Below are 112,046 nucleotides of genomic sequence, written 5' to 3' on the forward strand. Positions count from 1 at the left end.
TAAATATTTGCGGCAAATTTTGTCGCCATAGACAGCTTAGCGTCCATCTTTATTGATAAATGGAGCGCCCTTTACGATAGTTGTTAATGCCGCGGAGAAATCGTTAGGCATTTTGGCCTGTGTTCAAGGCGTTCTTTCTGTTTTATTTTTTATATTGAAGATTGTGCATTTGTTGAATAGCGCCGTCTACGTCAGGTATGAGATCGAGTGTATAAATACACTCTTCCAAAATAATTATGATTCCGACCTGGCGCTGTTTAACTTCAATCTCTTTCACCTAAATTAGCGATGAATGCTAGCATTATAAAATATATATTATTAACGTCTGACGAAAAGAATAACCAACCGATCAGCTTTTAGGAAATTGGCAAAGCCGATCTCCTAATATAAATATAAAAGTTAGGTCCTACCTTAATTCTTGCTCGCCAGAAGATAGAATGGGATCCAGCCGCTCAGAATCTCAGATAAATTGCACAAATCCGTGAATAGAAATATATACACTTCACAATTTCAAATAGAGTAGATAAAGGGACAGATGTCACAAAATGTCTCGCGAAGTAATGAGCTCATTAAATATGCAGAGAATATAGACTTCGAATGAGTGGAAGTGACGGTAAGGAATAAGATTGGAAAATGCAGAGAAATAATTAAGTATAAGTTGATCCTCCACAAGATTTGATTCAATCCTCACTAGCAGCTGGATGAGATGGTCAGCATGAGTGGACAGGACGAAGGCAGAGAGTAGAGTGATGATGTGGTAGAGAAAACAAGTTGTTTTTACCAACATCAGAAAAGATGAGACAAAGAAATAAGCGCCAAAAAGGGAGGCAAAACAAAGTTGAAAAGAACAAAGAAGAGAGAAGCAGACTGTGAGAAAAGCAAACATGCAAGCATCTTGTAGTGATGTTGTATACCTGCAAGTTCATTGCAATAAACAAGGAACAATGAAAGGATGTTTGCTCCAAGTCTAGGAACAAAAGAAAGGTTGTTTCTCAATATAAGAATGTGTTTGCCAATTAAGTAGATTTGGGCAAGAAATTAGTTGCCTTGTTCTGTGAATGTACAGTATTGTATAGTACATACACATGGCGTGAACAAGTGAGAATATATGAAATTGGAAATAAAAGAAAGAATTTATATACATATACAGAATGTTGAAATATAAATGAAAATATATACAAGGAAAGAATATATAGATGTAGATATAGATATAGTCAAGTCACTACAGTAGCTCCCCCCTAGATTTGTACCGAATAGAAATGTAGTAACAAATCGACAAGGGAAAGTAAAAGGGAACTTGGCTATATAAAACAAGAAAATAAAAGGAGTGGAAACATCAGTGAATTTTGAGAAATGTTTCAACCGTCTCCGAAAAATTGAACGTACTTGGCAGGAAACCTGACATGGCGACCAGAACGGGTCTTACGAATTTCGGGAGGCATATGCTTGTCATCAGGATCCCCTGCCAAGTCCGTGGAGTTGGATTGTTGATGAACTTGGTCAGGTGGATCTTGATGATGAAATGGAGTGGTAGCCTCCTGCTCGATGAAAGCCGGTTTCAGTCTGTCGACACTGACATTCTCATGTTTACCATTATAATCTATGGTAAAATACTTGTCAGTGCGACGGATGACTCGGAAGGGTCCTCTGTATGGAGGCTGCAGTGGCTTTTTAACAGCATCATCTCTTAGAAAGATGTGAGATGAAGAATGCAGTTCAGGATGTACCTGCGTTCGAGTTTGCTGTTTTCTAGTAGGAGTGGGATGTAATTCCCGCATCATTCTCTTTAGTCTGTGGGCATAGTTAGATGGGTCATCGGCAGAATCAATTTGTGAAGGAGCTACACATTGTGCAGGTAGAGTGACTGTAGTCCCAAATACTAGTTCTGCTGCAGAGCATCCAATGTCCGCCTTGATTGCTGTGCGTATACCCAGCAAGACTAAAGGGAGTGACTCAGTCCAACGGACCTTGTTATGAGCCTTGAGAGAAGCTTTAAGTTGGCGGTGAAAACGCTCCACTAAACCATTTGCGGCAGGATGGTATGCTGTTGTGCGGATGCGTTTAGTGCCGAGGAGGTTGGTGAGTGCAAGGAAAAGTGCTGACTCAAATTGCCTACCTCTGTCAGTTGTGAGAGTAGTAGGTGCACCAAACACTGCTACCCATCTGGCCACAAATGCTCGTGCTACCGTCTCCGCAGTGATGTCGGGGATAGGGATAGCTTCTGGCCATCTGGTGTAGCGATCAACACAAGTAAGAAGGTAATTGTTACCCTCTGATGAAGGAAGCGGGCCTACAAGATCAATGTGCACATGAGAGAAGCGTGCATCAGGTGAAGTGAAAGTACCAAGTGGTGCTTTGGTGTGCCGATGTACTTTACACTTTTGACACTCGAGGCATGTTTTGGCCCATTTTCTGACATCAGCGTTGATGCTAGGCCAAACAAAGCGCTCTGTAATGAGCTTTTGAGTAGCTCTGATTCCTGGATGAGAAAGTCCATGAAGGGAATCAAAAATAGCTCTTCTATGTTTGACTGGTACCAAAGGCCTGGCAGTACCAGTTGATATATCGCACAGAATGGTAGTGGTAGAACCTGGGAGAGCAATTGACTTGAGTTGAAGTGAGGAGTCTTTCACCTCAGTTTCATCTTCCTGATCTTTTGCGATGGCCGCAAAGTCTATGATTGAGGAAGAATCAACTCTGTCAATATACAGACGAGAGAGGGCGTCTGCTGCTGTGTTCTCCTTACCTGAAATGTGTTGTATATCAGAAGTGAACTGAGAAATGAAATCGAGTTGTCGGATTTCACGTGGCGAATGCCTATCCGGTTTCGATTTGAGTGCATGGGTAAGAGGTTTGTGGTCAGTGTAGATAGTAAATGACCTACCTTCAAGAAGATGGCGAAAGTGCTTGATACCAAGATGTGCTGCAAGCAACTCCCTACCGAATGTGCTGTATTTGGTTTCAGCTGGTTGTAACCTCTTAGAGAAGAAAGCCAGAGGTTGCCAAACTCCATCTACTCGTTGTTGGATAGCTCCCCCAACTCCTACGTCAGAAGCGTCGACTAGTAGGCACAAGGGAACATCAGTGCGAGGGTGCACAAGAACAGTAGAGTTAGCCAATTGATCTTTAGCATGATTGAAAGCAAGAAGCTCTTTCTCTCCAAGATCAATTGGCATGTTCTTTTTTGTTCTGTTTTTCAACAGATCAGTCAGTGGTTGCAGCACCTCTGCACAACGAGGAATGAATCGCCTGTAGAAGTTTATCAATCCCAGGAATTCTCGAAGTTTGGTGAGTGACGTAGGTGCGGGAAAATCACAGATGATTTTCACTTTGTCGCTAAGAGGGCGGATTCCGGTGTTGTCCACCATATGTCCGAGAAAAGATAGCGATGAAGCACCAAACTGACATTTCGAGGGATTGACGATGATGCCATACTCCTGCAGGCGATCGAAAAGCTGACGGAGATGTGTCACATGTTCATCCTTAGAGGAACTGGCTACCAGTATATCATCCAGATAAACATAGACAAATGGGAGGCCGCGAATGACGGTGTCCATCAATCGCTGGAATGTTTGCGCTGCATTCCTAAGGCCGAATGGCATTCGAACAAATTCGAATAAGCCGAATGGAGTGGTCACGGCAGTCTTGTGAATGTCGCTAGGCTCGACTGGGATCTGATGATATGCCCTAACGAGATCAATTTTCGAAAAAAATGTCTTACCTGCAAGAGTTGAAGAGAAATCTTGCAAGTGTGGGATAGGGTATCGATCCGGGACCGTGCGAGCGTTAAGTAAGCGATAATCACCACAAGGCCGCCAGTCCCCTGGCGTTTTCTTGGGAACCATGTGCAATGGACTTGACCAGTTGCTCTCAGATTGTCGGATAATGCCAAGTTCAAGCATGTGCTCGAACTCTGCCTGGGCAATTCTCTGACGATCTGGGGCAAGTCGACGAGGGCGCGCTGCCGCGGGCGGGCCTCGAGTTGGGATGTGATGCGTGGTATTATGTTTCACTTCTGAGTGCTTGTAAACCGGTCGTGTGATATCCGGATATTGACGGAGAATAGAGTGAAACCGCTCCGATGAGTCATGTTGAACATACATCGGGCTAATAGTACCAGTATATGATCCACACCCCTGGACTGTAAGAGTGGTTGTGGTGTCTATCAATCGGCGGTGTTTGATATCCACCAACAGTCCGAACTGGTCAAGAAAATCGGCACCCAAAATCGGCGTGGGTATATCTGTCACAACAAATATCCAGCGGAAAACACGCCGTAAACCGAGATTAATTGTGAAAGACTTTTGTCCGAAAGTCTTGATTGGCGATCGATTTACAGCTTGTAGTTGGATATTTGTTGCGTCAACCCTAGCCGGTTTCCGCAATTTGGAATGAGGGAAAATACTCACCTCAGCACCTGTGTCGACGAGAAAGCGTGTACCAGTGTACTTGTCGTTGACAAAGAAAAGGCGACTGGGTTGGGTGCTGCCAAGGGGGTTAGTCGCCGCTATTCCTTGGCGGGGTCGTTTCCCTGGGCCAGTCTTGCTGAGAAAGAGCAAGGACTAATGCACTTTTGAGCACTGCTCCCATAATTCCAGTGATACCAGCACTGGGCACCTGCATGCTGTTCACTGCGATGCGGGCTGCGCGAAACTGATTGTGGGCGCTTAATCGAGTCTTTCGACTTGCGCTGTCGACTGCGACCTCTCTCGCGGTTATCCAGCATGGAGCAGGTTAATGCTCGAACTTGCATTGTGAGCTGGTCCACCTGTGCAGAGAGCTGGTCGACTTTAGTTTCGTGCGTGGGGAGTGGAGGGGGTTGTGATGGCGCCAACTTAGATTGAATGTTGGATATAGTTGGGCCGGCAACTTCAACAATTTTGTCCGCAAGCGCCGCTAAGTCCACCAAACTCACCCCATCGCTTGATGCGGCTAGGATGACCTGCACGTTGGTGGGCAAGCGTTGCAAAAATAATTGCCGAAAAATTGAATCCTCCATTGTGCTCGTCCCCATCAATTGCTGCATCCGCCGGAGGAGTTGCGACGGCGACTTGTCTCCGAGCTCCTCTCCTGACAGCAGCCGATTGAGGCGCGTCTGCTCGGAGACGGTCGTTCGCTTGACCAGTGCAGCTTTTAATTTTTGATAGGGGTTGTCACCCGGGATAGCAGTAATGATATCCCTCACCTCCATAGCTACCTCTTGTTGTAGTGAGGCAACTACATAATTGAATTTAGTGATTTCGGCGGTAATACCCTTTGTGTGAAATTGGGCCTCCACCTGAACGAACCAAATTTCTGGGTCATTTGCCCAGAATGGTGGGAGCTTAATGCTCACCGGAGCAATAGAGGGTGATACTGGAGAAAGATTAGATTCAGGAGTAGAGGAAACATTAGGAGTAGTCATGTTGTAGAGTAAAGAAAAAAAAATTGAGAAGTAGAAAGGAAACAAAAATAGTGAAGTGAGAAGCAAGAATAGCGAAGTGAGAGAAATGAATAAAGGGCGATAAAAGAAAATTAAGGATTCAGGATCACGTCGGGGTCACCAGTTTAGGAAATTGGCAAAGCCGATCTCCTAATATAAATATAAAAGTTAGGTCCTACCTTAATTCTTGCTCGCCAGAAGATAGAATGGGATCCAGCCGCTCAGAATCTCAGATAAATTGCACAAATCCGTGAATAGAAATATATACACTTCACAATTTCAAATAGAGTAGATAAAGGGACAGATGTCACAAAATGTCTCGCGAAGTAATGAGCTCATTAAATATGCAGAGAATATAGACTTCGAATGAGTGGAAGTGACGGTAAGGAATAAGATTGGAAAATGCAGAGAAATAATTAAGTATAAGTTGATCCTCCACAAGATTTGATTCAATCCTCACTAGCAGCTGGATGAGATGGTCAGCATGAGTGGACAGGACGAAGGCAGAGAGTAGAGTGATGATGTGGTAGAGAAAACAAGTTGTTTTTACCAACATCAGAAAAGATGAGACAAAGAAATAAGCGCCAAAAAGGGAGGCAAAACAAAGTTGAAAAGAACAAAGAAGAGAGAAGCAGACTGTGAGAAAAGCAAACATGCAAGCATCTTGTAGTGATGTTGTATACCTGCAAGTTCATTGCAATAAACAAGGAACAATGAAAGGATGTTTGCTCCAAGTCTAGGAACAAAAGAAAGGTTGTTTCTCAATATAAGAATGTGTTTGCCAATTAAGTAGATTTGGGCAAGAAATTAGTTGCCTTGTTCTGTGAATGTACAGTATTGTATAGTACATACACATGGCGTGAACAAGTGAGAATATATGAAATTGGAAATAAAAGAAAGAATTTATATACATATACAGAATGTTGAAATATAAATGAAAATATATACAAGGAAAGAATATATAGATGTAGATATAGATATAGTCAAGTCACTACAAGCTGACGAGAACGCGAATCACGTGATCTTCATATCAGCTTCGATCGCGAGTCAGAAGAGAAGAGCAGCTGCCCAGAAAATCAGGAAAAAGCCGTGAAAATGTAAGTTCCCCTTCATTTCTTTCATTTTTTGTTGTTGCTAACGATGCATTTACACTATAAAATTATAATTTAAATAAGAGAAAGGAATTATAGCTTGTACTTGTGATATAATGTTTAAATATCCTGTTCTCAGAGATTTCTAACCAAAAATACTACTGATGTCGCCTATGAGGTCCATACATGTAATGTTGGACCTCATTGGTAGGAGTAGGAGTGGGTCCAAGATGTCCCGTGGACGTGGTCCGAGTTGTCCCGACCCCGTGGAGAGTAAGCATACGTTAGAAAATGATTTTTACTCTCTAGGAGCCTCCTGGCTAGAGTAAAGCCTGCATGAACATCGCTTGAGGTAGCCTGAGGCTGAGGTACATGTAACTTGTAAGCTTAAGCTGCAGACAAAAAGTATGGAAAAGGAAAACATGACAAAACTAGAGACAGGTGGGACTGTAATTTTATATTATTTGGCAATATGAATTATGATCACTGATTTTTCTCTACCACTAAGTTACCAGTTTTCATGAATTTGGGATAAAGCAAGATCATAACACCCACAGATGACATATAATAGTTCACTACAATACACTCTGAAACTTACCCTGAATTAAGGGGGTCAAACTTGGTAGTTATATCGAATTTTTGCGCTGGACGCTGCTGCTCGTCTGTAATTTCTTAGACTTTACCTTCTGTCTATCCAGAGTTATCAATAGACAGAGTGGCGAAACCGGAAGTGTGCTCTGATTGGTCCGATATTTCATGGAGCCCCAATTAGTTCCCTCTGGCATATTTTCTGCGCTTGTGATCTTCTGCTTAGTGCATGCCTCCGGAAATTTCAATAAACTACACGTTTTCTCACATTTAGTGATTAAATACCTCGACACTTTCAACTCATGGATATATTTTCTAGACGCCAATGTGAGTATTTTAACATATAAAGTTAACTTTTTGTAGATACATCTGGTGTTATTTTGCGTAAATCGGCTTCCAAAATAATGTCGAAAAAAGTGTTTTGTATGAGAGAAAATTGCATTTTTTCAAGTTTTGTGTCATCATGTTTTGCACAAATTACCTCAACGTGTTGTAAATAGTGTTTTACAATGACTGTCAAGGTTGAATTATCTTTCAACAAGTTGTTTCATGTTATTTTTGGGGAAATCCATTTATTTTCTACCAAAAACAGTTCATAAAATTTAGCATATGGGACTACCCTTCATAAGACCCTAGCCAAAGGATAAGGAGCTGCGCCGCCGGAGCTTTCGGCGGCGGAAACCTTAGCCCACTCTATAGGCCGTAGGCGGTTACTTGCAGGGATGGCGCCACCAACTCAAGTAAACGCTAAAGTTAGATCTACTAGTCTTAATCTGAAATTTACTAATATATAGATGGAAACATCCCATTAGAGAGAAAGTATCCCCATATACCGGTATATTTTGACTATTTTGTTATTAAGGCCAAAGTGTTAAAACTCCTGATTTTAGAAAACCTGTATGCCTAGATCTAATTTAGACCCTAACTTAGTAACTAGAGTTAATATTAAGACTGAAGGCAGCACTGCATGCAGTGCAGTTGAGGTGTTACATTAAAATTTTTAATCTAACAAAGGAACTGCAGTGCTCGATTAAATTTACTCTGGACTAGTCTAATAATAATAATAATAATAAGACATTTATAATGCGCAAAACATATCCACCCTATTAGGGGTGCTCAAGGCGCTAACAATAAACTTAACTCACTACTGGTACAACTTACAATTTGGCCATTAGATAAGTTTTCAAACTGGCCTTGAAATGTTCTACTGATCTACAGTCTTTTAGTGTAGTTGGAAGATTGTTCCATAGACGGGGAGCTGCTGATGCAAATGCACGATCTCCCCATGACCGTCTGGTTTTGGGAATAGAGAGATCAAGAGAAGAAGTCTTAGAAGAGCGAAGACCAGAGCGACCAGGTCTAGTGAAGATCTATAGTAGATGTAGACCTAGTCTAGTCCTAGTAGATAAAAAAAATCCAAGTCCAAGACCAGAGCTTACCTATCAAGACAGCCAGTGATTCAATTAAGATTACTTTATTAATGCAAACAGAAGAAATAATGATTCAAAGTGCTTTGACCTGTGTCCTCACAAACAATAATGGATCTACATCTACAAATAACAGATTTGCTGCATGCATGGACCTAGTAGGTCCATGCTGCATGTAACCCATCTGTGTTTGGTGTGTGGTGATTGTCATGAGTTCATCTAGCTATTACTATGTTAGTACAAGTTCAGGGCCTATACTGACAGTACTCACTACTGTACCTTTATTCACTCATAGAGTACGTTGGCTTTGTGTGATTAATTCAATATTTGTTAACGTATGTATATGCTTTGACCTTATAACTGTGACAACAACACTTGCTTGGACTGATGACAAAAATGGCACAGGTCTAATAGTCACATTATGGATTATCTGCTGGTTATTGTACTTGCTCACTAATTTTGTTATCATAATGGCATGTGCTTTCAAAGGTCATGCAATTAAGGTAATGACTTCAGTGACTACAAGTTTTAAGCATCAACTTTGGAAACGACTAGCTGAACAGAGTCCCGGGAACAGAGTTTATTCATTTAAAGGTGGTTTCTGATAAGTCATAGACTGTAATCAGTAATTATCATTGTTTTCTGGGGTTGCCACGCAGTCAAGCTTAGCTTAAAGTGGCAACCCCTGCAACCTTTTAAAAATCATATTTGGTTTATTTGAAGATTCATGTCATTTGTATTTTCTGATGTTATGTTTTATTTATTGTAATTATTGTATTATAATTTTTTTTTGGAAAAATGAATAAATAAATAAATGAAATGAAATAAATGAAATGAAAAATATCAATATGTATTAATATAAAATGCAATTTGTTCAATGTTTTGCTTGTCAGTTATCCGTATATTATTATTGTGTTTTCTTTGTTAATGTGTTTATGAAAAAGTGTTGCAGAAACCAATAAATGAAATGAAATGAAATATCTCAGCTGATAATGTTTTAAAACAATTTATCAAGGAATGAATGCAAGATCGAACTTAAGTAAAATATATGTTCATTCCCCTTTGTAATAATTGTGCAATTTTGAAAGAATGAACAACTTTACATTGATATCAATTTTATGTAGTGCTGCAAGTCAGGCGGCATGTTCGGGTTCTGTTCGGTTCGGCAGTGTTCGGCAAATTTTTTCCGAACTTTGGTTCGGTTCGGAGTTCGGCAATAAATGCGCAATTAAATTATCAACATATAAAACTAAGGATTGCCATTCCTCGAAAAATTTATCATGAGAAATATCTGTTGTATATTTATAATAAATTTTGTTTCTAAAAAGAATGGTTATAAAAATTGCTGCATAACTTTCTTTTATTTATTTCAATCTTAAAACCAAAAATAAGAGACATTTCTACTTTCACTTTTAAATTTAATAAAAAAACAAAGAAAATAATATTGATAACGAGAGAATGGGGACAGAAACAGAATTACAAAGAACAGAATATTTTTTGTTCATTGATTATTCCATGTAGATATGATCATGATCGATTACAATGCCATTGCAAACGCAACTTCTCCGATTGGAAAGTGTTGATCGGGAATGTCGGAACAGTAGACAAACAACCTCCACTCAACTGTTATCATACTGGTAAAATTCACATTCCAAAGAATATGAAATGTTTTAGAAAGTCCCTATTTTCTGAAAAGTGGTTAAATCTGGTCAATCAATTACTTTAAAAAGATAAAATATCAGTCCATTCTTGGTCCCGAAAGATCGACACTCGAGTGACTTCAAACATATTTCCAACACGAAAATGAGTACATGGGACTGTACTGTGTATTTTAGTGTTATGAAATCACTCGGCGTTGATCGTCAGAACCAAGACGGAACTGAAAATTTATCATTTCATTTTCAGTAAATGACCAGAATAAACCACTTTTTAGAAAATATTGACAATGGAAAAACATTTCAAATTCGGAATATGAATTTTACCAGCGTAATAGCAACTGAGAGCAGATTTTTGGACTTCCTGTTTCAACTTTCCTTATCAACCATTTCCGGTACACGATCAGGGAACATGCGTTGACTTGCTTTGAATTTTTATCTTCTGTTTTTTCTAACCTCATTCCTTCATCTCTTATTTATTTATCTTTAATATTGATATGTATATTTCAGAAGGTGAAATATACATACTTTACCATCACTTTGTCAGTCACAAGGAATGAATTTATGTCATTTTTTTTCTATTATTAAATACAAAACAATTACATGGACGCCCGATCACAATCATGATCGATTACACTTATACGTAATTCAACTACACTTTTTAACCGAGTTTAGCTTAAAATGTCCCCACATTTTATGAGAAAAAAAATAAATTCATGGTAATAAAAATTTGAGACTGATAAAAATTCAATCAAAGACGAGACCGAAGCTGTCATACTTTGTCATTTACGAGGAATGAATTTATGTCTTGTCCTATTTCTTAATTAAATAGAAAACAATTAGGTCCGATTATGATCACGATCGATTACGGCAACACGTAATTCAACCACACTTTTATACCGAGTTTAGCTTCAAATGTCCCCTCATTTAATGAAGAAAAAATATATTCATGTTAATAAAATAAACTTAAGTTGATAACAATTCAATCAAAGACAAGATGTGAGCTTAAATGGTGGATTTAAAAAATATTTTGTGTGGAATTCTTATCGTGCACAATCACTAACCAATATTTTTTTTTCATTTTATATTTAAATATATGTAGTCCCCGCTTTTTTTCATATTACATAGTGAATAAATGTGCTGAATTTTTTTTTTTACCGAACCAGGCCTTTGTGTTCGGTTCGGTTCGGTCCGGTTCGGAAGTGCCAAGTTCGGCGAACTTCCGTTCGGTTCGGCAGTTCGGCTACAGCACTAATTTTATGTATAATTTGTTTTTTTATTTTCAAAAATTTGTCGTTTCCACAAATGCATCATGTCATTGGGACTATTGTATTACATTTTCAATAAAATTTCCTTGTCATCACCTTATGTTGCAGGATGTACATTTTTATTTCCATATACCCATCTTTTTTAGGTTATATCAAAATGCATTTCCATATAGTGTCTGTTATTCAAATTTTAAATTCATTAATAAAAAAATCTAGTTTATTTAAAATCGATTCAACAGCCTGAATGTCTAATTCACTGCATGTGATAATGTAAATGGGAAAATTGAAAAAATAAATTGTTCACCCTTATTCTTTTCACCAAGATGTGATTTTCCAATTGAAATTTATTTTCATTTTTATTGTCATTCTAAATAGGCTTATATATAGGATGTGCACGCGCAAATCAAAGTTATTTATGATTATAATCAGTTGAGCTTTAGTGGATGTGAAGGAGGGAGTGGCATAACACAATATTACAAACAAAGTATTGTTTGGATCCACCTTCTTGTGCATAGAGAAATGTATTTCTTACATGGAAATCACTTATGATATCTTATTGTTTTCTCTTTCAGATAAATCCTATCAGGTTATATGCAGTCTAGTTATTTTGTCTCTCATTTTCAATATTCGTCCTTGATCCTGTTAAAGCTATAAGCTTTCCATCTTAAATATGCATTACAAGCGTTTAATTAGTTGAGACTCTGTTTTTCTTTTGTTCATTACACAGTGTTACACCACACAATAGAAAGGAAGAGAGAAATCGGAGAACAGAAGAGAGAGAGAGAGGGAGAGTGAGAGAGACCCAGAGATGAGAGGGGCAAAGAGAGTGATAGATAAAGGGAGGGGTATATTCACAACTAAAAGATTATTGACAGTTTCCACCATTTGCCAGAATTGTCAGATTAAATCAATCAGAGGAAATGGAAAGAACATTTTTGTTATGTGACAACTATTGCCAATCAGCAAATTCATAATCAAGTGAAATCACGATTACTATAGGAAAATAAAAAAGTGCCGAAAATACACTGTAAAAAATAATGAGTAAAATTTTACCACCATGATGGTAATTATGTGTCCAACCTATCTTGGAAAGTATTTTACCATGTTTACCCAATGCGGGGAGCATATTGTCCAGTGAGGTTAAAAAATAATCAGCAATTACTTTAGAATGGGCAAAAAAATCATCACACTTGATAAATAAAAATGCCCCAAAGAAATGCCAGATGTTAGATGGACACATAATTACCCGCCCACATGGCTTACTTTTCACCAAATTTTCTATAGAGTGTTAGAGTGTAAGAGTTTATTATATAGATAATCATTTCAGAATGAGCCAAGATGATTTCACTTAGAATAAAAACATGGCAGCCGCTGGTGAAAGTTAGGATATGAATAACTATAGATTACATTTCTTCAGATATTTACAAGATATTATGATAATGATGATAGGGCGCCACTGGTTGATCGCCCCTACTTTTTATTAAAATAGTTCAAACAAAGAAGAGAAATTAAGTAATTATACCCCTTATTTTTCGATTGATAAAAAGTTGACATAATGCTTGGGTCCTTTGTCCCCTATTAAAAAGAGGATAGTTTCAAGTTTCAAAATTTATTGATAAGAATCCACACATATTGGATCATTCTCAATATTACAAATAATACTTTTGATAGTGATGATTGGGGGGGGGGGGCAACAACTGCCTCAACTTTTTTTAGTTAAAAAAGAAGAGAGAGAAAGAAAGCAGGATATTCGCCGCCCTGATGATGATGGTAATTATAACGATGACAATGATCATAACAAAAAATATTGATTTCAATGATAATAATTAATAGTGACAATATTGATCGTCGTATTAATAGTAATAGTAATGAAAACAACAATAAAACAAAAAAATAATTTACCATTAACATTCCCCTTTTCGTTATACAAAACATCAAGATAAATGGTTAATTTTGATGTGACATAAAAAAGGTAAGGTTGGTTATATTTTGCATAAAAATATTCAGATTGTTGAAATTATTCGAGATCATGAAATTCGATCTGAGTACAATGTTCCTATTTCCATTATTAATTGACAGTCAGTGCAGTGAAAATAGTGTAAGCTAGGAGTTGTCACCAGGGAAGCGTTTCATGAAAGGACTTGTCGGACGTTTTATCCGACAAGTACTGTTTTATCCGACAGTTGATATAGTAACAGGGCAGTTTATAATCACTCGCGTCGCGTTCTGGTTCGTAATCACTCGCGTTTTGAATTTTTGGCGATTTTTTTTATTTCGGTGCGATTTTTTTTAAACGGTGTCTTCAATGGGACAGACATGCAGGGAAATTTGAGTTTCGTTTTAAGCCGGCAATTAAGTGCCTTAAAATAAAATGTACTCGACTACTGTTCTAAGTACCAAGAATAGATAACAAGCTTGATCCGCCCCAGACAGCTGGCAGCAGTCTGTTTCGAGGAGTTTTTTTCAAACATTTTTAATTTTTTTTTTTTTTTCTCTGTATTTGGTGAGTGGAGCCAACGGAGTTCAGCGGAACAACCAACATAATAATTAATAGACACAAAGACCGAAGCTTTTGGTCAATATCAACGAACGTAGAGGGCAGCAACACACAAGCGTGTTGCTCTAAGGAAGGTCAACTCCGCTCGAATTTTGTGACCACTCTAAAAAATAAAAAAAAACTTATATCACACACACACACAATTATTTGTATAAAGGAACAATTTTGTTGGTCCCTCGGACTTCTTTGTAACCAGAGTGCACTTTACTCCCCCTCCTACTTCTCTTTCTTCTCAGTCTTCTTTTTATTCCCATTATTATGTCATCTTATTCTTCTCCCTGTTCTTCTACTTCTCAATTTCTTCCCTTTCTCCTTTTTGTTCATCTCCCTTCTCACTTCTTCCTTTTCTCTTCTCAGTCTTCCCCTTATTTTATTTTCTCTTTCTCTTCTTCTACATCCTCCCCTCAATTTTCTCTTTTTAGTTTCATTTTTACCCCCTTATGTCCTCCATCTTCGTTTTTTCTTCTTCTACTTCTCCTCCTCCTTCCTTCTTGCTTTTCTTCTTCAGCACTTTTTTCCTCCCTGATTTTTACGTTAGTGTAGAATAATTCACAAAGAAAGGGAGAAGCAAATAAATAGTGATATTATGAAATTGTAGCACCTCACTATGCTTTATAAAGAATACCACAGACTTCAGGAAAATCCTCCAAAGGCATGCAAAGCTAAATCGAGAGTAGCCTTTCCTCCTTTTTCTTCTTTATTCCTTTTCTCCTTTCTTTCTCCTTTTTTCCTTGCTTCTTTCTTTCTGTCTTTTTTTTTCTTTCTCTTTTCTCCCTCTTTCCCTTCCTTCCCCCCCCCTCTCTCTTTTTTTAGGGGGAGCCCCCCCCCCCCGCTTCCGCCGCCTATGGCTCTAAGATTTAAGATGTGGAATGTGATTATGTTAAAACAGTAGTCAAAATTTGCTTGTTATCTTAAAACAGTGGTCGAGAACGATTTATTTAAGGCACTTACCAGCTTAAAATAAAACGAAACTCGAATTTCAATATTATTTTATTTTTCCAGTACGTTTGTCCCATTGAAGACACCGTTAGAAAAAAAATCGCACCGAAAAAAAAAAATCGCCAAAAATCAAAAAACGCGTGTGATTACCAACCCGACGCGAGTGATTACGAACGCGAGTGAATATAATAAGCCAGTAACAGTGCTTCTCAACCAATCAGAATCCAGGAAAGTTGTCAGATCTGACAACTTGTCGGACGAAAATATTGATGAAACGCCCCCCTGGGCCCGTCCCCCTAAATCACCACAGATCAATAGCCCATTTTTTCAGGGGACTATATTAAATTATGCTCTAACTTTTAATAAAATATATCATTTGAAAAGTCAAAATATATGCTTTTCCTTTATATTTTGTGATCACTGTACTTTTTTTTGCTCCTTAATTGTTTATTTTCCACGTACGATACCGGTGGTGTGATTACAAAATTTCAATGCAGTGATTCAGAAGAAGAAAACTGCCCCCAGGCCGGGTGACCAGACGTCCCGTATTTCCCGGGATGGTCCCATATTTTGCTCCTTTGTCCGGCCCACCCCTCCCAGGACGTCTATTTTTCCCGTATTTCAGTATATTGAACAAAATGTAGTTAATACATTTAAAAGTGACGAATGTTCATCAAACAACCAACAGATAATCGATTACTAAACTTTTGCAATTTTTTTTTTTTTAGTTTTTAAAATTATATTAAAAACACACCATATATAATTATTATTTTTGTCAGATGGTTGTTTTTGTTTGCTGGAAGTTTGAATTTTTTCCCTTTTCTTTCTTTTATATCCTTCTTCCTTCATTATTCTATCCTTCGCGCTGCTGACACTTTTTTGTTCCATCTATCTTTATTTCTTATCTTTCTTTCATGATCCTTTCTCTCGCTGTGTGTTCATTTTTCTTTCGTTTCGTTTTCTTTTTTGTTCCATCTATCTGTATTTCTTATCTTTCTTTCATGATCCTTTCTCTCGCTGTGTGTTCATTTTTCTTTCGTTCCTTCTTTCTCTTATTTGCATTCTTTATCAAATTTCCTTTTTATTATTTCCTTCTTTCTTTCTTTAAACTGTTCTTTGCTTCCTTCTCCATTTCTCTCTTTTTTTCTTTTCGTTCTTTTTCTCCTTCCATTATTTTCTCTTTTTTTATTCTTTCATCCCTCCATTCTTTCCTCCCTCTCTTTTCTCCCTAATTCTTTCATTCTTTATTTTTTTCCCTTCTAATTCCTTTCCCTTATTCTTTCTTTCCCTTCCATCCTTCTCCCTTCCTTCCCTAGCTTCCCGATCCCTTCCTGTTTTTCTTCTTTTATTGTTTCTTTCAAAGAATGAAGGAAACATTTATCTTTCCTTCATTCTTTCTTTCCGCTCCTTTTTCTTACTTTCTTTTTTTCTTTCTCTCCTTTATTTCGTCTTTCACACATTAAATTTGTTCATCTTCCCTCCCTTTCTTTTTTTCTATATTCATTTCAAAGAATGACGGAAACCTTTTTCTCTCTTTTATTCTTTTTTATCCTTTTATTCTAACTTTTTTTTTTTTTCCTTCATTTTCCCCTTCATTTTTTTATTTCTTTATTCTCAATATCTTATCCTTCTGTCGTATTTTCTTTCTCTCCTTCATTCTTTCGTTCACCCTTCCTTCCCATTCTTTATATTTTTTCACAAGTGTATAACACTGTGTAGCCTTCTATGTTGATTTTTTTGTCAATTGTCCCGTATTTCATTTTGTGAAATCTGGTCACCCTGCTGCCCCCTTCCCCCGAGTTTTCCAGTCCATTATGTCTTCAGCATCACCTTGTTAATTTTTTGTGTTCCCATATTCCTTAATTTGCCTATTTTCCTCTTTATTTCAATTTTTCATTCATCGAGTAAATCAAGTCTCTATAATTCATCACATTAATTTTCAATAAAAAAGTGGAATTCATCTTGAATAATGTTAATGATAATGCCAGACAAACCAAAATGGGGGATCTATCATGAAGCTCTAAACCAAAGAGAAGAAATTACATTAGATTCATTATCATTTCTTCCGGACCTAGGCTAGTTTGTCGAAAATCAATTATGATAATAGCGATGATTGCCAAATCATTGCATGTGCGCGCAGAGGGAACTAATCAGCCCCCCATGGCTGACCTTTGACCGCGCGTATCCTGTTTTCAGTGCGCGTGTCGCCACTCTGTCTATTGATAACTCTGTGTCTATCATCAGGGCGTCCTCTCTCGATATCGCGCGCGCCCGTAATTAATTGCCAATACCGGAAAATTTTCGAGCCGTAGCAACGTGCACCTGCCGTACCTAACAACGGGACGCTCGGGCGACTCAAGACGCGAGAGAGTGTGAAATGATATGATCCTTGGCTTTATTTTGTATTTCAGGTTGATCGAGCAGGTGAGGTGAGTGTAAAATTTCGTGTAATGAATTTGATATACTGTATATATACAGCCTGATATTTAATTTGAAACATAGAATATGAGACTGCATGAGATCATAGTATAATAGTAAAAATATTTTTATTTATGGACATAAAATACAGTTATCATTTGTAGGCCTAACTTTGGCACTCATTCAATGAACAAGGAGGGGTGGTCGGGTGTCCGGACACTTTATATTTTTGAAGCCTTCTTTTTTGTCTTTGGATTTCACTAAAAATATGAATTCAATAGTTGTAATCATCTTCTTATACGTTATGATATGTATTTTGGGGAGTTGTAAGTTTGATGCAATGGCAGTGTAAAAACTAAAATATACATACACTTATGGTATCGGTAGTATGATGATACTACAAAGTACAATAAACTATGAAATGGAAAGAGCCTACGAAATGATCATAGAATTAAAGAAAATTTCATCAGCATTTTTTCATTTCAAATTTAAGATCAGTCATTCGACAAAAATTTGAATATATTATCAATTATTACGTAGCACGATTGGGACAGTCAGCATGGTCAGAAAAAGACAGCTGGCAGCCGTCTATTTTGAGGAACTTTTAAACATTTGTTAAACCTTTTTTCTCCTCTCAATTGGTGAGTGCATGGAGCCAACGTAGTTCGTGGAATAATCAACATAGACTGAAGCTTTTGTTTTAGGTCAGAATTTGCAACACTTGGATCCCTGTATTGCCTATTTTTTTTCAAATAATGATTACACAAACTTTTCTTTCCATTTTCTTCATTTTTCAAAATATAATACAAAAATCATTCAAGATTTGTACAAAGGCATACGATAAAGAATAAAAGAAGGCTTTTGTGCCTTGAGCACTCTTTGGAGAGTGGGTTTAATGCTTGGTATTATTATAAGTACGGTAGTAGTAGCAGCAGTAGATCTAGTAGTAGTTTATCATTATTAGTATCATATGATGGAAATGGTGATGATGATAATTTATCATCATCATCATTTTGATTATTAGCTGGAATAATTGACCTACAACCTGTACATTATCAAAAGAAAAACAAAATTTATCAAACTTAGTTTCGGCATGGTGGTCCTGAGATACTTTTTTATATATCTCTTTGCAATCTGCTTGTCTGGAGTAGTTGATATTCACATACTTTCCCGTTTTCTGTTTCAAACTAGGAATTCGGACATACGTTGATCAACAGTATTTGCCAGCTAGAGGCTATATTTTAAGGCAGAGTAAACATGTCAGTTCCTCATCGCACCTCCAAGCGTCCTTGGGGTACAATAACCAAGCCAGATGACATGCATATGGGTTACCAAAAGACCACTGAATTCGAGATTGACCAGGTGGTTGAGAGACTCTATGAGGTAATGTATTGTTGTGGAGTGAAGTACAATTTTGCTATGTTTGTAAGTTTACATTGTTCTATATTATAGGGGTATCTAGTATGCACTCTGAAGCAATTTTCATTATGATTATTATGATGATGATTATTAGCACTTACACATATTTTTAGTATTATTCTCACTATTATGATGATTATAATATAATATAGTTTTATTATCATCATCATCATTAATATTTCCAGTGTGTGTAGGCCTATATAGTTTGGCAGCATAATTTTTTTACACATATTCCTTATATGGAGACACGAATATACCAATTATAAGAATAGGAACATACAAAACAAAATTGGATTGCACGTTAATGTCTCCTTCCCAATGAAAAATATAATCAGGAGATATAACAAATTTCACATTTCGTCCCAAGCTCTGTAAGGCATCTGCTACTATGGCTTTTTTTTCTAGTCAGATATTTAATTTCATACATTTTTTTCTTGCATGACATTGTCTGTGTAGGTTCCTAAGGAGAGACCTGTAACTTCTAATCGGCCAAATAAAAACATGACAAGGGACGAGATTGAGGATATGGTAGACCGACTTAGCAGAAATGGTGGCGAAAAGGCATCTGACTCACAGAGAGTTGCAAAAGGAGCTTTGAAAGACATTGGTATTTTGAATTCATTTGCATGGAAAGGCTACAATTATTGAGTTATGATGTTATGATTTTAATTGAAAGGTGTTGATGGGCATTATAAGAATATATGTTAATTATTATTCCAATTTATCTCTATCCAAATGGATTGTTGATTTTATTTAGTCATCCTTTTATGAGAAAATGAGATCAGACCTTGTGCTATCAAGCTGCCAGAATTTCCGCCAATAATGTGCAATAATGCAATACAGATGATCCCATCACTTCTTGAGAAGTAGAAGGTTTATTCATCTAAAGATTATGCATGATTAAGTCTATAAGGGTTTGAGCTCTATGCTCAGTCCCTGTGCTCAGTTGGAAACACACATACAATTTAAGGTTCCCAGAGCTAAGATTACAGGGTCTTTTACATTCTTGTTTACTCTCTTCTTTTATTATGAGTAAAGACTATATTCATGTTTTGTGTGTGCAAATATGTGCTATGCAGAGAGTATTATACTTCTGAATCTACATTCCAAGTATGTAAAACAAACTTCATTTGAATATAAACATTTAACAGCATTGTTTATCTTTTTCACTATATTGCATTTAGGCTATCATCATACTCTGGTAGCTTTAAGATTCATTTTACATATATCAACTTCTAAATATTGTGTGTCGATGTTGACATTATTTTGATCTGCTGTGAAAAGACTGCTTTTCTTTGAAAAACATATATTTGTTTTACACTCCCCCCCAAAAAAAGAATATTCATTTATTCATATTCATTATTTCCAGAAAGTAAAATAAATGCTTAAAATTATATGTTTTGATTATTCTTATATCCATGTACATAACATTGATATGAATTAATAAATTAAAGCAGTGGCGGTTAATTGTAACACACAAAACTGAAAACAAAATTGTGACAGGATCAGAAATCAACATTCTATTCCTAGAATCATGTGATAATATCCAGGTTAATCAACCTGTTCTAGAGTAAATTTTCTCAATTAAAAAAAGGTATATAAATCAGTTTAACTGAATCAATATATAATCTTATATTTAAATAGAACTTGGATGTTTTATGATTCCCTCATAACTCATATGAACAGTATTATAGAACAATATCTTTCTCGAACAAAGCTATATAGATGAATATAAAAGGTCATGTGATATGATTTTGAAAGTGATTGCAGCATTAAGTGCCTAACAATAATAGTTTTTTTTATTATAAACAAAAACACTAACAGTATTCAAGTATTCTATTGATGAATATGAAAAGTAAAATTTGAATTCATCTCTGGTAGAGTGAGCTTATAATTGCAAAATAACATGAATATGTCAATTTTTATTCAAGAATGCAGTATTAAAACTTGTGTGTCTACATGTATTTAAAACAAACTCTAATCAGTGTATTTAAAGCATTTTATAGCTGATTTATACAATTCCTTTATGACATGTGATGTGAATTGATGCAAATTGATGAAACATAACTACAGCAATATCAATTAATGAATAAAAGTATTTGATGTATGATTATCCCTTTATACGTCACTTTGAAAATTAAGAAACAGTTAGATATTTCATTCAGGATCTACTGGTATAAGATTATAGATGATCAAATGAATTTGGAAAAAACAATACATTCCCTTGATTGAGAGAAAATTTGCTGTAATTATAGTTGCTTTAAAATGAGAAATTTCAATGATTTGAAGTTTCAGTAATTCGTTATTGCATGTAGCGTATTATAAAGACCGATATAATGAAATTGAAGTTTTTTTTTTATTACATGTATTATGTTGCATCATCCTTTTGTAAAAGATGATATCACTTGAATTAATTATCATTTGATTATTATATATAAAAACAATATGTTATGTGTATTCTGATGTTTTGCAATAGTGTGCTGCATGTGAACAAGATTGGTGATGGGTATTTTGAGAGATAATAAAAATTTTCAAACTAATATCTTCATGGGGGTATTAATCGTTTTGTTTTTGTGTGTGTTTATGTATTCATGCTTTTTCAAGCGTTTGTTGCCATTATATTATATCCTGATGACTCTTAATTGTTGAGTCCCACTTTCCTCTAAAAATGTTTGAACTTGATGCACATGCATAATAGCAGTAAAAAATGTACCAAACAATAATTTGTTATGGATGGTATATTAAAAACATACTGAATTTCTTCTTCTTCTCTTCCTCCTCATCAGGTGCGGTTCTAAGTTTTTTGTTTTTTTGTTGGGGGGGGGGGGGCTTGAGCAATTTTCGAGGTTAGTTTATCCAATACAATGAAAAGGGCCAATTGTGGGTAGCCTTATACTGACCAAGCAGCTAGTCCCTCCCCCCTCATGTAAAGAATATTTCTAATATCGAGCGATGGAGCGTAGCGACCGAGCGAAATAAGTCACATTTTCAAAATGCTTGAGAATTTTTCATCTATAACATGCATCAGGGCCTGATAGGTGTTTTAGATGTAGAAGATGGCATTTAACGAGGGTTAACGATTAAGGGGGGGGGTAGGACTGGTTATCAGGTTCGTGTCGTTACTCTCTCCAGGCGCTTTTTTTATGGAGCGAAATTCTCAAAATTTTAGAGAAATGTAAAAGGTATATGGCGGGAGATGGGGTTTTAATGTCAATGACCCCCCCCCCCCCCCTTAGAAATATTCCGAGGGAATTGTAATGACCAGGGAGATTTTTTTAGTGAAATCTAGCATTTGGAGCACTTTATGAACTTCCAAATAAATGTACATCTGTAACATTGTTAAATTAGGCTACTGAATGGAATAATCAACAGAATACGACCCAATGATCACTACCCATGTATATACACAATGAAGTATTGTAGAGAATAGAGTCAAATCATATACATGTTGCTTCTATCATGGGGAGGAAAGCAGGGGCGATCGCCTTGAAAATATTGGGGAAGCGGCCAATATCATATATCGATTTGCCCTGTCAATAATTTTGACAAAATGAAAAATTTATGAATCCATTGCAAAAATGTGTTTGAAAACATCTGAAAACACTATAAAACCATCAAACATGACATGAAAATACGATTAAATATGTAAAATATTTAATTTGTCGGTGCGCTTCAAACTTCTGCATTTTATTGCCGCGCAGAGCGCGCCCGAAATTTGTGGACATTGTCTTTACCCCCTCTCGTCATCCGAAACATGGATCGACACTCCTGACTCTAAATTACTGTATAAGTTTGACCTGAATTAGGGAGTATATAGCCCGGTATATAGCGACAGAGCCATCTTCTTAAGTCCACCCCAGAAACAAAAAATTGATTTGAATAAATAAAGAAAAATCAAATTAGCATAACACTGAAAATTTCATCGAAATTGGATGTAAAATGAGAAAGTTATGACACTTTAAAATTTTGCTGTACAATTCTGTACAATCTGTACAATTCAGTGACATATGAAACAGTCGATGATGTCCTTCACTCACTATTTCTTTTGTTTCTTATTGTTTGACATATAAAATAATTAAGTTTTTTTTATACATATTTGACAATAAGGACCAACTTGACTGAACCATATTGTATTAAACAATGCTACTTCCACATGTTCAGGGATGAATCAATCGTTGTTTTACTTAACAATGAGGAGAAAATAAGAATATTTCATATAATAAAATACAAAAGAAATAGTGAGTGGATGATGTCATCAGTCTCCTCATTTGCATATACCGACCAGGATGTGCATATAACTGTTTTAAAACTTTAAGATGTCACAACTTTCTTATTTTACATCAGATTTTGATGAAATTTTTAATGTTATGCTTGTTTGGATTTTCACTTTTTATTCAAACCACTTTTTTTATTGCGGTGGACTTGTCCTTTAAAAATATCCTTTGGCTAAAAATGACAAAAATTCCCGCAAAAATTTCGCAGCGCTTTTGACAAAACACGGAGAGGTTTAGAGTTAAAACTTCCATTTTATGGCATCAGAATTGTTATATTCGTGCATGGCCGTGCATGGGGGAAGTATATAGGGAGGTTAATTTGAAGGAAAAAAATGCAAGGCGGACTACTATTATAATGGCAAAAGATCACTGACTTCCTATCGCACTATAGAATATTAATGTATTACATTTTGATGTTATGTTGCGAGGCAGGGTTTAGCGACCGAGCGAGTTAGTAAAAATTTTGATTTTAGAGCAATTGGCGACATAGGTAAATGGAATCTTGCGTTCATCAATACATAATATATCTATTTTTTTTCTTTGTGGTCGAAATTTTTGAGAGGCTTGAGCGATTGTTTTTTTTTTTTGGTTATCTGTTCACTCCTCGTGAATATAATTTTTTTTAAACACAAGTCTACACACATTCTCATTTATTTGATGTACGATAAAAGAGCAAAGTGGATAAAATGCCTTGCTTAAGGGCATAAGTGCCGTGCTGGGAATAGAACCCCCGACATCCCCACTTTTGATTTTGATATTGAGGTCGTATATGATAGCGATGATTGTGAAGATCTTGTAAAATCAACATGATTCTAAAAGCAGGTATACATGCATAATTCTTGGTTCTAAACACTATATTGCTAGCTAATATTGCTATTGTTAATTCTTCTATAGCAAAATACACTTTAGAATCCCTAAAATGATGATGAATACAATATCTAATAACAAAATAATAATATAATACATGAGACTTGTATAGCGCACTTTCCACCTTGATTAGATGTTCAAGACGCTTCAGAGCAGAACAACAACAAAAACAAATTACATATATGATTTGCGTCTCAAGCTAAAAGCACAAAAGATTGACAAATATAATGTTATATTGTTCAACATCCCCAGAAAATCATTGCATTTGATAATTTTCTTTAGTCGAATAAAATTGTTATTTTGACCAGTGTGGCTTCGAATCTAGAGATATACCCGGGAGATATATATGCATGGTTCACTATATGACAATTTTGTCTTCGATTAATTTTTCCTTTTTCTCGTTTTACTTTTGGCTATACGGTAGTAGTAGAAAGTTAAGCGCGCGCAATTTCAAGACTCGACGGCACAGATTATCAACAACTGTAAGTTACAGCCCGGTACCGGTACGTTAGGTTTTTGTCATTTTTTAGCCCTTGTTGCTTGTTTTATTTAATAATTTACTAATATTCTGAACTAGTAGATATGATGTATTGAATGAACCTTTATTGGGTCAGGAAAATTGAAGACAAATAAAAAAGCGCCGCCGATGCGATGTGGCTGTGCTATTCATGCAGCCGATCGTTCGCTGTCGAAACGGAGCGGGCTGGGCCGGGAGCTCTCGGCAGCAGTGCAGCGTTCCGGTACTGTCTGCACGTTCGCCTGGTTAAAGTTAAGCTGGAATTGAAGAAGACATCTGTTGACTTGTCAGTGATGTAGTTTGGGCGCCACAGTTTGTCTCATCTGAAACTCTGCTATGTCTAGATGTAAACACTAAAAATTGTTACTTATTATTCTGATTCCTAACATGCATAGCCATAGGCATAGCATAGTCATGACGTCAATCGTCACTCATAGATTTTTTAGATGCGCTGCCGCTGGTCCAAAAATTGGGATTGTCCCAGAAAACAAGGTCAAGGATTATATCCTCATGATACAGTCATATAAACCAAGACAAATCATGTCTTGATGAATTGAGACTGTCCTTGTTCGCCCTCATATTTTCTGCTGCGCACAGAAAGTCGTGTGTTTTGGACGCCAGAAGTGGCATTGGCCATGGCATTGGCATGCCATTGCAGCCAGCCCAGGGCCAGGCCCAGGGTGACCAGATTTCACAACATGAAATATGCCTACGCTACAGGCTACAGGACAATCGACGATGCACGAGCGGATCGCCCGAGCAAGGTCTTTATAAAAAAATCAACAAAGAGACTAGATTCTACACAATGTCAATGTTAGACTTTCAAATGAATAAAAAAGATAGAAAGGGAAGATGAATGATGTGAAAGAAAAATTTAAGGAGAGAAAGGAAAAAAGGAGGAAGAATGAAGGAAAGAAAAATGTTCCCTTCATTCCTTGAAATAAACAAAGAAAAAACAGGAAGGAAGGGAAAGAAAGAATTGGAAGGAAAAAGGGAAATAAAGAATGAAAGAGAGGAAGGAAAGAATGAACGGAGGAGAGAATGAAAAAAGAAAGAAAATAATGGAGAGAAAGAACGAAAAGAAAAAAAAGAGGAAGGGAGAAGGAAGCAAGAAAGAATGAAGGAAATAAAAAGGAAATTTTAAAAAGAAGGAAAGTAGAAGAGAACGAATATAGGAAAGGAAGCTAGGAAAGATTGGAAAAAAGATAGATGGAAAATGGAACAAAAAAAAGCAAGCAGGAAGGATGCAGAAAGGATAGAAAAGAAAGAAAAATGAAAGAAAGATCAATAGATGAAAAAAGTTCAAACTTAAAGCAAACAAAAAAATCCAATCTAGCAAAAATCTAAATATTTGTGGGTTTTTTAATACATTAAAAAAATTGTTAGAAAACTAAAATGTTTTAGAAACGAATAAAATTTCAAAGTGAAACATTGTCAAACTTAAAAATTAGATGAAACATCGCGGCATCACACACAAGCATCTCTCATTCCATAACAAGTTCGCACCGATCAAGACTCAAAACAAAAGCTGAAACAACTACCGGTAGATAAGATAAGATAGATAAGATTGATTTTATTTATACACGGTTAAAAAGCCCAAACAGTTCACAGACTGATTTCCATTGGGGCCGTGTGGAACATAATATACAATTGACATAGTAAACATTTTAAAACCAGTGTTTAACGAACAATATATATGAAAAGAATAGTTAACATAAAACAGAAGCATCAATTAAATATTACAAAGGAATCATTGAAAGGTGAAGAGGAGGGGAGAAGAAAAAAGGAAGAAGGGAAAAGTGAGAAGAAGAAGAAAAAGACAACGGAGAAGATAACAGAAGAAGAAAAAAGAATAATAATGATAATAAGAAGAAGACGAAGAAATTATATACTGTTCTCAAAAACATCAATAACATACAACATGAAATATCTATCGGTAATTCGAACAAAGCAGTGCTAGTTATGAAAACTCAATAACTTGCTCCTTCGATTACATCACCAAAACAGAAATCTGAGAATCCATAATTATATTTCCCTCTGATTTTGTGATTTTTTTTTTGGTGGAAAAACTGTTAATCATGTGAGATGGTTTGCACCATTGTTTGCTCCGATCCTGCATATGCCTAGCTAGTAGCATGCCACACATACATAGGCAGTACCGGTAGGCCAGTGCAGGCCACATGTATGCAGCAGCTGGTACATGTATGTATGCTGACTTTGCATGTGAGTGTGTTTGTGTGTAACGTTGGATCAAAGAAAATATAGTTTAGGTAGCAAGAAAATCACCGCAGAACTTGCAAAAGTTTACATTAATTTATTGTTGTCTCTGCTTCGTCATCTGTTGGTTATTTGATGAAAATTCTTCAGTTTTCTATGTATTAATTATATTTTGTTCAATATTCTGAAATACGGGACAAATGGGCGTCCCGGAAAGGGTTTGCCATGACAATGGAGCAAAATACGGGACGATCCCGGGAAATGGGGGACGCCTGCTCACCCTGATTGCAGCACGCGTGACCCACTAGTAAGAAATCCACTGCCAAACGCGGTTTTTTAGTCACTCACACTAGTGCGAGGTTAATTAGTATTAGTACCGGTATACTAACCTTGGATTTCTAAATACTGGGTCACACGTGCTGCGACGCCACTTCTGGCGTCCACAACACACACGACTTCTATGGCTTGAGGTTTTTGTGTGCGGCAGCATGTAAGAGGTTAGTACATGTATACTTATATTAACCTCGCACTTGTGTGATTGGTCCTTGTTTATGGGGACTGTTTTTTTTTTAACTGTCCCCCTGGACATCGGGGATTGAGAGTGTTTTTCAGTGACCTCAGTTCCCCCCAGTTCACCGCCTTTTTTTCACGACTTGCCGTCTTCCAATAATCTTGTTCACCTAAAATGCTTAGATTGACTAGCGCACTTGATTGGTGTCGGCACTTGACAGGTGAATGAACTTTCTTAGATTTCTTGTGTGGAGGAATCTTTGAAAACTGAGGCAGTCCCTGTAAACTGGGACCTCCACTGATCATGCCTTATCTATGCAAATCAGCTAGATATAGATCTAGTCGACAGTAGCTTTATCAGAGGTCTACTAGGTGCGGCGCACAGACAATTTGACTCCCATTCCTTCCAAGTCCCACGCAAGTTTACTTTTGCTAAATGACAAAAGAAACGGCGACAACAAAAACATTCTTTTCCACCCAAAATTTTGTCTCACTGAGGTCAGAAGCCCATTTGTTTTGTGTGTGGATGACAACAAAAATCCTTATTATGAAAACAAAAGTAGATCTAAATGGTGAATTTTTAGATTAAAGTGGTACTAGTCTCAAGACAGTGAAATTGAAAAGGGGTAACATTTTTCATGAGGAATCTGCTTATCACATTTCCATTTGCGCCAAGCCAAGTAATCCTTTTGCAGCAAATTTAAACAAAATGAAATTGGTCTCCCAAACTGGAGACTCCGAAATTGGGTTCCCATATTCTTCACAAAAATTCTCTGATATTGGAGATAATCTTCCACATACATGTAGGAGACAGTCTCCCATATTGGCTGTGCGCCTCTTCTGCTTATCACATATTCATAGATATCTAGACCCTACAAACAACAAATTCGAATGAAGTGTGAATCTGGTGAATGAGCTTATCTGTGACATCATAAACAAGCAGCTGTCTCGTATCTTTTTACTATTCTTATTTTATAAAATGCATGATTTTCATATTTTGTAATGGTTCATGAAGACTACGAAGTGTACAGTTTTTTTTCTTTCAGGAGTGGATGCAAAATAATGGCCCAAATTCACAAAGGGGGTTTTGAAAACCATCGGTTGAACCCATGGTTTATGCAGATTTCATGTTAAATTACACTTATTTTACCGCGTATATTGAAAAATGTCCGATACTGGTGCGCGCTTTGTCAAAGTGTGCCAAATTAACCCCTGTTGCCATGGTTAAGTACGCTATTTTATTCACGAGTCCACTGTTTTGAAGTAATGATTCCACTGTTCAAACGTACTAGGATTAGACCATGTGAGATAAGACAAAACAGAAAGAAGAGTCTAGACGAAGTGACCGTAGACCAAACGGCAACTAACCAAGATAATCAGCATCATGAATTAATTGGATGGGGAATTACAATCAATCATCACAGAACAGCAGATGATTTAATACCACTCTTCACCCAGGTGAAGTGAATGGATACTCGGAAGAAATTCCTTGAATTCCTGATAATTCATGCTAAATTAATGGTTAGCCATGCTGGTGTAATAGTATGCAGTGCTGAGAAACATTGTATCAAGTGTTATTTTCTTGAAAGCACTATGATGTTTTTAATCAATTCAGGCAGCTTCAACATGGAGACATCAATCAATCTTGATCTTGATGACCTAATGGGACCTGAAGATGGATTTGATGATGATGATGATCTTCCTGCTGTAACAAGACTTCCTGGATTAGATGATGATGAAGACCAAGAGAACTTACTTAACACAAGTGGACAACGTAATGAAGGTGTGTTGATTCTTTGTCTATGTTTCCTCGCTTTCCCTACTCACTGTTCATCAACAGGAATTTAACCCACTCAGTGTGTGATGGTTACTGATGATCCAGTCGTAGTTGTGAAGTATTAAATGTGCAGTGGGACATAGTGTTAGTGGTCTATCCAACAATATTGTGCTCCTTATCATTTTATGTTGATTTCTTTATTATCATGTTTTATCAAGTGAGAGGTTATATTGACTACTGAACAATTCATTCTTGTCCAATAGACTTACACAAATCAATGAAAATTGGCAATTGATCCTCTTGCTTGTTAAGTCAAATTTGTATCTAGTTTTCCAGAGGTTACAACATTCTTTTTAATTGACCTCAGGGCTCCTGGACACTCTACTGGATCCTGCTGGAGCCGAAGAAGGAGCTGATCTGGCTGCTAAGAGAGTGGTTAACAGGAAACCAATACCTAAGCTCGATGCTACAAGGTGGGTGCAAAATATACAATGCCTCGGGCCCGTATTGTCTTGACTAGGATATAGGGAGATATTTGTATGACTTCAGTTTCTTTGACAGATTAAAAAAAAAAAATTTTATAGCCTTGTGTGGCTGTTGGAAGAGGGGAAAGGGGTTTTAGGCTGACTCAACCGATGGGGTAGTAGGGATCCAGCTGATGATTCAATTGCTTTTTTTTGTCACTGTCAATAAATGTTACAGCTCCTAATGGAATCCTGTATACATAAAAAGTGGATGTTTAAGTATAGATTGTGACCTCATAACCAATAATTGTGCATCTATTTTGTAGAATATTGTTTGTATCCTTTTGAGGATTAATTTTTTAGAGAGAATACATGGTGTGTCATGAATTCTCTATGACAATATAATTTTGTTATTGTTTTTATTATTATTTTAATAATGCTAGATATTGGCACTTCTATAATATAAAATTAATTTCTTCTCCACACATAATCTGATCAGATAATGATGAATATTAGAACCTTTTGTATATAAAATTGACTTCTTTGAAGTACCAGGTATTGTTTCTCCACACATTAAAATTCACCATTCACTTTTTATCACTTCAATATTTGTACATTTTGCAGACTGACTGGCGAGAGGGGACTCCCAGTCCTGATGAAACACTTTGAGAAGGTCAAGTTCAAGGGCAAAGGTCACGAGGCAGCTGACCTTGATCGACTGATGCGGGTAATGGAGCACTGGGCGCATCGTTTGTTTCCCAAGATGCCCTTCGATGATGTCATTGAGCGTATTGAGAAGCTGGGGAGCAAGAAGCCAGTACAGGTAGAGATATTTGTGCATATTATGTCATCATGATGACCGCAGTGTGATGATTTCATGTGTATGTTATTACTTGCAGAAATCACTTATCTAAAAATACAGGTATGTAATCATGATGATGGCGGTGTGATGGTTTCATGTGTATGGTATTAATTGCAGAAATCACCTGTCTAAAAATACAGGTATATAATCATGATGATGGCGGTGTGATGGTTTCATGTGTATGGTATTAATTGCAGAAATCACCTAAATCATCTAAAAATACAGGAAATAAATACAACACCCTAACCTTGTGACCAAATTTGTATCTGCTGTTCATGTTTACTGTTATCCGAAATTTAAATAATAATTAACCTTCCTCTCTCTCTCTCTTTACGTCCCTCCTTGGATTTCATAGTTTCCCATTATGGCCTGAGTTTACAAAGGTGGTTTTGAAAACTCACGTTTGAGTCCATGGTTTATGCTGATTTCCTGTATAAATTACACTTAATTTACCGCGTATCTGTTTGAAGATTGGACTCATTAATTCAAAACAGTGGACTCAGGAATAAAATAGTGTGGATAACCACGACAACAGGCGTCAATATGGCGCACTGTGACAAAAGCGCGCATCAAAATTGTACATTTTTTAATGTACGCAGTAAAATAAGCGTAATTTATACAGGAAATCTGCATAAACCATGGACTCAACCATGGGTTTTCAAAACCATCTTTGTAAATTCGGGCCTATGTGTTTGCCAATGTTTCATCTGTACATAATGATTACAGGTACCAGTGGGTTCTTATTATTGAACACCATAGACCTAAACCAATCCTAAATCTACAATGGGACACATTTTACATGTGCCTATCGCAGGCAAGATCCACAAACTTGTTTGAAAAGCTGAGTTAAGATAGGGTTAAATTGAAGAAATAACATTCTGTACATCTGCCTGTAATTAAAATATTTTAAAGAAATAGAAAAGAAACTGAATTATTATCAAAGATATGCTGGTTAAAGTGCAATCAGGCGAATAATTGACACAAATCCTTTTACCAGTCTCATGTCTGCTAATTTATTAGATGTTGATTCTGCAGCTTTCAATGCTGGATTAAAACTGATGTGAGAAATGTAGGTAGAGGATAAGCCACCAAGGATATTGTTCTGCTGCCAAAATATTTTACCGTATTATTTTAACCATTTTTTGTTTTGTTTTGTATCGTAACAGACATGTATAAAGAAGATTCGTCTTGATATGCCTCTGCTGGATGAGGATTTTGTCACTAGAGGTGGAGAAGGTAATAATTTTGTACAATTCCCCTTCCTTATCCACTCCTTTCCAAAACCATTTTTTCATATATGATATATTCATCCAATGAGTAAGCATAGTAGACGATGACATTATCTATTCAAGGCAGAAAAATATTACAATTCAATCTTATTAGTTTTTCTTTAGTAATTAACTATTAAATGGTACCATTCAGTATTTAGTTTTACTCATAGATCATAACATGGTCCTGTGACCATTACATGGTAGCTTAAATTCAGTTGATATCTAAGAAGTTGTTTCCTTGAATATACTTTGGGTATGAATCTTGATTGTTTTTTTTTTTTTTTTTTTTTTTTTTTAATAATTATTTGTTATATACTTACTTTGCTGTTTTTTTTTTTGTTAAACCCGCACATAACCGTGACAAATGTCACTTCAGACTGTCAAAAATCAATAAATTGACCTACCATCTCTGTCTCTAATTTTATAAATGACTAATTCCTGATTTGACCCAATCTGCATTTTTTCTTAAAGTATTAATTTGATAACCTTTTTTTTTCTATTTATATTACGATGAAGGCTAATTTATATAGAAGTATTGTAATTACATGTTTGAATTATTTTATTGCTATTTTGTGTTATTCCATGTAGACACCAGCCAATGTGGAGAACCTCTCGACAGAATTTTCAATTCTTTTAGGTGATCCCCAGGCATTGGCTGGTGCTCAATTTTACATTTATTTTGTAATGTTTCTATTGCTGTCATGTTTTCTTGCCTGGAAATGAAATAAATAAACAAGTGGAATGCCTCTGGCCGTCTCACCTGCATCACGCGATTCAATATAGCAGCAGTGCTGATTTTGAAAACTACTATAACTCGCACAAGATGTTCAGTGATACTTGGTTACTCTTATTTCCACGTTTTATGAACTAGACCAATACACTTATAGAGATATGATGGCAATTCAACAAATACCCCCAACGTGGCCAAAGTTCTTTGACCTTACATGACCTTTGACCTTGATCATGTGACCTGAAACTCGCACAGGATGTTCAGTGATACTTGATTACTATTATGTCCAAGTTTTATGAACTAGACCAACACACTTTCAAATTTATGGCTGTAATTCAACAAATACCCCAATTTGGCCAAAGTTCATTGACCCTAAATGACCTTTGACCTTGATCATGTGACCTGAAACTTGCACAGGATGTTCAGTAATACTTGATTACTATTATGTCCAAGTTTCATGAATCAGATCCATAAACTTTCAAAGTTATGATGGTAATTCAACAGATACCCCCAATTCGGCCAAAGTTCATTGACCCTAAATGACCTTTGACCTTGGTCATGTGACGTGAAACTCATGCAGGATGTTCAGTGATACTTGATTAACCTTATGTATAAGTTTCATGAACTAGGTCCATATATTTTCTAAGTTATGATGACATTTCAAAAACTTAACCTTAGGTTAAGATTTTGATGTTGATTCCCCCAACATGGTCTAAGTTCATTGACCCTAAATGACCTTTGACCTTGGTCATGTGACATGAAACTCAGGCAGGATGTTCAGTAATACTTGATTAACCTTATGGCCAAGTTTCATGAACTAGGTCCATATACTTTCTAAGTTATGCTGTCATTTCAAAAACTTAACCTCAGGTTAAGATTTGGTGTTGACGCCGCCGTCGCCGTCGGAAAAGCGGCGCCTATAGTCTCACTCTGCTATGCAGGTGAGACAAAAATGAATAAGTCTGTAAGTCGACCTATAAGTCAAATGATATGATGATTGACGAATCATTTCATTGTACCTACCTTTTTAAGACTGAATTATTGCATTAGATTTATCAATAACAATGGAAAGAGGCATTTATGAAAAAAAATTGAGGTGTGTTTAGAAACATTTCCTTCTTTATAGGAACATCATGTTGCAAGAAACATATCATCAATGTAAAATTAAAAAGTAAAGTTTAAAGTTCCTGATTATGTACCGTGTGATCGGCCAAGATAAAAGATTTGTATTGATGAAAAGTTATGTGAAACGGTGTTGGCGAGTATTTGATTAAGCATTTTATGAATGGTTTCCACTGACAAATTATCATTTGGTATTTCAGCCAATCAAATATAAGGATTTCAGTAGCTGATAAAAGTTGTCAGTGAAAAAAAGCACCTCCAAAGCACTGACAATCTGCTTTGTTTGGAATGCTCTACTGATCTCTGTATACTGAGATTCCAATATATAAACCCATTATGAGGCATCAGTTTGTTGATTTTCTTTTGATTTCTTTGTAGATGTTATTGAAGGAGGAGGTAATGAGACGACTGGTCTCGGTGATGATTTCCCGACACCAAGTTTTCCGGGCACCCAACCACCCTCAAGCAATACACCTAAGGTAATGACAACTCTAAGGTTTTAACCACTGAGATGCTGTTCACAAGGAAAGGATGAAAAGTGCTGAAAAGTGACTTGATCCCTTCTTGGATACCAATCACTTTGTTTTCAATCAGTCAAAGTTTGTTTTTGAAGATTAATTCATTGTACTAACATTCATCTGAAAGCAGAATTTATAATTTGGAAAAAAATGAGTTGGGTTGTGGAAATTCCCTCCCACTAAAAACATATACCACCTAAAACAAGTCATCAAGCATGTGTCAAGTCATGCATTACAGCTTTATGAAACGCCACCATTGATGTGCATTTTCTCAAGTAGACAAGACATGTCATGGTAAATGCCTTATTTATTTATTTATTTATCTATTAAGTTCCTCTTTCTTTTGATACACCTAGGTTCCAATGACAGATGAGCAAAGAGAACGCATCGAACGCAACAAGAGAGTTGCTATGGAACGTCGACTCGAGAAGCAAAAGAAAGCGCAGAGTAGCCAGAAGCCTGGAGCATCCCAGGGTGATGGTCTGGATGAAGCAGAACTCAATGATCTCTTTGGGACAGGATCAGCCAAGTCAAAGGTTGTAGATAATGATGTGATTGATTCTGATGAGGATGAACTGGAGAGGGAGCTGTGGGAGAGTCAGATGATGGAGGGAAAGAAGGAGCAGAAGAAGGTTCTGCAGAAAGGGGTGGCTTCTGAAGAGGTGGAAATTGACGTGGATGAAGCGGAGATGGAGAACGAGATGTGGAATCAGATGACCCAGCCTGTGCCAATGCAGTCTCAGACCAATAGATCATACGAGGTATCTAAAGTGGCTGAGATGAGTAAGGATATAACTGAGGATGAAAGTGATGAGGAGGAAAAAGCAGTGAAAGACTCACAATCTGTTGTATCACAGGATGAAGCACCTAAGGGAATCAAGAGAAACAAGAGACTTATCGATGATGACAGTGATGATGATGATGTGATGGAGGTCGTCAAAGACTCCAAGACAGATGCTTCACAAGTGATGCCTTCCAAAGGAGCCAAGAAGAGGAGAGTTATCAGCGATGATGATGATGATGATGAGATGGAAGACTCCAGCAAGATGACGCAGCTTCTCTCTCCAAAGTCAACTAAGGATGCTTCCGAGGAAATAACTGTGGACTCTAGATCACCCTCAAAGTCGGAAAAGACTGTAAGAATCATTGATGAAGAAACAGAGGATGTTCTGTCTAAAGATGTTGAAGGTAGAGAGGATGATACTGAGAAGCATCTCAAGGATGCTGAAGCTGACATTTGCAATCAGATGACCGAACCAGATCTTTCTCAAAAACCGACAGACTCAAACTCTTTTCCAATATCACAGGAAACATCGAAGAGCAACAGCCAGGATGAAGTCGTCGGTGATGATGCAGGAGAAGTCTGGAATCAAATGACAGAACAGGTCGAAACACAGAACATAAATAATTCACAAGATGATCAGTTGTATACGGTGTTGAAAAGCAAAAAGAATGTTATCAATGATGATGAAACTCAGATAGATATTGATATGTGTAACCAAGATACAGAACCTGTCAACACTGGAAATTCTCATGACACTGAATAGAATTTTTCTTGTGAATTGTAAGTTGATGTAGACTGGAAATGAGAATTGAAATAACATGGGTATTTTTATTCTTGTACAACACGTATACAATTACATCCATTTTCTATCAAATGCATCAATTAGTTTGGATGGTAAAAGCCCAGCCAAAGATTAGCTAAAGGATAAATGTATACTTGAGTATCATCTAACATGCAAATCTCACAGAAGTGTAGTAGCTGTTCAATCTTTTTCAACTGCCGATTCTCTGAATATTCAAATATTCCATTCTCTTGATGTTTTTTTTATTTTCCCTAAAAGTGCTCTTTATATAGCACTTATCTTACAATTCATACAGTTCATATTTCAGTGTTTGGATATCATAAAGCTACAAAAAGATTATATCCTGCAAATTTCAGTCATTTCCATGCTTTGGAATAGGTTGTATATATAAGAAAAAAAATATTTTATATCAGGCATCCAATCAAAATAAAGTTTAATGTAAACTGCAAACTTTATCCTGTAAGGCACATTTTTATTGTATACACTACATCATAATTTTTCATATAGGGAATTTGAGTAGTAATGAACACATTTTTCAATTTTTTTTTAGGGGGGGGTGATACAAAAAATTATCAGCTGTTTGTGTTTCTGGTCAATCTGGTGCATTTTTTGTAAATAATTTAAATTAACCTTTGATATTCTGTCCCAAACTAATATTTTTAAAGAGTACCAGTCATTCTCTTATTTGACATTCCTGTGTAGGACTCAGAGCTGCCACCTATTATGTTTTTGCCCTATTTATTCTTATTTTTGCAACCAAATTACAGCATTACATTTTTTCTTCATAAAATATGTTGTCATATTAATTTTTTTTTCTTTTAGATTTTTAAAGAAAATTGTATCTTTTGAAGAATTCTGCCTCTTAAAACTTACACAAAATTAGGTCATTGGATGAAGGTGATTACACCAAAGGTAAAAAGGTCATTTGTGGAACAAAATTTCAAAATACAGTTTTCAGGATCACTGAATACAGTTTCTCATTCCCAAAGGTTGGCAATTTGGTTGTGTTGAGAAATTCATTTGGGCGTGGGGTAGAAATACCTCTTTTTTTTTGGGGGGGGGTGCCCAAGGTTGGCAGCTCTGAGGACTGGTTATCTACTTTTTGACCCCCATATCCTATCCTTTTTCATATACCAATAGTACAGAATTTGTTATTTAAAGCAATTTCCACAATATTAGTGTTTTTATATCATTTACCCGTTTCAGGTGTTATCTGTTTATTGATAATCGTGTACATGAATGCTATATAATTAAAAAAGTATATAATTCATAAGAAAGATAATTACGTTTGTGATTTTTCCATCTTTTTCTTATTTTTTTCAAAGGAGGGAGGCTGGATTGTAAATATGATGCACTACAAAACTTAGCAATGTTTGTCAAATCAGAAATTTCTTTTATAGATAAGTCAGATTTTTTTTTCCTGAAAAATAAATTCTGAGGCAGGGAATGTTATAAAAAGCTGTAGGGCGATTCCAAAATCGGCCATTCTCACCACACTTTTCAACCTGCTGTCTAAACAAATGAGGAACTTCAATTTGTTTTGTGGTAATAATAAAGTACAACTGGGTAGTCATGTGAAAAAATGACAACCAAACAACATATGTCAGTTGGTGAATTAGAGGGGAAAGTGTCTTTAGTCGTACAGGACGCAGAGATGTCCCGTACAACACACAACTTTTTCACCTCTCAACGGACAACATATCCCAGCCCAGCCATGGCGTAATTTCCTTCGGCAAGAAACTGATCCACAATGTGCTGCACTCAACCCAGGTGAGGTAAATGGGTACCGGTAGGAAGTAATTCCTTAAAAAGCTGTGTGCGCTATGAACGCCTAGCTTAGCCGGGTAATATAGGAGCGCCTTGAGCACCTAACAAGGTGGATATGTGCGCAATATAAATACCCTATATCATATATTTGTGTTGGTAGTCTTTTTTCACATGAATACCCAGTAGTAATTTTTTATTACCATAAAACAAATTTTATGCACGTTATTAACGATTATAATATTGATAGTGAAAGGGTTCTCAATATATGCTGGATGAGGTGAAGATTGAAGGTGTAGATATTGATCAACATTTTTACTCTGAAAAATTGCAGTTTATTATTGTAAGTAATATAAAAGAAACTATTTATACTGTTTAATAATAATATGTCCATTTATCTAGCGCTGTTACTCTGTGCATATACTCAACTGCACATTATTAGGTGGTATATTATTACCCCGGTCGAAGCTTTTCTGCAAAAGGGGGGGGGGGATTTTCACGAAACAGCTGTGTGGATGCCTTGCTATGATTGAGATGATGATGTCAGGATCCAAGGTGCGGATCCATCCGGATTAGACAATAGGTTTGAGAGGCCAACTTGACTATTGTGCAAAAACAATATGGCCTCTGAAATGGTATTGTGTCTAAGCTGACTGTATCTGTGCCTGAATGTCCCCGCTTAAATTTCCTTGCATCATTTTATGAAATATAATTGAGATTTTTTCCGTATATCTCAAAAAATATCTGTCTTTTAACAAAACAGTTACAGATATGATGATCCTTTTAATAAGATGATGAGTCAATCCCATTTCTTGGAACAGAAAATTACAATAATTGCAATTTCATATGATGATATAAATAATGAAATACAAATGACAAGCTGATTGCATTAATTGCATATTTATGGCATTCATAGAACAGTTTCACTGATATCTTTTAAATACCATATATTAATCCTTTTCATCCAATTTAAATGAAACTTCACATTTTGCTTGTTTAACTTACTTTTAATGAAGTTCATATTGATTTAAGGCTATCGATTTAAATTGCAATGAAACTTCACATTCTGCTTGTTTAATTATTATCGTTTATTTAATGTCACCCTGATTTCAGGCTAGAATGTCCCTGAAAAGAACTCAATGTAGGGTTTATTCATTGTAGTTGACTTTGTCATGTTCCTACAAGATAGAGCACTAATGACCTCAGAGGCTACATTTCCTCTTCTCCACTCCTTTCTAGTTTGTTTTTTTTGCTTCCATGTTAGAATGTACAAATCTCTCAACTCTTTTTCTTTCCTTTCCCTTTCTCTTCTTTCCCTACTATTTCTCAATTCAGAAATTGTCATTCAGTGGTAGAGTGTCCGCTTCATGAGTGGGAGGTCATGGGTTTGATCTCGAGCTGAGTTATACCAAAGACTTAGAAATGAGACCTGCCTTCTTGTCAGGCGCTCGACATTTCAGAATAGAGAACGGTAATAATAACGTGTTATCCAGGGTTCGCAGGAAGAAAGTTCCTCAGAGCGTAAGTGGCTACCATTGATAAATAATTATTGTGAATACCCTATCCATTTTGCCAAAACAAAATACCAATTCCTCTACTATTGTCAAACTATCAAATTTTCCTTTCCTTTACACCTCTGTCTCTTTCCTTCCCCTTCATTGATGTTCTCTCCTCTCTCTTTCCCATCTCACTCCACTCACATTTCCTCTCTTCTTCCCTTCACTTAATTTTCCACCATCACCATTCCTGCCCCTCTTTCTTTCTGTTAATTCACTGGTAGCACTGTAATATAGCAACAACCTTAAAGTAATGAGGCAATCAAATGCAGCTTGGTTATTGCTTAGGCATACATTCAGAATGTATTTATTACACATTGCTTAAATTCCTAGATGCATTTCTTCATGGTGAAGAATGCACACAAAAATATCACATAAGGAAGGATACATGAACATTGTCACTTCATATTTTAATTTGCATACATACCAATATCTTAGACTCCCGGCAATCAACACACAATCTCACACAATTTTGTTTCCTTTTCAACTGCAGCTTTTGCTAAAACTTGCTAAGATAAAATTCTCATTAAAAGGAAATACAGTTCAGTTGGGATTGAAATAAAAAAAATTATATATCACAGAAAAAAATTGATATAGTAACTGGCAAAGATTATATATTAAAGATGGTTTGGAAAAGGCATCCTATTTTGTTTAATTTTCAAGGTAGTGAAATAGAAATACTCAAAGACACTTGTTGTTTATTAATCTAATGTTTGATCTTGTTAAATAAAGGGCTATTAGGAAGGATTTAATTTTAAAAATCAAATATGTAATTTTAAAAAAATCTTGCAAGTGGTGAAACTGTAATGTATAATGCTTATGGTCAGCCATATCAATTTAATGCTATAATGAAACTAATGAAATCTACTCCAAACCAATCAAAGCTATTATCAGACCTGCCAACCTTCTTCAACCAACCAAAGTATTCTTATAAGGAAAAAAAGTATTTTTTGACAAAAAAGGAGTATTTTTTAAAATTTGTCTCAACGTAACAATTGCCAGCCTGTTGTAGTGAGATCGGTGAAAAAACATGTGAAATGACTCTACTTGAAAACTTGATAATTCACCCTTTTAAACATGTGCTCGTAGGCAAGAATTTACTTGTTCTTTTCATGCAACAAGTTACTGGCCCGACAGTGATTTTTACCGGTCTGGGACTGTCAGACCGGCGCTAGTGTCACACGCTGTGTATAATACATACTCCATGATCCAAAAAAAAAGAAGTAACAAATCATACAAAAAGAGATCTTGTGTGTTTATAGCAAAAAAGAGGAACAAATACTCTAAAAAGGGAACAGTTGGCATGTCTGTATTATGTTATTTTGAAAGGCTTAAAGATTGATTGATTTGTAGTCAGTTTCATTGGTGTGACAGTAGAACAATGCTTCATATCGGATCAAAAGACATGGACACAGGCTTCTAAATATAACTAGTTTCATTTACAAAAAATGATAAACATAATTTTTAGAGTTTATATTGACAGCCACTGATGTGCACAACTTCAAATTGTTTCACCGACTACCCCTTTCCACCTATTTTGGAAAATCAATAAATGGTTGTCACTGAAATGTTCAGGGGGAATTTGGAATGGTTTTCATATAAAAAAACATTACTTCATCTACCATTTCCTCACACACTTAAAAAGAGAAAAAAAATCCACACTTTATATATCTGTGGGGTAAACAATGTATAATGATAAAAAGTGCCCCAAAAGATAGACAGTAATAATGTTTTTAGTACTCGTAACATAGAATTCTTATGAAAGTCCTAACCCTAATTCATATCATGACGTGTAAATATCTTAAATAACTAAATCACATGTTCTTTTATTATAATCATGGAATGTTACCTTCCCTCCTATGTTCCCAAAATAAAAGGACATAAATAGGCATCTTGATTGTCAGCAGTAAAATTAAGTCTTTTTCTTCAAAATGATACAAAAGACAATTATAGTTTTTGTTGAAAAATTGGGAGCAATAAATCTTGTCATATTTTGCACAGGTTACAGTAAAAAAGAAATATGCCAAGGAAAATAACATTTTTGTTATCTATTACATCCCCTTAAAAGTTAGTTGTATACAATTTACATTTTTGCTATGATGATGTATCAGTCTAGTTGTTAATTAGGAGAGTGATCTCAATTGGTTACTGATATTAAAATAAGTTTTTTTTTCAATATGGGTGTATAACTTATCCTACAATTGCCTCCAATTACTCTATATGTGAACATGTGCATACAGATTACATGTATAAGATATTTGTGTTTACAGCCTATCCACAGGATGGTAGTAAATAACTAATATCTTCAACAGTCATGGAAATAATAACTGCATGGCGCAACAATAACATTCAGTCCACACAAATAAAACATTTACAATTCAACTTACAACTTGAAACATCCCAAGTTTAACTACATACTAGGTAATCTCGAACAGCATTATCTAATTTGCATATTTCCTTTTCCATGAAATAAAATTGTTCACTTTGCAAAGAAGAAAGAAGTAAAATGCGAAGAAGAGAAAGAAGAATCAAAGTTGGAAGATACATGTAGCAGTTTGTTACAAAAATATACATATAGTTTGATTTTGGTCAATGTGTACACAAACAAGTCTGCTGCTTATTTACATTCATTGCATTCCACAAAAATCATCTACTCTTACTTTTATATTCTAATTTTCAAAGAAAGAAATCATCAGTGATAAATAGTGCATATCACAAATGCACTTAAAATTGTGCATGGTCAGTGGTTACAAGTATTGTATATAACTACTTCATCCCATTTAAAAATAGGGGGGATACCTTAATCAACTGAAAATATAAAACAAAATAACATTATTATAAAGAAAAATTCAAATCACATCACTAAGCAAATTTCCTTGAGCATGAAAGCACAACTTGATCAAGACAACAATTGACTCCATATATTCTACAACATCATTACCAAATGAAAATAATTCAAATCAAAGTTGAATGTTGAGATATACAATTTAAATATTATAAGCCCTTTTTTCTGCTTTTTTAGCAATATTTATGTAATTTCAAGAAAAATATAAACACTTAAGAATTTTTCTTTAAAGATTATATTCATCAAAACTTCCAGCTGCTTCAGATATTGATATCCTATTAGCTCTTTGTAACGGCCCCTTTACAAAAAATGAATTGTGTTGAAATTTCTTTCCCTGGCTCCTCTTTACAACACATCCCCATCCTATCCACTCTCATTTCCCCTCCAAACAAACAAGGCAATTTACTTTAATACATGAAAGAAGCTAATGCCTCTTTTCATTTAAATAAAAATATATAAATTGACCACTGACCAAACTTTTATGCACTTTAATGCCAATACATATAAACACAGTATATTAATTAAAATTCAATAAAAGCCATTATTATATCTAAATATAGTCATGCATGTCATGGCTAGATTTCTTTCTTTGAAAAAAAAATCAAGCTTTATAACAAGTCAGATCAAACTTGAAACTTCTTTTCTATTGTAAGACGCTACATGTATAAAATCATTGCACGATGAGTAATTTACATATACATTAACAAAACAAAAAATAAATAAGACATGCTGATGCAAACATTCATTCTGAAAGATATTCCTTACAAATTTTGGATGGAAAAAATGATGTTGGAACTTAATGTGTTAATGGGTTTCCATACGGATGCTGAATCCCGGGATAACAGTGGAACAATAATATTTAATACTACTGAGATAATAGTACATCAAGAATAGCACTTCCAGGGGTATTATTTCAAGTGCAATAGTTCACCAAATAGTTGATCAGTAACAGATAATGTGAAATACATGCAGTTGGATTACTCAATGGAATTTCAAAATGAGTGCCAGGTAAATACTCATTTCAAACCAACATTTTCTTGTTAATCGAACGTACAGAGCAGAGGAAGATATCAAGCTCTGTTAGCACTTTTTTTTTAAACTGAAGAGAAAAAAACACATGGAATTTGGCAAACTTACAGTAAATACACATATAAAATGTTAGAACTGAAATAAATAACCAAAATTTATATATCTATGTACAAATCATACATGTAGTATACAGCATATTCTATGTACATGTACATTCCTGTTGTTTAATAATCACAAATTGCAATATCATTTCTACAAAAAAAGAATGCAGTACAGGCAAAAAAAAATTTCAAACATAATATTCATATATACACAAAATGAAATAATTTTTAACATCTTATTCTCGCTTTACAAAAAGTACTAGATACAATATATTATTTTCATCTGACAATTATCAGCAAAATCGTGATGTTGGATCAGGCATGTAAGATAATTCCTAAACACTGGCAAGTTTTAATGTACTAGGAAATGGTGCTCAAAAGGGATATTGAAATTAAACATTTTTCAAAAAAAGGGCACTCATTATCGTTGAAATCATGCCACACTGTCACTTTCATACTCTTCATTTCTAATAGCTCCTAAAATAATAAAAACATCATGGTAAATTTACTTCACACTTAACACTAATGAGATATTATCAATGGCCTGCTATCCGTAGATTATTTTCTTCTGAAAGAAAATTTCCACTGCCTAGATAACCCAGACTTTGATGACTAGACCATAAAAGGGATTGCATGTTTCTTTGTACTGATATAAGTCAGAACCAAATATCCTTCAGTACAGCATTTATCCTTAGTAGTGATAATCACCAATCTGTCATCATTAGCTCTCCATCAATAGACCAATAGATAGATGCCTTGCTCTCGGCCTCTGGATGCTGATGGATGACCTCTGACCTCTAGCTGAGGTCACACATGCCTGTCTTGACCTGTGCATGTATAGTACTGTGTATCATCAGTGACAATGGGCTGGTTGGGAATTGATCAAGAAGGCTGAAGGGCTCCCTCGCCATCTCAACTAGTGACAATCAAGCACCGGGTTAAACTGGTTAATTTCAGTTCTGGAATGCTGTTACTGTGAATTCAGAAAAACAAAACAAATAACCTATCACAGGTATTATTTCTTTTTACTTGTTAGAACACATGCAGAATCCATATTCAGACAGACATTGACAGAACAGACCAATAATAAAATCTTATCTTTTCAGAATTTAAATGTTGTCTTAACACTTAACAAATGTCGTATTTTGCATTTGGTTTAAACAAAGAGGTCAGATTCTTCTTATAAAGGCTAAAAATCACATAGTATCATTAATCATTTCAAAATAAAGAGAAATCTGAAATACTTTATACCCCCTTCCCCATTTATTTGTTGTTAATTATGAGTGTAAACATGATATCAAAAAAAGTATCTGTATCATACATGAACCCAAACTTATGGCATTTCAAACCTTCCCTTCTTTAAAATCACAAATTGATTACTGGGGAGCGTTTCATGAAAGGACTTGTCAGACGTTTTATCCGACAAGTCCTATTTTATCTGACAGTTACCATAGTAACATTGCTTATTAGCCAATCAAAATCAAGGAAAGGTGTCAGATCTGACAACTTGTCGGACAAAAATGTTGATGAAACGCTCCCCAGGTCTAGCACTTGTTTTCAGAGCATTTTGTCTTATACACTCTGGGGAATTATTATTTCAGCACACTTACCTTAAAAAAATGTAGTCACGCTATATACACACACACAAAACTATCATGCTTCTGATGTTGATAATGTTGTCCCTCGGACGGGTGTGCTTTTCGAAGGTATCCTTAACGCTACAGATTGCCCGTTCTTCTTTTCATGTAAAGAGTTCTCATTGTGACGGTGAGGAGACCCGTTGTCGGTGTCTGCCATAGGTGAGAGTTCATCAGCTTCCTCATCTAAGTCTGAGTTCAGCCGCTCCATGGAACGCAATGGTACCTTTTGAGATGCGTCACGATTTCTTAAAGATGCAAGAGAATTAGATAAGAAAGAATCATAAGATTATATAAATAATATTCATCCTGAAATACTAATGCACGGAAATATAAAAACACAAATAAAATCATATTTGTGGAAATACTCAGTCCTTTAAAAATAAAATAAATTCCAGAAACATATAAGTGAACAAATAAGAAATATACATATATACATGAATGACAGAATCACTGAATAAATACGAGAGTGAAATAGGTACGATAAGTAATAAATAATTGAATAACTTGGTGAATGAATGAAATACATAAAAAAATAAATAATAATTGACGAATGAATGAATAAATTCATAAAAAGATAAGTGATTAAGTAAATGGGTGCCTTAAAGTGATTGGTTAACATTGGTTTGACTTTTAACAAATCTGAGATAGAAGGTCACACTTGTCACCTGTGTCTGTGATATGTTACAAAAATCAAGCCCAGAAAAAATTGCGTTCGAAAATAATTATTTAGTGCTTCAAAAATTGAAATATAAAGTGACCGAGAACACCATCTTAGTTTCATCCCATACACTTATGTGTACTATTTAGGCGTCTATAAGACGCCTATTTACAAGGGTTTGCCTTGTAGTTTTAGCTTTTCATTCTCAATAATGGTTGTTTTCAGGGTTTATTAGTTCTAATACATGCACTTGTACACATGTTTCATCTTGGTTTGAGAATTTTTTAAATCGGCTGCTCACAAAGTTAAACAATACCTTTAATAATACAAAGCAATTGTATCTAACCTTTTCAGTGCAGATGGGGAATAGTTTTTTTTCTTCTTTCTGCAGCTCAGGAAGATGGCAATACAAGTCGGTATATTGCAGCAGCATAAAAGAAACACCGAACCCAGAATCCACGGAAAGCACATATGAAGCTCACTCTTAGGACCTGAGAAGAAAGATGGACATAATGTAAATGTTTATAATAAATTGTATCATGCCATTTCATTCCATGGAATTTGAATACTTTTCTGTATTCCATAAAATGATCGATCCGAGGTATGACCTTGCAAAGATCGGTTAGTTAAATGGATTATATACTTGAAGCAAAGGGTTACAGTGCTGCACTTCTTAGAATATATACCGGTATTCACTTCAATTTCTATCTCTTATTCTCTCCTTTCCCTCTCTCTCTTTGCAATACACTAAAATATCTTGGTCAGAAGATTAACTCTGAATATACCATACCCCCACCCTACATAAAAAAATCACCCAGATGATGTGCAAATATCAAAGAAAACCCTATAATTAAAATTGATGCTTATATGAGACAGAAAATGACTTAACATCTAAAAAAATCCAACTCCTAACACCCCCCTCCCCTCCCTATTCTCTCTCTACTTTTGCTCTATCCATCTTATCTCCTGTCAGGTGAAGGAAAAAAAAATTGAAACAGTACTTACAAATTTCAAAGACCAATCATTTTCATCTGAACAATCTTACTTAAAATGTGAGCAAGTATAGCAAAACTATGTGCTATGTGCCAAATAAAATACAATTACCCAATCACCAATATCAAATATTGCCCATCATAATGTACATAAAAATAATTTAGATTTAAAAGAATAAGATTTTATTAAAAAAAGACTTAACAAAAAAATAATAAGAATGCACCACTACTTTTTTTTAAACATCTATAGCAGTATGTGTATAACAATTAACCACAATACAATAAAAACAACTAACGGTAAGCAATTTTCCCACTGCGCAACATAATTTTGCAGTTATAAGACAAGTATCTTAATTATATTACCACAAGCTATAGTACAAGAAGCAAGAAGATTTGAAGAAAAAAATAACTTTTCAAATCAGGTAGTCAGAACCATTATTCAATTCTATTCTAAGATTATGAAATATTTAATAATTTGTGAATATGAACACTAACATTGAAGAAAGGTGTTGTTTGAGTGTTGTTCAATTCTGTTTTGGTCTATAACTGTAACTATAGTCATAAGTATGTGGATTTATAAAAAAAAATCCTTAAAGGGCCAAAGGGTGCACATATTAATGAGAATGGAACTCAAGCATAAGACATATTTTGGGTTTATTTCTTTTGTATAGCCCAAAATCCTAATTCCAATCATATCCTTCATTCCAAGTTTCCAACCATAGCCCAGTTCCTTATCCTATGCTCAGACACACGTTTAATCCTAATCCCAGCTCAAAACACAATTCCAGCTCTATCACCATGTCTACTTGATACATACAGCATTGTATGAATTGTGTGAAAATTAATCCCCTTTCATTGAGACATTAAAAAAAAAAATCTTTTAACATAATGCCTGTCATATTGGGTATCATATGTCTTTTTATTTAAACAAACTTTTAATTCTAATGTGTCTAAAGTTTATAAGCTGGGATTAGGGAATTACTATCATAAAGTTAAGTGGTAATTAGTATCACTTCAAAATTAAATATCCTATGAACTATGCTTTGTATGTTAAAAACGCTGAAAATTATCTGTTACGTACTTACGTAAAAGCCCCTCCAAAGCTTTAATAAAGGATCAGTTACGTAAATTATATTTGAGTATCATGAAACATACCAATATTACAAAAGTGTAGTGGTCATTAGAATTTAAATTGACACTTAGTATCCTCTATTCATGTTTTTGTTATTATTCAAGAGTAACATATTACCATTGACTTTACGAACTTTAAGTAGAAAGCTACAGACAAATGTTTATATCCTGAAATTTTCAGCCCATTCCATGCTTGAGAAAGGGTTTTAAATAAACGAGACAAAAATGTGCAGATATTTATTTTGTTAGAGCACCCAATCAAAATAAATTTTGATGTAAAATTTGTAAATTTATCCCATATTTTTTAAAATCTTTATATCCTTCACATCCAAGCCATTTCAGGGCACTCCCTTTTAGATCATCTATTATATCATGTTCATATTAAGAATAGAGACAGGCACTTTTGGGAGATTTACAAATATCAAAGATAGATAGGCTTTTACTGTATTGCATATATGAAGCACAAATTAAATTATTTTAAAAAATTCCCTTACAGATACTTCATATGCATTATGTAGTTCTTTTAAAACAGAACACAATGTACTCAACTCTTTATTCACAATTTGTCTTGCCTCTTCTTTCTTCACTGTAACTTTATACCATGGATATACAACTAGACTGCCTGCTCATGCCTTACTCTGTATATGTACATTAATTGTCCTAGTCTAAATATGTACTCTAATCTTTGATCTCCACTTTACTTCTATTCAGACTATGTGAAAAGTAAACAAGTCTTCCTGTGGCCTATTTCTAGGTTGACTTTTCTCTTCTTCAGATCAAAAAGTAAGAATGGCAGACACTTCATGGACAAATGCTTTCACACAGGTTACTAGTATCATTGTATTGGGACAAGCTTTTTATGCTTAAAATTTATGGGCTTAGAGCTGGGGGGTACTTTTCACACATATTTAAGGCTGACTGAAAGAAACACCTGATCTCAAAATACAGTATTTTCTGCTTCCGTTCCCCAAAATTTTAGCATAAATGAACCCTTCGGACCAAGGATCAGCCATTTAACAAAGAATTCTTGTACAGAGGCGTAAGTAATATCTCTCTCACGGCCCCGGTATGGGATATCAAATGAAAACCTGTCATCCCCCAAAAAGTAAAATCACAGTTATTCCAACTTGCTTTTACATGAGCAAAATGCCATTTGAAATAACATAATATAAATGATACTTAAACACCGGTGTGAAAATACTCTTAAATACACCATCCCCAAAATTCAACTAAGCTTTATTAGAAGAAAAATCACAAACAAAAAAAAGAAAAAGAATAACAAAGAAAAATACCTTAAACAGTTCCCATAGACTTATAGACTATCGCCCGAAAGCCAAGAACAGAAGAGATAAATATTTACACATAAAAGATATGCAAAAAAAAAGGGTTCCAAAAGAAAACCAATGAGGAGAAAGAGCCATATCCCAACTCTGAAAATCACACACAAATCTTTAAAGCAAATATTAGAAATTAATAACTGATATATTTGCCCTAACTTCATTAGGATTGTTATTGGACCTAACAGCCCACCCTTCCCTGGTTATTAAAATACCTCATAGAGCCCCCACAGTTGCCCTATTCTACCCATCCTATATATTTTAGTGAAGTTAACGTAAATATCTTATTTTTGTTAGTGTACATCTTCGAGTTACATCCTAAAACTGTCCCTCTTTGATGAGTTTTTCAAATAATTTTTCCAATTTTCAATGAGGTAGAAATTTATTGATGCTGCAATAAATCCTGTGATTTAATCGAAGCAAACTTAAAGAGTTAGTAAATTAACAATCATTTAATTTAATATTAAAGATTAAATTGAATGTAAATATACTTGTCTGTATTAGTAGCATTAATTTTATATTTCCTCAATTAATTTCTATTAGTTGTGTTAACAATGAACTATAAATGCATTTCATGCAACAGCGAGCCACAATCACAGCATACTGTATAATACAGGCAAACACCAAATATATTTCAATTTCCTCATGCTTACCTTCTTCACATTCGCCTACACAACCACAAAACCAATAAAAATAAATGAACAAACATATCGCAAATTAAAAGTGGATGGGAGAACAAAAAAAAAGGAATGAATTGTAATGGAAGTTTAGGAAAGGGGGAGAAAAGAAGCAAAAAATAAATGAAAAAGTATATAAAATTTGGTATGGGGGCACAAGGGGTTTCTGTTTTGGGATTTATATAACCATTTTTAATGGGGAGAGGGTAGGCATTAGGCTAGACCTTTTTGGCATCACAATTAATGGCGGGAGGGGGCTAGAAAAACCCCTAATGATTAATATCCATGCTTCATCAACGTATTAATTCAAATACTTGGTGCTTTGCATTATTGTTTTATACATTTTTAGCACATGCCATATCATTCTCCTTTTTCATGTTCAAAACATAATCCAATAATTTCATAAGCAAACTTAATAATCAAATACTAACAAACAAATCAAACATTGAATTAGTAAATGGGCTATTCAGCATACATTATTACACAAACCAATTCAGAGCAAGACGGTTGATATTTCATCCAAAGCTGAATGAAAATAATGACCTTCTGCTTCTCATCATGGGATATATATGCGACGCAAACAGCTTTAACATATTAAAATTCAAAGCATTCACATATGAAACCAGTTTGGGTTTGTCTGATCTTTGAGAAGTGATTTGAAAAGGATAGTTAATATTTTTTCTTCAAACCTATCACTATGAAGAAAGGTTGAGTCAACTATAATGTGCCAATATTGAGAAAGTGGAACTGAAATCCCTGAATCTGATTGGCTTCAAGCTCTCTCTCTTTTAAAATTGAGAATTTCAGACTGGTTACTTTTTCCAATAAAGCAATCAAGCATAATAATTGACAATTACCCCTACTATCCTTTTCCTCGGTCATCAAACTGTTTCTCAATAATCTTTTGATATCTATTTTTAAATACCGATAAAGGATAATTACAGGTAAGTTTTATTCAGGGACAACAGTATGGAAACAAAATTCATTTTCATATCTTTACTTTTAACATCAAAACTGACTATATCTAGTTAAATGACAAATGTAGATTGATGATCAGAGGCCAATAATAGTAATAATACAGTCAGTAATCTAATTGTCTAAAGATCAAATATTCTTTCAATCAATTGACAACTTGGACTGTATACTGTAAAGTGGAATACCATTTACAGTAAATTGCACTCTAAATTTCAAGGATTTAATATAAATCCAGATCAGCTATGAATAATGACCAGCCAAAAATATGATTTACTTTAATCCTAAGGATTAAAGATTAACGTCGAATCTAAAAAGTTTTGAATTCAAATCTTTCAGCTTTAAATTTAAATCTACAAGGTTTGAACCCATATCTAATGACTGATCACTATTCACAGCCAATCTGGATTTATTTTAAATTATTTGAATTCAGAATGTATAGCATTAATACCCTGAAGAAATTAAATCTACATTTTTACTGAAAAATAGTCATATTAACACAAAAATAATATATATATATGTGCGGTCGATGATATAATCCGCATTATAAGCTCATTACTGCAAATCATTAGATACAATCATGAATATCTACATAATTATAATGAGTATACTAAGGCACAAGTAGGAGGAAGTAAGGGGAAGGAGCAGGGAGGGGCATGGGCGGGGGTCAGCTGGGAGATGGGGGGGGTGGGTATGAAGTTGATGGGATTAAAGTGAGAATGAATATAATTGAAGGGATATCTATGAAAATAGAAGGAAATATCATTATTTCAAAATATTCCTTAGAAAGATAACTTGATAGAATGTGTATATGTATGAAAAAATGAAGTTATATATCAAAATGTTGTCTGTTTTTTGTTGTATGGACTTCTAACTTTTTTTCCCACACAAAGTGATCCATTTAAATAAATGTCCAATTCCGGTTGAGATGCAGGGGTCTGATATTGACATTATCAGTTGGAAAAATAAACCAGGGTCAAACTATTAAATTCAGATCATTCCTAATAAATCAATTGAGGCATTATTTTTTTTGCATTGTATCTAAATTCTTTCATGCTATAAATATCTAATATCAAAAATAATTTGCTGTATCCATAGAATTTATTTTGCAAAGGTCCAAATTAAATCAAATGAAAATTATATGTACATTAACTTCAAGAGATTTTGTTTGATTCAGAATTATTTCAATGTAAGAATATTTTTAAATCATGCTGCATGTGAAAGTAGGAAGAGTTAGGATATAAAACATTATATTCATGGAATAGTTTCAGTTGTTGATCCTTTTTAAAGGGGGATTCACAAACCATGCATCATACACCACATCAGTACAGGAAAGGGGAGTATCTTTAGCAATATTAAAGAGAGGGGAATCCTGCAAGACTCGACCCTCTCTGTACAAATATAATTGTAACAATTTTTTTAATTAAATAAAGCATCAAATTGTGTTAATGTAAAATATTTGATTCAGAGGGGAGAATATAAAATGAATATCACAAAAAGGACAGAGATTACGACTCTGAAAAATCACACAAAACGTGTAACTTTATAATATGGGGTAGGTACATGTACATGTCATTAGTGATGTCATGGTCATATGGGAGAGATACAGATGAATATGAAATTAGTTCCTGAAGATACCAAAATGGAGAGATTAGAATGTGTTTTTTTTTTTTTCATGAAGTTAGCTAAAGACTACACATGAGAATAGCATTAGCTTGTATGTAGACTGATTCCTCTTGTTCTCATAGATACATCTTTTCACAGGAATGCAAAATGTTGTCTTTTTCCCTTTAATAAACATTGGTCTCTAAACTACACACAAGTAGAATGAAGAATGGTAACCCATCTTCTTGGGAATGTCTGACTTTCATCTCATTCTATCACCAAAGCATGGCATCATTCGCTTCCTCTGGTAAACACTACAATGATTTCATGTATATGTTTATAGCAGGCATGTTCTTACCAACACAACAAGTGACCAATTTGCTCAGCACTTCCACTGCAATCCTTTTAGTCTTTCTTTGCCACCATCAATGATGTTCAAGAAAGATGCAGTGGTGATATTCTATGCTCTTTTTTTTTTTTTTATTAAAGTTGCATTTTTTTTAATGCCTATGTATTTATTATTTAGATTTTGACATTAACTATGTGGGCATTTTCACGATAACTGACGTTACACGGCACAATTTTACACACCTTTCGTTTGACGTTTTAGAGATAAACATACACACAATGAAAAGTGTGTAAAATTGTGCCGTGTAACGTCAGTTACCGTGAAAATGCCCATGTGCTTCACAGAGTCATGTAATAGAGTTGTGCAATATTTCAGATAGCAAATGATTCCTAATCAAATCCTCTACAACTAATACCCCTTTCATAAACCCAATAAAACCCAATTATGCGGCTAATAGCAGCATAATTTGGTCGTAAAATCAGAGGAGGACAAGAGTTATCCGCATTATTCTGATGCTGCTATTATCCGTATAATAGCGGCATCGGGACAAGATTTTGAGTTTATGAACGTATTTCCAAATAATGCGGATAATTGCCATGGTGCGGTCACAAGGTCACCCTTTTCCAACACAACCGCATCGGAGGGGGCGTGTCCAGTTTTCATGACGATTATCCGCCTTTTTCAGGACGGGCGCTCGTAAAAATAATGCGGATAATTTTCGGAGCTTGTGAACGCAATTTTTTTTAAATTATCCGCATTACTCTTAGGCGGCTAATTGGAGGATAGGTTTTATTGGGTTTATGAAAGGGGTATCAGAGAATTCTGTCAAATCATGAAGAAAAAGAAATTAAGTGGAAAGCTTTTTTTTCAATTGTATGTTCTACAAGGAAAATATACTGAAAGAGTTCTATCTTGTCCTATTGATTTTGAATTATACAAAACTATTTCATCTTCAATATTCTAATGCCTTTTTGTTAATTGATTCTAGAGCACTAATTCATTACTCCACTAGATTCTACTGGGAATCCAGTGCAAATAAAAAAAAAAACATTTTTAAGTCAATGATAGAGTACAGCTAATATATAAGTCACAATAAATTGCAAACTTTCAAAAGTATTGCAGTAATGCACTTTTTTGGTGATCCGAAAGCATTTTTTAAAGTGTATTTCATCTATAATGATGATATATTACCCCACCCTCTAATATATTCTAATACTGTCAGATAACAATCATGCATGCGACAGTGAAATATTCCTTGTTCGATGTTACACCAATTTCTAAACAAGTGCAATTTTAAAGTATTATGCTCCAGAGTGAATCCATTTATTGATATTATTTTTGTTATTGTATCCAACATTTCCTTTAAAGTGATTGGTTAACATTGGTTTGACTTTTAAAAAATCTGAGCTAGAAGGTCACACTTGTCACCTGTGTCTGTGATATGTTACAAAAATGAAGCCCAGAAAAAATTGCGTTCGAAAATAATTATTTAGTGCTTCAAAAATTGAAATATAAAATGACCGAAAACACCATCTTAATTTCATCCCATACACTTATGTGTACTATTTAGGCGTCTATAAGACGCCTATTTACAAAATCGGGGTTTGCCTTGTAGTTTTAGCTTTTCATTCTCAATAATGGTTGTTTTCAGTGTTTATTGGTTCTAATACATGCACTTGTACACATGTTTCATCCTGGTTTGAGAATTTTTTAAATTGGCTGCTCACAAAGTTAAACAATACACCTTTAAGACTGAAAAACTAGGGAGAGAATGACTAAAATGTTCTGATAGCTTGTGACATGTAATCACAATCATGTGCATGTAATGGGAAATGTGGTGTGTGGAGAATGGATTCACTGCAAACCTGTTGATATTTCTGTGAATATTATGTGTGTACACAAAGGCAGAACCACAATTAATGCAAGTGTTTTTACACTACCACTATACAATTTCAAATGACTTCACATGATCAGGAGTGAACTTGATGGATTATGATACCTCAGTCACATTTGCTGTACGGCGGCCGTACAGCGAGTAAAAAAAAGCCGTTTTATTAATTTTTATTCAAACAACCTACGTTTATCTGGTACTGGAAATGTTAAAACTGCTGTTTTCGACTCGCCATACGGACGCCGTAGAGTAAATGTGACCGAGGTATGACTGCATGCATTCAAAATTTAAGCCTCTGCCATTACCAGACCAAACAAATATTACAAACCTAACTTTTGACATTTTAAAATGACCTCTGTGACCTTGACAATAAAGCAAATAATCATCACTGAACTATGCATACATGTGGCACGTTTTGAGTTGATTTAACAAGCATTTGTTTGGATATCACGAGTACAATTTATATTTTTAGGTATAAAATGACCACAGTTACCTGTGACCTCGTGTTTTTAAAAAACTGACCACATTTACATATGCATATATAAAGCAAATTTGATTCTTAAAATGTTTCTTTGGTTATTGCAAAGTACATATTCAGGTATTTAATTACCTCTATGGCCTTGACCTTGTGACCCCCCAAAATCTAATTAGATCTTCATCCCTCATACATGCAAACATGAGCCAAGTTTGAAGTTGGCCCCTTACCCTATAGGTATCGCAAAAACACAAACGGGATGTAAAGACCTACTGATGGACAACCTAAAATCATCTAACAAGATCACAATCAAAAGATGCATCGCTACGTCAATTGACTGACATCTGAAATATGCTGAATGCTGTTACTTATACCTTGGTCACATTTGCTCTACGGCGGCCGTACGGCGAGTAAAAAACAGCCGTTTTAACATTATGTACGAGCTACATACATGTAGAGGTGCTGTTTGTATAAAAATGGCTGTTTTCGACTTGCCGTACGGCCGCCATAGAGCAAATGTGACCGAGGTATGAATATGAATCTATTTTCTGAAAACATGAAGGTTACAATAATGAAACAACATACTTTGCCATGGAATATCTGCTTAATGACATTCATCATAATAATAATTATACATATACATGTACATTGTACTTCAAAGTCCACTTGAGAATAAAAATTATTATTCTCCTTGTCTAATTTTTCAAAATAACTGAAAACGCTTTAATGAATCATAGCATCTGTTTTAGTTTCTGATCCTGATATCTGTTCAAAACAAACTTGTATTTATCGCTTTCCTTTCTAAACAACTGGCTCAACTTAGTATTTTTAGAAAGAAATCAAAACCACAATCAAGCATGATCCTTTTGAAACCACATTAAACTGTCACAAGACAACCCTAGGATTTCTGCTTTCCCAGGCTGTATGAGAAAGTCATTAAAAGTTTGTTAATTAGTTCTGTCATTCTGAATGAATACTCTTTCTGATTTGCGTACAATAGGTTTCACATTGTCCGAGAACTGAATCACTTGGCATAGAAATCAATCCCACAACGCAAATCTTGACGTAATATCTGTTCAGATTATTTTCACATTCTAAATACCCTGGGAAGTTTAATTCATCCTGTGATTTTTTCCCTCTTCTCCTATTATGAGGATATAAACAAATCCCACCTTTATCTTTTATATGATATATTTTATCCCACTTCCTTGTTTTTTATTCCAATGGTATCAATTTCTCGGTCAATAATCTCAATATCTTGAAAGAAAATTATTATGTATATGGGTCAGATATTTTTCTCAAAACTGTTAACACTTTCTTCAGATACGATATCAAATATCACAGAACTAGCAAACATGTTCATGGAATCCTTTTTTAACCTCTGCTTCATTACTTTAGGTTTGGTTGCAATATATTATTGTATTCCCTCTCCACACTCTCTATATACTAGTTCTATCACATATATTATGCAATAGCTTTTGTTGCATAATTTCAATATTCAATCATTAGAATTAAGTACTTCAATATTATTTTCATGCACTACCATGCTATTATTACTTGTCTGGGTGCACACGAGCACAAGTATTATCAGATTCAATTCATAAACCATATCTAGTGCAGTAGCATTGGCTGGTAATGCTCATATCAATAATAACACATGCATTTTAATTCATACTGGTTCTTCGAAATGCCAGTAAGATCTATTCTTTAAAATGTAATCAAAAGGAAATAAACTGCACTGCAATCTCATTGGATGTAATCAGATATCAATAAGATCAATTCTATGTGCTAACGGGAAATAATTGTATAAATTACAGATCAATGTAGACTTCTACGCTATAAATCTGTTATTTTCTCACTAGAGGTTAGCTAACTGACAACCTTTTTAGCACGTGTGCATGATTTTTCTTTTCTTTTTGTGAATATATCTATGGCATTGACATGCAACTAAACTTCTATGTTCTAGACTATCCTTAATCATAAATATTTTTTGAGTGACAAACTATTTAGAAATCTATACTGAAGCTTGCATGTTTGTCATGTGTAGCTTTAAGTATGAATTGCAAGTATTTGCAATATCAATATTTGTAAAGAAAGCATTTAGATGATCATTTTGTCATCTTATCCAGACATTTGCTCGAATTAAAGAAAATGTACCTTCTTTTCTGTGTAGGATAGGACACATAATGTACTTACAAATCAAGTAATCTTTTTTTGGTAAGATATATGAAAAGGGTTTGTGACAAAACATACACATGTACAACAATATGACTCTATGAATACCTAGAAATATATATAAATATATGTTGATTATATTGAATATTCATTCTACAAATACTGCTCAATGATGGACGGTACAGACCCAAATACTGATATTGTACACATAAGTTTTACATTTGTACATCCATATGTATACGATTAACAGTCTTGTAATATGTGTGCATAATTGTTGTATATATTTCCATGTGTAATTGTCACACAAACTAGGACATATATTACATCAAATACATAAAGATGCATGTGCAATGTACACTTCATAATGCATGCAGGTAACGAAAAAAAGATTGTCAGTGCTTAGAAAAAAGAAAAGAAAAAAGAAGTAATTGTGTCTACTAATAAACAAAAATTAATCAGAGTCACTTCCCAAAACACCTCCAGTATGTTACAGAACCTATTCCTATTAAAACATGAAAGTAGAGAGAAGGGTGTTGACTCCTAACATCACATTCGATAAAATGGCAACTTTCCATTGACCAAATCCGGATGGATGAGAAAGATGGTACTTTATTGTGTAATTGCAGAGCATTTCAACAATATGCTGAATAACTAAACTTGCCAAGGTCTCAATGCTGGAGAGGAGATTTTTTTAATGAAATAACTGATTTCACATACCAAATGTGACTCAAATTAAAGTCCATCAGAAGACTGGGGGAATTGCGAAATACAACCAAACTCCAGAAGGCATTCATGTACTGTTTGCTAACAGCTGCTCCCAGATCTATTTCCAAGTTAAATATACCCAAAATGATAAAAAAATATCCTGGGTCAATTATCATAATCAACTAATCAAGACCAGTTATATGAGTGGCTAGATCTCATTTCAAGGAAGGGTTGGTAAAAGTCCCATTCTCAAGCTGCTAGATATCCATCTGTTAGTAAAACACACCCTCACAGCAAACCAGAGTAGGTGCACAATGTGCATGGGGGGGGGGGTAGGAGTGATGAAAGTTGGAAGTCAGGTGCAGATGGAGAATCAAACTATTTAAAATGTGAAACCATTTGTATAAAAACACACTTGAATAACAATCTTTTTACACAGATTCCTCAGCTTTTCATTTAAAAAAGATTTATTTAAGAGGCAATAATAGAAGTTATGAATTTCTGAAAACTGGGGGGAAGGGTCTAATAATACAAGCGACATGGTATATTTCCACAGTCATCCCCAAAGTGAAATTGCATAACATCTCATATTAAAAAAATACTAAGCATTGCAACTTCCGTACAAGAATTTCAGGGCTAACTAAAGGTGTCAATTTGTAAGTTTGTATTTTCGCTATAATATCCTACCCCAACCCCCCCCCCACTCTTTCAGCTATCCATCTTGATGCTATAGTCTTTGTAATTTTTAATGATTAATAAAAAAAAAATAAAAAAAGGCTCACCGCCAGAACAGCTAAATATATTTTGTTGAAAAGCTGTGGCATACTCAGTTATGCTCAGTATTACTATCATTTTCATAAAATATCAAAAGCAATTCACTTTATAATTGTTTGGGTCACTTGTGATTGCTCATTTCCACTCTCAGTGGTATCAATACTATTTCTTCTTAAGTAGTTCAGGGTCATTATAGATATCAAATTCAAAATATCTTACTGAAACCAAAACTGAAGATTATGTGTGACAAAGGGCAGACTGTCTTTGAAGCACGAAAGGAAATTACATTTAGATTTACATCCACGGCAAAGTTTTAATAACTATACTACTAAAAGCACAGCAAGAAAACGCTACTTGGAAGAGGAAGAAATGATGCATGTACATGTACCTTTTAACAAATTATCAAAGGACTTCTGCAAGTTTAAAACTATTGTGAGCGGGATTGTGTTGGTGTGATAAGGATTCCTTGTAACACAGCCAACAGTTTAAAGCTCAATTAAATCATATTACAGATAATTCCCACAAGTTTGTCTCTTTCTATTAGGGGTATGGCTTCATTCTGATATAAATGTAACATGTGAAATCCCGGTGATTTCTTTGATCACTTGAAGCATGATATACATTTTTTTTCTTTAGGCAGACCATTGCACCCTAAATCAATCACAAAAAGGAATAGTCGACATAAAAAATGATTTGCTCAAAAGAGGAAAAGGAAACGTTCAAACAATGCAGTTTTTGACCCCCCCCCCCCAACGATTCTTTCATTTGACTTCATAAGTTTGATTTTATTACACTGTATTTCAACCTTATCAACAAGTAATTTTAAGGACACGCTTTCAAGCATGAAGCAGGATATACTATTCTAAAGGATGGTGTAGATTTTGCTCTGGGCACACAGAGTCATTTGTCTAATATAGCACATCTTCCATGTTTTTCAATCCCTGTTTTCATCTATCAAATAAATTCATTAAGATATCTTCTACAATATAATAATATCATTTTTTTTAGACCCAGCTCTTTTTTTTTTTGTGAAACATGCAATGGAACCTTATGTTGTTAAATAAGCATTGTGTCTATGTTAAATTTCTGTGATTGGTAGCAGCATTGCAAATATAGAGAACATTCTATATTTTATGAATAAGATGACTAGTGCTTCATGATTTCTCTATAAAGACATTGGTTGTTAGATTTTGAAATGTAAATCTTAAATTTACTAAGTAATGAGAAAGCAGCTTCTGCCACTAAAAATTAGCAAGTCAACTGATTTGAAATGTTGGGGGCATATGTGCTTAATTAATGTGTGTATATTATCCAGTTGCCTGCAGGAACCAGGTGGCCCCTGTACAGAGCGTATGGGAATTAAAGAATTCAGCAGTCAACGGGTTAACGGTTTTCATAACGGGAGACGTGAATTGGGCATAGGAAGAACAGTTGAACCTCGTAGAAACTGAGAGCTTAAGAGAAGTAAAAGCCAAGTGGAATACACGCTTGCCATGATAGAGATAACGTCAGGGGTGGGTGTTAAGCTGGGGCGTGGTGTGTTGTTTGATACAAATCGCAGAAGCGTAATTAGAGAAGCCGGAGGTTTTGAGATGGATGTATTGCTTGGTATTGAATGGGATGAGAGTCAGACAATAATAAAAAATAAAAAAAATTGGTATTGACACAAAATCATATAAAATTGAAATTCTTGAAATGATGACAACATTTGCACCAGGGTTGCTTCTTGTAAGCTGTTATTCAAATCATAAACAGACATCCCAAATTGAAATCACCCAACATCAGGCATTTTGAGTACAAGAAATTGATTGAAAATCAGCAAATCCTTACCTCTTGAAGGTTGAAAAGCATTGGATTTGATATTCAATGAGAAGGAAAGGAGAATTTTTTCCTCCTTTCAAAGTCAGAAATCAACATTTGAATTAAAATGAAATTGAAAGAGATGATTTTAGTTCTATTTTGCGCAATTCATGATTTGAAATTGCCATACAAGAAACTTCCCTATGAAAAGATTAATTCTGTATTATTCCTTCAAAATAAAGAAAGAAAGAGAACAAAGAGGAATCTTGACATACAAACTTGTTGCTGGCCGCTATTCGGCGACTGGAGTGTGGAGTTGAAGGGATTGTACTCGGTGGTTGTTTGCGGAGTTGTTGGTGGTGGAGTTGTACGGGCTGTTAATCGGATGGAATTGGTAGTGGTGGTGGTGGTGAAGTTTGGAGGAGATGGGGGATAGGTGCCCATGCTCTCTGTAGAATTGTATGTACCGGTTTGTAACTCGGAGTCGGGCGTTTTTCCATCGGAGCCCGTGGTCATCCTTGGCGAGGATGGCGTCTGATCGGTGGTCTCGCTGGCCGGCGTGGCCGGGTTGGTCTGAATCGTCGGGGCTGTTGATGGCAGACCAGGAAGACAATCACAGGAGGAAAAAAAAAAGATACACACGCACAGGCAACACAAAAGAGAGCAATGTATAAGTGATCAGAATATATCACAGTTTATTTCCAGAAGCTCTCCAGGAAATGATTACTTGTTAAATATATCACGGGCCACGATGTTATATAAAATCTTATTTTGTTAGAAAAACAGCTGTGTTTCATCTGCTATTAAACTATGTATTTCTCCCCACCATCAGAATAGATTTGAAGCCTCTTTTATCATCCCTTTTTCATTGGGTGCAGAAATGGGGAATGTGTAGATGGGAAGGGGACTTTTGCTTTATAACTCAAATGAAATAATTAAAATCAAATTGTGAATTGATAATGGGTGAAAATGTCATAATACTATTCCAAAATACCATGAAAATAATCAAATAAAGAAACTAACAGATGAATGTGTGTATTTAGTGGACTGAATCGGTAAGTTTAATTTAGAATGCATGGTGTGAGGCCAAAAAAATAGATATGTAACTAATTTACAACTTTAGTAAGAAAAAAATACAGACATAGCAGGCAATAAATGAGACTACACTGATACTACATTGATCTAATTCCACATGCAAAACATAATCACACTAGTTCATGGATTGTTACTGGCAATTTCATGCTAAATATACAGATACATAAAATGAATAATAGCTCTATAACTTTAATAGCCTTTAAAAACTTGGCCCCTTTTCTTTTGCAACACCATTTACAACAAATTACTAGTGCTTCCAGTTTCTTATTACATACTTTTATTTCTAGATTAATATTTTAATGAATCTATCAATAAAAAAAATAAGACTTTGTTTTTATTGCGAGAGTTCTAATTATTTTCTTTCTATGGAAATAAACTCAAAATAAATGAACAATCTTTGTTCTAAATTGAAGAGGAAATATAATCCATCTAAAAAACTAATGAGATTATTGTCTGATGCCTTGGTGGTAATGACTTCAAGCTGTGCTTTCCAATTAGTTCATGAACAAAGCTCAACTACCTCACGAATATATCAGTTCACATAACCTTCAAATTATAGAAGTTTTATTCCAAATATTCCACTATACGCTTCTCGTGAGTTTTCTGCCTTGTAAATGAAGGAAATATGAAACATACACATTTATATTTCAGTGCTTTTAATTGAGTTCCTTTCAAATATCAAAGCTTTTATGACAACCAAAGACGTGACATCATTTGGGCCATGGTCTCTATAAGCTTTACATTGTCATCCCCTGCCCCCCCCTAAAAAAATAAATATATCCCCAGGGCAGACCCTTCATATATCGTTCTTTGACAAAAACTGAGTAAAGACAAAAAAGGCAATGTTCCAAATGACACCAGAAATGGCAGTCTTATGAAAATTTCAAAAAAAAATTGAATGGTTTTGTGAACTAATTGATTCCATGAGGATGTCATATTGCGAATGTATTATGGTGTATTGTAGTGTTAATCATTTTCAAACAATGTGGTATAACTTACTTGATGATGCTACAGGACATGCGGCAGGATCTCCATTTGCTAGATCCATTATTCTTGATATGAAAGGAGGCAAGAAAAGTAATACAATCATCAGAATTCTTTGTAGAGAGCTGAAGATTTATCTCTACCAAAAAGGACATGGGAATTTTAAGCATAGTTTGTGTCATAAACAAGTACAGAAGAGTAGATGCTTATTCGGTACTGCTAGGAAATCACATGTCACACTATTGCATGACAAAATAAGCAGAAACACTGCTTCAAGTAGTTAATATTGTCAGAGATCCCCTCATTGATTTTTTAATCAAAAGCAGAAAATGACTTACTATAGTTGGTTGAAGAACATAGCTTACAATTAATAATTTTCTTTTAGGTTTGCCATCATAGCAGAAGAATTCTGACTTGTATTGAGAAATCTACATGTAACATCAATCTTTCTTCCCATTCACAGATTGTATGTATAAATGGCTGTCAATCAGCTGCTTCACCTCTGACCCATGGTGTACCGCAGGGCTCTGTGGGTGGACCGACCCTTTTCTCAATTTATCTGATTAGATTGCGGCAAGTGATGCTCCGTCACGGAATTGACTACCATACTTACGCTGATGATATTCAACTTATGATTTTTTTTTATTCAACTCAGCAAGCAGCTGATAATGCTATTCGTCGTCTTCAATCATGTACATGTATGATAGATGTTCACGACTGGATGCAAACTCATTCCTTGAAATTAAATTTACATAAGTGTGAATTTCTTATGTTTGGCTCTAAAGTGCAGCTCAACAAAATTGATGTCAATTCCTTTCCATTTTCTGGCCACACAATTCAATTGTCTCAGACTTGCCGTAATCTTGGAGCAACTTTTGATTCACATATGACAATGTCTTCCCAAATCTCAAATATATGTAAATCAGTTCGGTACCATCTTCGTAACCTAGGATCTATCCGGAAATATTTATCTAAGTCTGCGACCGAAAAGATTGTACATGCCTTGATTTCCTCCCGCCTTGATTTCTGTAATGTCCTTTTGTTTAATTTACCGCAGGCTCAGTTATATAAGCTTCAGAATGCAGCTGCTCGCATCGTCACTTTGTCAAATAAACGCTCTCATATCACTCCCATCCTGAATTCACTGCAATGGCTCCCTATCAAAAATCGGATTATCTTTAAGATTTTGTTGCTTGCTTTTCATAGTATTCTTGGATCAGCACCACAATACAGTCTTTCATTTATCAATTACTACAGACCAAGCAGGTCTTTGCGCTCATCCACTTCTGGCTTCCTTGTTATTCCAAAAGTTTCAAAAACCTGGGGGGGGGAGATCATTTGCTTTTGCATGCCCCACTTTGTGGAATAGCCTTCCTGAACACATAAAAAAATGTACCTCTGTCGAAACTTTCAAAAATCTTCTAAAAACTTTTTTATTTAACTCTTAGCTCTTTATGCGCCTTGAGCACTCTACAGAGTGGATTTGGCGCTTTACAAGTCACATTATTATTATTATTATTAATCAGAAATGTTATACATGTGGACAAATGATGCAGAACTTGACACTTAACAGAATGCAAATACATAATTTTGCCTATATGTACTTCTTCATTCTGTTCATTCTGAAGTAAGTATTTTGTATACACTAAAATAAATGGTCGCATACGAAGTCTCATTTGCCAGTTGCTATTTTGTTATCTTCAAATGGAACTTTGTCACACTGTTTTTTACCCTGCTTAGCAGCAAAAAAGAAATTCCAGGTTTTATCATTAAAATATGGCACACTTCACAAGGTTTTATATTGAGGTTTAGAATTTGTAAATTTGAAAAATTTCTGGCAAGGATATTATTACTGATAATATTTATGGAATAAATTCAATTATCTACACTAATATGCAGGTTCAAATCTGAATTTGTACTGCACTCAACCCAGGTGAGGTGAACAGGCAGGATTAATGCCTTGCAATGCACCAAGCTCCTTTAGCAGCTAGAAAGCTGGGATAATATATAGTGCACCATTTGAATAGGCAACTAGATAATTGGCCTCATAAATGCTATAATTAATTTAGTGTACATTGCGAACAAATGCAGAGTTTAGAAAGAGGGGGTAACAATGAAAACTCTTACCCATCTTGAGAGGCTATACATCCTTGATCACCGGATAGTTCCCACGAGCATGCTGGGTCTAGTCCTGAAACACAGTCAGAACACGTTTTAAAACGCTGACAATTCTCGGTTGGAACACTGTACACCCTCGATGACGTGCTGGCAAATATTCTTGAGCCTTGGCTATCGATTTTCATGACGTTAATGGCCTCCTAAAAAAAATAATAAAAATATGAACAGTCATACTGCACTAAAAGAATACTACGTAACAGTACATTTTAACTATTTTTCTCAAATTCATCCTTGATTTTCAAAACGTATTAAGATTATATGTAAATCAATATAATTGTTTGAATGTCGATATTCTTTTCAATATTAATAGCACATGGCAATTCCTGTCAATAGCAATAAGAAAGAATCTATCATTTCTTGGATTTTGTTTTAAAAACACTATTCCCATCTGGAATACATGTATCCTACTAAACTTTACACACCTCCAATAACAAGAATAGAATTAAAAAAATAATAATCACAAAAAAAAAGAAAATCATAACTTACAGCGACATCACTTTCCAGACTTAGTAGAATCTCGTCAACTATCCTTGCCTTTCCATTGTAGATGTATGCTTTTAAAATCTGTCCGTCACCTAAAAAAAACACATACAAATACAAAATCAATAATTTTTATTCCAAGAGCATGTGGAAGAGATTAAAGGTAAAAGAAAGTAATTGCAGCAAACAATTATTTCATTAGAAAGCCTTTGATATTATCATAGATATAGATCTGGTACATTGAAATCAACTCATCTTTGAAAAATCATGAAATCTTAGCTGAAAACCGATAATTCTGATGATAGCTAACACAAAAAGGCATATAATGATAATAATACCAACATGCTTATATAGCGCATATCACTGCCAAATGCGTCCCTGTGCGCTTAATTGGATATTATTACCCTGGCTTTAGCCCCGCAGCGTTTTACAGCGCGGTGGCATTTCAAGGAATGAAATAAAAATATGTAGGACAGTGTATTAATATTGCTTGGAAAAATACCCAACATTTTATGGAATTCCCCTTATTCTCCTCATTTCTCAGTAATTACACTTTTTTTTCGAGAGCCTCTTTTTTTCCCCTCTTTCTCCCCATCCCCATCCCCACCCCTCTCATGCTCCATCCATTTGTCTTTATCTCTCTCCCTCCCTGCCTGACTCTCTGTCTCTTTCTCCCTCATTCTCTATACCCTTCTCTTCTCTCTCAGTCTAAAAAAAATCAATGCTTCTACTCACTTGTACCAAGGAAGAAAATATCGTAAGCCAGTCCCGACACATCCCTTTCTTGGACGGCCAGTTGTTGAAATCGGTACAGCTGAAGGAGTAGGAGGGGAGGGCTGGTCTGCATAGCCGCCAGGTCAGTACGAGCAGTTGCCGTATAATCTGCTTTGTTAGGAACCAGCTCGGACATGAGTTGGAATTTATCGTAGCTGTCAAAAGGTTGTGTAGCGGAGCACTGGTTGTGGGGAGAGGTGATACGAAGTTAAAGATTAACACAAATTCTATGAAATGGAACCATTGATTGCTGTTCATCAACATTTCATGTCTGATAAATGATCAAATCTAACAACAAATTACAACAGCACAACTTTTCCTTGGTTTTGATTGGCTGAGAAGCATAGTTGCCTGACTGTTACTACAGTAACTGTCAAACAAAACAGAATTTAAATCAGTAACTGGGATACATCCCTTCAATCTATGCTATTCATCTACTTGAATGGCTATACTAAAGACAATAACACACACAAAATTCCTTGCGCAATGACCCGTCTCTCTGACCCGAGCACTACAGACACTGTCAGATAATACATCTGACAAGTCCTTTCATGAGACACTCTCCTGACTTCGTTTGAGCATGAAAGAACCGCATCAGGTAACATAAAAGATAAAATCAATCATACAATTAATTGTACATTGAAGGTCTATGGTAACCAAGACACATAAAAGCTATACATGTAATTAATTGTAAATATTGCTTGCATCTCTTTATGCTACAAGACCAAAATCAAAGAAAGTTTCAGCACACTAATCTTCATTTACCTGGCCTGGTCTTGGCTCTGGGACATCATTGGAGGGTACATTGAGCCAGAATGAACTGCCTGTCTTCTGGCCTTTGAAAGGTGACGCAGTAAATAGAGCCTCTATCTCTGCAAGATGATAGGCACAAATGGCTGATGCAGCAAAGCCAGATCTGAAGGACACATAGAAAAAGAATAAAGTTACTTAAATAATTAATCATCACTCAATTTCACTTTAAGTTTCAATGTACAATTTCAATATAACCCATCTCGGGTTATTTCTAGCATAGGACTGAACAGGTTAAACCTGTTATCTACCACATTTTGTAGGCTCTGTACAAGAAGTACAATGTTATGAAGTTACTGTTTGGGTTCTGCTTCATATAAAACTTGTTATAATAACAAATGCATAACTTCTCTAACAAGTTTACTATCGGCCAATGAAATTCAATGATTTCAGTAACTTTAAACTGTTAGAACAATTTTTTTTATTGTAGCAAAATTTGTGAAACAAGACCCAGATGTGGTACAATAAAGCTCAGTTCCAAAGGCAACGTGATATGAAGCAACAAAACGTGCCAAGTTCCATACTGAATGCTTAAATATTACAAGCCCTTTTTTTACTATGTAGGAGAGGTTAAGATGAATGGTACTTACTCTGGTGTTGTAAAGGCACCAAAAATGATGTTTGGATCTTGTTTTGATCTGAAGATTCCACCTGAAATTTGAATAAATATAAGAGCAAAAACTACAATGTGTTCAAAATATGATACTCCCTTTACCAAAAGATATTACAGTCCAAACTATTAAATATAATTAAATCAAGGGGGTTTTATACTTGAAAATAAGTATATTAATTAGACTACAGTGCATTATCAATATTTTATTAATTTCATTGCCATCTCTATCTGAAGTTAGATTATGTTCACATCAACTAGTATCTAAGAGGAGTTATTCAAAGGCTGTCTCAATGTCCAACTATTTTGTTCTTTTTACTTAGACTTCTTCTTTCTTTATCATTTCTTGCCAAATAGGTTCTGTTCTCTTTCTTCATGGCACAAGTTTTTTTTTTCCCACATCCTCAAATTTGGTTTAGTCTTCAAAGAAAAAGTTGCATGACTTCTGGTTAAACTTTAGCCACTGATAATTCCATGGTTCATATTTCATTTTTTTTTTTTTTAAATCTTTGTTGCAAGGAAGCAGTATCAGGACCACTCCAAGGACTGCCAGGGTTCTGCGGAAATAAAGTTTTTCCTGAATCAAAACATATTTCCCTTTCTTCATGTTTATGCTTAAAGCCTCTTCCTCTTAACAATTCTGGTGTTAACAAATAATTATAAATAAAAACCAGGAAACACTTTCTTGTAGGATATGTTCCTGGTAAACTGTTACTGAATAACCATGTCGCGGTGTCAATTTCAATTGATATCGAAAGTGAAAATTTTGTAAATATATGTGGTGATCTACTTGGAAGACGAAAAGTTATGAACAATCAATACATACAAATTCAATTAACAAAGCTCCATGTTATATTCATCAGGGGTATTACATTTCGCGCCCGAGCCCACGGCGCAGCATCTTCTCTCCTTATTAATGCACTGGATGCCTGATTACCCCCAGACCAGAAGATTCTGCATCGTGAATGAGAAATACAAGGCTTCCTCTTGATCACAAGGATTGGGGAAGAGGGAGAAGGATGAGAGGTGAAGTAACTTACGAAGATAATTGAATGGCATCTGAAATTCACCACCCGTTGCACAGCTGAGGCGAGCTTTCAAGAAAGTGGTAAAGACTCCATCGCCATCTTCTTCACCGCCGGGATCATTCTATGAGCAAAGATATCAAATCAAAAATTATTTCATACATGTAAATATTTATAGCTGTTAGGAGTTTCATGATTCCTCAAGTTATGAATATTCATTTGTCTGAAACATGTAAAATAAAATGTAAATCATGGTTCCCCAGGATCATTCTATGAGCAAAGATATCAAATAAAAAATTATTTTATACATGTGAATATAGCTGTTAGGAGTTTCGTGATTCCTCAAGTTATGAATATTCATTTGTCTGAAACATGTAAAATAAAATGTAAATCATGGTTCCCGAAATATAACCATTTCATTTATAGTTATCATATATAAAATCTGTGTAAACTGATCACTTGTGGGATGCTAGAAATCGATCATTTTAATAGGGAGTTGGTGTAGTAGGACAGATTCCCTGTGTTACATAGAAACCAAGGTTATGACTCTCCCCTACATGGGACCTTTTTTTAATTATCCTACAATATCAGTTGATAGAGATTTTTTTCCTTGTAACATAACATTTGAAACATGGGAGGGCATCCATCTAATAATTATGTAAGGCTCAACCCATGACTGTTTAAAGGTCAAGTCCACCCCAGAAAAATCACACAAGCATTATGCTGAAAATTTCATCAAAATCGTATGTAAAATTAGAAAGTTACGACATTTTAAAGTTTCGCTTATTTTTCACAAAACAGTGATATGCACAACTCAGTGACATGCAAACGAGACAGTCGATGATGTCCCTCACTCACTATTTCTTTTTTTTTTTTTTTTTTTGAATTACAATATTTCATTTTTTACAGATTTGACAATAAGGACCAACTTGATTGAACCATATAGTATTAAACAATGCTAATTGCACATGTCCAGGGAGGAATTAATCATTGTTTCACACGACAACAGGGAGAAAATTGGAATATTTCATATTTCACATAATAAAATACAAAAGAAATAGTGAGTGAGTGATGTCATCAGTCTCCTCATTTGCATACCGACAAGGATGTGAATATAACTGTTTTGTGAAATTAAGTGAAAGTTTGAAATGTCAGTGTTATGCTTGTTGGATTTTTCTCTTTTTATTTGAATCAAATTTTTGTTCGGGTGGACTTGTCCTTTAACTTGACTCATGGTTTCCCTTTGAAAGATGTCCTTACCCCTCTCTGCATCCCATGATTGTCCCCTACCCAACCCTTCAAATGCCTGTCCCTAGTTATTAAAGCTTCATGAATATTGCCAACACGTAATGTGCAGTCTTCAATTCCTCCTAATAACCCAGATTCATGAGGTCCCTTAATCATTCTGATTTTGATCATGTTTCTGTTCTGATAATGCATCCTTTCCCAGCCCATCCATCCTTCCAGTATTGGGTAATATCCTTGATACAGAATACGGTCATCTACTTTATTCTCCGTATTGAAACCACTCTATCACTTCCTGTATCACTCGCTTCCTAGGAGTGCATTCATACTATTGTTTTCTCTTTAAGCCAGTATAAGGTACTGTGATAAATTTTTGGGGTTAAAAACACTATTTCATTCTGTCCCATTTGTTGAATTTTCTCACATCCCCCCCCAAAATTTTTTTTATTATAAAACAAAAAAAAGGGTCACAAGTGGGTACTTCCTGCTTTTTTTTATATTTAATACAGAATGCTGATCATAAACTCAGACGAATATGCATTTGAAATTACTCTTCTCCAGAAAAGCTTGTGTGCGCTTGCGAAATCTCTCCTATCCAATTAACGGTCTTATACTTCTAAAATCTTAAAATATAAGGCCTGTTACTGAAAATAATAAAATAAAACATTTTTTGATATGACAGAATAATTTTGATTGGCGCATATATTCTTTTTTTGAATGAGAGCGCACTTAAAAACTAAACAACAGCATGTGGTTATAAGGCAATCATAATAAGATACATCTCTATCAAACACACACAAAAAAGCATACACTAATTCCAATGAACTATATTTTTTCAGATTTACTATGTATGTTTCAAAATGCTCATCCTCCATTAAAAAGTTTGGTGTAAACACATACTACATGTATCTACATTGTACATCTCAGGGATGTGGGTGGTGCAATGTAATGGTTCATCTGTGAGATCAAAATCTTATGCCTTCAGAAATGGATACTAATATGACTCAGATCTACACATCTCATGAAATCATGATAATAGAAATCATAATTGATAACTGTGGGAAATAAAAATGTCAATTTTCCCCCCACGCTTTATGAGTTCCTGTATGTTGGTGATTGAATTCACAATGCGTGTTAATTTCCGGATTGCAGTCAATGAAAGGTCAAATCGACTGAAGGCCTATATGATTTTAAATGAAGCAAGCCTTAAAAGAAAATTTGACACCTAGACATAGTAGCTTTCAGGGTAATTAATATGCTTTCTTCAAAACTGATACACCTGTGGTTGCAAGTGACCGCTGGATGATCAGTAATAAAGTAATATAACCTCAAGAAAGAATCATGAATCAAAAGACAAACATGAATCACAATACCACGGAAACAGGGGTTTAGATTACCTTCATTCTGACGCTGTTTCTCCTTAGATTTGGGCCTATCCAGTGCGCGGTTTGACACCCGAAGTATTTCGCGCGTTTCGGCTCTCTAAAAATCAATCTTTTGCTTCCAGAATTCAGTCCATTATATATTCATCTTGTCGGTTTATCGAAAATGGTGTTTAGAAGTGAATTTCAGCGTACATGTAGATCCAACTTAATATTGACACTGTTAACTCAACAACAACTGAGATAAAATTGTCTGTCCAGTTAGAGAACTTCAAGTTGAAGCCATGACAAAAGAAAGAAAAGCAGTGGACGATGCAATGACGAACACAGAATTTGAAGTTAAATGCACGTGACAAGAAATGCATGCATAGCACATGTAATAGCGCATGCCTTGAGCTTGGCAAGAGTTAAAACTGGTGACATCATAGAATCATGATTCAAATCAGGATTGCGTTTATAGGACCTTTTGCGTTCATGATTCTACAGAAACGTCTTTCCAAACGCACCTTTTCCGTGTTTCATGTTTGTGATTTGAAAGACGTTTATTTTCATTTTTGACTAAATGCATCTTGATTCTGCAGAATCATGATTTGAATCATGATTCAAATCACAATTCTAGAGTAAAAATGTGGCGCATAAACGCACTGTAAGACACAGCACACCTGAATGAAGACATCTCATATTCACTAGTCCATTTTCTACAATCCTCTTAATCCAATCTATAGACTTTGTCTCAATTTCATGGAATGAATCACATCTTTTCACTTTTGTGGATTTAAAAACTTGGCAACTCAAGAACTGTTTTAATTTTTTTTTTAATTATTATCTTTCCAAAATCCAGGAAACTTAAATAAGACTGGATTATATTCAACATACAATACAAGCCTTTGAGGACAATTTTACACCCCCCCCCCTGAAATCATGACTGGACACTAAACGATAACTGTCACAAACAGAAGCGGAACTTGTTCATATCAAAAGCAATAAACAGCTTTTACCACTCCAGTTGTTTACAACTGCCCCAGCATTCAAATGAGAAAAAGAAATCATGGGCGTATATATTGAAACCAAAAAGCACTGAGAGATCTCATTGGGATTCCTCTGACGAAATCCAGATGTGTTGCCCATTTTAGCATTCTGGTAAACACCTCACAAAACATAAGGGAAGACCTCAGTCTAGACGGTATTCCATTTGCATTTTTGATGCAACGAGGAGGTGGTAAAATCAATGACCATGCTCGGTTTGCACGTGAAGTAGCGAAACATAAGGAGAGGTGGCGGTATGAATTACATACAGTGGGCAGAGATCAGAATAGAACACTTAATACTGCAAGAAGTTGTAAGACTAGATATGACTGCCATACATTCACAAATACCAGTGATCATCTGACCAATAACTGATTTACATAAACACACTCAGGACAGGTGTGTGATTTGCATTTGTAAATTGCTTCATAAAAGTCAGATAATGTTATTTTGCATTAAGTTTTATAAAATATCTAAATCAAATCTGGCTATCATATTTTGGATATTATTGTTCAACACTATAATAAATGTTACATATAAAAAAATCATTCTTTTTCATTAATTGTGGTAATATTGTTCTTGATAAGGAATGTGAAGTATAAATTGAAAATCTGTAATATTGAAAATAAGCAGCTTTTTCAAAAGTTAAATAGGGATTTTAGTTGGTATTGTTTCAAAGCAAGATGGATCTCCAAGAAAAAATATATAATAAATTCACTTTTTGTAATAGGATTTTCTACTTTTCCATATACTTTTTCAATTTGTTATTCATCTTATTTCTATTTTATTGGGGATTATGGATGTCAAATATAATTTGAGGATTTTCATTACATTGCTGGTTATAATCATATTCTTTACTGGGTAGGCTTATATCTATTTACTTTTCCCTTAAAGTCCAGCATTTATCCACATACATGTACACTTATAAAATGTACATTAATTTGAAAATCTGTAAGGCTTTAATTAAAAAACATGTGACCATTGTTTTCTCCTTTTTCATCAATGCCATTATCATACTCTCTACTCCCAAATCCTTGTAATCTTTAATTAGCAGATGGCTTGCCAATTTTAACACATATCCAAGAACGACATTATAAGGAACACACTGGTTGCCCCAAGAATCATGGCGTTATACCCACAGGGTGAAAAATGGCTCTCCTAATTGGATACGTTACGCCCGCATAATCCAAGGGTGTCTGATTAAATATGTGCCAGTACTTCGTCTAAATTAGGATTGGGTCATTAGCCTACATTCATGTATACCGTGTGTTGCTTACATGAATATCACGAAAGATGCAGTGGGTTTTAATATATTGGGAGTGCTGCATACCGTATTACATAGGACCAGGTGGCCGTGGTTACAGCTGTTCACTTTACATTGATAGCAGCTTTGGATATGGCATGGAATATATATGCAGTCAAATAAAATACTCGCTGTACACTGTTGGATCAATGTATTTAAAATGTTCTTGGTAAGGAACCATTACAAAACTTTAAAGACCCTGACCGGTGTAAAAACAGTCATATATCAAAATAAAGGTAATGATTCATACAATACAAATATACCAAAAATATTACATATATCTCCTTCCATTTCTGACAAATATTAAATAAAAATCAAAGAAACTGCTCCTCCAAAGTACGCTTCGATTGAGCACCCCCACGTCGCCTGGAAATGATGACGTCACGTTGTGTCAGGAGGGTTGTGATTCCATAGGTTTGTGTACAAAAGCATTGGGTATTTTCTTCCATTTCCATGTTATGAATCCATATTTTTTTTTCGTTTTCAGATGAAAATGGCACTCAAAATTATTCACTGTTCAAATTGTTGTAAACCTACAACTATTCACTACCTTTTTTGTGATTTCTTTGTTTGGCTCTTATTGGGCCTAAATTGCTATGTCAGGAAAAGTTGTTATACATAATCTAAATGCAGATAGAATTCAAATCTGCGCCAAATAAGCAGGAAATAAAATATGGCAAAAACTAGTTCAAAACTGTAGATTTCATAAATTCAAGCTTGTGGGTAAAAATATATGTGATATCCCTCTGTGATAGAAGTGAAGAGAATGAAATGCGTTATCTGGAAAGCAAAAAATCACCCAGTTTTTCTGTGTACAAACCTATGGAATCACGACGCTTCTTACACAACGTGACGTCACGGTCTCGAGGCAGGTGAAAAGCATAATAAAGCCTATTTTCTAAGCGGGGTTCGAAGCCCGATAATTGGAATATTCACAAGCAAAATACTCAGCTGGGAAGCGGTGAAAATGCATAAAGCATACCTTGCTGTATTTAGTAGCTTATAAGCTTTCGATTGGTATATAATTTATCAATTTCATTTTCGGGTCCGGTCTGGATCTTTAATATGCTCATGTCTTTGTGATATATACTTCCCCAATGTGTGAACTCTCCTAGCTCTCCATGCTCATATTGCAGCTCATTCTATTTATGATAACAAATACACACAAAAACACAGGTGGGATCTTTCACACCCAATAGAAATTCAAACTCGATGGACTAGAAGAAACAACAATTGTAAATTCATGTAAAGAAAGGCACTTACAAATGTGGTTCAGGTGTTAAGGGTAATTGGCAATGTGGCATATAAAAATAACAGAGGTCTACTTTGTAAGAATTTCTTCCCTGTATGTGGTATTAAAAGTTACTAAAAAAACATGAAATATATTGTTATTGATTTCCTACAAAAATAATGTTCTTTGATTAAAAAAGGGTTAATCATCTCCTGTACTGAGAACATCACAATATTCATACACCATAAGTTGAATAAACGTTTGTGGTATCTCATCAATGCACTAAAAACATTCATGGTATCTGATCAATGCACTTTGTAACACAAAAAGAAACTAGAATTTTAATTCGTCATGAGGACGAATTAGGTGATCTGTCTCTGATTTCATGATCACGAAGACAATCAGCATGTTATTGAGATCAATATGATCATCATGATAAAAATTAAATTTTTTGCAAACAATGTGTTGAATACTCTTGAAAAAGAGGGAAATGAGAAAATAGTGTAAAAAAGTGTAGGTCATACACATATTGTACATGTACATATTCATCATTAAAAGGGATTTTAATCTCTTTTATTTTCCAATGTTTTATTTTATATACATTGTAATGGTCATAAAGGACTATTTGTGAAATGTTGAAAAGAAAAAAAGGGGGGAAAATTCTGATGTTCACCCCTGGGCTCGAACCCTGGACCCTAAGGACGCAAGTATGATGCCTTACCAATTGAGCTACACTGTTTCCCATAGACTTTACACATAAGCAAATTAAGAGGATCTCTAATCCAATTTTGCAAGAGAAATACGGGCATGATCCCGGCATCTGATCAGAAAATAGAGATCACATTCGCGATAGCTTAGAATCTCAGCTACAACATACTCCAAGCTCAAAGAAAACCGACAAGAAATAGTGGAGATATGGCTCGCGAAATAGAGGAATGTAAAATCCAGTTTTGAGAAAAAGACATTTCCCATAGAGATTACACGCAAAATGAGCAAAATGACATGCCTCTTTAAATCGCAATTTTTTAGGATGATCCGTTCCTTAAAATGTAAATAAAGCCAATCCATTAGATAGAGTAAGTCCTCAGCTACAACATATAAGAAACTGAGCGAAAATTGACCAATATTTATGGAGTTAGAGTCAAATTTGCATAATTATGATGACGTCATAAGTAGCAAAATGGGAATTTTGAGTTCCGACGCCATTTTGATGACGTCATGATAAAATTTCGGGTCAAATGTGACTTGAAATCATATCTCCCATCCATACTCTATTCGAATATGAAAAAAAATTGGGGGTCAACAGACTTCCTGAAGAGCTAAAATAAACAAATATTGTTCTGACATGTGTGTGGATATGGGGAGTGATTTATTTCAAAATGATACAAATTATGATTGCAGTGTGTTCCTACAAGGTGAGAAGGTCACTTCTTTCAAATGTCAAGAGTCATAAACAAGAAATTATGCTATAAAATGGGTTCACACAGAATCAAGAAAACATTCTCTCTGCCAAATAATTTATAGAAAATAGTTTTTGCTGTATTTTTTTCATCATTTTTTTTCCCAATATCAGATTTCTTCCAGAATTTTTTCAACATTTTTAGTCATCAGTATCATAAAACTAGATACTTGAATCTAAGGAAATTTGCATCCTCATTAATCCTTGCATGTGTCTATTTAGTATTTCCCCCATATTTCCACTAAATTTGATTGAAGCGAGATATACATGTACATGTACAGTGTATATTTCTTTGATGAACAAAAGAGAAGTAATTTCAAACAAAAGAAAAACAGACACAAATTATCATATCCACACATTTGCTATAGCCTGTTAAAATTCCTATTCCAGATATCATAATTAAACCCTAAACATACTTCAGGGACAGGACCAAAAGGATTTATGAATGACCGATAAGTAACAATGGAAGGCAGCAGGGAAATTCATGAATCTACATCTGTATTCCCCATACAGGTATCAGCTCCTCACATCATGACTAACTGACTGGAAAACTCTTCAATCAAAGAGATAATTATTTACCTCATTACCTTTCTATTATACACACTGCTCACACTATTTAAAATGTACCTCTAGGCTCTAGGTCTCATTTATTATTAGCCAAGGTGAAAAAAAATCATGTAAAGAGCAAGATTGGAGAAGAAAATGTTTGCATTCATTGTGTCACAGCATAAATATATTAAAACTAAATTCTGTATGCTTCTTCCAATGTTCATTATGTAGTTAAGATTTTCTGTAGATTTTCTAAGGCCAAGTCAAGTTCACATGAGTACATGTAGATGAGAGCTTTTCTGTTCAAGGTTGGTAGTCCAATCATATGAGAGTTTTCTGTATACTCCAAAAAACTTTTTTTTCAAATCCTTCCAAAATTGTTTAATCTTACAAAATTTTAGATAAAAAATGGTGAATATTTGCCAATTTGAAAAAAAAAACTTCAAATATCTAAATTCCTGTACATGAGCAGATGACTATGCCGATATTGACTGGTTAAACTCAAAGAGTGAAAGTACCCTAATTCGAAAAGATTGAGGTTTGGGAAAATAGCTGTGATTATGAATACCAATGTCATTGACCCCACTAAATATTACAATAGTTTTATACCACAAAATCCCTTTTCAGTGTGGTTTGATTAATGCAAACAGTTCAAGCAAATACAGAAATGGAGGTGGTATTTAAGAACAGTTTTCTACCCCAGGCAAATATTTTCCTTCTCCTCCCAGCACTTGAGAATTAAAAAAAAATGCTTGTTTCTTGGGATATTTCTTACTGTAGCAGTATATGAACTTGATATGCTACTCAAATCCCCATGAGTAGTTGGTACAACAGGAAACTCAGTCTGTGAGTGCCAGCCAAGAGGATTGTGGAAGACATTGGACACCAATAATCTTCCACGAGGGAGGATAATTATGACTTTGGGGAATGATTAGGTTTTCTTTTTGTCATTCAATAACAAATACTCCCCTCCTCTTTAAAAATTCATTCATCAGATCCTACCTCAGGTTAGCACTCTCTCACACTTAACACAACCTCCTCGGGTCTTTACATTCCTAATGACACAAAAGTGAGTCGTTTTAATGGTTAGAAATGAAAACAATACATGTAGATGTTAAAATGTCACTTGCTGAACAGGGAAGGTTTCTACCTGAGGTCCAAAAACCAAGTTGAAAACAGGAGTTGTTAAAGACAGCTTTCTAGGAAGTAGGAACTATACCTTACACAACTCTAATAAAAATAGGTTTGACTAGAAATATTATCTTCTTCAATAAATGCAATGTCTTATAGCTTTTTATCCAGACAACCTGTACTTTGGGTTCAATTCTACCTAATATCTGCCTTAGTTGATTCAGTATGTACCCAATATGAACTTAAACCCACTGATCTGAGAAGAATGGATTGAAATGAGATATCTGCAATGAAAACCATATGTAAGGAGGCAGATCTACAAAATCCATTGAGAGAATGAAATGAATTAATGTATTCCAGCTCTATGCAAACCACAAGCTTGCATCTAACCTTGACTATTAAGCCCTTGAGATTGTCTGTAAGCCTGGTTAATTACGATAAACTTGGTTTGAACCTGGGGAAGATTAACTGGTCTAAAGCATGAGAAGGGACTGGCCCTTTAGAACTGAGAACAGTCAAACCTCCCAGATCGGAATAATATGATTTATCAAATTCATATTAGCCTTCCCCCCCCCCCCTCCTATACATATACCTTACATATTTTGAAGGCTCATACATGTATCTTCTCAAACAAGATCAGTAACTAGTAGGTTCTTGTACTTTTCAGACCATGTGACAGAGCATTCACAATTCTATGGAGAAGAATTCGCATTCATCTTGCTTTCACTTCCTCTGCAACCATAAAACAGCTCTTGTAAACTATACCCATTAATTTTTTTCTTTGGCGAGTACTTTTGCTTCACACCAGCCAATTTATTTTCATCTATTCAGAAGAACTTATTGGACTTTCAGACTTACATTTGATGTTTTGAGTCTGCTATGGACCCAGAATATATGTACTTTTCCCTGATTTGGAAGGTGAGGAATCCACCTATTTGACCAATTTCTTCTTTGCCAGTTTCCCTGCCCTCTTTTGATAGCAAGGGTGATCACATGCAACTGATTTTGAAAGAACAGGGTGGAAGAGTCAAGTGGATGTCTGGATATTAGTCTTTGGTCTGTCCAAGCCTCAAGCAGGGAGGGTTTATCTGTGGCTGTGTCGAGCTATTACCTTGATAGATGTCTAATAGCTGATGTCATTAAAAAAAAATTTGCAAAATATTATAAAAATGCTATAGCATACCAAGATACAAACTAAATAAGCAGGAAGGATTTACCAAAAAATCCTTGAACAGATAATCTTCAGGGAAAGAGGGAAAAATCTGTAGAGGGTGGAAATGGGAGGGGGAGGGAAAGATGGGGGGGGCGGGGAAAGAAGGGGGTAACTTCTTACCTCACAGACTTGTCCAACTCTGGAGTAGACCACTTTGTTCACATTCTTTGCTTCCACAGCCTCCTCCCTGAAGAAGAAGTACACCTTCCCATTGTACTCGATTGGATCCCCAATAAAACTGGGAGCTGTAAAATCAGACAGATAGTGAGAAAAGACATGGAGTAAGGGATTAAGACACCAAAATATATACATTGTAAAAGATAAACTGTATGAAATAATGTGGGAGATTAAATAGAATCTGCTTAAATGGTGATTTTGAACATTACAAAATAACAGAAAAGAATGCTGCAAATGTTTTCACGTAGAAAGATAACTATCTTGTTTGATTGACCACAGCCTGCTTTTTTACTGGGAGAGTGTGGGTTTATAGTGAATGGGATACACGGTGTAAATTTTCAACTACATTAAATGTTAACTTAAATGAGTTTTTAAAGATCTATAATATATCTGCATTCATACATGTAAATACAATCCAATAGAATTTTGCAATTTTAACACTAAAAGGAAAACCCTCATATCCATTGAAAGGACTACATATATACATGTATGTGCAACATGTTATGATAATCACTTTCTCCAGAGAAAATCAGTTTTCATACAGCTGCCCACACAGTAAGCCTAACTCTTTGCAAAGAACATTGATAATTTAAAGAATTATTTAATGAAAAAATTTGCCCCTTTCTCTTGAACTTAGATTGGAAAATTTACCGACTATGACAATTATGGTTGTGTTCTATTAAAAAAAAACAATACAAGGCCCCCCCACCCGTTTCAAAAATTGAAAACCCACATAAACAAATTCTTATAAATCTTGAAATGACAAGGCAAAATCTGTCGTCTTTCAATTTCACTTTAATTTGAAATGACCGGGTATTAGCAAAACCAGGATGTTCCTTATAAAAATATCACTACCATATTTATAGGTCAATTTCGAGAAGATTACAAGGATATTAAACTATTCCAGAAAGTTAGGGGAATTTGATTTCTCCCAGAGTGTTGACCACTAAATGTTTGTCCTCATAGTACCAGTACAGGTTTTTAATATCAATATCATATTTCAATTTTACCTTGTAATTTCTTCCATTAAAGACATAAGGGGAGGTTATGAGTCAAGATGAAATATGTACAGTACATGAGCCTACAAACATCTTCGGCATATCATCAATCATTAATGTATTACATGTACACATCATTATTTTCAATGTTCAATGGAGAAAATTCAATGTTCTTCAAAAGAAATACCAAAGTAAATGGGGAAAGAGATTGTCTTGGAAACCAATCATCGCTCTATGCATGGATAATGTGCTTGACAATGGAACAAATTATATTTCCTTATACCCACTAGCCAGTGTCAGGTTACGCTACTTTTCACATCAGGCGAAAAAGAGCTGAATCTTCTGAACCGCTTTTATAGGGCTCGGTTTCATTTATCAATTATCATCTTTTCAAGGAAGATGCATCCTTTTACAGAAAAATGATTTTTTGGGGGGATGAGTGGATAATCAATTTAAGTACAGCCCAATCATGGCATGGTGCCAGTCATGGAAACGATACTTTCACGAAAAAGCAGACACAGAAGTTCATGTAAGGCCTATAATATGAGCTTTTTCTTCTCAACCGCTTTCAGGCTCAGTTTCATTTTTCCTTGATCATCTTTACACATCCTCTTCATGGAGCATATTATAAGGAAAATTATTTTTTTAGTGGATAATTAGACAAGGCCTAGGCACGTCATTATTCCATTCACGGAAACGATATCTTCACAAAAAACAGATGTAGGATGTCATTTGATATCTGCCTAAAGGTGTGGTTACGACTTTCCCTGATAATTATGGCATGATCATCGAACCATAAGTTTGCACAGATCTACATGTATTTATAGTCGGATAAGGATCATTTTTTATTGAATAGATAATTAGGTATGAATTGCCATTTATAACAGAGTGTCCATTAAATCACTAAATTTAATACCAATACAAGCAAAATTAATATCAAAACAATAGAACAGAAACTGCCAAAAGTAATATGGTTGTGAAACTTACAAATGGATATCAATTAGGTACAACAAATTACAAAGTGGTTTCTTAGCTTTCATACTTAATTGCCATTTGAAAAATATTGTGTAACTTCAAATTCGACCTTGATAATAAAGTATGATGATCAAAAATATATAATGAGCTCCACCCTCCTCAATAATGGGAGGTTGAAACTACTTGAAGAGAACATATTAAACATTATCATAATAAAATAGTCTGAAGCTTACTTGTATAGTTTATCATATATTCTATCACTTCAATATAATATGCAAAACATATATGTCAAAATAAGAAGCTCAAAATATGGCTGATACTGATATTTTCATACTTATTTCATACGGAATTATGAAGTCTATGTGAGATGAAAAATACATTTTTTTCATGTTCCCACCCTATCAAATCATCAGATCACACAATTAATTTATAATAACACTTCATATTTAAAGCATTAGAAACTGCACTATGAAAACCTGTCTGAGAAAAATGCCAAAATTAAATGAAAAACCCCAAGAAATCTTTAGATTTCACCAGATATTAGACTTTAATACCGTTACTTAAAAAGATGCCAAATCCAATTTTTAATTTAGTATTATCATCTATCATTTACAAATAATCTTTTAAAACCACAATGTTTGACTTTGAAAAGATTCCCCCTTTAATGAGAAGTTTTTTAAACAAATATGAAGATGAAATGTCTGCCATCTACATTGTACATGTAGGTCTCTCTGATCTGTTGTTGAATGTATTACATGTATGTATGACTATTATTTGGGTCATTTGTTTAATATTTCTCAATCATTAGTAAATTATTATCTGTCTGAATACAACTTTTCCTACACTGATGTGCATGTACACATTTAGGGCTTACATATACATGTACATACATGTACAAACTGTTGAAAATACTTCAGCTTTTGCTATGAATTGATGACCTAATTTACAAAGAAAGAGTAATTCTTTTGAAACAGACCAGAGAGGGCACAGATAGACATCCTTGCCCGATTGAAGCATGGACACATTGAAGGTGACAAATTCTAAAGACAGGAGCAAGCAGATGATGTGATAATTGACATGTAATAGGAAGATCAACAGCTTCGTGGTAGGAGTACTAAACCAGACATCGCGTATGCACAGATGGCATTTGGAAATCACTTCTGCTGAAGTGATTGGAAATTAGTCTGCTTAAACTGACAATGCCTCAAAAGAAAGCGTATTGTGAGATCGGGGGGGGGGGGGTTGATCTTGAGGTGGATTGTAGTGCACAGCTACAACGTGATCAGGCTGCTTGAAAAACAATGTTAATTTAATAGATAGTTTAGGAGACAAACATCCAGAAATGCAATGTATGGCCTGAAAAAAAACAGCAGCGACCTAATGTTCCTTTTTTTATTAAATATAAATCTCAAAAGGTTAGACCTTGCACTTTGTCACTATTGGAACAAGATGCTCACGGTAACAGGCCCATTCAATGTACCGGGTACATTAATAACTTCTACAAGTTCTACAAGTTCTGTTAATTTGACATCATTGATGATAAACGTCTAATATCACATCATTTGTAAGCAAACCTGTACATATGAATGCCTCTCAGAGAGTATTAAATTCAAAGTGCACCTCATGGGAATAATTTTTATATTTTTCAAGATTTTCTAATAAATCTGAGAAGATAACATTAACAGATTCCTAGGGATTGGGAAGAAGTTCCTGAAATAGTCTTCGTGTTGAAAAACATGAATGGCACGCAGGATGCACAAACTCACAGCCTCAACCTGTCATACAATGGAGATACTTGCGTCTTTGAAGCCTCCACGGGGCTCAAGTGAAGTGCAGCCGAGAATGCCAGAGCATGATGGCGGTAGGAAAGGACAGCCTAATCCCTCTAGGTATGGGATAACTGATGATAATGGATTAATTGATTCTATCTGTCAAGATGCCCTTTATTAAATGGAGTATCCACTGCATTGGTAGACTGTCACCTGCATAATAGTTTATAATCATACATGAAATGTCTCCCTCAATGCCAATTGCCATGCTACATACAATCATTACTCATGTCATGACCCCCCCCCCCCCCCATAATCATTTGCTATCTCCACCATTAACACAGCTAATTTTCTTTTTTAAGTATCTTTCTCAATAATTTTAATTTATACTTCTCTCTAGCATTATCCCTACTTTATTTCTGCCTCAACTGTTTCATCACATGTTACCATGTAGGCTATGTTGTAGTTAATATACTTTGACATTCAAACTCAATTCATAAACATTTTCTACCATTTCATTGTAAATTTATAACTATCAAAGAATCAATATCCACTCCATTTGTTTACATTTAAATCTCAGTCTGGATTCTGACAAAATTACAATGTCAGCTATTAAACTTAGACATACACTGTAGTTGTATATACATACATGTATGCTATAGGCCAACATGTACTGGTATTATCAAAGCACTCAGTGAGATTATTAAAAACAAATATATTATGACTCATCTTACAATACCCTCCAAATCTCTCAACACCCTCTCACAGTCAATACTATGAGAGAAACATTTCCTCTACATTAAATGTAAACATACAACTCTTTCACCACTAGGTAATAAACAAATGTCTTTCACAATGACATCAATTCCATGAGATGCTCATGGGATGATTCCTCATTATCCTGAACCTCAAGATAAATGTCGAGTCCTACATGACTCCTTCCTTCCCTTACTCTGACTACTCTGTAATACATTTGTACACACCTAAATTAACTTTTACTACTCTTAGCCCAAGTCTAAACCAAATCCAAAATCTAAGTCTGCATGAAGTCAATTATTGTTGAATCGTCAGAAAGTCCGCTGGCATTTCGTTCATTGCCTGCTGCGAAAATAAAACTAAAACATTCTCTGCGTGATTATGTTGGCTTAAGAATATATATCTTGGTACATGAGCCCCGATTCTCTCATGTTTTGTGGTAGATACCTGTATCAGTGTCAGTGACCCATTTGATGAAAAGCTCATATGCACTGTTGGTACAAAAGTACAGGGACATGCCGCTTTGATGACCCAAGGCGCAAGCGCACACCGTACCTAGTAGTAGTACAGTACCGCAATCCTGTTCCGTAGACCCTGTTTTTTACACCGCCCGGTATATCATTAGTTCCCAAGACCTTGCAGTTTAACCTTGTACATGTAGTCAGTTCCTTAGACCCCCATTTCAGGATTTCGTGAGGCACGCCCCCATCAAAATATAATTTTAGTGCCCTGCCCCCCCTCTGGCTTTTCCATGAAGAAAAGATGATAACATATTAGCGATAGGCTGATTTTGTGCTCATGATTTGAAGCAAAGACAATATCAAAAGAAAATGAAATACTGATATACTATCTAAAACACGTACAGGCTATTAAAAACTAACAATTTAGAACAATAAATCAGAATCATTATAACTTTCAATTTCCCTTTAGACTCCTGAAAATCCCCACACCATTTTGACAGTGTAACTGATAAACCTAAACTTCCCCTTTCATTTCACCAAACAATAAACTCATAGTTCATTTTCGATTGGATGCGACCCTTTAAAATCACAAGAACCTTCTAGTTTGGGGCATGATCATTGTCCATGGACTACTGGGTGCTTCATAAGCCTCATTAACACCTTAATGGCCCGGGCAATGGAAAAGGTCATTTACCAGGGGTAGTCCTTATAGATTTAATTGGACTATGTGCCTTCTCCTTTATAGTTCGCAACGACAGGGGTGAAGGAGCCTCTCACAGGCACGGTGCTTGTTGCTCGGCTGAAAACGATCAGTATGCAGCGAGGAAATTCACACCATTCAGGAAGAGAAGTCAAATGTGCATGAAATTGATGTACGGTGCGATAGTAGAAGCTCAATTTTAAAAAGTCATAGATATGCTTTGAAATGTCTTTAGAAATGCAATCAAATGACTTGATAGCACCAAAGCAATGAGATGTACATTTTCTGTCCAAACTTTTTCCCAAAAGTTTTCTCTTTCTTTCATGAACTATTAAAGGCATTCAAAGAAAATTCCAGTTCCCAAGCTTTTGTTAGGGTTGCAACCAAGTCCAAGTATTACTAGTCTGTAACAATGAATTTGATAAGTCTTCCACCCCCACCCCCTACAATAGACACAATAGTGAACAATGTCTTAAAATCTACGGGTTTGTGTAGAGATTATTAGTAGCATAAATCCTTTCCATCAGCACATAATATCGATATAACCAGAGTGCAATCAAATCACTAAAAATATATTTCAATGCATGGATTTGCATCTCTAATAAGCATAATTTTTTAAGTTTTGTCACAGTGGTAATCTCTGGTTCAAGAAACAATGCACCACATGATCATGTTCACATAGAAACTTCATACACAATAGTTTCAAAATGTGATATTGCAAGCCCTTTCAGAGAATGAAACTTTAAACAACTAGATTAAAAGAGCACTTGTTCAAAGTTCTTTTATCTTAACCCTTTAATACATCAATAACAAGTTAAACTAAAAATGTACTGCAGGCCAAGAGTAATCAACATTGCATCATGCAATAAATTTGTATGATTTGTTGATGTACATGTGTACCTCAGATTTCTTCACCATGATTGTTTTAAGTGATAAGTGATGCATTAGATGCAAAGTTACAAAACCTATGCACAGGGACTGTTCTGCTAACCCGATAACACCCAACTATTATTTAAATCATAATAATACTAACAAACATGATGATAACACTTTTTATAGGACCTTCGGGCTAGCTTACATTAAATAAATCAAACCCACCAAAAATGTTTTCCCAGAACATTCTTCTTTATCTATCAATCATTCTAACAAACTTCAAGGTGCTTTAGAGCTCTAATTTAATAAAAAAAATCTTGTAATTTCCTGAGAAAACAAATTGGTCAAGGTTACACATGAATATAATAAGGAAATGAGATTTATAGATCACGGAAATAACAGAATCTTCTTGATAAAATCAATATTGAGGGTTTACATATTCTAAATACAGCCCTTTCCATTACCTTATCTTGTGATACACGTATGTGTCTTCATTTTGTTTCTCAACTTTTGCTTTCTATAATATCATGCATTTTTTCTACATATTAGATTTTCAAAATCATACTTATCATAATGTTCATAATCACACTTATAATGAAATTATTTGAATATGGAATTGAATCAAATGTAGGGGAAAGCCCTCACTTATCACAGTAGCGGGACTGGAAGGGAGGAAGTATTCACAGTACCCGGCAAATTAACCTGTTAACTTCAGGTTTCATCTTCTAATTCAGTCAGGAAGTTATTAATATCGTATTATGACACCTGGGACCCTTTCTGTAACAAAGTTACCCTTTCACTGCCCCTTGTGTTCAGAATTTACAACATTGCCAACTACAACATTGCAGCTTCCTCCTCATATAATGGTTTGAATTATAAACACAGTGATTATTTCCTCCAGCAAGAATTAAGGTTTTTTTTCTCTCTCATAGAAACATGCTGAGCTCTCCAATATAAGTAATGACATTAAAAAGATCTGATCCAGACATTTTAATTAGCGATCATTACTTGAACTCAGACCTTATTTTTTTAGTAATACCTTCCACAACTTTTTTTCCCTTTATAATGAGTACTCCTAAATTGGATTTCCAAGCAGGAATTCCATCACAAAGTTCATAACGTAAGAGGGTAATTAGGGCACCATAATCAAATAGCCTTCGCTTTTAAAGCCGGATATATTGCTTCCTGTTTAAAACACAATGAACATCCTCCTCTTCATATCGCTTCATCAAGATGAAACTATTTGTATGATTGTCTCATGGTATTGTTGGGTACCAGGAAAGTTTGAATCTGTCTACCCCAAGAGAGACCAGTATTACAGAATTGTCCAATGAAATGGGCTTACTTACACACAAGGGATGTCAGTTGTCTCAGGAAATATCTAATCTTTTACACATATACGCATTTTTGACAGGTAGACCAGTTTAAGAAGAAGTAAAGATGAAAATGATGACTTCACTCGAGGGAACCACATGACCAAACCTACTTTAACAAACAAAAATTAATTGAAAGAGGTCAGAATCCCAGGCTTAACATGCTCAGAGCAGGCATGGTGCGAGTATTAAAACCCCTTTCATTATCATTTATAATTAACAAAATCTGTAATGGATTTCTTACATTAAAAAGAAAGGATTTACCATTTTCCCAACTTGTGAAATATAATAAATAATCCCTTCTTTCTTACCCATTGATGATGATGTTTCGATCCAGGTTGAGACATCTGTATTTGTCCTAACCACACTTTCAGGGGTGCTGTTAGGCATATCCACAGACATTATAGTACGACTGAAGGCATAAGAGTATTCAGCCTTCGTTGGCGCTCCAGAATATATGACCATATTACCATCTGAAGAAAGGAATAAGGGAACAATTGCAATAAGAGCTCATATTCATTTTCAGTATGTGCTATTTCTAACCTCGGACCATTATTTCATTTCCATTCTTGTATTTCTTATCTACCAAATGATCGTCATGACTACTGCAATTGCAAAGTATTCGCATCAAATTCAGCATAGAAAAGTAGACATTTTGCTTGAAATTTTAACTTGTCGATAAGGTGAACTTTTCCCTTTTTTCAAACAATGCTATTACTACCATGGGAAAAATGTTTATCAGCCAATCAAACATAAGGATTTCATAAACATTACCAATGGACTGCAAAGTTACATATACCAAATAGCAACATTTTATGCAAAGGAGCCAATAGGAATGCTCTTTAAAGGTCAAGTCCACCCAAGAAAAATGTTGATTTCAATAAATAGAGAAAAATCAAACTTGCATAATGCTGAAAATTTCATCAAAATCGGATGTAAAATAAGAAAGTTATGGAACTTAAAAGTTTCGATTATTTTTTACAAAAAAGTGATGTGCACAACTCAGTGACATGCAAATGAGCCAGTCGATGATGTCCATCACTCACTATTTCTTTTGTTTTTTATTGTTTGAATTATACAATTTTTCATTTTTTACAGATTTGACAATAACGAACAACTTGACTGAACCATATAGTATTAAACAATGCTAGTTACACATATTCAGGGAAGAATTAATCATTGTTTCACTTGACAATGAGGAGAAATTTAGAATATTTCATATTTCATATAATAAAATACAAAAGAAATAGTGAGTGGATGACGTCATCAGTCTCCTCATTTGCACATCGACCAGGATGTGAATAGAACTGTTTTGTGAAATTAAGCGAAACTTTAAAATGTCATAACTTTCTTATTTTACATCTGATTTTGATGAAATTTTCAGTGTTATGCTCGTTGGATTTTTCTCTTTTTATTCAAATCAACTTTTTACTGGGGTGGACTTGTCCTTCAAACATGAGTGGTGGATTACATGGTGAGAACTGACTTACCTTTAACTTTGATAAGGGTCATAGCTTTCTGGTCTGGGCTCGATGCCGACATTCCTGCTGCAGGCCAGTTAATACCTGCTGTTAAGTTACTGCTCTGTGAGTTAAGAACAAAAAATTAATTAATAAAAAACATTCAGAGCACACATTAAGTTCTTTTTTTTAATAATATTCAATGATAAAAAAATATATGATATTGATATTCAATAAAATATTCAACAATACATAATTCATTAATCAAAATTGTATCTCAACAATGAGTTACAATTTCGAATGACTATTCAATATCTGCTGCTTCCCAAAATGCAAGGAAGACAAGATCTGAAAAATTATAACTTTTTTATATTGATGATGGAGGGAAGATAATAGAATCGATCCATCTTGGTCATTTCTTAAAATCATTGCAACTCTATTACCCTAGAACTCTCACAAACTAGACATTCTCATTGTGTGATGATTGATAAAACCAGATGCCTGTGACGAGTGGCAAACGGAAGCTGCAAAATTGCTCTTTTATGCCACGGCAAATGGACTTGAACCGAAAACTGTTTTTCAGATTCATTCAGCAGCCGTACATGTCAATGCTCATCACAATCATATCATTCACACTGCATACTGATCTTGTCTGGTATCACCATTGCCTGATGTTTGTGTCAGAAATTCTGTCACAAGACTATTGGGATATTTACACTCAAGAAAATGAAGGATTTTTGTATTATTTCTCGATAAAAGAAACTCAATTCTCATGACAGAAATGATTTTACAAGAGTGATAGACAATTTCTGTGCTAACATTTGACATTGTTTCAAGTTTCAAGGTTCAAGTGTTTTTAAAACAAATTATTGTCTGTCGCCTTGTATAATTTGGAAAGTATTTTGGATACTGCTTATTTTATAGTAATATAGATTTCATTTTATAGAAAGTAAATGAAACAGGCATGCATTTTTTCTTAAAAATAATGGCACTCTAAATCACTTACGGTATTTCCTTTAGATTTAAAGGGTTTTACTAAACTCTGCACTGATTTCCACTGGTGCAAAAATCTTTGTTAGAAGTACTACTTACCACTGTAGGGAACATAACACATGTCGGAGCAAGGGAGTTTGTCCCACACAGAACGCTAGTAGACTCATTTATCTCTTGGAGAAACGTGACGTAATTATGGCAATAGAACTGTAGAGTAAAAGAGAAAATAAGAAAAAGAAAAGGGGTTTAACAGATGATGTTTACAAACATTCCATTTACTACAGCTTCCTTTGTCATTAAAGGACAAGTCCACCCCAATTTAAAGTTTATTTGAATAAAGAGAGAAAAATCCAACAAACATAACACTGAAAATTTCATCAAAATTGGATGTAAAATAAGAAAGTTATGACATTTTAAAGTTCCGCTTAATTTCACAAAACAGTTATATGTACATCCTGGTCGGTATGCAAATGAGGAGACTGATGACATCATCCACTCACTATTTCTTTTGTATTTTATTATATGAAATATTCTAATTTTCTCCCCATTGTCAAGTGAAACAACAATAATTTCTCCCTGAACATATGGAATAAGCATTGTTTATTAAATAATATGGTTCAGTCAAGTTGGTCCATATTGTCAAATTTGTAAAAAATGAAATATTGTATAATTCAAACAATAAAAAATAAAAGATATAGTGAGCATAGGACATCATTGACTCTCATTTGCATGTCACTGAGTTGTGCATATCACTGTTTTTTGACAAATAAGTGAAACTTTAAAATGTCATACATGTAACTTTCTTATTTTACATGCTAGTTTGATTTTTCTCTATTTATTCAAATCAACATTTTCCTGTGGTGGACTTGACCTTTAACAAGGCAAACTGAACTGCCATCACTGCACTATCTGAGAACATGACAAAACACATACAATCTGATTTGCTAAGACTGCAAAGTCTTTACACTCTGTACATTGTAAAACCACACATTAAAAACAGGTAATTATCTGTACAAAGTTTTTGTCAATGAATGAAAGTTGTTTCAAATGTATGATGTGAAGTAACAATACAAATTTGTTACAGATAAAGACAAATTAAAAGCTCTACATGTAGATGCAGGCCAATCAGTAATTAGATTTCAATGGCACCCTCTGCCACTTTTTTAATTTCCAGATTTTTTATTATGCTCTATCAATCTGTGTCAATATATAGGCCTATACACCTATTAATAGAATCTACTGAAATCATGCAAAACATAATACAAATACAGCACAAATCAACACTCAATAAAGAACATTAGTCAAGTCCATAACAGCGGATCTCTACAGCAAGGGGCAGTGCAAGCTATGACCTTTGACCTTGAGTTGCAATTGCATTCACTACAGGAGCCTACGACCTTCTGCCTGAAAAATGAAATTGCTTTCCATTTCAATCTTATAAGGCTTCAAGGTTGTACATGAAGATGCAATATCTGGAAATGAAAACAAACACACACCGTGTCCTGCGGCATAGCATGATGCAATTCCTCCATACACACTACGGGGCCTTGGGCAATATTATACACAGTGTCTTCCTATCTAATGAAGATAACAGGAATGTGTATTGGGATGGGTTCCAGGGGAAGTTGTGATGGGAATCTCCCTATTTATTATTTTCTTTATAATGAGGATATCATACAGTGTACATGTATAATACATGTATTAATCATTCGAACACATCACAAGATCTACTATTTGTAGATTTATGGAAATATGACATGAGTTGTTACTAGGCCTGAGTCATTACGCTTATTTTGAAAAACGTTTAAACGTTATTAATATTAAGCGGGCGAATAGGGTTAACCAGCCGGATTGAAAAAAAAGGTAAACCTTTATGCATTTAGTGGTCATTTGAATGCCATTTAGACATTTTGACTCAGCCCAAGTAGATACACTGAGTAAAAGATTTAACTTTGGAACATCTAGAAGCACCTTGCTATCATTCCAAAGATTTAGGATTAAGTATAATACAGCGAACTGCGAGCAAAAGATGCAATTGAAAATATACATGAAATACATCCATCTAACTGTTTGGAATTACATGTATAGAAATGTCTAGCCATCCATTAGTAAAGTGGTAAAAATAAAAGACCTACATTTCCTCTTTAACATCTGATCAGATATGAAACTTTAATAGATTACTGCGAAGAGTTCCATAACCACTTTTAATACATCATTGTTTTCAAAACCAACAGAGGATATCAATTTAGAACTTTCTGGATTTTTTCTCACGAATATAAAACTACACGTTTTACAGTTTCTCTTTGGTCTGTCTGACACACAGCCAAGATAGGACCTTCAGAGTTCAAACAACAAGAGGATTTACATCCAACAGCAAAGCTGATATCAATGATATTAAACAGCAGAGGACAAAGTAAAAAGCAATTAAACTGATGAATTACACATTGCATAAAAGTACATTTATGCAATGTGACACACGATTTCCAAGGAAACTGACTTGTTGTACATGTACATCACGAGCAAAACCTATCGTACGTTCCTTGAACGACCATAAAAATGTGAGTCAGAGGGAAATTAAATTGAGACAACACAGTTCTAAAGAAATTAAAGAGTAGGTCTATATATAACTGAACATTACACCATCTATCTCGGTGCTCAATTCATCATCATTAACATCATCATATCATTATTGTCATCATGATCATCATCATCATCATCACTACCATCATCATCATCATCATCATCATCACCATCATCGTCATCATCATCATCACACCAGCACCACCACCAACACATATTATCAAACAATCAACATAGTAGATAGGTATTGGTAGCTTTTGAGAGGCTTTAATCATCAGTGGAGCATATTCATCTAGAAGAATGCAAATGGTTAGCAATTAAAATTCTTTTATAGACAGGCCATTCTTAATTAATTATGCTGCCTATATTGAGATGATTCATCGATTCATCAATTTAGAATTATGAAATTAAAGCTCCTCTGATTCCAAACAAATACTACAAAATCAAATACATGTAAACTGGTTTGATAATCAGAACTTCCAAACCACATTCTACATGTGTGTGAATGTACTTCAATAATCCTATCAACTAAACTCTCTAATCCAATTACAACTGGATTTTAATTCTAATCCCCCTAGCCAATGCCCATATGAAACTGCTTGGCGAATCCAATTAATAGCTTATTGCACAAAATGGTACATGTACGCAAACTTTGACTGGTGCAAGCCTGATGTTACTTGTACATGTACCATGCCCTTATAATATTTGCATTTTCAGATTAATTCTAATTTTCAAAATTATAGAATCTGTCACTTGAATAAATAGCATATACTATCATCAAACGCTCTTTTCTGTTTTCTCTCTTTTATGTATTATCAATTTATTTTTAATGCAAATGATTTCTACATTTAACATGTACATGCATTTCCAATGAGCTAGATGAACTCATTATTCATTTTTACTTGTTATGAAGAGCCAAGCTCATTATCTGAAACCACCTGATGAGGTAAGACTCCGACCCTGATACAGACATTAGTCGAAGCCAGCCAAAATGAGAACCAACCCTAATTTTCATTCAAAATCTCCTTCGCACAACAGTTGTCACGGATATAACTACTTGCATTAGCTATGACCATGCAACGGAAATTGATTCTACGCTTACCGCCAACCATATTATCATCATGCAAAATAGATAAGGAATCTTACTCATCCATTGATAAAATAAGTGACCTTTTCAGTCTGGGTGTTGGGGACGGAGTCTCGTCAAGCATACTGTACCTAACACTGCGGTATAAATCCATAATTCAGTGTGCTATAATAAGGTGTTGGGTTAAAGTACAGAATCGTACTGCTCATGGTGAGCAGTATTAAACAAAAAATCTAGCCAGATAAAATAAATCTTTGAAAGCAAACTGATACAGAAATGTTGTAACAAAAGTACAAAAAAGTAATGTAGTTTTATGGAGGATTGAAAGCCTTTGTGACTGTAATTGGGCAGTAAAGAAGCACTAATATTCTACTTTGAGCAGAATAAATATGGATCATATCCATTTAAAGTCGATAATGTTGCATATGCAAAAACGACAATGTGTTTTCCAATCCAAAGTTCACTCTTATGATACAGAAGATAAAGCTTTAGATTCTTCACAATTCACCTACATGTATTCTTTAAATGCCTCTGGATGTATTTACAAGGATGTGAAGGCAAAGATTTTTGTAAAACACATTGCCCATCATGCACTTTACTTGAATTTTACATGTAGGTACATTATGCATCCATGCAAACTGCATATTGACATTTGCTGGAAATGCAGACTAAATAAACACACTGACTTTTTACCCCTGAACTCACCAGAGCAATACAACTCCATGTTTAAGTAATGAGTCATAATAATGTCCCATGAACATTCATCACATTTGACAGCCAGTGAATTAGACTAATCCAATAGATCTTATTATTGCCTCACTCACTGGATGCAAGAACTTGATAATGTCCATTCTTCTTTTCCAAAGGTAAGAATAAATCTGTTAATTCAGTTCATTAAAAACCTTAATCTTATTTTGAAGAAAAAAAAATTTCTGGATTTTTCTGATTCACACAAAGCTGGTTGATCAAAGTCAGCCAAATGTTACAAATTTCTCCTGAGGACCAACATTTCAACATCTTCTCCAAACGACTTAATGAAAATGTGGTTGAGACATGTATCATATTCCAGCAGTGAAATCAGATCTCCTTCATAATCAGTTTTATAGATTTATCTGACCTACCACAGCTTTCTATCTTGCTACTTTGAATAATTCATCTCTTTCTTTTACTACATTACAGACAATTGTGGTGTCTTATCCAAGATTTATGTTTACTTGCAATAACAGAGCTACAATGTAATTTGACTTATTTTTTTTCTTCAAAGTCATAACACACCGCCCACTTCATGGCCCACATCATCTAGTCATAATGCGCCAAAGTTAATGTAGTATGTAATGCAATAACATAGGCAGGGCCTGGGATCATTATTCTTCATGCACTGATGCTACAATAATTTAGAAGTGCTGAGTGATCCTCATGTACATGTAGCTGCAACAATACAAAATAAAATGGAAAACCAAAACTCAAAACACCATGTAAATTAAAAGTAAAATTCTGAAAACACAAAACAGGTCTGCTAAATTATTCATGAATCACTGTCTTTTCAAACATATTTTAGAGTTTAATTTATACTTTCTCCACCTTCAATCTTTGACCTGGATATCAGAAAAGGGCCATCTTGACGAACCCATGGAAAAACCCTATGGTTTGATTCAATAAATTGGTAGACAATATTTCACTATATATGATTGTTTGAGAAAAATTGTACTTTATATGCAACCAGTTAATAAATTTTGTAGTTGTTGGTGGAGGTTTGGATTTTAATATGGTTGAATTCAATTTTTAAAAGGCCTACAGTTGGGTTCATGTTTCATTTATGAATCTCATCTCCTCTCCTCTCCTCTCCTGAAAAGGTAAAAAAAATAAAAATAAATTTCAATCCACAAACAAACTTGTTGGGACAAAAAGGGTCAAGTATTATTGCATTTCAATAAAAATATTTGTGAACAATAAATTTGGAATAGTTCTGATTTTTTTAGTCATATGACATTTCAAATCTGAATAAAGCATAGGATCAGTGGGTGAATGTTATAGGGCAATAGACAACTGTTCCCCTTTAAACATCCCAAGTCAAGCATATCATTGTGGGTAGTGGATTGATAATCAGATAGATATTAAGGGCAGACACTGGAAGGATTCCCCTTGATAAAGAGGTTCATCTCCATGCATCATTGCTCAGGTGTGAGCATTAAGACTCTCTCTACTATACTATTTCACAATAGGCTTTTATCTTCTTTTTGTAATCCTTTTGCTGTAACAATTGGAATGCAAGACTGCACATTGTTGAGGATTCTTGACATTTCAAATGCTGAAATAAATGAAGAATGACTAATATCTTTCATTGGTTCATTTGAAAGATCTGTATAAGAATGATTGTGAATTGAATTCACATCAATATATAATAATGTCTATTCAAGAAAACAAGGTCAAACAATGTGTGCAATTGAACAAGGCTCTCAACATTCTACTGTGATATACTGTATTAACAATGAGGGATATATAGGACTGTGGATTTGTAACTTTGTATGACTGTGAATCCCCTTTACAGTAGATCATGACTAAATGATCAGTATAGTCATGTAGAGACACAGTAATGCAAGGCAATGTCTGCATTCAATTTTTCAAAAATACAGCAAATATTGTCATATCAAATTCAGCACTTGCTACTGTCACAACCCAAGCCGGGTGTATGTTGATGTCTCCTGTGACAATGTCGCCCCTTCCCCCCCCCCCCCCACGGCCAACGATATTAGTGGAATTCTTTGTCACTGCTCATATCCATATTCGTAAAGCTAAAACTCTCAAGATTATCCCCAACATGTCTGTTCATAAAAAATCATTTGTTCCATTAAAAAAAAAAATCTGAAATACGTGTACAGTGGCTCTCTTAAAAAAAAAATCACCAAACGGTGATTTTTTTAATATCGCTAAGCCAAAACAGCAATATTCAATTACTTATTCCTACTATACCTGCTGACTAACTATAAAATATAGTACCTCATTTCACTCTTTCCACTAAATAAATTGTCCCTGCAGCTATTCAAAATTCATTTGTTTCATATCAGAAAGACAATAATTTGATCCAGAATAATCATAATCTTGGTTAAAATTCACAGTATGGGTATAAGCATCGGGATTACATCGCAATCGTGTGAATGTTGGGGTAAAACATGAGAGCCATTTTCAACGCAATAGGAATTAGCCACCGAAATCTGATTACATGGGACGGCCTGGGTGTAAATCTAATAAACTGTCTGTTTGGATGGCAATCTTCCTCAGTCAGTCGAGGTGCATGTCAACGCTTTTCATGGCAGAAATGGGGCGATGTCACGATTGGTCTGAAGGATGTGTATAGATAGAAAAGGGTAACTCTCTTTCACTGGAAGGGCTTCCAGTAATGAAGCAATTTTGATTAGCTTCTTGTTGAAGGGAAATAAGGCATACCATGAGTTTTTGTGACATAACACAAATATCTCAAAAATATCAAGACTTGTCCCCAAAAGAGTCACTACTTGTAGTGGTATCTCTCGATACAATATGCACGAAACCATGAAACCACTCCCCAAAGTCCATGTGTGATTTTTGATCTCCCTTTCAAAATGGCTACTTTCCAATTTAATCATTAAGTCATGAATAGCCTTGCTGCCTTCCGTCCAGCAGGCTACATTAATCATTTCTAGGTCTACTTCATGTATCTTTAATACTGGTTATCTGTTATTCTGCATGTTGATCATCATTATTCAAACACTAAACAGATCACGCAACCTCGTGCTTGCTGACGAGGAACATTAATAGACTACATAGAAGATCATGAAGGACTCCTGCATTTGATAAGTTTCTTAAAGCCCTCTGCAAGGTTTCATGAGTCATTCATTCACACTGCATGCACAGTAGTCTTTTTCTGAAGGTAAATAAACATTACCGGAACACCACAAAAATAATCGACTCTGTAGACTCAGTAATCAATACACGACCTCGAAATATTCCTTCCAATTCCATATAAATCACAATTGTAAAATACATACATTGTAGAGCCTCAATGTATACATTTACTTTCAAAAATGTACACAAAACTATGACAGTGGAACAGTGTTGTGTAACATATGGTGATAAAGCCTTTGAAGTTATCCCATTGTCAAATCAAACGTAACTGTCGAACATATCCTGCCATAGACCTACACGTATAAACTGATGTTAATCATAAGATTTTTGTATCATTCTTGTGTGTGTCTTTTATGATACGGGGCAGCAGCATGTGAATATTTCACTTCTTGAAATGACTGAAAGATGAGGGAATGTCTCTGAAAATATCCTACATATAGACCTACTGCTAATTTCTCAACACTTGTCAATGTGACAGTTGACAATACTATCTTCATTTAATCAATTAGTGTTGGATATGGTATGTGGGCCTATGCATGTTGTGGAGCAATCATCACAACAAAGCAAACAGTATGTTCTATTAGGATTCTGAGGAGCTTGGTACAGCAGCCTACCCTTGGCAGGAACCAACAGAGGATTTATCAGTCATTTTTTATCATCCATTGTCACTCCAATCATATGTCTATGAATTATGCATTAAGACCCCTGATCTTTGATGATATCTTATCAAGCACAATCAAATTCCCTCAAATCACTTCCAAGTCACCTTTTTTTCAGAAATGATGTTAAGTTCACTGACCTTCCAATAAGGGTAGATTTACCTTGGATTAAAATGAGAGCCAGGACTAACACAAAACAAAAAGAAGATTTCAAAGGATAAATGTTTTTACAACAATCTGAGGGTACAATTGAATTGATTTAAATCATTATTTCCAACAGGAAACGTCAAATTGAGGTCTTTCTTGATGGACTTTGTTTCTTGATCCCTGCCTGCTGGGATCTATAATTGGTATCCAACTGAGCGAGTGGGTCCTTCTATCATTGGGTTATCCTGAAGGGAAATTTAGAAGAGGCCAAATTTAGAGGAAAAATCATGGACTTTTCATCATGTCACCTGGGGCATGTATGACTATGGTTATCTCCGGGGGAAGTAAAGAAAGCAATCCATTGGTTTTCTTGAAACATGCAGTATCATCCCTGTTTAAAATATATTTAACTCATTTTTAATGCTGCAAATGATACGTACATATAAATGTTTTCCACTGATCATGGTAAGGAAATATGTTGAACTGGCAAAAATTCATACCTCAAAATGAATCGTGTTTTAAATACCAATATTTGCGACAAAAGGCTTGAACAAGCAGTTGCCTTTAAGACAAGTTGGCCGAATAAATCACTATCATAAGCCACCTTTACAAAAACAACAATCTTTTCATGAATTTCATGTACATGATAATGTGGCAAAAGCATGTTGTAAACTTGTAATGTGATATCATCTAAAAGTAAGGAAACGCATTTTCAGCTTGGCAAAATTGTTGGTTCCTGATGCATTTCCTTCTTCCAATGATATTGTGATGTTTCATCTCTTCCTCTTCCCAAATGAATATCTATTCTAAATCCCCCTTTTAGGTCATATTTTTTCTATTCCTTCCTGAGTCAATTATAGTTCAAAGGGTGACTGACTTGAATAACATCTGTGTCACTTAAGAGTAAAATTTTCCATTTTAAAACTCATTTTTTCAGATCTAAGTATTTTCTTTCAGATTTTTTTATATTCAAACTTGCATACAAACTCTCGAAATACAAAAAGAAATGCTTTTAAAGACTTTGCAAGCTTAAATGATTAATAATGATTGCACAACAAGAAAGGGGTGATTTACAGTGTATTGCAAATATTTCAACCCATCAACATGTATTCTAGATGAAATAATCAAGAATGTATCACCAGATCAAAAGATGTGAGGTTCCATGCATTTTATCCTCTCATAAAAATGGAAAAAAATCCACACAATGAGATCTTCCTCAATTTTACCAAATGATGTAAACAACAGTGTACATGAAAACAATGACACACTAGAGCAAACGTTTGCTTCCAAGTATGAGCAAGGAGTAGTGCCCTTTGGTATGAGTACCATGTAAGAGATTGTTATGATATCCAATCCCTAGACCACAAACAGTACCATCAGGTCACAGACAGGCCAGTCATCTGTAATAGAATGGCCTTAACATCACTTCACACATATCCCTGTCACTCAAGATAAAGATGCCCAAAGATCTCCTCCTCCTCCTCCTCCTCCTCCAGATTTTCTCAATAAACAAAGACACTCTTCTCATGTGCCAGACAGCCATTGACCTCATGACCTTTCACCTGATAGTGAGGTCACTGGGCTGGACAAAGAGTATGTTCCTTGTGGTTGACAGGATGACTGGGTTGGTCTTGTCAAGCTTTATGATCTGGCCACAGGAAAACCACAAAGAACACTTCAAAATTGTTCTCATTCATGACCAAGTCAAGCCAGTCAACTCCTTTCTCTGAAACCAGACCTTAACAGATGCTAATAACAGAGGTGCCATTTTGCTCTTGGATAAATGACCATAGTCTTTATAGGTCCATGGTCTTATCTTTCACCAAAATAACTATAATCATATCAGATTTTATAGACTAGTTCACATATGAAACATCATATCTCATTACTACTCTTATGAAAATAAAACAATCTTCTTTACACAGGGTTTCTATCCATGTTCTGCTCAAAGGCACACTGTCTCTCTTTCGATCCCAATGACTCAAAACATGGTGTCTTTGGGGACAAGAGCCCATTTCATAAAATCTGTCATCAATGGTAAAGTTGAAAGCTAATGAAATAATGCTATATGATTGGATAAAATCACATTAGCCATAAATAAATTTATTGTATTGATAACAAGTCTTGAATAAAGGACTCCAAAGCTACTTCTAAGTCTGATTGAGCGAAAGATCCCACATCAAAGTGGGGTCATCCAACTCTCTCCACAGTTCATACAACAATAAAACTGTGAAAAGCATAGCAAGTTCAAGCCGAAAAACATTGCTGAGCTCACCTCGAGCATAAAATTGTTTACAATCTGTAAATACAAGAATAGAGAAAAATAGGGAACTACAATATAAAATTATCAATATTGAAGGACTCCTTTCCCAAAGCAAATACTTCTAATTCAATTAGTTACGCTGCAATTTCACAAATTTTTAACATTGACCCTTTGACCTTAATCCCAAGTGTTTGTTCCCATTGGTCCATAGGAGACCTGGGGGCCGTTTCATAAAGTTGTTCGTAAGTTAAGAGCAACTTTAAGAGGGACTGGTGAACCTTTCTTATGCGCTTAACCATCGCCAATGAATATACCCTTTACCACAAAAAATGATCACCAGTCGTTCTTAAAGTCGCTCTTAACTTACGAACAGCTTTATGAAACACCCACCAGATGAGTGAAAACTACTGGGGTATTTGGGTTGCATTACTTAAATGTGAACCATGAACTTAAAAATTTGTATAACTTTCACAGAATCCATTATAATTCATTTAAATGAATTGAGCAAAAAAATTGGCTCTGCCACCAGACACACGCACACTATAATTTGAACACTCAAATTTATAGAAAAGAGAATCATATGCAGACCTACGTGTACATGTATGTCCAAGATAGCCTAATGATAACCCCTCCCCTCAGTTCATCAATACTGCGCACTGGTCAGCACTTCTCATATGGACTCATCATCATTTTCTTGGATAAGAAAACAATCGTTTCAAACAGTGTATGCTAGCTCATCAACCCAACCAGAATATGGTTTTCATTATATCGACATTGGTGTGAAATACATCCTGCACACGTATTCAATGGTAACAATTAAAGCTAATTACTATGACCTTACTTTCCCCCATTAAAGGTATCACATGACTATAGGCACATGACCAATAGAAACAAGGTCAACATTTGATACAATAACATCAGTTCAATTCGTGCATTTCAAAACCTCTCATATCAATACTACAAAACTGAGAAAATTGTATAGAAAAGTTCAAAAGTCCAGTTTATTACCAATAAAAAAAAATCAGTCAATGACACTGATCCTATCAGTATGGTAATGAAACTCTAAAGATTTCAGCAATAAGTCATTGGAGGCATTAACTGTCGAATTACAGATAATTGTGCTTAATTTCCAGTGTGAAAATTCATTGTTATCAATTTTTACAGTTCATGTTCCCCTGGCTATATCACGAATTGCAAAATTATTTTTCATCCCTCCTAAAGAAAAATATTACTTGCATTTTGAAGGTAAACAACTACAATTTCAGTTATTTTATCCGGAAAATCCCTACCGTAAGGGCACTAGTATTCAACCCGTTTGGAGAGTTTCCTCAAATATATAGAAATATAGAATTTACCTGAATTTCAGACCCGTCTTATTTCCAAGAGCAAATGCTGGTTATTCTATTTCCGTTATTTTTTTCTTCAACCAGTTGACTGTGTGCGCGGGCGATCGAATTATACGGCGACGGATTTTGGTACTAGTATTCAACCCGTCGGCACTAGTATTCAACCTAGCAATGAAAGATGGCCCTGTCTATCAATCTGCCCTTGTCCCATCCGACTATGGACTAGACCATTTGAGATGGGACCAAACAGGGAATTAATCAAAGCCAGAGACTTACATAGATCTAGCTCTAATTTAGCAATCTAAACCCTTTTGAGATTTGCTATCAATCCTCACTAGGTTGAATACTAGTACCATTCAGTGCAAAAGGCCATCGGGGCATAATTCGATCCTCCGCGCATACAGTCGACAGATTGACAAAGAAAATATCGACAACAGATTACCCTGGAAATAACAAAGGTATGAAATTAAGATAAATTCCCTATTTCTAAATATTTTGGGGAATATGTCAAAATCTTTGAATTATGCCGGGTTGAATACTAGTACCCATACGGTACTCAAATGAGGCATGCATGTTCAAATAGTTCAATCACAAAAAGTGCTCTGAAAACCTGAGATACACTTTTCTTCTTTTCCCCTGATATTTTTAATTGATCAAAGAACTTCTTTGATTTGTTTGAAATATATAGTTCAAGGGGGAAAAGATGGTTTAACATGTCATTCAAATATTTTCAGTGAACAAATGCACTTATGTACCTTCAGTAGGGTGGGATTGTGGAGTGTTATCAAAAAGGACCAAATATTAAGATGTTATTGGCAGTTTTAGGGTCATTGGAAGAAAAACATTAGGTTAATAATTGGCTTCCTTCTGGCCAAGTCTGGACCACTGGTGATGGTTTTGAATACGCAGGGGGTTAACAGGAAACACATGTGCAGCAAATGCATCCAGTATCCATGGGATGTTATCAGGCGCATACAGAGAACATTTAGAATTAGACCATGTTCACATGAAGCTGTCCCAGTGATGATCTCTATCAAAACCTCAAAACCTCATTAACAATAATAAGTATTAATCTGAGACTGAAGAAATTGCCACATAGACACACCAGGAAGTGATCATTTCAAGTGCAACCCAGTAAAACCATGTTCATTCACACATAAGTGTACATGTATGTACATTACCTATATGTAGCTATGATTGCCCCCCCCCCCCAATAGTTAACAGCAGTTGCCACAGATAAACAGCTTTTAATATCAATGAATGGGGACCAAAGCTCCATTCAAATCAAAGTTAACTTTAATTGTAATGGTCGTGTGAACCTAACAATTACAATGCCAATGGTGAGAGAAAAAGAAATATCTGGATTGTTTTTATCTGTTCTTCTCAGTGATACCTTAATTCAATTACATCTCTATCATTGTATGCAGATGCAGGTTGAGGAAATCATGTTGTGATCATTATTAACAATATCAAATTGGAGACACAAGTTGTGTTGTTGGTGAGTGGATTGTTTTCACAAAAATACAATGTAACTTACATGTACATGGTAGGAGATAGAAGGGGTTGCTTTCTGGGTGGAAAGATATTCATAACTTTGTCAGATGAACAATGAATTCAAAACAATACTCATATCTGTATTACTTCTCCCTCTATAGCCTAAAATTGAATGTATACAGGCCTGTAAATCAATAAGCTGTATATGCTTTTGATTCAATGCATATATGTAGACATATATGTACTATGAGTAAAAAAATGAGTGGATGTATGGTGGAATAGCAATATACCAACAGATATATGTGCATTGATTTTACTTGTTAACTGAATATCATTGATTGATTTGATTCATTATGCAGTTGCAGACACAATGGCTCATGATCTTATCACAATCATTTTCATGTGCCCACAGGGCAAAACAATCCATAACATCCATTCATGGCTCCCAATTAAGATAACAGGTTTACACACTGCAAAAAAATAACAGTCTGCACATTTGAACAAAGAATGACAATGCAATGAGTTTCAGGAACAGATGTGTTAAGTTTTTGAAAAAATGTGAACAATAAACGAATGAAATATACATTCACAGAACATGGTAAAGAACAGATGTTCACGTTTTTACATTAGAAAATCAAACTGTTCAATATCCCTCCCCCCCCCCCATTAAAAAAAATATAAATAGATATAATTATGCTTGGCTATAGATCTATCCAAAGCAATGAGACGAGATATCATCTTTTGATCTTTTGCGCCTTTCGAGAATAAATGGAAAACTTAGGTTCTGCAATGTGTATCACCTATTTTGCAGTACAGGGCCTAATCCATTTCTTGAAAAGAATAGCACATACTCTTTATAACAAGGAACATGATCTATTCAAATACTCCACAAACAGACAAGAACCCACTCTGTTGCTGACACCGAAGAGCACTTCTTCAATTTTCACCTATCCGATTCTATTTTGCTAGAAATTGGACCATTCTTTGATAAATGAAGACATTCAGTGGTACCGACTGTGAAAATAAATGTGCCTTTCTGTCATGTTATTAGTGTTTATGAGATCAGCTTTCTTAACCATGATGATGGGATGATGGCTCATGTATCTCAATCCAATCTCCTTTCATCTTCTAAAGACTAGTCTTTCAAGATGACCGTTTTTATCTAAATTTTGATCTACAGAATTTGCAACCAAAATTTAAGAGATGGATGGATCATCCGGTGGGTGTTTCATAAAGCTGTTTGTCAACTTTAACAAGCAACTTAACTAATGACTGGTGACCCTTTCTTAGGAACTAAATCAATGCCAATGAAGATCTGGCAAGTTATCATTTACCACACGAAAGGATCACCAGTCGTTCGTAACTAACAAAAAGCTTCATGAAACAGCACCCAGATAGATTTCAGGAATCAGGATAATGCATCCATGACGTGTATCTCTTCAAAGACGTTTAAATAATTTTCTATAGTTTGTGTCCTCATGATCTCTCATGTTACCTATCAAAAGTGTGCCCTGATCATTAAATTCAATAGGACTCTAATTCTATGGAGGTATATGTAGGAACCTATTCATATTTGTTTTATTTTTAATACAGCATTTTTTACATGAATCTACATGATAATATTAAAAGCTTGAGAACTGCATGGTATCCAGGAATCACAGAAATGACAGCAAAATTTGGCTATATGTAGATCTAGGCACTTCACGGGCCATACAATCAGAGGAATACCTCCCATGAAACAACCATCCAACTTTCTACGATGGAGTCTGATGAGTAGACTACCAGGCACCTTCTAGTCTATTCAATCAGCAGGAGGCATGGTAAGTTTCTGAAATGCCCTAACACCTCCCAAGCCGCCCAGCCCGCCTGCCTATCCAACCAGGGACCTATCAAATAACTAGGGCTCCAACCTAACTTTCTTGCACTGACCCCTTGACATTGACATCCAATGGCAACAGAAAAGCTGAGAATACATGATGATGGACGAGGATTCCTCACTTTTCTGAGTCAAGTTCCAACCCCCATCCCATGATTTCATCCTCTCTTGTTCTAACCTCCTGTAATAGCAAATGGTGATTAGATTCTAAAGGGATGTCAATTGAGTTTAAAGAAGTTGTAATTCAATCAACATCTCCCATTAAATATCTTCTGACTATGAGTACTTGTGATGAATAGTGCTTGTAACATTTATCTTATCCTAAATGCAGAGAATTGAAAATTGTTGAATCAACAAAGTTACTGACTGCCTTTTTATAAATAAAAGTCAATATAAAAAATGCAATTGAACTTCAAGTCATGGTTTTAAACTTTCAGTTATCCTGCAGTCAGAACATGCAGTATTTTAATAAAATGTGTTACTCTTTGTGCATGTTCATTTTAACTTAAGAAACTGTATGCCTATCTATTTTTAAACTCCTTGGCATATTCCCTACATCAATTGACATACCATACACCTTTACTGAAAGAGGAAGGCATTGAATCATGATGATTATTTTATCTTCGTATCTGTCCTATCCAAAGGTCACATGCAACAGATCTCCAAAATGGGCTCCATTCAAACGGATAAGGAACACACCATTTGGCTTCGGCTGCCTTCAACACCAGCATATCTATCTCAAACACTCACATATCTTCAACACCATCATACAGGTTGAATAGTCCCTACATCAACATTGTTCCCATTCTCACAAGGTGTTATGGGGTCACGTTTGGAAAGGCCCAATCCTGGAAGGTGTCAACTTTAAACAGAGAGGGTGCAGAAAGAGCCAGATAGGCGGTCAGAGGAGCAACACAAACTGACGCATGCAGGTGGATTTCATGTTTTAGAGAGCTAAATAGTAAATAACAGTGTGATAAGTACTCAAATTGGTTCAAGAAAACAGCCCCCCCCCCCCCCCAATCATCACAACTACAACCAGCATAAACTGTACCCTTCCTTGACATGAACTCAGATTGTACTTTGTACCTCACATGGTTTCCCTACAGCAGCAGTCCTGCAACTATTCCCACTATGAAAACTCTACATCTTGAAAGATCTTCCAAAGATGTACACTCCATTCCAACTTGTTTAGCCTTTCGCATTGATATCAATTTCTTAAAACTGCAATTTCATTCTTGTTTTTCACATTTTCCTCAACTTTTGTCATCAAACATGATGCTCAAACTGTCCACATCACGGATAACATAGTTGAAATTACAGAGGTAGGACGAACCAGGGAATGGATAACATCAATGCCACAAGGAATGAAAACCAAAAACGCTCGGTCTGGATGGATAACAAATGTACATTGTACATTGTGAGAATGTTGTTATTGTTAGCTTTATCCCCTGCCGTGAAAAACTATCCCCACGATATCTGGACCAGCGGCTTCTCTGGAGGCAGCGGAAAAAAAAAATCACTTGAATCTCAGTTGTAATCCATGTTTCGTGCTATTCACCACACTCCAGCTGAACTCAGGGAAAATGTCATACACCTACACTACAGCCGCGCTGCATTAACAGATGAGTTATCTTCTATTCTTCTAGATAGGTTACCAGAGAACGTATACTAGAGGACTAGAGGTATAGTCTAAAACCTTATCTGGTGTATATGTCTAGCTGTAATTTTAAGTGACTTCTTTCATTTTTGAAACTGCAAAACACAAGATTTTGATTTGAAATAATAGTTCAAGTTCTATTTATTTGAAACTTAATTGATTGAAGCTGACAAGTTTGTTTCTAAAGTTTACAATGTAGGATTGAACAATAGGTTTTTATCTGCAGAAAGAATCAGACATCAAGAAATCTATATGTGAATGATTTTGCAGAAATATATTTCAAATTCAATCTTCATCTTTTATAAAGAGCCAGTATTTTGAAATGGGCTAAAAATCAAAACAGTTTTCCAGGCCAAAATATTGAGAGTTAGTGCACTATCATCTGTAATGGAAATTCAAGAGATGAAATTGGGCTGAGGTCACCCATTCAGCTTTAAACTCTCACTTACAAATTGCATGAAAGAAATCATTTCCAAACCAAACACCCAGAGCAAAGGCATACAAACTGAAGCGAAAACATCCGCCCACCTCTAAAAAGTACAATTCCAATCTCCAGATACCCCTTGAAGTTAAAAAAGCACAGCAATATCAACTTGATGGTGTCTTTGAACACCAATCAACAGAGAAAAAACAAGAATATCCCAATCCCAATATGCTTTTTGTCTGACCCAGTAATGTGTATTCCAACCATCAATCAATAATGGCAGCATTACTGCATTCTATTCCATCTCGTATAATAGAGAAAGGAATTCAAATCAATATTTTTGCAATCATTTATCCTGTAAAGTGTAATGCATCCTGCATTGAGTCTACACAGGACAACCCAGACTCAGATCATTGATACTGGCTCAAACAATGTAAGTGTATTAGATTTTGAAGGATAAAATCAGGACAGAAAATATATCCTATGCAATAGAACTTGGGGAATAACACTCTGAGTAGAATCATGTTGAGTTCAAATTTTTATTCCAGACCATATTCACGACTGATTCAATAAAACCAAACATAACTTTTAATTCCCTTCATACTTCAAGTAGACCATCTGCTTCCATTTTCTATTTCGAATCTACAAATGACCATTGCGTGACACCAACAACCCTGAGCGTAATAACAGGGTCATCATAATAACTTTTATATCAATTACAGGTTTTGTTTTGATAGATGCTTTTCATAGAAACAATTCATGTGCATCACATTAAACCAAGGACATGAGATTTTAATTATTAAAAATAAAATACAATCAATTTTTTAATTGCCTAATTTATAAAGTGCATATAGATCTTCCTCAAACTGCACAGAGGACATTACTAATACAGGACACCAATTCTAAAAGATTATTCTTGTAGATTAGAATTTTGGTGATTTATTGAAACAAAATATTGGAATTCCATATCATCAGCAGAGTATAATCTGACTATACTGGAGAGATTCAAATATCAGCATCTTATTGTGAGTTTTGTGGTAAAAAAACCCTAGAAAATCGAAGTAAATGGAAATCTGTATCTGTAATCTACAAACATATCACAAGCCTGCAGTGTAAATTACTTTCACTTGACATCTTCACCAAGTTTTCATTCACCAAAATTTACTTTTTGCTGAAGGATTTTGACAACTTTACCAATGCATAGGGCCTATACATGTAGTTCCATGCATGACATGAAAAACAATTAAAAAATAATGACAATTTAATCCACTGGGTATTACAGTGAACATGCGCACATAATCAATCCTTCTTGTTTGAAAATCTGAATGCAGTGACATCTGCATATTGTTCCATCACAAATGTCACTTGGTAAGCACCTAAGGGAGTTGCTATTTAGAAAACTAATGAACATTGATTGAATTGGCACCTACATGAATGCGTACCCAGAAAGCCAATGCAATTTATACCAGCCCCACAAATAAGTACATAATTCAGGGCACTACCATGCAAATTAGTGAAAAGCCTTGGTTGTAATGGCGTCACCATGTAAAGAGAACTGGGTTGTGACGCGTTGAGCGTCAATGTCCATAGATTGAAAAACATGCATGTGTGCATTAGATCCATAATTGGCAATCAAATGAATAATTCACATCAGACCTTTCTACAATATTAAAACTAAACTGCGTCATTTGTGCACTGAGAACATTCGTGCAAAGAATGTTCATGGTACATTCATGTACATCATGTGTACATGTATCAAATAAAACAGCAGATGTTGCAACAATTTCTTTAAAATATAAAAAAATAAAATGTCAAATGCAAACTTGTACATTTTAATAGGCCTACATGTACATAGTGTATGGAAGTTCACATTTTCGAAATATGAAAGGTCTACATGTACATGTACTTCAATCTATTCTCCAACAAACAGAACACTCAAATCTAAATATACATTTTATAACAGCAGTGGGAGAAAACCAATCCAAAATTCACAAATTACTTTTATACTCTCCCAGACATTTTCATGAGATGACGTTCAAGCTTGAACATGTACATGTATGCGTACATGAATTTTACCCACATCCACATTGGAGATGAAATAGAAATAAAAAGAATTCTGGTATTTTAGGATGCTTCATACAATCGCAACATGTAATCTTATAGGAAATTGTACATAATGGAACAATTTTATTAATTAATCTGCTTGGTAAATATTGCATGTCATGAGTTGTGGATAGAGCAAGGGGAATTTAAAGGTAGCACAGATGTTTTGAGATTTAATGGAAAACTCAAAATAGATTTAAGTGATGGGAGAATTGGTGATGCCTAACTTTCTCCATGAAAAGGTGAAAGCAAATGGGACACCACAATGTAATTTAGCAGTGCGGCTACAGACAGGAAAGCATTTGCAAGTGCAGTTGAGGGAACTGTTTCTCTCTTGTTGAAGAATACAATGCGCAACCTTGTCCATCCCCAAGGCCTATCCCTCCTGACTAGATCAATGTATTCATCATCTTGATCCACAGATCACAACTAAAGACCATGAACTCCTTGTAAACATTCTACTAGAGTCCGTCTCTTCTTTGACCTGGAAACGAGATGGAGATGAAATGGAATGTGACATTTCTGTCTCATTTGAAATTGTAGGCTGCAAAACCATCATGCTTCAACTATATACGTCTTTTCCAGAGGGGCCAGCTCCTCCTCCTTACAAGTTCCATAATTAACTTGCACATTTGATATCCACTCTTTCAAAAGATTTTATAATGTACATACCCCCAGCTGCTTGTTGATTTTATTTGTAAAATCCATTATATAAAGTGACATATATGTTGGCATGGCAGGCATGTTATTGATAGTTCAAAGGATAAGCCATCATTCATAAATTATGTGAAGTCCCACATACAAGTATCATTTTTGTGTCAGCTTCGTCAGGTATAAACCTGAATGCGCTTATTGTGGGTTCATGTAATGCTTGAGGAACATCACAGCAGGTAAAGTTGAGCACATTATGGTCACAGGGTGATACATGGTCCACAATCCCAAACTCATCATCTAAACCTCATACATGCTCATGCATCTCCCACAGGATAGATGCATGAATGCACTGCATCCACTGATTCTACTTCATGTTTACACTTCAGAATATGAACAAGGTACCATTGCATGCCCTCTATCCATAGCTGATATTAAAGAGATCAATAATTGGACAGCATCCATCAGTTCTCCTGTGTCATGTTATCTCCCCCAAAAGTGGAAACAAGACCATCGATCTATACCAGCTATACGTAGCTCCAAGGGAGACGTATCATTATATTCCACCCTTTCAGAAACCTTGTTAATGTTCAATACCAAGTTTGAAAGGTCATCTACAGTACATGTACAGGTAGCTCCCATCGGCCATCCTTGGTCTGTAACTGTGGGAAGATACATTTTTCTTCAGAGTATCAGTTTGAGGGACAAGCTGAAATAGCGTACCCAAACTAATGAAGAAATTATCTCATTTAGGTCCTTTCTCATTTTACGCTAAAATTCTTAAAGCCGTGGGAACATTATTTATCTCACTGCATAACTCATCTGGAGAATATAGAGTAAATTTACAACAAATAACTAACAAAATGTGTAAATGTACATATTGTACATGTAGGTCCAATGAAATTGAAATAGTCATTAAAAATATTATACTCTCTTTAACTTTGAACAACGTTTTCTAATCATGTTCCATCACAGTGTGAACTGGGCTGAGGGAAGGCTTCAAGTGACAGTGGATGTCCTTGTGTGATGTAGGGATAAAGCTAGGCAGAAGGGTATCTCATCACATTATAAAGTGTGCTGGTACTCCCTCACTCTCCTTTAATAACCCAAAAGATGGGTAGAATGAGCTCCGAATTAACTCTGGTCTCTGACATTGCCTGCCACATTGTGACATTGCTGCTTTAAAGGTACCCATAAGAATGGATTAAACTGAAATGATAATTGAAACAAAACAATTGTAATGTACATGTATGTACAGTCAAACCTGCCTATAGCAACCGTCTGCCTATAGTAATCACTAAAAACTGTTTCCCATGAAGGCAGATTTTGTGTAAAGAACCCGTCTATAATATAAAGGCCAACTTCCCTTCACTGTACATGCTACATGTACACACTTGATAATATTGACATGATATTGAGTTTAAGATTGACATGTATTTATTTTAGTATTATATTCATTTACACTGTCACTTATATATTCAAATACCTTCAAGTTTATCATACTAGATCTCAGTATCTCATCTTTCAATGCTAACATTTTCATTGCCATCCAGGAAGTACATGACAAACATGTATACGTGATTAAATACTCTTAAAACAAAAGCATCACATTTCAAATAAAATAATGTGAAAGTTAATTGCTAATATGTATTTCATTTCCTCCAATCTCCATCATAACTTATTCCTGTTTAAAAGCCACATCTAATAGAAATGAGAAAAGAGCACTCAAAGTGAAGACCTCCAAAACTCAACGAAAAATATACTGTAAAATGTACATGTAAATGATAAAGGTTCAGGCTCCATATATTACCTGATACAATGTCGGCCTAATTCATTTCATTCATTCAATTCACACCTACCAATTAAAGCAAGGCAAAATCTTTTTAGTTCGAAGCCAGCAAAAATATAAAATCTCACATTCCAATACAATTTTTAAAATCCCCACCCCACAACTTTGGAGAAATCCCTGTGAAAAATTTCACCGCATCTATTTTATTATTTAAAAAGTAAATGTGTCTATCAGTATCAGTGGGCTTATTTTGTTTTCACAATGGTAAATTACATGCTGATTATACATGTAGGCCTGCAAGTATCAGGTACTCTGTGATCACGTGGGTACGACATCACTTCAAATCAACACAATCTCAAACTTTCTGTTTCGTGGTCTTTCTCAAGTGTAAGAGGCTGTTCTCACTACGTTCCTAAAACTAGTTTACTGGAAACTAGTTTAGTGGAAACTAGTTTAACGCGTAGTGAGAACGGTCAAAGCGGTCTTGGAAGCGATCTTCCAAACCAGTTTGGAAAACCACCTCGCGATGTAGTTTTCAAGATCGCTTTGCCTCGTTAAACTGGTTTTAGCGTAAGTGAGGACACAACCGTTCTTCGGGAAGCGATCTTCGCACATTTTGAGCGCACTACTCCACACGACAAGTGTAGAATGCCTATGCTGCGGTTTCGAATTTCGCGCGAAACGTGTCACCCCACTGAGAGCGTTTCCATAGCAACAAGAGCGCTTTACGTGAAGTGATTTTGAAAACCGTGTGATCAAGTGGGAACGCTAGCAAAGCGATCTTCCAAAGTGGTTTCCTGAATCGGTTTCCAGTAAACTAGTTTTAGAAAGCGTAATGAGAACGGCCTCTAAGTGATGCTCTTATAAAATGCAATGTCAGAGTTTGATTTACATTACAGACAAGAAAGTGAGGTGTGTATGCATAGACATGAAGGATGAAAATAACCTGTACATCTAATGGTTCACCTAGGCTTTTACTGTCAGAATAGATTACACTGCATGCTTTGCCTCAAAATGTCTCTTCACTCTCTCGAGTCTCTTGCCCTCATCTCAAGAATAAGAAGCACCGCTATTCTTTTC

General features: G+C 35.1%; 5 protein-coding genes and 1 long non-coding RNA gene across 10 annotated transcripts; 2 read left to right on the forward strand and 4 right to left on the reverse strand.

Moving 5' to 3' along the window:
- Positions 1-4,507: 4,507 nt before the first annotated feature.
- LOC129267465 (uncharacterized) lies at positions 4,508-5,404 on the reverse strand. The gene has a single exon (XM_054905178.2). The coding sequence runs from the start codon at positions 5,402-5,404 to the stop codon at positions 4,508-4,510; it is 897 nt and encodes a 298-aa protein (XP_054761153.2).
- Positions 5,405-17,281: 11,877 nt separating this feature from the next.
- On the forward strand, positions 17,282-21,324 carry LOC129262206 (uncharacterized). 2 transcript variants are annotated; one of them, XM_064100120.1, is made up of 3 exons: positions 17,282-17,371; positions 18,557-18,748; positions 19,241-21,324. In XM_064100120.1, exons 2-3 carry the CDS (start codon positions 18,623-18,625, stop codon positions 19,430-19,432), a joined length of 318 nt encoding a protein of 105 aa, XP_063956190.1. In that variant the 5' UTR covers positions 17,282-17,371; positions 18,557-18,622; the 3' UTR covers positions 19,433-21,324. The 2 variants fall into 2 exon arrangements, with proteins under 2 accessions (XP_063956190.1, XP_063956189.1); XM_064100119.1 differs by having other exon boundaries at positions 17,287-17,376.
- A 3,023-nt stretch (positions 21,325-24,347) lies between these two features.
- On the forward strand, positions 24,348-39,594 carry LOC129262204 (uncharacterized). Of its 4 annotated transcripts, none has more exons than XM_054900281.2 (7): positions 24,348-24,428; positions 28,785-28,952; positions 29,314-29,419; positions 30,035-30,233; positions 31,439-31,508; positions 33,774-33,874; positions 34,270-39,594. In XM_054900281.2, the coding sequence occupies exons 2-7, from the start codon at positions 28,796-28,798 to the stop codon at positions 35,458-35,460; spliced, it is 1,824 nt and encodes a 607-aa protein (XP_054756256.2). In that variant the 5' UTR covers positions 24,348-24,428; positions 28,785-28,795; the 3' UTR covers positions 35,461-39,594. The 4 variants fall into 4 exon arrangements, with proteins under 4 accessions (XP_054756256.2, XP_063956191.1, XP_063956192.1 ...); XM_064100121.1 differs by having other exon boundaries at positions 24,348-24,407; positions 34,270-36,781; XM_064100122.1 differs by having other exon boundaries at positions 24,383-24,407; positions 28,789-28,952; positions 34,270-36,781.
- LOC129262203 (uncharacterized) lies at positions 39,097-49,295 on the reverse strand. The gene is made up of 4 exons (XR_008584641.2): positions 49,206-49,295; positions 45,439-45,583; positions 44,405-44,679; positions 39,097-43,767 (listed from the first exon to the last, which is right to left on the reverse strand). It is a non-coding gene; the product is annotated as an uncharacterized LOC129262203 (long non-coding RNA).
- An 8,551-nt stretch (positions 49,296-57,846) lies between these two features.
- LOC129261610 (semaphorin-1A-like) lies at positions 57,847-69,335 on the reverse strand. Its single transcript, XM_064099456.1, has 9 exons — positions 69,192-69,335; positions 67,947-68,055; positions 66,887-66,947; positions 66,252-66,402; positions 65,448-65,667; positions 64,719-64,807; positions 64,182-64,372; positions 62,070-62,122; positions 57,847-60,562 (listed from the first exon to the last, which is right to left on the reverse strand). The coding sequence occupies exons 1-9, from the start codon at positions 69,333-69,335 to the stop codon at positions 60,207-60,209; spliced, it is 1,374 nt and encodes a 457-aa protein (XP_063955526.1). The 3' UTR covers positions 57,847-60,206.
- Positions 69,336-75,681: 6,346 nt separating this feature from the next.
- On the reverse strand, positions 75,682-89,566 carry LOC129261613 (semaphorin-2A-like). Its single transcript, XM_064100123.1, has 4 exons — positions 89,105-89,566; positions 88,043-88,136; positions 86,864-87,025; positions 75,682-78,715 (listed from the first exon to the last, which is right to left on the reverse strand). Exons 1-4 carry the CDS (start codon positions 89,117-89,119, stop codon positions 78,471-78,473), a joined length of 516 nt encoding a protein of 171 aa, XP_063956193.1. The 5' UTR covers positions 89,120-89,566; the 3' UTR covers positions 75,682-78,470.
- Positions 89,567-112,046: the final 22,480 nt, after the last annotated feature.

Source organism: Lytechinus pictus, chromosome 5, assembly GCF_037042905.1.
Source record: "Lytechinus pictus isolate F3 Inbred chromosome 5, Lp3.0, whole genome shotgun sequence".
Taxonomy (NCBI): domain Eukaryota; kingdom Metazoa; phylum Echinodermata; class Echinoidea; order Temnopleuroida; family Toxopneustidae; genus Lytechinus; species Lytechinus pictus.

Bases quoted from the DNA above. Each gene is read 5' to 3' on its own strand.
- LOC129267465 (XM_054905178.2), bottom strand. From the start codon at position 5,404: ATGACTACTCCTAATGTTTCCTCTACTCCTGAATCTAATCTTTCTCCA.
- LOC129262206 (XM_064100120.1), top strand. From the start codon at position 18,623: ATGTCAGTTCCTCATCGCACCTCCAAGCGTCCTTGGGGTACAATAACC. The intron at 18,749-19,240 runs GTAATGTATTGT...TTGTCTGTGTAG, and splicing joins TGGTTGAGAGACTCTATGAG to GTTCCTAAGGAGAGACCTGT.
- LOC129262204 (XM_054900281.2), top strand. From the start codon at position 28,796: ATGGAGACATCAATCAATCTTGATCTTGATGACCTAATGGGACCTGAA. The intron at 29,420-30,034 runs GTGGGTGCAAAA...TACATTTTGCAG, and splicing joins CCTAAGCTCGATGCTACAAG to ACTGACTGGCGAGAGGGGAC. The intron at 33,875-34,269 runs GTAATGACAACT...TGATACACCTAG, and splicing joins CCTCAAGCAATACACCTAAG to GTTCCAATGACAGATGAGCA.
- LOC129261610 (XM_064099456.1), bottom strand. From the start codon at position 69,335: ATGATTAAGGGACCTCATGAATCTGGGTTATTAGGAGGAATTGAAGAC. The intron at 66,403-66,886 runs GTAAGTACCATT...TGTGTCCTTCAG, and splicing joins GGTGCCTTTACAACACCAGA to ATCTGGCTTTGCTGCATCAG. The intron at 64,808-65,447 runs GTGAGTAGAAGC...TGTTTTTTTTAG, and splicing joins TATTTTCTTCCTTGGTACAA to GTGACGGACAGATTTTAAAA.
- LOC129261613 (XM_064100123.1), bottom strand. The intron at 87,026-88,042 runs GTAAGTCAGTTC...TCCTTTCTTCAG, and splicing joins GACCCTTATCAAAGTTAAAG to ATGGTAATATGGTCATATAT. The intron at 78,716-86,863 runs GTAAGAAAGAAG...CTGATTTTACAG, and splicing joins CGAAACATCATCATCAATGG to CTCCCAGTTTTATTGGGGAT.